The sequence below is a fragment of the Thermobia domestica genome, chromosome 5 (genome assembly GCF_964235325.1).
Source record: "Thermobia domestica chromosome 5, izTheDome1.hap1.1, whole genome shotgun sequence".
Classification (NCBI taxonomy): Eukaryota; Metazoa; Arthropoda; class Insecta; order Zygentoma; family Lepismatidae; genus Thermobia; species Thermobia domestica.
The window spans coordinates 150,053,577-150,197,755 of record NC_137458.1 but is presented as its reverse complement, the minus strand read 5'-3'; the positions used below and the strand labels follow the sequence as shown (position 1 = coordinate 150,197,755).

The 144,179-nt window shown below is 36.7% G+C and overlaps 2 long non-coding RNA genes across 2 annotated transcripts; one reads left to right on the top strand and one right to left on the bottom strand.

The window, feature by feature from the left end:
• Positions 1 to 39,031: 39,031 nt before the first annotated feature.
• LOC145684705 (uncharacterized) lies at positions 39,032 to 105,783 on the bottom strand. Its single transcript, XR_014131371.1, has 3 exons — positions 105,484 to 105,783; positions 46,634 to 46,722; positions 39,032 to 39,365 (listed from the first exon to the last, which is right to left on the bottom strand). It is a non-coding gene; the product is annotated as an uncharacterized LOC145684705 (long non-coding RNA).
• On the top strand, positions 95,376 to 135,455 carry LOC145684704 (uncharacterized). The gene is made up of 2 exons (XR_014131370.1): positions 95,376 to 95,553; positions 135,332 to 135,455. It is a non-coding gene; the product is annotated as an uncharacterized LOC145684704 (long non-coding RNA).
• Positions 135,456 to 144,179: the final 8,724 nt, after the last annotated feature.

Genomic DNA, 144,179 nt, shown 5'->3' with positions numbered 1-144,179 from the left:
ACACGTTCTTTTGGGAAAGTCAAATAAAACCATTTGATTAACATAATTTTTTGATTAACAGGGATGCTAAACTTAAATTCGTTCACCCAACACTAGTAACAAAAATAACAAGTATGAATGAAAATGTAGTTTGATCTTGCCGTACGGGAAAAAAATGATCGTGAAAAAAAGTCCACAAGTGAAATAAGCATAAAGTCGAAATCTAAAAATTCTGGTGCAAAGAGTAGGTGTTCTGATTTCTGTACTACTTATGCAGCACATTGGTACCTACTTGTATAGTGTATGTATTATTTTTTATCTATACAGTGCTAGCGAATAGCGCCCGCCCCTATGCCCTCGGCTCCCTGCTTCTCACTTTATTTTCTACTTTGCTTACTGCGATTTTCGCCAATTTCAATGGATCAGAGAACAAATATCCTCCTAAAAGTGAACAACAAGCATTGAAATAATCGTTTCTGGTTAAGTTATTTTCTTTGCATTTTTGCATACACATTGTATACCTTATGCGTACTTGGTTAAAGCGTTGATTAAAATGTTCTAAGTACATTTGCAGACTAGCAAGAAATCTTAATTTTCAGTCATTTTACCTAGTGGTAAGAAGATTCTTAATCCCCCATCTATTATATAATCTCTTCTTATAATAGTTTATATGACAGTCACTGTTACATTAGAGCCTTATGTTATTTCTACCTCACTACTATCTCTCTGGTTTGAGAAAAGCCTTCGGATCTCATCCTAAACGAAGAGAAAATTCCAACCTACACCTCCTCGCGGGAGAAAGCGGGCAACGTCTTTGGCGGCGGCTAACATAGGTGGGGAAAGACCGACTCCCAGGATAAAGAGTCATCTTCTACCAAGTGCCAACGGCCTTCTCGGAGGGCGGATGAACGGGTGAAGGTCAGGGCACCTTCTTGTCGTTAGGAGGGGAAACTGTCCTAAAAGATGGATGAACCACTAAATGGTCAACGGCATGGAGATGTGGAAAGGAAATGGGAATACTACCACATTATCTTTTTCCCAGAAGGGACGATAAGGAGGAGAATAGATAAATACGATGGTTCTTCCTGAGGTAAAAAATTCCGGAAGTAAAATAGTCCCCCGTTCGGATCTCCGGGTGGGGACCACTCCGGGAAGAATGATCAGAAAAGAAAATAATAACTTTCATTTCAACATGGGAACCTGGAACGTACGAACTCTACGACGTGAGGGAAAACTTGAAAATTTAAAAGTGGAAATGGACAAATGTAAAGTGGACACAGTGGGCTTGAGTGAAGTGAGATGGCCAGGGAAAGATGAGATAGTATTGGGAAATTACAGAATATACTATTCGGGTGGCGATAAGGCCGAGAATGGTGTCGCGATAGCAATAAAGAACGAAGTAGCAAGAAGTGTAACCAAAGTGGAATGCTGCAGTGACCGCTTGGTTTGTAAAACTGCATGCAAAACCAGTGGATATTGTGATAATACAAATGTATATGCCAACAACCGACCATGTTGATAATAAAGTAGAAGTAATGTATGACCCTATTAGTGACATAATGCATCAGGAAGGAAGAGGTAAGGTCAACACCGTAGTAATGGGAGACTTCAACAGCGTAGTAGGAGAAATAACTGAGAATAAGGTAGTGGGACCATTTGGACTGAGTAGAAGAAACGAGCGAGATCAAATGCTTATCGATTTCTGTAGGCAACATGGAACACGTGATTTAAGAAAAGAAACACCAAGCTGTACACGTGGAAAAGTCCAGGAGATAAGAAACGCTACCAAACCGATAACACTCTTGTGAAGCAACGTTTCAGAAATAGCGTATGAGACGTAAAGACACTGCCAGGAGCGGACATTGATTCGGATCACAATCTTCTGGTGGCGGAAGTGCAAACCTGCTTAAAGTCGATCGAGAAAAATGGGAGGAGAAATCGACAATGGAACTTTAAACGACTAAGAAATATAGACGATGATGTGAAAGAAGAGATTGAAGAAAAATTCTGTGCAATGGGCGATATGGTTGGCAATATAGAGAATAGTTGGGGAAAAGTTAAACATTCTACTTGACACACTCCACAATAACATTAGCAGGATGAAAAAAGCACCGAGAAAACCATGAATAAGTGAAGCGATGAACGAACGCAGAAGGGCAAAAAACACGGACATCAATAAATACAGAAGGCTGAATAATGAATTGAGAAGAGAAACGGACAAAACCAAAGAAAAGTACATGGAGCAAATATGTGAAGAAATAATGGAACTTCAACGGCGCGGCAGATATGATCTGATGTACCAGAAAGCACAAGAATTAGGAGGGAAACCTAACAAAAGTATACGAACGTTCGGCATCGAAGATCAACAAGGTAATATAACCACTGATCATCAAAGAATACTTAGAATTTGGGAGGAATACAGAAAAGATCTGTATGACCAGAAGAACCGCCCCAAAGATATTGCGATCGAAGCAAAGGAAGAGGTGCATGATGGTGAAAAAGGACCCAATATATTGAAAAGTGAAGTAGTACAAGCAATCAAAGGATTTTCTTGATGTTACAATGATTACATTGCCGAAGAAAAAGCAAGCAAAGAAGTGCAGCGATCACAGAACCATTAGCCTGATTTCCCATATTTGATCATTGCAAGGGTACTGAACAGGCGGATGGAAAGTAAGATAGATGATAGATTAGAAGAAGATCAATTGGATTCCGGAAAGAGAAAGGCACCAGAGTTGCTATTGGATTGATGAGAATTATATCAGAAAGAATTATTGATGTAAAGGAAGATTTATGTTTGTGCTCCATCGACTGACGAAAAGCTTTCGACCGAGGCAATTGAAGAAATTCTGAAAATACTTACAGAAATCGGAGTCAGCTGGAGAGATGGACGACTCATTCAAAACCTGTACATAGGACAACGAGTAAATTTGCGCTTGCATGAAGGAAAAACCAATAGTGTGGAGATTGGAAGAGGAGGATGTAGTATGTAGCCCTAATTATTCAACATTAACAGTGAATGTTTAATGAATGAAGCATTAATGGGAATTGGAGATTTCAAGATTGGAGGGCAGATCACTAACAAGATCAGGTATGTAGATGATACGGTTATTATACTGGTAGCTAGAACCGAAGGAGGACTACAGAAGATGATCGACAAAATAGTTGACACTGGGAAACTATATGAAATGGAAATCAACATCGAAAAGTCGAAAGTCATGCGAATATCCGTAGAAACGCGCCCTTACAGGTTAGAATAGAACAAAGAGAACTTGAAGATGTCGATAATTTCAAGTATCTGGGAGTATTTTGACGAGAAACGCTTACTGCACCAAAGCGATCAATTCAAGAATTGCCTAGCTAAAGCGGCATTCAACAAGAAAAGATCACTCTTAACTAGCAGGCTCAATATTGGACTTAAAAAGAAATTGGTCAAGTGCTACATATGGAGCATTGGACTGTATGGATCAGAGACTTGGACATCACGGAAGTTAGAGAAGAAAAAATATTTAGAGAGCTTTGAAATGTGGTGATGGAGGAAGATGGAGAAGGTAAAATGGACAGAGAGAGCAACAAACGAAGATATTTTAAAAGGGATAGGAAAGAATAGGACACTTTTAGCCACCATCCTTTGTAGGAAGGCTAATTGGATAGGACACATCTTGCAAAGAAATTGTCTTGTTCACACCGCCATAGAAGGAAAGATGGAAGGAAGCGAGGAATAGAAAGAAGAACACAGCTGATCGATGATTTGAAAAATAGGAGAAAATATTGGGAGATAAAAGAGAAAGTTGAAGATCGAGAAAAGTGGAAGGAACATTTCCAGGCCCAAATCTAAATTTTTTTTAAAAAAAGTCATTAGTCTCAGGATCTGCCGAAAGGCAGAATACTTAATAATAATAATAATAATAATAATAATAATAATAATAATAATAATAATAATAATAATAATAATAATAAGTGTGTGTGTGTGTGTGTGTGTGTAACGCATGCATAACTTATATTACTTTATTTTAAGTTTGGCTATCCTAGCTTTTAATATTCTTTGAAAAACACCACCATTTTTAGTGATTTCTTTAGCATGCTTAAGATTAATTTGCATTTAAACTAAGGAGTTTTACTCATATTCGCTAATACCAATGACGGAAACGAAAGATGTTGTAACGTCACTATTAAATCGTCCAATAGAGAACTATCTTGGGTTTAGCGAAAATACAAGCCATTATAAGTATTCGAAGGTTACAATTGTATTTTAGTACAGTGGTATTGTTTGGAGAAACACTCGTCCATTAACATTTATAAAAAAAATAGTCTCTTTTTTGTTATTTTCATTAGACAATGTAATCTTAATAAAGATGAGAGTTGTGGTGAAATTTAGATTTCACAAGGAAACCTCTTACGCCAATGAGGTATCTCTCTCCAGCGATAGTGACAACTGGGAGCAAGTGAATATTGTCAAGAGAAGGGAGCCATCAAAACAGGGCAAGTGTTGCAAATATACGGCACATAGACCCATTAGGCCTCTTTTATGCACGCGATTGTATAAGGAAGGTGAAGGTCCTTTCTTCAGAGACGTAAACTATAGCGCAGTTTTGCGAAAAACCTTCGTTTATCTTCACAGCGCAATACCTTATTTCTGATTACAAGAATTCCAACACTTTCAGCTTCAACTGTTCGCTGTCAAATGATGTTAAACCTGATTTGCTGTAATTCGTATACCCTGAGATTTGGGACGCTAATGCTAACTCGAGAGCAAAAGGATAATTGTTTTATAGACTGAATGATCCACAGAACAAAATACATGGTCAACGTCAGTGAAGCTAAAAATCATTTTAGTTGTATCTTGTAATATTAAAGACATGATAAAGTATTTGAGGTTCAAAATATTATATAACTAACTAACTAACTCTATGGCCTATGGAACCCGGAGGTTCAATGCCGCGTTCACAAAATCTCTCCACTGACTTCTATCCTTAGCTAACTGCATCCAGTTTCTACTTTGTATTCCAATCTCTGCGATATTTATCTTAATATTGTCCTCCCATCTGCGCCTAGGTCTTCCTAATGGTCGTTTTCCGATTGGTCTTCCAGTCAAGACTTTGAAAGCGTTTCTACTTTCTTCCATTCTAGCTACATGGCCCGCCCACCTAAGCCTCCTAGACTTGACGACCTTAACAATGTTGGGTAAACCATATAAATTATGTAGTTCCTCGTTATGAAGTTTCCGCCATTCCCCATTCCCGTTCCTCTTAGGTCCGAATATTCGTCTCACGATCTTGTTCTCAAATATTTTCAGTCTATGTTCTTCCCTCAGAGTAAGTGACCATGTTTCACAACCATACAGAACAACAGGCATGATTATCGTTTTGTATATTTTAAGCTTCAAATTCTTCGACAGAATTCGCGACGATAAGAGATTTTCAACCAAATAGTAACACGAATTACTTGCTTTTAGTCGACATTTAATTCATCCGTGAATATGATTTTACTCTGTTAATATTGACCCTAGATATTTGAAACTATCCACTTTATCAAAAGTATTATTTAATGTTTTAACGCATCCATAATTTGCTGTATTACGGTCCCGACGCACTTCCATGTATTTAGTTTTCTCTGCATTTACTTCTAAACCCATGTCTCTGCAAGCGTTTAATAAGATCTCTGCATTTCTTTCTATTGTTCCACTATCATCCCCTATTAAATTTACATCATCAGCATATGTCATAACCTGGTGAATACCGTTCAACTCTAGACCCTGGTTGCTATCTTTGATTTTCCTTAGAGCGTATTCCAGAATGAAGTTAAATAATAATGGCGACAACGCATCTCCTTGTTTCAGGCCATTTTCGACGTGAAACCTCGTGGACAAAAATTTTCCTACCCGGACTTTACTTTGGGATTCATTTAAACATATCTTAATTAATCTAATTAGCTTTCTCGGTATTACAAATTCTGTAAGAACGTTGTATAATATTTCTCTACTAACCGAGTCGTACGCCTTCCTAAAATCAATAAATAGCTGATGTACCGGGGTATTGTATTCCCACTTTTTTTCGACTATTTGGCGACTGGTAAATATTTGGTCGATAGTTGATCGATTTCGTCTAAATCCGCACTGATAATATCCAATAATTTCATCTGCGTATGTAGTCAGTCTTGCTAATAGGATATTTGAAATGATTTTATAGGATGTTGACAGAAGAGAAATGCCTCGATAATTATTACAGTCAGTTTTGTCGCCTTTCTTGTGAATTGCAACAATGATTAATTCTCTCCACTCTTGTGGCAATTCTTCCTTGTTGCAGATAAAGAGAATGAGTTTGTGTATCTTGTTCCACAATTTTTCGCCTCCAGCTAAAATTAACTCAGTCGGAATTTCATCTACACCCGGAGATTTGTGTTTCTTTAATTTCTTTATAGCGGTTTCTACTTCTATTTGGTTGGGTTCTGGAATATACGGTTCTGCGGTGTGTATCTCCTTTTCTCCACGCACACTAGTTTTTGGTTGCGTGTTAAGCAAATTGTCAAAGAAATCTTTCCATCTATTTAAGATGCTATCCGTGCCAGTGAGAACTGTACCGTCAGATTTCTCTAATATATAAGCACGAGGTTGATAGCCTTTCTTACATTCGTTGATTACCTTATACATGTCCCGTATGTTTTTATTTTTACTATTTATATTATCTTCAAGTTCCTTAATTTTAGCTTTCAAAAAATCGCGTTTCTTTGTTCTAAAAGTTTTGGAAGTTTCCCGCTTGATATCTGCGAAATTTTGTGTAGTCATTTCATTCGGATTTTGTAGCCAGCGTAATTTTGCCTGTTTTCTCTTCTCTGCTAGTTTTATGCATTCCTGGTCGAACTATGGTATGTTCCTACGTATTTACGCGTGTCCTAATTTTTGTTTTGCTGAAATTTTAATGCAATCTCTAATTTCAATCCAGATATCCTCAACACTAGTGCACTCCGAATCTTCTAAAGCCGAGAATCTATTCGAAACTTCAATCTGGTATTTCTCTCTTACCTGGCTCTCTTCTAATTTCTTTAAATTGAATCCAAGTGTATTTATGAACGTCGCGATGTGGGAATTTTGTACTCTTCACGATTAGGTTTTTGGACGTTGCAAAGTTCACGAGTCTAACACCGTTGTCATTACTTTCCTTATGCAGACTTTCGTTCCCTATAATCGGTTTGAAAATATCCTCTCGTCCTACCTTCGCATTGAAATCCCCTAAAAGAATTTTCATATGGTATCGCGGAAATTGGTCAAATATCCGTTCCACTTCTTCGTAAAAACTGTCTTTTATATCGTCATCCTTATCTTCAGTTGGGGCATTTACATTTAAGACAATAATATATCACCACCGTCCCTTAAGAGTAATAAAAGAAAGTCTGTCAGTAAGAAATTCAACCCGTTTAATTGCTGGTAATATACGTTTATGAACGAAAAACCCTGTTCCTAACTGGTGATTTTTATTTCTTTCCCCGTAAAAGATCGTAAAATTTCCGGAATTCACACATCCATTTCCTTCCCATCTAACTTTCTGAACTCCTACTACGTCCATCCTGTATTTCTCTAACTCTCTCGTTACGGATTTTAACGCGCCTGCCCTATAAACACTCCTAATATTCCAGGTTCCAAATCTCATGTCCATTTTCTTTTGCTGAGGTCGTGCCAAGTTATCAGTCCTTGTCCGAGGCTTTTGTGAATATTTCTGAACAAGTTTTTTTTATTTATTTATTTTTTTTTTATTTTACAGGATGAGGTTGTTAGCCCTACCCAAACCCCCAAGCTGGAGGACCACTCCTAGTCGGCTGTCCGCGACTGCTTATTCAGTATATTCGCAGCTAACCTCTATAGGCCTTCTCCTCGATCAGCAACCTGAGGACGCGCCATGCCGTGGTGACAGGAACCCACGTTAAAATATTATATAAAAAGTTATAATAAATGTTTAGAGTGATTATAAGGAAAATTTTCACGTAATTGGCAAATTTCAATTTTATTTTTAGATTCATCTGATAATGTTCAATTAACATATGAATAAACTTCTAATTTTAAGTATACATCAAACATCATTGTAAATAAACGTTTAATTGATTTAAGGCAGGGGTAAAAGTGAAGGGGAATTCCCCCACCTTCAAAAGATATGTATGGCGTTCCCCAGTTCCTAAAAAAATACAATGCGCAAAGATAGGCAGGGAGACGGCGTGACGTCATACCGCTACCTACCGTCCCCCTACCTTTTCTGATCTACTTTTAGGCATGGTTTAAAGCACTAATAAATGGTTGACTTAAGATTATTTGGTCATTGTGATTTTGAAAGAAATTATTGTAAAACCTTAACTCTCCCCACACATTCATTTTCGATGAACATCAAAATGATAAATATCTTATCACTATGTAATTGGATGAAGCTGTCAAATATACTTGCAAAGTTAAGAAATGCCGTATGCTTTGTTCAAGCTAATAAAGTTCAAAGTTCCCGATTATACCACGAGTTGCTATATATATATATAAAGGTAACCAAGAAAATTCGGTCGCTTTTTCACCCATCACCATCACATTCAAACCTTGATATGTCACCTAAGACGTAACTGGAAGATAAAAAATAGTCCCTGTCTGCATCGACGACCTTTTGCCAACGTTCTGGAAGGCCACGGATTTCATCTTGCTAGAACATGATGGGCTGTGAAGCAAAGAAGGTATCAAATGCATTTTGCACCTTTACCAGGGATTTGAACTGACGTCCTCTAAGGCGATTGTCAAGGAATGGAACAGGTGATAATCAAACGGTGCAATGTCCGGAGAGTATGGCGGATGCAGTAGTGTTTCCCATCCAAGGCGTAGAATATTGTCCCGGATCATCCTACCACGTGGGGTTTAGCGTTGTCCTGTAACAGGAAGACCCCTTTGCGATTTAGAAGTGCTGGCTTCAGAGAGTTTTTCTTGAACACGGCTCACCTGCTGACAGCACACAGTTACATTGATGCTCTGACCAGCTGGTAGCAGTTCCTGATACACGAAGCCTCGAGCAATCCACCAAACACAAAGGAGGAAATTTTTCAGGTACAGTGCCGGTTTCGGCTGTTTTGGAACTGTTCTTGACATGCTAACCAATGATGACGGCGCCGTGGAGCTTCGTACAGGACTCACTTCTTATCACATGTAACACTTTGTCCAGAAATGCAGTCTTGTCTGAGGCTACTTCCTCAGACAAGACTGCAAAGATATATAGATGTCTGCTCGCATTGCCTTCTGGCCCGGAGTCAAATCATGTGAGACCCATCGACGAAACATGTAGTGCTTCCCAAGTTGATGGAGTTGCTGCCGAATATTTTCTCTACTCACACTGAATTGTAGTCGCAGATTCTCAAATATCTAGCCACTGTTTCTTCAATTGCTGCCTGAAGATCTTCATTTTGTACATGTGTTGGTCTTCCGTGGTACATGGTGCATCTTCGAGTGTTTCGTCACCGTCCTTAAACTTGTTAAACCGCCACTGCACTGTCTGCGTAGTCACGACTCCCTCACCAAAGGCATGACATGTCTTCTTTCCCGCTGCAGCGGCGTTTGATCCCAGTTTGAACTCGTGCAGCATGCACGGCCTTATGGCACTCTGTGGAAGTCCCATGTTCATTCTGTCCTTACGCATGTTAACGGTGTAACTGAACTGCCACAACCAGGTAGTATGTTGGATATACTCAACTGCCCTTTGCCTTATCTCCATTCGCATTTAACTCACGGTGTAAGGGCCAATGGAACATAGACCTACACACACACACTAAAAAAAAAACAGAAATTTCTTGGTTACTTTTCCAAAGGTCAACACAATAGATCCTGATTAATATCTAGTTAATCACAACAGTTGATGTCCGTAACTAGAAGCTTTTACCATCACTGCCAATAATTGGGTTCCGTGACAAAATGTGGCTGGAGTCTGCGATGCGAAGTCCTCAGTCATGCCTTGCAGCGCCCAATTATCAGGGAAGATATTCTATCTCAAGAAGCGATCCAGATGCCCTGAGAAACAATAATCGGAGGAAGACATGTCAACAGAATCCCAAAGAGCACAGATAGTTGGTCCAGTGCTGGGGAATGATAAATTCGTTCTAAAATTGTTGGACCAACTTCTGTGCTACTTAGGATACGGTGAGTGAGAAAAGCCTTCATGCTGTATCTCATGGAGTCTCTTCTCTCTTTTATGTAGACATGAATTATGCTTTATGAGGACATCATGTCTGTTGGACACTGTTGGATACTTGAGGACAAGTTTGGGCTATATTTATGCAATTCAGGATCACACGATCCACAATAATGGTTTTGGCTCAACTGAGAAAGATATGATCAACGCCACCATAACAACAGCAACAACACCTTCTACGTAGACGAGTGGTTTAGGACACTATTGTGGACGTTCATCACGATTCAACTACTGTCAGGATCATTGATATTTGTCAAAGCAATTCCATTTCTCGTCAGAATAAGGCAATCTTCGAAGTTATTCCATACACTCGGAGAATTGCACATATCCAGATGGCGAGTCTCGATGTGGTGTCCACTAATGTTACATCTATCATTCCAACTTTTTAAAGTTACTTATTCAAAGAAATCGCTGAATGACAATGGTACGGCTATGTCTGCTTATGACATAAACACTTTTCAAGTGTCTGCTTCAACAATGTTCCTGAGGAACACATTCAAACATAATGTTGGTCGATGCTCACGGGCCTCACTTGGCAATGTTGTGGCCCTGGAACGAAATTCAACAAACAAGTGGGAAATGATAGAGGAAAAGGTGCAAATATGGGCTACCACTTTTTGATTGCAAATAATTCGTAGATACATGGAAGTCGAGCAAATTTAATTACTGCAATAAAGACTATGTGACATTTCCTACACATGATATAAAGAAAATTGAAAATAACAAATCACTAGTATTGTACATTTATATTTTTCTGACACACTACGAAATCACGTTTCAAGAAATGGAGGTGCAAATATGGGCTACCAGTACAAAAACATACTAATATGAAAAAAAAATGTGGTACAGAATATGACAATACTACCAAATATAAGTCTATGCACTTAGTGACAATAGTCACACACATACTTGTCGTATTCAGCACCTGCGCATTCATTATGTGCCCACATGTGACACTTTATGCACTGAACCCAGAGTTCCCGGTGTGTATCCGCTGAAAAGTTGCTGCGACAGAAAATGCATGGCACATCTTCATCTGTAGGTTTCTGCACGCCAACAGGTAGATCTAACTCCATGTTACTATCCCTGTCGTCGAAGAAAATTGCTTCAGACTTTGTGGATGATTCCCCATAGTCCAGTCTTCTAGCAGGAGTTGATTGCTTTGTTGCAGAGCCTATCATTTCTGTTTCCTTGCTTTTCTTTGCGTGTTTTGCAGTTGATGTCGTGGATTCATACCGGGACTGCCTATAGGGGAATCCAGTTATGAGTGAGGCAGTGCTACTCTTGCGACCTCTTTGGCTTGTCTTCTTCTTGATGGTGAGAGGAGGTGCAATATGAAATGGACTGACGAGCTGTGATGGACCTGCTTGAGACTGTAAATCTGAAGTACTGCTTGGTGAAGAGGACTGATTTTATGTTGATGACACGATGCTTGTTGTTCCTGCATCAGTTTCAACAACAACAAAATCGTCGTCGGTGAAGATGCTCCTGTCAAAGACATGATTCCTGTAACACGAAAACCATTTACTGCTATGTCTGCTCTCTGCACTTTCAAGTAGGCTCTTCCGAAAGGCTCCATGATGTCATAAGGACTAAGAGGACCATTGGAATGAAGAAGGGCAGATTTGATCTCATTACTCTAATGATGCTTGAGAGGACCCATGAAAGTTTTGTCTAACGGTTATAACTTGTGAGTACAATGGGGCGGCAATGATATGATTTGGATGTTGTTTTCCCGCGCTAGGTCAAATAACGGCCAGACTTCTAACATGAGTGTAATGGCCATCCAGTATCAGCAACACTGGTGATTCTTTTGTCGGATGAGTCTTCTCAATGAAGTGCTGTAGCCATTTTACAAAGAGGTGTGATTGAATCCACCCTGACGGATGAGCTCTACCAATAGAACCGATTGGTTTACCTTTCATAAGTTGGTCCGTCATGTTTTTCCTGGAAAATATGAACATAGGTGGGATAAACTCTCCTTGAGCGTGCATACAAACTACCACCGTCATAGTTGCTCCTCTTTCGGCTGATGTTAGCGTTCCTATCTGTTTTTTTTTCCTTTCCTAGCAATGACATTTGGTATCTTGCTCTGCACGAAGTAAGGCCTGTCTCGTCTACGTTGAAGACACGGTCAGGCGCGTAGGGATGTTCCGCATATGCTGCTTCCAAAATATCAAAGAATTTTTCTACGTTGTCTTTAGTAAATCCCACAGCCCTCGCGTAAGAGGTCCCGGTGGGTTTGCGAACAGACAGAACTTCTTTATGTCGATTTAGAAATAAATCTGCCCATGCTGTACCGGCTTCTTCTGATGTGAAAGGATGAGGCAAACCATTTACTACTGCTAATGATACGCAAAACGTCTCAAATCTGTCACCGTGAAACCAAAGAAATGTGACTCCATAAACAGTAAATATTCCACCAACATCTTCTCAAGCTGCGCCCCTAAGACAGTCCGTCTTCCGAGTGGTTTCGACGCTGCTACTTCAGGAGAGAGAGATGTGTCCTTGCTAAGAGATTGTAAAGTTGTTCGAGGAACGTTAAACACTTGTGAAGCTTTTAGTGTCCCCATTTTCTTTTCTCTGACAGCAGCAATTGCTTTCGCCATGTCTTCTTTATTCCATTGTTTCCGTTTATTCTGTGGCACATATCGCTGCTTGCTCCTTGGCATGCTGTAAAATAAATCGTAAAGACTAATTAGAAGCTTGGATCAACATGGTGCAAATATGGGCTGGTAGCCAATATTTGCACCAGGCAAGGTAGCTCATATTTACACCACCACGCCACATCTCAATTTTATACTCCATATACCATTGTTGGTGTTATCTGCACCTAACATACACAATACCAACAATTCTAATATTAGAACTCAACAGACACACTGCGAAAAGGACGCCCCATACACTCATTTCCAAGTAAAAATATGAAACAAACATACCTGCTAAAGTTTTCGTCCCCTCAAGAAATAACAAAGACACACTATCTATTCTACACGAGGCTGTTTCACTCACAACTGCATCCTCTACCTGAGTAGCCTTGTACCAATAACTTGTCGCATTCTCACAAGAGTGCAGCACTTAACAGAGCTTTAATTTGGATTGACAGTATTTACACCATAGCCGATATTTGCACCTCCTCCTCTACATTCATTTGCTGTTTCTGGCCCAAAAACTCTGTTAATTTTTTTCAACTTGCTCTGCAGAATGTTCCATTCTGAATTCTTTAAAAAATCACTTTCATTTGTGTGCTTTTCATGGTACATTTTTCATACATCCCTGTTGAATAACGCACTGCCTCCTGAATGTGTGGGTATCCAGCTTATTCTCCGGACAAGTACAGAGTTTGTGACGTTGGAAGCATAACCTTGGTCCATCCCTGTACTCTGCTGCTGAAGTGAGTTCCCTACTAGACATTCAACTCGCACCAACCTATCTTCTTTCAAATAAAACGTTTAGAAGATAATTTGGTATCTATCACCCACTAGAGAGATTTAATTTACTACCATTCAAAAGAATTAATTATTATTATTGCTGTATCTCGGTTTAAACTGGTTTCAGTTTAATAACCTTTTTTTTGGCAGCCATCTCTAGCAATATTTGAAGAGAACTTCTTTAAAGAACTTTCCGATCATATGATACGTGGCTAGTATTACTGATTTTTGTAGGTTTGTTATTAGATGTTTTACGTTTATCTGTTTCAGTTCCGTCATTACTTTTAGGGACAATTGCTATAGCTAAGATAATGATTTGTCTTGCTGTAACTTTCTCACACTGCCATTTTGTCTGCCAGGTCTTTATATGTGCTTATTTTCGTACTGATGTTGAACTATGTTATGAGTTCATAGTACTGCTACATCTATGAAAGTTACTTCTTGGTCCATTTTATTGATAATACTGATTGTTGGATCTGTTTATAGGTACCTTTACATCCGTTTTATTTTTCGATCCCAATAGCTCGTATTTATCGTTTTCAAGTAGTGACTTGTAGAGTATTTGTAGTAGGGCTTCGTATTCAATGTTTTATACCAAATGCTGAATAATAATAATAATAATAATAATAATAATAATAATAATAATAATAATAATAATAATAATAATAATAATAATAATAATAAATTGTATTCTGAGCATTTTGGAGATGAATGTTGCATTTCCCTACTTAATTTGGTGTTTGAAAATAGGAACTCTTTCTAATCTCTGACATTTTAGATTTCAATGTATCATTCGACGTTTGAAGTTAACATGGATAGCAACTTCTTGTTCACGTTAGTTTAAATATTATGAGCAAGTGATAATAATTAAAACCAAAGCATTAAATTTCTGTTCTGAAAGACAAACATTATTGCATTAACAATAAAATCAGGATTGTTAAATCCATTTTATGGTAACAATTAGAATAGTTGCTAAGAAAGTGAATTTCTGTGTTTAATCATTTATCAATTACTCGCGGAGTGTGATTCGTCTATCCCCAATTTTTTTCTAGTGACGTTGAGGCTAAAAACGTCACTAGCAATGAGAGTTGGATGTATATTGGAACTAGCACTCAATTATAGATATAAATGTGCTAGCTTAGAACTTGGCTGTTAAGATTACTTAGGGGCAACAGAGGGAAGGGGAACAGCGCCCTGGAAGAAAACCCTCTATGAAAAGGAAGCTTCGATGGTTGTTTACCTTAATGGTATCTTCCTCAGCTTCCTTTCCCCTTTGTAATTTGCAGGCCATGGGCGCTGAGAGCCTATAGATAATTAATTAGCATCTTCTCAGGCTCGGCAAATTCCCGAAAGATGCCCTATTTTATGGAATATGCTATAAGATACTAGCAGCGTTCACCCCGCTTCGCTGCGGTCACCCCGGAACGCAATAAACTTTGTTACTTAGATAATTTTTACTTTTTCGCTTTCAAGTGATATGATAAAAACCATAGAAGATTGCACTAATGTTAACATTATATCGCCTGTCATTTATGTTAACCCGCCCCGCTTCGCTGCGGTCACCCCAACCCGCCCCGCTTCGCTGCGGTCATCCCGGAACGCAATAAACTTTGTTACTTAGATAATTTTTACTTTTTCGCTTTCAAGTGATTTATAGCGCCTGTCAGTTATGTTAACCCGCCGAGTCACAGGGTCATGCGGGTTGCATATAAATACGTTTATTTTTATACCTATGATGAACTAATAACAAAGGATTTGTACGTATGGACACCTGAATGGTCAATTATCTCAAGACACTGGTAATTGAAAATTAAAGTGATATGATAAAAACCATCTAGGGTCCACATCCTAACAACCCCCCAAAAATGAAAGAAATCGGTTCAGCCGTATTAGCGTGATGAGCGCACAAAGGATTTTTTGTACGTATTGACACCTGATTGGTCAATTATCTCAAGACACTGGTAATTGAAAATTAAAGTGATATGATAAAAACCATCTAGGGTCCAAATCCTAACAACCCCCCAAAAATGAAAGAAATCGGTTCAGCCGTATTAGCGTGATGAGCGGACAAAGGATTTTGTGCGTTCTCTTTTATATATATAGAAGATAGATCTAATTGAAAGTTTTATTTAAGTTCTTATTTTCCTTCTAAAGTTTCTCTTATTTATAATAGTATTCAAGAAAGACATTGTGTACTTTACCTCATACTTAGAATTATTATTATTATTATTATTATTATTATTATTATTATTATTATTATTATTATTATTATTATTATTAAATATTCTGCCAGATCCTGGAACTAATGACTTTTTTTTTTTTTTCAATTTTAGGTTTGGGCCTGGAAATGTTTCTCACACGTTTCTCGATCTTCAGCTTCCTCGTTTGACTCCCAATATTTTCTTCTATTTTTCAAATCATCGATCACTTGTATTCTTGTTCTTCCTACTCCTTACTCTCCTTCCATTTTTCCTTCTATTTTAATATGAAGAAGACAATTTCTTCGCAAGATGTGTCCAATCCAACTGGCCTTCCTACGAAGAATGCTGGCTAGAAGTGTCCTCCTCCTTGCTATCCGTTTAAAAACATCTTCGTTTGTTGCTCTCTCTGTCCACTTTATCTTCTCTATTTTATTCCGGGACCGCGGTGGCTCAGTGATAGAGCGATCACCTCTAGTGAAAAGGATCCTTGGTTCGATCCCAGCTCACACCAGGTGAGCTTTGTGGTGGACAAACACTGTGTGCGTGGGTTTTCTCGCGGTTCTCCCGTTTCCTCAAACTTTCTTCATTCCACCATTATCGCTCATTTCTTACCGTCATTATCTTCTTTAGCCTAGCCAGCATAACCATGGAACATAAAACTTAAAGATATCATTTTTTATTTCATTTTTCTCCAACATCACATTTCACATCTTGCATAACTTCGGTAATGTCCAAGTCTCTAAACCGTATAGTCCAATGCTCCATATATAACACTTGACCAACTTCTTCCTAAGGCCAATATTGAGCCTGTTAGTCAAGAGTTATCTTTTCTTGTTGAATGTTTCTTTAGCTATGGTAATTCATTATTTGATATCTTTGGTGCAGTAAACTTTTCTCATCAAAATACTTCCCAGATACTTGAAATTATCGCCTTCTTCACGTTCTTTGTTCTATTATGACCTGTAAGGGTGTGTTTCTACAGGATATTCTCATGACTTTCGAATCTTTGATGTTGATTTCCATTCCATATAGTTTCCCAGTGTCAACTATTTCGTCAATGATTTCCTGTAGTCCTCCTTCGGTTCTAGCTATAATAACTGTATCGTCTCCATACCTGATCTTGTTAGTGATCTTCTCTCCAATCTTAAAATCTCCAATTCACATTAATTCTTCTTTCATTAAACATTTACTGTAAATGTTGAATAATTGGAGCCACATACTACATCCTTGTCTCACTCTTCTTCCAATCTCTACACTATTTGTTTCTTCTTCATTCAAGCACAACTTCACTCGTTGTTCTATATACAGGTTTCGAACGAATCGTCAGTCTCTCCAGTTGACTCCGATTTCTTTAAGTATTTTCAGAAGTTTCGTCCAATTGACTCGATCGAATTTCCTCGATTTTCCGTCAGTCGATGAAACACAAGCGCAACCTTTCATTTACATCAAAAACTCTTTCTGATATAATTCTCATTAACCCAGTAGCATCTCTGCTGCCTTTTTCTTTCCGGTATCCTAATTGATCTTCTTCTAATCTCTCTTCTATCTTACTTTCCAGCCGCCTGTTCAGTATGAATGCAATAATTTTTCCAGTGGGGGAATAGTTTAGATACATACATAGGCTAGAATAAGAAGAAGATATATAAAAAAATCTATTGATGATGGCAACACTGCTAAAAGTCCACGTTTTGATATACCTACTGCGTGTATAATAAAGCACTCACCGGTTTTGAAAGGGTATAACTTGAACAATGGAAAGACTATCTTGATCAATCATTTGTCATAGTTGTATAAACTCGTAAAATTCTTGGTGGTTTTGGTTTGAGCCATAAGTGCACGCCATCTCTTACGCAGGATCTGAAAAGGTAGGAGGTAGCGGCAGGCCCGTATTTAGGCAAGTGCTATTCTGTGCTTGAGCACAGGGCAGCAGAGTTTAGGGGCCGGCTAAATTTTGGAATTTTTAAAAAATAAAATGAAATGAGAACTTTAAGTTTTACATCCGACAGTTATGCCGGTGAGGCTAAAGGAGATGGTGATGGCGAGGATGAATCAAATGGTGGAATGAAGAAAGTGAGAGGAAACGGGAGAACCCCGAGAAAACCCACGTACACGTTCTTTGTCCACCACAAAGCTCACGTGGCGCGAGCTGGGATCGAACTGAGGACCCGATGCGCCAGAAGTGAACGCTCTACCATGGCCCTCAGGACTATTTTTCAAAGATTCACAATAAAGTAATATTTAAAACTAGCAACTCGCAGAATCCCGCGCAAGCCAGACAAATATATTCATCTGTTTAATTCGCTCTAATTACAGTAGTTACTAATTAGTTAGCTTATCTGTTTTTGTTTTAAATCATCCTCTTCCACTCCCACCCAAAGGGCTGATGATAAAGTTGAACATCATGAAAGCTGATACCGTTAAACTCAGCAACCTTGGAAACTATGAATTCAACACTAATATCTGTCGTTTTCGATTATTTTTAAAATTTCACCCCCCTCCCCGAGGAGTGGAGTATGACCTTGAAGTTGAACTGGGATTAAAATTGTCACTATTCATTTCAGCGACCCCAAAAACTATGAATTCAACTCCAATATTGGTCGTTTTCGGCGGGAGGCGGCGAATTATTTAGAGCACAGGGGCACACAATATATAAATACGGCCTGGGTAGCAACTGGGCGGACGCCGTACATATTTTTTGGAGATGGGAGTACGGCGTGCCTCCGCGTTCCTCCCCACTTTTATTTCCCGCTCTTACGTGGAAGACACTGATGTAGTAATCCAGTTCCAACCAGACGTTGTGAAATGTATTCGGTATGATAGAGTTGACAAGAAATTATGCGTTCTTGAAGATCATGCAGGGTTGCCGATGTGTAGGTTACATACACTTTGTCCTTAACAAACTCGCAAAGAAGAAAGATCATAAATAATCAAATTCGATAAACGTGAATACTTCTTGCAAACAATTGTATCATGGAGACCAGCATGACCAGTTTATTGATTTGGCAAATTATAGTACCAGAAACATGCGTACAGAATGATGTCCGTGTGGCGGGGATTCATTTTGTTGTAGAATGTATATCACCTCTCTTTTCAGTTTGTTACGAAATTAACCAGTCGCGCTGCAATGTTAATTTACCTTCTGTTGTAATTGTTTCTTCCTCAAAGGAGACTCGATTGTGCACTTGAGTAAAAAACACATTAATTTTGCAAGAGTCATGTTACACGTCCAGGGAAACATATGGATTCTCGTTTCCCTAGTACTGCACTGTACATGCTCATATTTTCACATAAGAGATCTCTTAATCACTGAAAATTACTTTCGTCTTGAGTATGCTGCACCCTCATATATAAAATTATGAACTGCATCAGATTCGCAATGAACGACTTGCTTTTAACGTCATAAACATTACTTTCCCTAGATTATACCAAAAACAAATTAGGATGAGTATTTAATCTCATGCATATCATTTTGTTCTATCAATTATCGATTGCATAATATATCGATTAATATAATGTCTTATCTTTCAACAATATTACTGTTAAGCAAATATTAAAGTTCTACAGTTAATGATAATTTTGGACTTTATGCTACTGTATAATGTAATCTTGGTAGCATCATAATGAAAAACTTGATTAGCGTACTTCAGAATCAATTTCATGTTAAAGAGTTGCGTAATTATCGTACAACATCAATTTTGAGACTTACAAAAAACGTTTTTCAAGATTTTCTCGAAAATTACACATCAGGATTATCGTTTTGTTTATCTTAATGAGATGTACCAATTGATCTTATCGGTTTATCTCTAGACATTTTCCTCGTTAAATGCTAATAATATTATAGAACCATAATTATTAATAATGATTATTAAAAATGAATTATATCATTAATATAGGATAGGGCAAAAAAGATAATCGAAACTCAGTACTTTTACTTTGTTTATACTTATCGCACAATGACATGCTTTACATGCAGTGTGACCACCCAGCGAAAATATTTCGTGCTAACCGATGCAGAAGAAAAGTACTAGATCTGGGGGAAAAGTACTAACATTTTATCTGCTCCCGTTTCACCCTATTTATGACATTTTACGATATTAGTATCTTATTACAAGGTTTCGGTAGCTACCCTTCCCCAATGAGTGGGGGAGTGACCCCCACATTCTTGAAAGAGCCCGAAACTTCTTTATTGTGCCCAGAATAATTCGTCTGTTCTCTTCAGCACTTAATTAGTCCGTATTCAGCTAATCTTTTCCATTTGTCTCGAAATCCATATTTTAAAGTCTAAATTTTCTTTCGACTCTTTCGTAGGTTTGCTGCGATTCATAAAAACGGATTAGGTCTATCATTGCATTTCCCGAGCCCTGTAAATTATCAAGCAAGGAACAACTAACCACTACCAGAATTCCTTCTCGTTGGAGAAGAAGACCGGATGGCATTTACGTCCCACTTCCGCTCTTGTAAATATCTCTGTTGAAAAAAAAAAAAAAACAGGCAAAAAAAAATTAATAGGAACAGTGAAATTTTCGTATATTGAAAAATTTCACGAGATTCCTTTTACTCTCCCAAATGTATGTATGAGAAAAGGAGGAGAAAAGTACTAGATTTGTTGGTGAACGTATTAGAACACTAAAATATTATGAAAGGTACTAGATGTAGTACGAAAGTAGTAGCAGTGGTCACCCTGTTTACGTGCCGTCCCGGTCTGTTACGGACAATTACAAATTCGATACGTTCTACAAGAATATTGTTCATCAATTATATTTCCAATTATCAATAGAATGTTCTCAGAAGGATCTTTTAAATATTCCCAACAGGAAAACATGACATATTGTTAGGGCTGGACCTCTGGCAACAAGTCGTTCTGGAAAGACTTCCTGTAACAATGCTTTATTCTCCTTTTTCTTGTTGAAAAAACTTGCTGATTGAAATCAAGGTCTTGTAGATCGCAAAATGTCTGCAATTTTTTAATGAAATCGAATTATGATCTGCTCTTTCATATGTAAAAAATACTTTATGTTGGTTTATAATACTTAATATGATAATCTAGTGTGAGTCAAACAATATCTACTATTGATATTTGCATGGTACAATATTTCATGCTTTTTCTGTTAGTTTAAAAATTACAAGGTCATTTTAAGGAAAATGGTCCACACTGTATATTATGGATAATCTTTACACCCCCTCAAAAAAAAAAAAAAAAAAAAAAAAAACTACAGTGAAACATCTAGTAATTACGTACTATAGATTTTGCACTGAAAAATTTCAGGGTTTTTGCTGAAAAAATACTGTAAATGAAAGTGATTTTATATATCTTTGATAATATCATTGGGTAAAATTCTTATGTTTTAAGTATTTAGTTAACCATTTTTCACAACAACTTCAAACAAATATTAGTCATAAATGGATAGTCTTGATTGATTTCCATAAAAATTCCAGTGGTATCTACGTATTATGGCATTTTCGGACATAATGAAGAAATAATTTTCCCTGAAATGTTCAGTGTAACACAGGCAGTGATGGGGTTCAAAGAATTTTTTCTAAAATTCTCACAGAATTTATTGGTATTTAAAATTCTTGTTCCTTTATGCAAATGACACCTTCCTCAAACTATTTTTAAGGTGGGTTTATTTCGTAATATTATTAGACCTACGGCTAGGTGGGATCTAGGTTGCATTTCTTTGTCAATTCGGTTTTGTGACTGATTTTTATAGAGAAAAATACGGTAAATTGAATTAGCATGTTACCATTCTGTAAAAATGTCCGTTCACCCTTAAAAGGACGTCACAAATATGGCGGTCGCGCGAACACACCAATTTATGCTTAACTGGTTATATCTAAATACAGAATGAAGATATAAACTTCATTCTGATGTCAAATTAAAGGCAATTAATGCCAAAAGCAATTTAAGTTAGTATAACTCTTATATGGTGCTGCCATCTTTAAATATGATGACTTTTATCTACAAAATTTGTGTTTCTTCGTTTCTTTAAACTTGTTTCATGGCGGATAACTTTGAAACTACTAGAGATATGAAAAATCGCCTCCAAGTAAACGTTATAGAGTGGAATCTCGCCTTTCTAACGATAATAATAATAATAATACAGTAGAGCGTCGATTATCCGAACGTCGGTCAACCGAACGACCGCTTAACCGAACTGTGTACTCGCTCGCACCTGTTACTCTCCCACCCTACCGTCCATCATCCCCCTCACTCCCAAACCAAGTTTCCCACAGTAGTCGCCGCACTGAGCCACCGCTGGCGGAACATTGCTTCTAATGGGGCCTTCATAAGGCGCTCCGCTGCTGACCGGCCAAGTCGCCAGTCGCTGTGTTTCAACAATCAGCACACTTCTGTCGGTTTAACACTGGCTGTAGAAGTAGCGGCAGTATCAAAGCTGTTCACAGCAACAGCTGCGCCAGCTTAGAGTTGAGGCGTGCCGCTCCGCGCATTGCAAATAAACATGTACAGTTCGATTATCCGAACAAACCAGTTTTCCGAAAACCCATGCCCCCCAATTACTTCGGATAATCGACGCTCTACTATACTTCCCTATCTTTGAAACAAAGGGAAGTGTCTCATTTTAAGTAGAACAAAGTGTTGAATTTCTTGACCATTGATTATGATGAAATCTACTTCGCATTTTTTTAAAAGCACGTTTTTATTACTGATTATATGATAACAGTTCCGAAGCCATAGAATGTATGTTATCGTGTTACGAAAATGTCCGTTTGAGAGCAATCTTAAAAAACAAGATGGCTGCCGACACATTATGAGTAGCTATTACACTATATCGAATATAATTTCCTATCTGCATAAGCTATTTAGAAATTTGTAGTACAAACGGGTCACTCATCAGATGAATCAGTGCCACAATCTGGTTCTGGAGACGGGGAATGTTCATGGTTTTCACATGACACGAAAATACATGCATCAGCACATTGAAGTCCTTGTATGGCACATACACATTGACATTTCTCTCTTCTACAGGTTTTTTTGTCTTTGTGCAAGAGCAGCTAAGTATTTCCAGTATTTCTTCTGGAGGAATGTCTTCAGTTGTCCACTTTATGATAAGATCGTCGCAGCTTCTTTCCCAGCCATGTCCCACTGGACCCGCAAATTTTCCTGTATTTCGAGATATATGCATAGTTGATCATTAGTTGGTGGAAGCAAATGTGGCACAGGTTGACTCATGCAAATGAGACTGTACCTTGTTTTACGCATGTTATCACTATTAGTTATGCCATTCATTGCACTGGTATACTTCATGAAACAAAGTTTCTGTAGTACATTCAACTTCAGAGTATTTCCAAGGCCTTGAAAAAGTTCGAGATATTGTTCGTGTTTGTGCATTAAAAGGAATAGTTTTTTTTCTTTCTTTTTCCGACAAATGCTCCTACTGAATCTCAATCCGTAAAAGCGTGAATCCTAGAAGAGCATCAAGTATGTTTGAATTCATGGTTTCATCAAGATGATGGATATCAATAAGTCGTGGTTTGTTCTTAATTCTTGTTTTAAAATATATTTTTCCATCAAATGCTTGGGAAAATACAAGCAATAGTAGTTCAACATCAGTGTCTGGAGACTACAACACTTTTACATCCATTACATAGGGCATGACTTGCATAAAAAATTAGTCGAATGCCAGCTTCCTCTTGATAGACTGGAGACTGGGAACTAGGTCAACAGACATGTCACTAGTAATCAGTATGCATTTTTCACCATTTGTAACAATTAGTTGCTTTCCAGGTATTTGTGACTGATATTTCGTTGTTTTTCACTCTTGAGAAAGGAAGTGAATAAGTTCCATTTTATTATGTCCATTGCCTAAAAAGCGCATCCGATTTGATTGAGTTGGTGTTTTCTGATCACCACCTGCAATTCTCATACGTAGTGTTTCATGCACTTTAGTGATGATTAGTGAACTTCGAAGGTGCTCCCAGTTCTTTCTTGATGTTTCTTTGTAAACATCGGCTACAAAGTCCACTCGTTTTACACCTTTCTGGAAGTAAGGTAAGATAGCTGTTTCAAATACTAATTGTGCTCAAGGCTCCATGATTTTGGGATGGAACGTAGAATGTGAAGTACTGACATTCCATCAATTATTACGCAGTAAGTCGTGCCAAGACTTTCACAATTAAATATTGAACATTTCCGTTCAATATGAGTGGCCAGAGCAGATTTCTTACACCTGAACATTTCACTGTCACTTGTGGTGAAATATGGAGGAACAGAACTTAGTGGAAATTTCATCACATATTTCATGTCAAGTTCCGGTTTTTTACTAATAAGAATCGCTAATCGAGGAAATAAGTAGCTAATCGAGGAAATAATTCACGGTCGCTCTTCACTTGCACAGATCTTTCTTTCAGTTTTACACTCTCGCTTGCTGGCATACTAGCTGATGGTATTGTCTACTTTATCGGAGCATAGAAGTTGATTTCATTTTGTTGTAATCGCTTCTTAATAAATTCATGAGCCATTTTCTCTCCTACCCTCTCGGCTTCATGAATCAGATTTGAAGCAGTGCTATTAAGTTCTCTTACGGAACTGAGGACAGTAACACATGATGAAGGTGTAAATAGGTTTACACCAAACTCATAACATGTTTGAACTAATTGATGCAGATCAGTTTGGTCCCGCTTCATCCGACTGTGACTGACATCAGCGTGTGCCTTCACTTCCATCTACTCAGATTCCTGCGAATTTTTGACAACGATGGGCTACTCCAATATGCACATGTTGAGAGAGAATCCATCGATCTAGGGCATCTTCATTTTTACTGAATTTTATAATGCATCCTTTGACTTTCATGCTTCTGCTTGCTCTCTCCACGATATAATCAATTGCAACACCACTGAAGGGTAAAGCACTGATGTGGGCAGACAATCCATAGGTTCGAAAGTCGGTATCAGCTTGTAGATGTGCGAGTATGTAGAGACATCATTGTGACCCAGTAATAAGTCAAATGTCTGGGATAGTTATGGTGTTCATACGCAAACATGTAAGGAATTATCCTTCTTATACAAAACAAATAAGGATCCCAGTCAGCCTCTCTGACTGCCCTTATTAAACCAAAAAGCAACTCACACATGTGAAGAAATGATTCCCACAGTTGAAACATTGGTCCATGGGTACAGTTGGAAAATGCTTCACACAGGGTTTTCAGATTTATAAAAGGTTCATATGATAAAAATTCTTGCAGGGATGTTGACGAAGGATACCGACGAATTGTCTGAATTTGCTTCTCTATGCCTGTTAAGACATCGTGTGACATAGAGTTCTGTACAGTTTCTGTGAGGCAATTGAGAAATACTTGTAGTTTCAGGACCATCATATTTTCGTAGGTGAGTTTCAAGGATTTCATGCATCAATTATAATGAATACATCCAAGGATACCTTCAACAGAACCCGCACCTATCACTCCTGACTCAATTAGTAAATTGTAAGTTAATACCTATTATTGCTACAAAATTCATAACAATGTAAAAATCTCCCATTCGTGAAATTATGTTAGAGAATAAGCCTGCTGTTTGCTCATAACTTCCACCATCTTGCAATATATTGCATAGCCACCAAATACACATACAAATAGTAAGTCTAGAGCCTTCCTACGTTCTCACTTTGATTTAAAATAGAGAAAATCAATAGTATGGTTGAAACCAGTCCAAGATGGCAAAACAACTTAGAATAATGCGCCATGCCTACCGAAAGTTTCAGTGCTTCATTATTTTGAATGACTTTGTCTTCTAACATGCTAACAAAAGCTTTGGAAGCACGCACTGGACATGATAATATATATTCTATATCTGGAATTGTTTTCACCGCAATCAGTAACAAAATCCTGTTTTGTTTTTAAAAACATGCAAAGTGGATCTCATCATAATCAAACGTCACAAAATTCAACACTTTGATCTGCTTAAAATGAAGTATTTCCCTTAGTTTCAAAAATAGGGAAATACTATTGTTATCGTTAGAAAGGCGAGATTTCATTCTATAACATTTACTTCGAGGTCGAGGCGATTTGCCATATCTCTGGTAGTTCACAAGTTATCCTCCATGAAACAAGCATAAAGAAACGAATAAACCGAAATTTTGTAGATAAAAGTCACCATATTTAAATATGACAGCTATATATAAGAGTTGTACTAACTCAAATAAATTTTGATATTCATTACCTTTAATTTGATACCAGAATGAAGTTTTTATATTCATTCTGTGATTAGATATAACCAGTAAGCATAAATGAGTGTGTTCGCGCGACAGCCATATTTGTGACGTCATTTTAAGGGTGAACGGACACTTTTACAGGATGGTAACATGCTAATTCTATTTCACCGTATTTTTCTTAATAAGAATCAGTCATAAAACCCAATTGACAAAGAAATGCAACCTAGACTCCACCTATTCGTCTGTCTATATCAATACACAAACAGCTAGATATATAAGAGCAATCACACTGAAGTAATAACTTATAATCTCAGTAGAGATATCCGTACTTCAAGTAATGTCATCTTAGAATATTTTTTAAAAAACACTAATCTAATTTTCCATCACGACTGAATACTAATTTGAAATGTCTTCCATTTTTCTGGTGATAGTTAAGTCTTAAAATAGTTAATACGTGCATATGTAAATTAGTAGTGCACTATTATTCAGTAAAATAATGATTTGTGTTGTTGATAAGCCCTTTGAAGTTAACGCTATCTGTCAATTTATTATGCAACTTTGTAATAAACGTGCAAGAAGAAAGTTTCAAAATAACATCTCTAATGAAATTTTATTGATAATAACTTAAGGATATATCACCTCGTAATCGTGAAGAGAAGAAACAAATCTAGTTTTCTTACATATCGTTCAAATTAGAATTTATGACTTTTTTTCAAAGAACAGCGAGAGCACGAGCTGCAATGTACAGTATATAAAAGTTTTACATATTGATTGAAAAGAAGTTAGAGATTGATTCATAATGAAGTTTACAAAAACAGTGTTCTTTATTATTTCACTTACAGTTATAGTGGTTCATGGAAATCATCAGGTTGAATGTTAGTAAGACTAATCTCGAGATTTAATGTATAATTGTATAGTTTATACTTCCATTGTTGTACAGTACGAATGATAAAAGAAGTGTATTTGTTTACAACATTAGCCCGTTTTAAGACAAACATTTTCAAATTTCAGAAATTGATATGAATCAAGTTATTTAAGAAATCGGAATGTGCTATAGTTTTAAGTTACCTGTAGTAAACACTAAGCTGTAGTAAATATTTTGTAAGATATCATGAATAGCACTTTGTTGTTGTTGTTGTTTTAAACAGAAACTAACTTCTCCAAAGACTCTTATGTTGGGGTACAAGATTTGATCTTTTTCATTTTAGGCTATATAATCACGTTATGTTGAATATTTTAAAATATGATGGCGTTAAGTATACTTCCCGAAATACTTATTCGTGTCCTTCAGATTTATGTAACATAAGATATGTTAATAGAACATTGTAGTATAACATGTTAATTTACCTGAAGAAACGAATACTATTAATAAACAAAATTGCAAAATATTGCTCAGCTGCATTCCGTTCGAAAACGATTTATTTTAGAATAATAAAATGCTTCTTAATATTTTGTTATGACGTTACACGTGCCAGCATTTCTGCAATAAAGGTCACGTGGCCTACTAGTACGGTCGAGTGGTATAAGACGGTCACAAGACTTGATCATTGGGGTTCGAATCCCTCTAAAGACATTGCATTGTCCTTTCACTATTTATCATTAATATCCATTTCTTATTGTATCTTTTGGTTTGAATAACAAAACTCTGGACAAAAATTGGAAAAGTAAAAGAAAGAAAAAAGCGAATTTTCCGAATACACTTGCAATAAGGATATTATGTATGTCTGCCTCACCTTCATCATTTTCAGCTGTTATCAATCGTTTGTTAGATGCAAGCCTGTTCTATTTTCTTTGCTGATATATATCAGCTGCTTTTCTCATCCATGTTCTTCCTACAAGACACTAATTCCATCTATCCATTTTTCATTTGATCGTTTGAGAGGCGTAATAGCACTTGTTGCGACGACTTGTATTATAATATATCGCTATATGCTGTAGACTATTGCAGCAATCATGTCAAAGATAAGACAAGTACACTGCATTTTCCGAGTGGTTACGGAAAACAAGACTTGGTGAAAGGGTTATTAAACAGTTTTTAAATTAGAAGGAATCAGTTTCAATTGAGACATAATTTATTATAACAAATAATTTAAAGAAAAACATATAAATATAATAACAACTAACAAACCGATTCCTGGGTGAAATTGCCTCGCAATCACGGCTTAATGTCGGAAGGCGAAAATTAGCTATTCTTCCACAACTCATTTAATTTATAATAATTTGATTTAAATTTGAAGTTTTCATTTAGTCTCAAAATCGAAAGTAGAAATCAATTACCGAACCAATATTAATAAGTACATACACAGATGATCTAATAGGAATCGGGGCCATTCCTAAGTGGGTGACCAATACTCACCTGGTGGTTTGATCGAAAATGGAAAATAAAAAAAAGGTGATAAATTTAGAATCGGGGAATATTAACCACACACTCGCAATGCTCCCGTTTCCTTATACAAACCACAATACACTATACACTTTTAACTTCTCATCTTCCCGACACAATTTCGAAACAATTTCACTCTCAAAATTATAACATGTTGACTCTTGTTATTACCTTGCGAAACTACAAGGTTCGATAGGTCAATTTATCAAACGTAAGTTTATAGATGGCAGCACATTAACTATTCATAGCAATGTTCAATGTTTCCAACTCTGATAATCACAATCTCGTTTGACTTTTTTTTTCTTTTTCATTATGCTTCATATGAAGTTCCTCCCCTCTGGGAAGTTTTGCTTCTTTACAATGGTTATCGAAATGAAAAAGAAAAAAATATAATTCACTGTTGAAGTCAAATCACTGCATGCAGAAATAAGGATAGTTCGACTCACCAAGAGTAATCCAACAACTTCCAGATATTACACGGTTACCAATGTCCGGACGTCCTATCTTAAGTCCCAGAAGTAGATGTTCACAACAAAATGAGATCTTCCTCTTTATCTACCACAGATTGACTGGAAGCACCAATGAGATGAAAAGAGTGGGAAACATATCTAGCCTTCGGGTTGACAAAATCGCCTTTCCTCGACCAAGCAGTAGATTCAAGGTAATCAGTTGTCTCAGACGCAAACACAAACATAGTGGATCCACATAATTCTGAACCTGCAGAATTGTAAAAATACACAACAGTACATTTCTTATAGAAACATTACATAAACTACACACATATATATATATATATATATATATATATATATATATAATTTACATTATCTTGGAAATGAACAATTTCTTTTTTTTTCTTTCTTAGTTTAGTCATTATTATTATTAATATGTGCAACACTGTTTACATTTCTTGGTGGCAAGTACTTCTTTATAAATTGAACATGACGTTTTAACTGTACATCAGGATTACTAATTAACTCAACCCACACAGTATTGGGTGTTACATAATTCAAAAGTTTGAATGGACCGGAATATTTAGTATCAAACTTGGCATAATATTTCTTATCCAAGGATGATTTTAACATTTTCTTTACAAGTACTAATTCTCCCACAGGCAAATTACTAGGTACATGTTTTTTATTATAAGCTTGTTGTTCCTTTTCCAAGCTTTCTCGATGTTATCAACTATAATATCATTAATCTCTTCTTTATTTTGTGATTTCTCTATTATACCCAAATCTAAAATCCAGTTAGCATCTAATGGATTGAACATTTTACGCCCAAAATACAACTCACTTGGACTTTTCTGAGTTTCACAATTTTCAGTTATATTCAAAGTATATTGGATTTGATAAAGATAGTTAGCCCATTTGGTATGATTCTTATTAATATAAGATCTGAGTATCCCTTTAATTGTTTTATTCATACGCTCTGTTCTGTTCGAGGACATAGAATAAGGTGAAGAACAGATGTTTTTAATTCCTAGGCTAAACAAATACTGTTTGAAGTACTCACTACTGAGGTATGACGCATTATCATGCAAAATAGAAAATGGATACCCGTAAGTTAGAAAGATCTTAGTTAATTTAGAACAGATTAATTTAGAATTCAGAGATCTTAAAGGTTCTATTATTACAAATCGACTATAACTATCTGTCAAAACCATAATGTATTTGAATCCATTACTAGTTGGCAAAGCTCCCATACAATCTAAGTGTAGGACATTATTTGGGTATCGAGGCTCCTTAGAATAATAAGTACCATACGGTTTCCTATTAAGTTCTTGGCTCTCTTGACAAATTTTACATCGTCTCACGAAATCACTAATTTCAGCATACATTTTATCCCAAGTAAACCTAGATGCAACCTTAGAGATAGTTTTCTGGATCCCACCATGGCATCCCCCCACTAATTCTTCATGCCAATACTTTATAACAGAATAACGCAAAGAATGGGGAATTACTGCACGTAAACCACCATATTTTCTACCATTAGTTCTTTTTAATAGAACACCTTCTTTCAATATGTACGGATCATTATTTTCCTTTCTCTCTAAAGCTAAAATTATCTCTTTCAACTGAGGATCTTCTCTTTGATGTTCAGCCAGTGGTTTATTAAAGATGGAATGACTCCAGAAATTTACAAAAGAAAGATGGACCTTCTGTTCATTAATAGTATTAATCTCTTCTATATCACTGTTGGGTGGAGTAAAGTCTACATAATTATACATACGACTGATGTAATCTGCGAGATGGTTTTTGAAAGAGCGCAGGTGAATTATATCGAAAGAGTACTTACTTATTTTCTCTATTAAAGAACCATACTTCTTTTGCCTTTTATGATTTCTTAATATTCAAGATAAACTAGCATTGTCAGTATAAATAGTAAATTTCTTTTGCAAGTAAATATCGAACTTATCTAAAGCATAGACTAAACTTTTCATTTCAAGATCGAAAATACTTTTAGACCAATCACAGATGGAATCATTTTCGAAAAGAAATATACAGGACGAAGACGTCCTTCATCATCATATTGACTTAAGATCGCGCTATAAGCCCTACTACTACTATCTATGTGGATTACAAAAGGACTAGAGAAGTCCGGGACTTTCAATACAATATGATTTATAATGGCCTCTTTTATTTGATCTAGTATCTCATCTTCTTCTTTTCCCCAACGAAATGGTATTTTATTTGATTTTAAAGCATGTAAAGGACCCATTAGTTCACCATAATCTTTCACAAATTTTAAATAATATGACAAGAAACCAATCATCTTACTCAACGCTCTACGATTCTTAGGACGAGGTAGATTTTTAATTACCTGGACTCGGTCATCATCGATCATCATATATCCACCTGAAAATATATAACCTAAAAATTTTATTTTATTTTTACATAGTTTAGTTTTTCTTTTAGAAATAGTAATACCCCATTTTCGTAATCTCTGTAAAACTAGCTCTAATATTTCTTTATGCTTTTCAATAGTATCAGTATGAATAATAATATCGTCACAAAATATATCTAAATAATCTCCTAAGAGATCCCTAAAGATTTTATTCATGATACTAGAGAGAATAAATGGTGAGTTTATGAAACCCATCGGCATTTTCAAATATCTTAACAACCTAGTTGGAGTAGCAAAAGTAGTATATTGCCTCGAGTTTTCATCTAACAGTAATTGGTGGAAAGCTCCCTTGGCATCGAGAACGCTGTAAATCTTATGTTTACCTATATTAGCAATAGTAGCTTCAGCATTAGGAGCTGGAAATCCAGTTACAAGCACTTTTGAATTAATATTAAAATAATTTACCACTAGCCGCTTGGTTCCATCGCGATTATTAACTAGGAAGCACGGAGAAATGTAGGCAGAACTGGAAACTTCTTCAATGACCTTTTTCTTAATTAATTCATCCAAGTATTCATCTAATTCACGCAACTTATGACGTGGCATAGGATATGGTTGAGCTATACTCGGACTTAAATCATTCATTTTAATTTCATAAACAAAATCTTTAACTGTTCCTAATTCTTCATTTATAACGTCCTTATATTTGTCTAAAACGTTCTCAACATATGGTATTAAATCGTCAGAAAAAATATTTTCATGAAGGTTTACTGTACCTGTATTTTCTTCCTCCGGATAAATATCATGGATGGTAGGATTGGAAATTGGTACTCCAGCTGGAATGTCTTGATATTGTTCACCTCCCCTAACATCATGATCCTGAAGTACTGTGGAAGATCGCTGGCTGGTCCCTGGTTTCGGTTGCCGAACTCTGGACTCCTCCCTACAAAAATTCCGCTTGGCTCTTTTGCGTTGCATATGGAAACACTGCTGGGCTGTCTGGCCGCTGTTCCTGGAATCAGCTGATCGAGGTTGACAAGTGGTTGACGGCTGTATCGTTCGCTGACTAGGTCTGGGTTTCCCCGCTCCCCCTGCGTCAAGGTCGTGCGGCGACACAGAGTTCTCAGGACCAGACCTAAAACGAGAAATTTGTGGGCACAGATCACTGGATTCACAACGAGTTTGATTCCATTCAGTTAATTTTACGGTTAAATTTAGTTCCGTAAAGTTCAACTCACGATTTCGAATGTTTATATTAACGTTATATTTTTGTAGGAAATCAAGTCCCACTAGCAGTTTTAAAGATGAATGTTGAACCACCGAAAACCAGTTTACAAACTTAACACCATTTATAAAGTATATTAGTTCCACTTGTTTAGAGATTTTAATAGGTTCAGAATTCATGACTGAGAGGGTAAAGTTCACTACTCTAGTTTTTGGACGGCACCTACGTTCAATCCTGGCCAACACTCGTTCTTCAATTAAGAACAGGCTACTTCCAGAGTCAATGATACAGGGATACAGATCTCGACAAATCGAAACAGGCATTTGTAATAAGGAGGGAGGTTGTTCCTCACTAACATAGTATGTTTTTTCTCCACGAATGTTTCTTTTATTATAAGGACACATTTTCCAAAAATGATTATTAAGACCACATAAATTACATTTACTAAAATTATTCCTCTGCCTATTTTTCTCGTTAACATAACCAAGGGGTTTTACATTCTGATTTTGTTTTTGTGTAATAAATTTATAATCCAACCGGTAACGCCGATTCATTTCGTAACTTTCTGCAAATGCAACTAATTCCTTCTCAGTATGGGGAACTTGAGTAATTATCATTAAATCCCTTATTTCAGGTGGTACAAGGTTAGCAATAGTTTTAGTTAATTCATCCTCCGACATTTTCATATCAAAAATGAATAATACACTTAATTTTTCCTTAATAAAATCTACCAGAGATTCCTCTACTTGCATTATTCTATACAACGTTATTTTCAAGAATTCCATTTTTACTAGCGGAGTAACAAATCTTACTAAAAATGCTGTTATAATTCTTTCCCAGTCAGTGGTGATATTCAATAACCTTTGCATTTCCTCGAATGCTGGGCCTCTACATTTACTCAGAGAAGCCACTAACAAAGCTTCTACACAATTTTCAAGTTGGGCTTGTAACAAGTCAAATTTTAATAAAAATTTACATACTTCAAAGCCATTACTTCCATCTATTTCAGGTAACTGACTAACCTGCTTTTCTATAGCTTTATACATGTTATCACCCAAAAGCTTATTAAAATTACATCTTATAGCTGGTCTAACAGCTGGCTTTAACACGCGATGTGGAGGAAGAACCACACCTGCGAAATCAAGCGAGGAATCGTCATCGTTTACTCGCCCGTGTCCGCAAGCATTCGCTCTTTCCCCTTCGCCAAGGTCAACTAGGAGAGAATTCCCCTGGCCATTCTCACCCGTTGAAAAACACTCAAGAAGGTTCTGTGACATTTTTTCCCCCAGGTTTAAATCCTAAAACTATAATTTCTAATATTACGCCTAAATTCCTTCTCGCTATTTTCACTTATTATTACACTTTCAATTAATGTCTGGTCTTTCATTCGTAATTTTCGTACTCAGGTTCAATTCCAAACTAATATAAATCCCTTTCTTTCTAACCAAAGTCTTAATATTTCAGGTAGTTTCGCAAGGTAACTAAATTACTATGCAGCAATCATGTCAAAGATAAGACAAGTACACTGCATTTTCCGAGTGGTTACGGAAAACAAGACTTGGTGAAAGGGTTATTAAACAGTTTTTAAATTAGAAGGAATCAGTTTCAATTGAGACATAATTTATTATAACAAATAATTTAAAGAAAAACATATAAATATAATAACAACTAACAAACCGATTCCTGGGTGAAATTGCCTCGCAATCACGGCTTAATGTCGGAAGGCGAAAATTAGCTATTCTTCCACAACTCATTTAATTTATAATAATTTGATTTAAATTTGAAGTTTTCATTTAGTCTCAAAATCGAAAGTAGAAATTAATTACCAAACCAATATTAATAAGTACATACACAGATGATCTAATAGGAATCGGGGCCATTCCTAAGTGGGTGACCAATACTCACCTGGTGGTTTGATCGAAAATGGAAAATAAAAAAAAGGTGATAAATTTAGAATCGGGGAATATTAACCACACACTCGCAATGCTCCCGTTTCCTTATACAAACCACAATACACTAAACACTTTTAACTTCTCATCTTCCCGACACAATTTCGAAACAATTTCACTCTCAAAATTATAACATGTTGACTCTTGTTATTACCTTGCGAAACTACAAGGTTCGATAGGTCAATTTATCAAACGTAAGTTTATAGATGGCAGCACATTAACTATTCATAGCAATGTTCAATGTTTCCAACTCTGATAATCACAATCTCGTTTGACTTTTTTTTCATTATGCTTCACTATGTAAACAAGTATCGATATAGATAGACCAAATAAGATGAAAATAGTTCGTTAGTGTAGATATAGATTAAAGATTTTAGTTCCTATAATTATGTGTAAAACGAAATGTTGAAGATTAATTAAGACAATCTAAACTTATAGAAAATTTCGTTAATTGTGTGTTGTATTCCAGATAGATTAATTAAGTAGAATAAAATATATATCCTCATAAAGAGATGTCTTTCTGTCGATATAGTAAAGTGATCTAGCTTTAATACGTATGCTCTTGCCAAATATAGTTACTGCACTCTAGATTTACTTTGCAAATTAGGCACGATAGCTATCGATCAAAGATAAAACCTTCTATTAAGACTTCTTACCTCTAATAACTCAATACAGAATTTTTGTGATTCATCTTTCATCTCTTGAAGCTATGCGACTGCTTCTGCTTCTTCGGAGATCTAAACCTTTTAGAATTTCCACTTTTTGAAGTAAATTTTAAACTTTCACTCAAACAGCTACTGCTTGGTTATTATTTACCGTAGTATCATGGTTCGTACCTCATTCTTTCATGATAGAGCATACTTTCCAACGGTACCACTTGCTTGTCAGTATTAGACACCAGAAACGGGAAAAAATCGGCAGATTTTTTGAAAAGAAAATTCGGAATATTAGCGCACCTCTCGCTCGGCTCCGGGTTCACGTAGGGATCTGATTTTTTTAAAAACGTTGAAATGTTTATAATACGTGCACAAAATTTCAACATTGTATCTTGGAAACCAAGGTCGGGAGAAATTTTTGAAAGTCTGAAGGTGACCCATTTTTTCATATATATATATATATATATATATATATATATATATATATATATATATATATATATATATATATATATATATAATATAATACTTCAAAAATGTACTGCGTCATTACTATTTGACCTAGAGTCATGGTTCATTTTCTTCAGTATAACGATACTGTTCCAACGGTACCACTCATATGTTCGTGTCGTACACCAGAACCGGAAAATTTTGGAAAACACAAGATTTTCTTTTGAAAATACCGCCAAAACATTTTGCCCTCTGGCCCGGGCCTGCGTTCACGTAGCGATTTGATTTTTTTTTTAAATAATATGTTATGTACAGTGGGCCACATAAATTCTTGAGGTATAAAATCCATGAGATAGGCAACCCAATTAACGCCTGCTCCAAGATTAATTACGCCTGGTAGTAGCTAGCACAGCAGCGTAAAGTTGCTCCAACTGTTAAAAGCACAAATCGTAAAGAGTGTTTTTGAGCAGCAGTGGAACGAAACGCTGGCTGACGAAATGACAAAAGGGAGTCTTTGGATACTTGTACTCACAGTAAACAGCACAATACCAGAAAGAAATATACAGACACCAGAGACGCCGATGAGAAGATAAGAGTCAGGAGACTTAAATAAACTTATTATTAACTCAAATGAGGGACTATAAACAAATTATCTGACTTCAAATGACTATACACATATGCGTATCAAATAATATACGGATAGATTAAGCCGAATATGTAATAGGTTATTTTTTTAAGTAAAGACAAAGTCTTGCGCTGAGTTTTGAAACTATTAACAGTAGTCCTACCTGCAAATCATTTAAAGTATGTATCGATCATTCTGGGGGACAGCCCAGCCTCCAATGAAAATTTTGGGGGTCTAACAGGACCTGTGCTCCTTGGTTCCGGCGCCAATGATTGATACGTAATACTACACGTGTACTTCGAAAGAAGAACTTGTATGATTTCATTATTCGTTAAATGACTTTTCAAAATGCCAAATATTGGTACGCTGTAATTTATTTGTAAATATTAAAAATTCAAAATTCGATAACACTCAAACGAGTTGAACTTATCCGTACTAAGCGTATTTCCGCTTAGGTTGCAAATATAACTGATGGTTCCTGATTTGTATAATATTTGTGAATTTTTATACATTGAGACACAAGGAGAAAAGGGGAGAGTTAGTGTGAATTAACAATTTAAAATTACACGAAATTAACGGATAATATCAAATATAGAACCATTAAATGAATTAACTCTGTAACTCGTTTATTCCATTCATTTTTCTTCCTTTATTTTCAGGATTACATCATCACTGATTTTCTCCACTGGAGATTATCTTCGTTTAGCAGCATCCAACTGGAGCTCAGCGTTGTAAATGAAACATTTTAAAAAGTGTAAAGGCAGAGGGCGAGAATCAAACCCGGGGTGGGAAATTGGCAAACGACAACGCTAACCATTCACTTAAAGCGTTACTTGCTCCGACTCGCCTAAACAAACAGCCTTTTCTGTTCGCTCGAAGCAGTATCTTGTTTATAGCCAAACTGATTGGCAAAACACAGGAATATGTAATTGAGGACTCGGAGGGCATTATATCATAGTATTCACTAAATTATTTACGTTACAGATTTTTAACAACAAAATACAAAATTTCTTTATTTTGAATCAAATATTATCCCTTTAATTGGCAAAACGTGAACGAGTTAAAAATATCAAATTTGTATGATTTGCCCATTTTAGGTACTAAATCCAAAATTTAGGGTGAAAATGAATTTATTGTTTACAATAAATGAAATATGATACGTTGCCCACAAGCAACCATGCAAATTTGAGATATATTTTTTCGTGTTACATGTCTCACACTTTGTGTATATTTTTTGCTGGCTATGATCTTATAAAATATAAAGCAATTACATTCTGATTACGTGCTTCTACAAAGATATATTTGGAACATACAAATTATGTATATTGTGGAAACAGGGTGTAACATAAATGCATGACAAAAAGTGACAAGGTGATTGAGGACATCCAAATAAGTAAAAATGTTCCTATAAACATGGGTCAGATGCCGCTTCGTTTCCGAAATACATTGTGTTCACATGTCGAGTCCCTAAAATGGCTTACTATGGGAAAGTAAATAGAAATGTTCAATATTACAGGAATAATATAATCAAGCGGAATTATGCCTCTGCAAATACATTTACACTAACATAGAAAATGAAACGTTTGAGATTATTTGGTTGACAATGTTGTCAACCTGGTACAAAGTGTTATGTTTTCAAATAGCAGTAGACGTCCACACTTTAGCATATGATTGCTGACATAAAAACGTTCCTAAATATGGAGCACTGTCTTCCGAAGTTTATGTGACATAAATTAACGCTCCGTTATCCATCGAATACCTTCCTCAATTACTTATCTTTGGAAACATGCAGTAGTTGTGATCTATGAACAGTTGTGAGCCGTTAATTGACTTCACACATGGATGCCTTGTTTTCGAAAATGAAGCGGAATCTGCCCCATGTTTAGGAACGTTTTTATGTCAGCACTCATATGCTAACGTGTGGGCGTCTAATGCTATCTGAAAACATAACACTTTGTGCCAGGTTGACACAACTGACAACCCAATGACCGCAAATGCTGATTAGTTTCATTTTCTATGTTAGTGTAAAGTAAAAAAACAAAGAAAGTAAGTGTCAGAAAGGACAAGTTATATCAAACGGTCTGTAGAATGTTTCTTTTTACGGGAAACCAACTTACGTCCATCTGTTTCGTTTCCATTAACAACCTTACTTTATACAGGGTGGCCCAAAAGTAGGTATACAGTCCCGTACCGATTGAATTATGGCATTTTATATCATTTACATATTTTACCCATACAGGTTAATTTAGTTTCTTCATTATTTGTTCTTAATTTATTTTCACTTATACCTTAAGCTCAGAAAAAAATCATATCAAATAAATTCATTAACTTAATCAATTAAAACGTCATGCTTGGTCGATTCAGATCTGTATACCTAATTCTGCGCCACTCTGTAGATTGGAGTTTACTGATCTTTATTCAAGTAGTTTCTATTGGTTTGTGATGTTGAAAAACGCCAGAAACTGCATTGCTCTACAGGGAATTAAGCCAGAGCCACGCGTACCCAATGCACAAAAACTTATCTTTTAGCCGCAACTAATTTATGACCATTATGACAATAATTCAGACTGACAGATTTTTATGTTTTAGATTTCAACTCGATGAAGAAACAAACCTCTAAACCTTTCAAAACTGATTTTCTTCCAATCTTAAAAAATGTTTCGACTTGTATAGTTTAGGGAGTTAGAAGGGTTGTAACAAAAAAATATATATTGAAAAGGTTTTATATTCGCATTTTACACCATGTTCATTTCAATGGATATACAGACTGAAGTGATTCGACATTCTTATTCATGAAAGTGTTTGAAGCATACTTTTCTTAGGCAAAAACATATGTGTACTTCTCGCATTAAAGGTGAATCTTGTTGTGAATTTGGAAACTTTAGACAATACATCATGAATTGAAACACTATGGAAAATACAATTTCTATTTTATTTGTATATTTATGTAATTTGCCTGAATGTAGGAAGTATAGGTTTGTAATTTCAACAATAAAATCCATACAAAAATTATATTCCTATATGCGTTGTGAAAAATTATCAATTGGATCATTCTTGCTGATAATTGAAGTCTGTTGGAATATTCAAATCTAGATGAACAAATATTTCTTTCTCTACAGAAAATCCTGTTAGTTTTTCAACTCAATTGATTCGTTACTTGACATTTCGGACGTATAACCTGCTTCTTCTTCTTCACTAGTAATGTCCTCCTCATGACGTCTATATCGTGGCCATTTGTGGCTGCATCAGCACCTGAAACATAATTTATGTTGATAGAGTTGGTATATTATCAACATTTACCACAAAATGAGAAACGATTATTATGTGTAAATAGCTATACTTCCATTTCAATTATAGAAAAGCCTTACACTTAGAGTAGAACAGAAGTTATATTGCGGTTGCTTACGAAGAAACTCAATTTTTTTTCAATCTTTGAAAATTTCTGGCGCTATTCATGTGACGTTAATAAATGTATAGCTAAAGATATGGCTGCAATGAAATTGCGCATACTTTTCCGGTTTCATCAGTTTTATCTGATAAGGCATAAAAACTCACACCAGTTCGTCCGAGAAATATTACAGACTCTATTAATCAAATTATTGAAGAGAAGACATGATAGAGAAAAGTTCCTATTTATAAATGAAGAAGCTAAGATTATCGTCTTAACATGTGCGAGTAACATTAGGTACGAACAATGATAACATTTACTTTATATAGTCGTAGTGTATGTAAAAAATACATAATACTGTTTCTAACTAATTATAGTATATTCTAACTAGATTTAGGAAGGTGATTTAACATATATTGACAGATTCTATATTATTAATAAGTAAATAGTGTAATTTTGCAAGGATTATAAAAATGAAATGAAATCTTTAAGTTTTACGTCCCATTGGAGTGCAGTGTAATTTATATGAGGAAGTAGTATACTCACATCGTTGTATTATATTAATGGTATTGTAATTTAACTTTATTGTATCGCACATATTGTAACAAGTATCCTATTATATGACCGGGGAAAAACAAACGTTAACTACAGACCTTAATAAATTTACCAAAGCAAAGCTTTACGACAATGGAGAAAATTATTCACTTTCATATTCAATTGTCAATTTTTCCATAAAATTTGGCTAGTGGTGGGAAGTATGTTACTATATTGCTATTATTATTTTTAACATTGAGAATGTCATCATAATGGTTTGCTTCGTTTTATTTAGGTTTCCACTCAGAATATGGGCTAAAGAACCCTCAGTTGCTCCTCGAATGACAAATAGGGCGGAAGCATTTCATAAACATTACAATTAATAATTCTATTCACTGGGTCCAGACATTTATCAGGTGATCTCATCTTTTTTGAAGATACAATCAGAAACAAAATTGAAATTAAGATCAATTGCGAAAGGAGATACCAGTATACAAAGAAATGAAAATTTAAAGAAACATAACTTTATATTGAAGCAGTATGAAATGCTTAAAGGTGATACATGTTCAGATTAAGGTATCATGACTTATTGTATCTACTGATCAAATTACATTTAGTTAATCCTCAATATAATCTTCTCTTTCTGCGAAGGCGTGTTGGTTCCGATATGTCTGGATTTATTCTGTCCTAAAGTTAGCTACTTCTCAGACTCGCGATGCGGCTCGTAATACTTGAGCTATGCAGACATATCGTATGCAAGATCGGAGGTCTGTCGTACTGATTACGAACGAAGTCTTTCTCTCTAGTCACTGAGCTACTATCTGCCGTAAACTACAAGAGCAGGCCGTTAAACTATCGGAGGATTAACTGTCCACGACTAATCTCCTCTACCAATTCACTCTGTTTCGTTGTTGACCTGGTATTTAAAGATCCAATTTTCCTGGTGATGTTGCGTACTCGAGCTACGTGCTGACATACACTTGAGGTTAGAGATGGTTGGATAATCGGGAAAGGAACTCTCTCAGCTTGTACACAATGGCATACTTCATTACATAAGCGTAAACAAACACTTATTCAATTCACCAAGGAAATCACAAAAATACAAAAGAAAACATAGCCTGAATTCTCAGGCAGAAATGAATTCATTTGTAAGGACTGTCCTTCCGTGTGTTTGTTATTCTTAGTGCAACCAAAACAGTTTTATGTAATTTAAAAAAAAACAGTATCACAACATTAATGACAGTTCCTCATGGAACATAACGTTTTTCAGTTTTCAGTCAATCAGTAGATCGATGGGTGAGAAATCCATACCAACCAATAATCAATAAACACTGATCTCTTTACAGTAGTATGTATTGTATTACATTTTTTCTTGAAGGAATTTACCCAAATAAATAAAAACTTTAAATTAATTCTCGCTTTGAAATTAATTCAAATCAATAACATTTCCTGACAGCAATAAATCTAAATAAAATGTTATCTGTATGCTTCTCAGGATCCAAATTTCCTACAAAAGGAAGACAATTACCGAAACTACATAAACCAATACAAATATAAGTTATATACTGGTTATTAGCTAGTAGATGATTAAGAATACTTGCTATCTATGGGATTTTACAGCAAACATATCAGGCAAATGTAAACACTATAAACAAAAAATCAGCAGACTTTAGTAGCTGAGAAAAAGTTACCATTGGTTTTGTATGTCTATGATAGTGAACCAGTTACGTGTGGTGCTGTTTTAGTTTGAGTAGCAGGTCACGATTGGCAAAAGATTCTTCGGCATTGACAAATACTAAAGTAATATTAGCACGCGATAGTAATATGTACATCATCATACTCATGGCATAGGTTTTCCCGGGTTCTCCTGTTTCCTTTCACATTATCATTCCACGTATTATTTCATAATCATCAGTCTTCTTTAACCTAATGATATAATCATAGGACGTATCACTTTTACATATACTCGGCCAATATCGGCAGTTGATCGTTTTCTAGTAATGTCTGTTAATCATGGGAATGATTTTTCCATTTTCCCTTCATAGAATAGACCTTAGTATCTGAGTATATTTGTTTGGATTTTTCCTTAGGTACATGACAAGGAAACACATAAAAATATTTTAACTGGTCGAAAGACATACAGAAATCGACGCCCTTGCTGTAACAGTATTCAAAGTTGCTACGCTTGTTATTTCCTTAAGTATAAAAGAGCAGAATTGAAAATTTTTTGCCATTTCATTATATATTTCCTCGGATACAGAGCTTATTAGGTCCTGAATTCTATTGGAAGTTCTAGAAATGTAGCTGCGTGCATTAAAGGGTTTATAAGTTTCATATATTTTGCAAATTCAACAGTTCAATGTAGTTGCTTTTCATTGACTCGCTATTATCTTCATGTCTTCGAAGTTCCAATTTCTGCTTTGCTAAAGAAAACCTCTGTCACTAATTATTCTCTTTTTACCTTTGTTTTTACATTTTAATAATGTTTAACTAGGACATATTGATGTTGCTAATTCACTTAAGTGACAATCGTTGTGCAATCGAATGTCTATAACACAATATTTGGATGGAAATAATTTTGGGGTTATTCATGATACCCACTATTTATATCACTGAATTCTGAGACGTTGCAAACTCTTTCCTAGTAACAAAATAAACATAACTAAATGGCAATTTATTACTTAACGAATACTCAATTAACCGATTCGTAGAATGATGATGACTACTTTGCGAGTGCCTACTGTAAAATCTTGTTTTCGTTTCAAGTTCTGTAAGGAGAGAGGTAGGTCTGGCTTTTATAATAACCTTACATTATTATAAAATTCAATGTACCGACAGGTCCCAATTTCCTTGGTGAATCATACACTGGCTGGTTCATTTCTAAGCAAGAGAGTTTCCGAATTCGTGAACCTGGAACAGTTTATACTCACCTGTTCCTTTTTCATATTTTTTTCACAGATTTAACTAGGTATATGAAACGTAAATCTTCACGATGTTTTTAAATGATAAAATATCACATACAATGTTATAGCGAAAGAATAAAGAAATATCTTTATTCTTTAACAAATTAAAATTATATAAACAAACTGAACTGTATGAAGCACTAAATTGTACTCTGCCCAATACAGTAGATGGAAGAGGTCAAACGCACAGTTTCCTTCGTTCCTCGTTATATTCGTATCTGCTCGGATTTATTCGGAAGAAAATATTCCTCGCACCACCAACAACAACTGAATGTTGAACGTCGTCGCACCCTTGTAGAACAGACGATGTGGTGCTTGTATGTAGTAAGGCAGCGAAAGGGCCTTTCCTTAGAAAATACAGGGTTTAGAATAATGTAAATCTTACTTAGAGGCCCCAAAACGGAGGGAAGAGAGTGTTCTGTCTGTCATAAAGAAAAATCGCTACTGCAGTGAACGAAGTTTTCAATAGATAAATATGGCATATATGTATATATATAATGTTAGTTGAAGCAAAGTTTCACAGGAAGCTGATGTTTGATTACTTAATATTAATCAAGAAGATTTAATATTGTCACTTTTCCATGTGTTTTTTCCATGGTAGCCATTCTGCTACATATCAGGACTCAAATAGTTTATTTTGTGTCTTCAGATGGAAAGTTACCCTATTAACAGTGGCATCTGGTGTCCATCTAAGGTACCAGATGTCCTCAACTAAAACATTTCCCTATTAGCAAAAGAAATAATATGATAAATTACATGAGCATTGAAATGGACACTATTTCTAAAGATTTCATGACCTACATCTTTGATTCCAAACAAAGATTATAAAGTCACACTGATACTTTAGAAATAGTAAAGGTTGGTAAAATGTTCACCCCAGTATGATTCATGGTTGTAGGCTCTTACGAAGTTCTTTCTTTATTAGCAGACGTATAGTGTTGTTTAAAGGTAATACAAAGACAAAAAGATCCAGTACCACTTACGTAGGGTTGCCATAGTTTTTCATCCAAAATTCGGACAAGTCTTAAAATGACGACCCATCAAAGAAACAGAATATTTTGAAATTTCTTAATTAAAATTCACCTTTTTAGGTTATCACACAATTGTTTACTGTAATACTTAAAACACCATTGGAAACTAACATGTTTTATATTTTTTCATTAACACAATGTAATAAATCATGCCATTAAATTACGTATATTATATCTAACCAAAAGAACTCTGGAATGGAAAAATTATACTTTGTTAAAAGCACAACCTACTTTATTAATAGCAACTAAAATATAAGTTATATGATGAAAAAACAATTCTTTTCGCCCGAAATTTTAGCGATTCCTGACTCGGAAATTTTTGGGCAGCTCCGAAAGCTGTAAAATAAAGACTTTTCCTGTTTCATGCTTTGTACGATACGGACAAGGACACGAACCCAAAAATACAAACAATCCGTCCAAAATACGGACATTGGCAACCCTACACTTACGTATAAATCTATATATATAAAAGAGAACGTACAAAATCCTTTGTCCGCTCATCACGCTAATACGGCTGAACCAATTTCTTTCATTTTTGGGGGGTTATTAGGATTTGGACCCTAGATGGTTTTTATCATATCACTTTAATTTTTAATTACCAGTGTCTTGAGATAATTGACCATTCAAGTGTCCATAACGTACAAATACTTTGTTATTAGTTCATCATAGGTAAAAATAAACGTATTTATATGCAACCCGCATGACCGTGTCACTCGGCGGGTTAACATAAATGACAGGCGATATACAGCGGAAAATAGCTTGAATCTTCTGTTTAAAATTTTTTAATTGATTTGCTTATTTTTACAGACACTTTTACAATATGCCAGCACCGGGATGACCGCAGCGAAGCGGGGCGGGTTAACATAAATGACAGGCGATATAATGTTAAGATTTACTGCAATCTTCTATGGTTTTTATCATATCACTTGAAAGCGAAAAAGTAAAAATTATCTAAGTAACAAAGTTTATTGCGTTCCGGGGTGACCGCAGCGAAGCGGGGTGAACGCTGCTAGTTCTAATATATAAAAATAATGTAGTATATTAAATTATTCAACGTAATGTTTATTACCTCTCTTTTATTTTCTTTATTCGTAATTTATATAGCAGTTGGCGCTAACAACAAACCTAGAATAGGTATTTGCAGAAATTCCACTGACATTCTTAATGATATCATCCGATTTGCGATGGACCCCAAGACCTGCATAGCTGGCAAGGATAACAATCTGTGCCCGGATCCAAAAATAAAGATTTATTTCCACCGGTAAGTTTTAAAGTTATGGCAGTTCTTTTAAAGTTAAAGGCAAATTATTATAGTTTATATATGCAGTCGAAGCTGGTTCAAAATCCTTCCAAGCTCGTAATATATTCCTGCGTATTCACTTTTGGACTAACGCTGACCAACAAAAACTCTGGAGTCAATCCATTCTAAGTGATCAAGCATGTGCCGCTCGACCATCTCCAAAAAATCTAATTTTTCATGATGTTTATCCTATATCAGGGTACTTCAAAACCACAATTAATTATTTTTTACAACATCCCATAGCGACACAGGGGCTGGCGCAATTTTGCGTGTTTTCGATTTTAGGCGTTTACTTTGTTTTGAATATTTCAGCATACATTTGTCCTAACCCCAAATTGAAAATTGCTGGACGTCTCCAACTCGTGCAGAGCTAAAACTTGGATCTCTTAACATTTTTGTCTAAAACCACTTGAAGGGGGTAAAATTATTGTCTGAATTAGCAACATATTTGGACAATGAAAACATGTTTGGCAAGAGAAAACAACTGACGTAGAGGTCTGAATTTGTGTGTGCATGTAGTTCGGGAACATAAGTTAATACACAAAAATTTACAGACCTGTAGCTGCTCCCAAAGGCCTGAAAAAATCGTAAAGTTGGGGAATTATGTCAATTTAGCATATTTCACTGTCCAATATCTCCAATGGGCCTAGAAAAAAACTGAAATTTTGGGAATAGTTAGTCCTCTAGTATACCATAACAGACAACAAAGCGCGTTTTGTGTTTTTGAACAGAAGGGAGTCAAAGCATTAAGTAATGACGTCATACTCTAGGAGGTCTTTTGTTCATAAAATCTTTTTTGGACATTGAAAACATGTTTGGGAAGAGGAAACAACTTACGTAGAGGCTTGAGTTTGTGAGTGCATGTAGTCCGGGGTCATAAGTTAATACACAAAAATGTACAGACCTGTAGCTGCTCCCAAAGGCCTGAAAAAAGTCGTAAAGTTGGGGAATTGCCAATTTAGCATATTTCACTGTCCAATATCTCCAGTGGGTCTGGATTTTAAAAATCTGAAATTTTGGGAATAGTTAGTCCTTTAGTATACCATAACACACAACAAAGCGCGTTTTGTGTCTTTGAGCAGAAGGGGGTCAAAGTACTAACTAATGTCATACTCTAGGAGGTGTTTTGTTCATAAAATCTACTGGAAATTTGTTAGTGTTTACAGCGAGTAAGTGTTCACTGACTTGAGAATGTAGATCAAAAGAAAGGACAACAGTCTCCTGCATGAGTTGACAGGTAAAACAAGAATAAACATGATTGAGTATCATTGATATAACAAGCAGCAAGAACAAGGAATACTTACGGTCAAGGGCATTTTGACTTTCCTCGCCTTCTGCTCAAAGCGGCATTCTTCACCAGTACTGCTGTGGGTCTGATAAGACAGTGTTACAACTAGAAGAAAGAAACGAGCTTGAGAGCCTTGACTGGACTAACCATTCATCCTACTTTATTTTACTTCACAAAAACAAATTTTCAGTAGATTTTATGGAAAAAAACACCTCATACAATATGACGTCATTACTTAATGCTCTGACCCGCTTCTGCTCAAAAACACAAAACGCGCTTTGTTGTGTGTTATGGTATACTAAGGGATTAATTATTCGCAAAATATCAGATTTTTTATCCAGACCCATTGGAGATATTGAACAGTGAAATATGCTAAATTGGCATAATTCCCGAACTTTACAATTTTTAGGCCTTTGGGAGCAGCTACAAGTCTGTAAATTTTTGTGTATTAACTTATGATCCCGGACTATAGGCACACGCAAATTCAGACCTCTACGTAAGTTGTTTCCTTTTCCCAAACATGTTTTCAACGTCCAAAAATGTTTCTACTGTAGGCCATGATTTCACCCACTTCAATTGGTTTTAGGCAAAAATGTTGAGATCAAAGTTTTAGCTCTGCCACAACTTGGAGACGTCCAGCAATTTTCAGTTTGTTAGGGTAAATAAATGCTGAAATATTCAACACAACGTAAACGCCAAAATCGAAAACACGCAAAATGGCGGCAGCCGTTGCGTCGCCATGGGATATTGTAAAAAATAATCAATCGTGGTTTTCAAGTACCCTGATATAGGGTAAACATTCATGAAAAAATTGGATTTTTCTGAAAAGACGAGCGGCAATTTTTCTTTCTTCTCGATCACTTTGCATGGATTGGCCCTCTGGCGTATAAATGTCATGTATTTTGTTGAAATTGGAATCGGAAACAAAGTTATAAGATTATATTTCTAGTAGTAGCCTAATAAATTGCATTTGCTTATCAAGTTCTCTATTCCAGTACAGCTAACGTCACTTTAGTACAAAATTAATTATATTTATGAAACAAGCAGATGATATCAATATTTCAAATATTATCTACAATAAGAAATAAATTGAGACACAATCATCCACTCAGAAACTAGAACTAAAAATAAATAATTTTAACCCAAATTTTCCTTTTCTAAAAGAAATGGCCTTGATTCTCGTTGTTCTGGCGCTGGCTCCCACACGGGAGGGTCCCACAAGTTGTCTCTAAAATCTGATTGTCATATACCACGCCTGATAGAGCATCATGAGAAATGAAAATGAGTAAACTTTAAGGTGCTATGGACCAGAAGGATAGGAGCTACACGGCTTCAAAATTTGAATATCCAAAACAATATATCATGGAATTAGGGTGAATTCGCCAATAGTCGACCGCTGAAAGAAATCTTACTTCTAAACATTTATGAAACTTGATGATTTCATAATATTTGACAAAATTGAATTGTTTGTTTTCTTTGGGTTCTTTTGTACCATAAATTGGGTTAACTGCTCACTTTTAAAATTTTGCAGTGATATAAAATTACGATTTACGAAAACTCATCAAAATTCCCACTTGTCGACCATCGTCGCTCAGTAGTAGACCGACTTCATGTTATTAGTCGACCTCGCGCAATTTCTATCGTTTCTATTGGGTAGAAGTAATTGATTGCCTTACATGATGTTTGGAAATTGTAATTTTCGTGAGATTTGAACTTGACAAAACGATGATACAGATTCTATTTAATTTTCTTTAAGGTTTTCTGCTTAGTGATTATAAATGAAAGAATCAGGCTATTAGGGTTTGATACAGAGCTACTTTATTTGGAATAATGGATTTGAATGTTAAATGTTTTCTCCACGTGAAACAAGATTTCTCTCCTGCTTATATGCACACGTTATCTTGTCACTTATATTATGGCTTTACAAATTCTAAAGAAAATACGAGTCACTAATATTTTAGAAAATCCTAAGTGTTCACGTTTCCCCCGTGTGAAATAATTTTTCTCCTGTGTTACTTGAGAACTTCGAGTTATCTTCTCATATATGATAAGGTTTGTCTCCCGAGTTAGCGTTCTCTTCTGAGTTACTTGAGCACATTGAATTATCTTGTCATGTAATAACAGTTAAGTTCCTGATTATTTGTTCAAATAATTTATATGGTACAATCAGGGCACAGGAACAGCTTATCTGCATGAACTTCTCATGCATAGCCAGATAAATCGGTACATCGTCGATGGAACCATTTATCACACAGATCAAAACCCACTGGTTTATTCCCACTTTCCAAAGCAAAATCGTTAATTATCACTCCACATCCTGCGCATACGACTCCGTCGCCGTAGTCAATTACATCTTCTTCATTGTGATGTTCTTCAACAACAGCAGTGGTAGTCTTCTTCGATCTTCGGATTTTCCAGCTTGTTGCTCTTTTTTGCTGTTCTTTCATCTCTTTTGCGTTTCTTTTCCTCCTCTAGTTTCTTCTGTTCTTGTTTAGCAGTCGGTACTCGGCGATATTCTTCTGAGCTAATTGCAAACGGTATCTTCTCTACTTTCCTCTTAGGCTTTTTGACTGGACTTTTCCGCAAGAACATATGCTTTTTAAAAAGTTGTCGTTATATATATATATATATATATATATATATATATATATATATATATATATATATATATATATATATATTGGTCTGATAGTTTTAGGTGTTGTTGCGATATTCTTCTGACTTGATTCACCTGGTCCAGCACCAGCATCGCTTTCAACGTCCTTTGTTTCTTGCTGTGCTTCTGGTATAGAAATCAAAGCTTCAGTAGGAGGTTCTTTGGGATAATGAGTATCCTTCATAGGTTCAACGTCATCCAGTGGAGTTGATGTGTTACATTTCTTCTCATTTTATGGTACAAATTCTGGAATAGAAGCTTCCTTTCTCAGAATAATTAGAGGACTATCTGATTCTGTTGTTGGAGCAGATATAACTAATTATTGGTTTCGCACAATATTGGTTTCCTCTTTCTCCTGTGCTACAATGACCTAGGATTCTTCAGGTTCGTTGGTAGAATAGATGCAATATTCACTCTGGTTTCATTTGTTAGACTTGGAGTGATTTCAGCAGCCAACGACTGGAGAAGATCATTTACTAAATCCTGACTAACTGTTAGAGTAGCTTGAGACAAGTATTCATTGTTATCGTCAACAACAGGGATTTCACCAACTACAACTTGTCACCTACTGGTAAGCTGGCACTTTTATAATCAGTTTTTAGTGCTTCGTCCATCGGCTCTTCCGCTGGAAGTTTCAAAACTTCAAGGAGAGTGTTAAAGTCAACCGCAGCCTTTTGAAGTTCATCCTTGTACACAGTAATAAATTTTCTTGCAGTAAGATCTTCTTTACTAACGTTTAGCTGACTGGAAGTACTCCCTGTTTTTGTATACACTCTTGACGGATTTTGTGTAGTCAACGGATTCTGGATTGAAAGGATACAGTCCACAATTGCGAAATCCATTGTTTATTATGGACGGTGTAGTTTCTGTTTCTAGGACCTTTGCAATAAGTGGTGCAAACTGAACTGTTGTAATGGAAGATAAATTATGTTCCGTTAGATAGCTGCGGACAACGATTTTCCAATTTGTTTTTAACGCCCTAAAGACGGATACATTGTATGGTTGCAAAATATACGTTGCACGAGGTTACAGGACATGCAATATGATCTCGTAGTTGTCAAAAACTTTGCTTACTTCATAAGTTAGGTGAGTTTTGTGACCATCGATGAAAAGCACTAAATGTTCCTAGAAAGGTAAAGGTCTCTCTTCCCTTATCTTAAACCTCATAAATATTCCTCCAGAATTTGGCCCACAAATTTTCCCAAATGATGGGCATAATTGAAAAGAATATTCGTCCGCGTTAAAAATTCTACGTGGATTTTCTAGAATGAAAAGATTGTTCGTACTGGTCTTAAGATCATGGTACGCGTGCTAGCCATTAGACCAGCGAGGAGGGCTTTTTGTTCTTGTGTGCAAAGCTTGGTTTACATTGAAAGAGAAAATTGTCAGAAAAAGAAAGTTGCAACTACTGTTACTGAACAAATTCCAGTCAGCAAAACGTGAATCACAGAATGAAACAGTGTGGTCGACAGATGGCAAAAAATATTCCAATAGTCGACCAACATGAGAAACAGGTGGTCGATTTTTAGAATATGTCACGAAATCGAAAATGTTATGCATGCATGTTGAAAAACAGACATTAATGCCAAATAGGGAATAATTTGAAGCAATTTAACGCATTCTCAAATAATCCAATAATCGACCATCCTTGGTCGGCAATTGGTTTGTATGGGAAAGAAAAATATGCCAAATTCCGACCACATTTTAACGCGTATTTTTTCATTTAATACTTTCCAGTTATTGACAAATTATGCTGATACAGTTTCTAGACGAACTTAGTTATGTAACAAAAACATTTCTTACCTCACGTACTATCTATATCCTAAGAAAAACGAGAAACATCGGGAGCAGAAGATTCTCATTACACGCTGTCGTAAACTGCGCTCTTGAGTCGTAATTCTACAGGTACGTCGAAATTTATCGGTCGAAGACGACCATCTAGACAAGAGAGAGTGTAACAATGAATGCTATTGATTGTATATGATGCAAGCTTTTTCATGAATCACTTTTCGCTCCAAAAGACCGTGTGATATATTTTATATACACAATAATATGCAAAAATGGTCGACTATTGGACGGCGGTCGACTATTGGCGAACTCACCCTATCCAAGTTTAAAGTAAATATCTTGACAACCGTTAAAGCAATCAAAACAAAAGTTACACAATATAATGAGAATAAAATGCCCTATCGAAAACCACAAGCAGTGTTGCCATAGATAAGCAGTGTTGCCAACTCAGCATAAAATTATTTTGTTTCAAATAGCACCATATATAAGTGTGCACATATTTAAAACGTACTATTATCACTAAACATAACAGTGAACTGTAGTGGTGCAGTGCTACACACTGTTGGAGCTACGTGTGCTTAAAATGTACAAAGGAGAAATCTGATATGTGACAACAGACAGTAATAAAGGAATCTGGGTGTCATACTATGAATTTAGTTCAAATGCAAAACACCGATAGTATAATATAGCAAACTGTCAGCAGTGTCACAAAATATTAATGCAGTTGAAAAACGAAATTGAGTGATGCCATTTTAACGTTCTGTGTTACCTCCGAAGCTATATAGGACGGGACCTATAATGTAAAGTAGGATCCGAAGCACTATAACAAAGGAAGATAAAAATGAAATGTAAGGTGAAAAGTACAACAAAAACATGTCCGAGTCGGGATTGGAACCCGCATCCCTAATAGGTCAGTTGTCTAACCTTCTAGACCACACGGCTATCGGGGCCGACTAAAAACGAAATGAGGTAGTAATAAAACAATTATATTTCCAATGTGAATATGTTAATATTACAGTGTACAAACAATCATATGGTATGTAGGAAAGGAAGTAAAGGGATATGTCACTTAACACGAAAGACAAAAACCAAGAAAGTACTCTTCAAATATTGATAAGATATTCTGGAGAACCCGTTTACAGAATTAGAAAACACGTGTTTCTTTCCTCGCTTGTATCATTTTGTTTTCGCGAATTGTCTGCTTATTCACCGAGACTACGGAAGTGTAATGCAGATCCGTCACTCTTTTCTAATGCATTCCTTTATTATCCTCTGTTGCCACATATCAGACTTCCCCATTGTACATTATCAGCATACGTAGCTCCAACAGTGTCCAACACTGTACCACAACACTTCACTGTTATGTTTAGTGATAATAGTGTGTTTTAAATCTGTGCACACTTATATATGGTGCTATTTGAAACAAAATATTTTATGCTGAGTTGGCAACACTGCTTCACCCATAGAAACGCTGTTTGTGGTTTTCGATAGGGCAATTTGTTTTCATTATATTGGGCAACTTTTGTTTTATTACTTTAACGGTTCTCAAGATACGGTATTTACTCTAAATGTACGTAATTCCATAATATAATTTTTAGGATATTCAAATTTTGAAGCCCCGTAGCTCCTATCCTTCTGGTCCATAGCACCTTAAATTTTGCTCATTTTCATTTCTCATGATGCTCTATCAGATGTGCTATATGGCAATCAGATTTTATCGAAAACTTGTGGGACTCTCCCGTGTCAGAAAAGTGGAGACAATGAATTATATTTGTGTGCGCGGAGGATAGGGGGAGAAAATATCACCTCTAATCAGCCGTTCCATCAGAGATGTGTTTCTAAAGCACATCATTTCGCAAACAGAAACTTTTTATTCTATTTCTGGTCATTTTAATGGTTGACAGATACACATATGAAAGAAGATCAGGAATAATCTGAAGAAAAAATTAAATGTTATAACATTTCAATTCAATGAAAAATACGTCACCGTCTGATACTGAATATTAAGAGGTTACTTATGAAAATCTCAGGTTGGAAGTCAAGATCAGGAACTTTTTTTTTAAACTTAATCTTACCCTCTGATGTACTGAGTTCAATTTGGAGCTACAAGATGACAAATCTTAACATGATATTATTTCTTACAAAATATGATTGTTAAACATCTATTTTTAGATTAAAAAAATACAAAGTTAATTAATGTCTAAGAGAAGAAATGGTGAACTTTGTATTCTTTGGTTAAAAACCTTTTTTTTCTGTTATGCGTTATGTAAAATAAATTGTGAATAACTTGAATCAATTGTACTGTCTTGTTCAAAACATTCACCCATCTATTTCTGAAAGGGCGTATCTTTACAAGGTACGTATGACCATTCAGACAGCTGACTTGAAATAGATGTTTACTGCTTAAGATAATTACTATTTGATTGATTTTCTTCCTTCTGTGGGGAGGACTACACGAATTTTTAGAGAGGTATGGATGATCACCAGAATTATGAAGCAAGGTTGTACTCACATGAGTAAGCTCAAATTCAGCAAGAAAACGAATATCAATCCAGTCGCTCGTGTGTATCATTAAAACAAACCTAGTACCATGATACTTGAAACCATGATACCATTAATGAAACCATGATACTTGAAAACCATATCCTCTTTTACGATCTAATGAATAGAGGACTGCGAATTTAAATGTTTGCGACAATCCTATAAATAACTATGATATTTATACATCCGTAATATTCACTACCAAAGGGATGACAACAACGTATGATAATTTTGATAAATCAACGGGCGTGTTACTGTGCACATACTCGTATGTCAATTTTTTTTATACATTTAAAAATGTGAAAACTCGCTGCATGTTGTATCTGTATCCGGGTAGCTGATAAATACACAACATGAAGAAGTGCGTGCATTTTTGGCCAAGGCTGACAAGTAATATAATTTTGCCGTAGATTATAATTATGGGTGTGGGTACATCATTTTGACTCAGACACCAAAGTAAAAACCGTACAGTGAAAACATCCTACACTACCCCACAGAAAGTTCAAGGTCTAATCGTGAAAGGGAAATGTGATGAAATTAGTATTACGATACATATTCATTGATTGTTTACAGATTTTGCCAAATTAATTAGAAAACCGCGTATTGCTACGAAAGAAAAACGACCGAAAATTGTATCAGGTAATGCTTTTCTATCACAATACCTCCTAAATTACGATTTGATATTCGTAAAAATAGATTTTAACTTGTCCCATTTCTACTTAATTGACCAGACATTTCACTCCATGATTACTACTAATGCCAGACTACTACTAAAGCGATTAATTCTTTTGCAGGTTTGATTGGAAACTGATCTAGATTTCTTCTCGACTTCAAGCACTTGAATATTATTTTAAAAATGTATTGATATTGCATAGTGTTACGTCCCAAGGCTAACACTAGTTTGATTTTAATTCGAGGATTTTTTTTAATTTAGAAAGAAAGCGAGTTACTTCCAAGTCGAAAAAACTTTTGTGTCTTTAAGAATTAGTGTGCACATACTGTACTATATGAACATAGAATTACTGATGATGAAATATAGTGTCATTACCTTTTCTAGGAAGTTATCTGAGAATAGTGTTGATGATGAACACCAGCTCGTAGACCAAACAAACCTCGATTCTATTGAGGGATGGGACTGTTCCAAGCCAAGTACTCTTCTAATTCACGGTTTCATTCAAAATGCTTTTAGTAAACCTATAGAATTTCTTAGATCAGGTAAGAATTCAGTCAATATTTGTCTCATATCCTTGAATTTTGAAATTCGAAATATTTCAATAATAATAATAATAACAAATATTAATATTAGTTTCAATTAGAAATAGAAGATTGCTTATATATTGCATTTTTATATATTCTGTCAAATTTGCACATAGATTAACTTCAGAACCATAATGTTTCAATCTTTTAAAAATCTATATAAGAAATTTTCAAATTAGAGTCTTGATGACTGTATGTGTTTGTATTTATTAACAAAAAGCCATTTGTACAATTGAAATAGTGTTTCACACCTGAGTGTGCCGTGTGTAACTTTCAAGAAATATTTAAGATCAATGAGTTTGAAGTGAGTGTCAGTTGGTTCAGTATTCTGTTTGAGTTTTCTTATGGTGATTGAGGAACGTTTGAAGCTTACAGTTGCAAGGAAAAAAGCTTAGAAATGAAATTAGCCTAAGTAGGTTTGTTCGATCTGCATTCCCCTGGAATGCGAACAACGTTCTTCTTTCAAAAACGGACTATTTTATAAAATGTAGCTAAAGAGGAGATATTGATATTTTGAATTTTAATTACTCTACACAGAAATCTCTAAGTACATATTGATTATTTCGGAATAGAATTGATTTGTTTGGTAAGAGTTTTGATAAGAGGTTTGAGTCAAAAGTAACTCCTAATTCTCTTGGGTGTTCACTTCTATGACTGGAAAACAATTTATGCTGTATGAAATGTGAATAGAAATTTTCAAGGATACTATTACGACTCATTTACTTGCCGCAACTGAGAAACGTCCATGCTCCACGGTTTCAGCTCTTCATCTTCATGTAAGTTAATTTTTGTTTTCATACCGCCCTCCTTCGCCCCCTCCCTCTCTATCCTGTCACCATACCCTCTAGCACATCTCCCATGATATAGTCCTTTGTTAGTCCTAACCAGTTGCTCTTCCTCTTTTCAATATCTAAAACTGTTCTTTTCCACCTCAACATTTCTAACATTCTCTTATTCGTTTTGCTTTCATACAACTAATTCTCTCCATCCATTTTCATTCCCACATTTCGAAACCATCCAATCGTTTTTCATCTCTTTTGTCCATGTTTCTCCCTCATATAGTACAATACTGCACACGAAGCATTTTGTGAGTCTTTTTCAGCAACTCCTTATTCAAGGTTCCAGAAATTATGGAATATCCAAATATGATGTAACGTTAATGGGAAGGTGAAAACTAACAATACAAGAATCAAGGTTACAGCCAGATATTCTGCACATGAAGAAAGCAATGAAAACTGAAATCTACTCATTCAATGTGCAATACAGAACAAACTTATAACTAAAAGCAACTGTTTTCTATATAGCATTTTTTTTTCTGGAGGGTGAATTTGGAGGTTTGGAGGTTATCAGGCAGTAACACAGTAAATCAGATAGATCATCTTCTAATTAACTACATACACTCATCTTCTACCGCCGAGCTTAGGAGTTATAGAGCCTAACACTGCAACATAGATCACTGTTTGATTAACATAGAGAGAAAATAAGTGGAAAGTTCAAATATAGTTCAAATATTAATTAAACATAAAACCGAAATGGGATACAAATAACCTGAAAAACAAGAAGTATGACAGGGTAACAAGGAAAAAGTTACAGAATGACAAAATACCTTGAAACTTTGACAATACAAGAGAAATGCTATCATGGAAGCATTATATTGAGCTTGGAAGCATTGGATGGAAGGAGACCAAGCTCAATATAAATAATCATGGAAGCATTGGAAAGATGTATTGAACACAGCAAAAAGACAGAGAAAACAAGGATTTGATGAAGAATATGAAGAGGTAATCACCAAGAAAAATGAAGAAAGGAAAAATGATACAAAGAACAGAGAAGAGTTTGGAAGAACACAATATGAGGAAATAAGCAAATAAAGTATACAGAAAGATGATGCGAGAAATGTTAAAGCAGTGGATGGAAGAAACTAAAGAACTGAGTGGAAACAATGAGTCAAGGAAATTCTAAGCGGCAGTCAAAAGGATGAACATACATATCCAAGCACAACCAACTGGATGCAAAAATGAGAAAGGAGAAATAATATCAAACGAACAAGGGATTTAAGAAAAAGTATTTTAAGGACAAAATATTTTAAAGAACAGTTAAACCAGACAAAAGTATCCAGGAGAAAGAGAAAAAGGAAAAAGTGTAAAAGAACACGAATGAAGAAACCCCGAGGGAGGCAGAGGACAACAAAATACAATTCAAGTGACGAAGAAGTTAAAAATGCTACTAGGAAGCTCAAAAACAACGGAACATCTAGAGAAGGCTAAATAAGAACGGAGTTAATAAAGTGTGCAGATATGAAAATAATTAAATACATATCACTAAGAAGTACTGAGCCTTTGAAGTTTTAAATTGAGATATTCTGATGTGGAAACAATATTATGAAATCATATATGCACCCTTTTGTTCGACGACCTTCTACCATTTTTCTGGCAACACCATTGTCCCGTCGTAAAGAACTTCTGTGGTTTCTTATCTAAACATTGTGACACATGGTTTTCAAAGGTTTGTTTTAAAATTAACTCAGCACCATTGAAGGATTTCTGCAGATACAGAATCAAATTACAGTCTGATGGTGCCAGACACAGTGGGTGCATTAAAATTCCCCAGGTAACTTCTCTCAATTTCTGACGGGAAGGTAAGAATGTTTGCCATCTGGTGTTGTCAGCATGGTGTACGACACCCTTTCACTTGACCAGTTCTGGCCGTTCCTGAGGTACACTGATGCTAATTCTCGACAGCACAGGTCCGAATCTATGCTTCTGGTCAGAGGCAGCAACTCATGATGCACGATGTCCTGCTATCTGAACAAATGCATAGCATAACCTTCCAGGATTCAAGTATGGGCTTTGCCACAGCCTGTGAAGTTTCTCCTCTCTTCTGACCAATATTTTTTCGCACATTTTTGTCGTATGTTATTCATCTCCTACCATTCGTCATCAACTACTTCAGAAATGGCTCGAATTCGTTACATTTCAGTAGAAAATCGTAGATGTAAATTCGATCAAGATGTTTTAATTAGTTCATATTCACCCAAATATCCAACTTATTTTTGTATCAAGTTGTCTACAAATGGCTTAACGCTGTTTGGTGGTGGATGTTTAGGTCATTAGCAACGTCATTGCTGCTTACATGCCACTCTTGCTCTACTTTTGCCAGAATATTATCCATTTTTTGCTGTGATTAGTTACCCACTGTGAGGAGTATCTTGGGCATTGCAATTTCCACAACGAAAGTGACTTATCATCTGTTCGCTGTTGATTTAGAAAGTATCTTGCCCATAAATAGTATATTTTTTTCACGTGACTGTTCAATATTTACACCATAATCGAAATAAAATTGAAAACAAAATTTTGTGCACTTTTGCGGAAAGTTCAGTCATTTACATGGAGCAATACCTTATGTCTAATTGTAAAAATTACAGTACTTTATGAACATTTGCTATCTCCAACTCTTAGCTGTCAAATGACGTCATGTCTGCTCACTGCGACTTGTATTCTCTGAGAGTTGAGGCACTAACATCATTTTGTGTGCAAAAGACTCAATACGTTTTATACTACGTGATATAAGAAGACATGGAACGAGAAAGTAACAATCCCAGATTCTAATGGAGAGCCCAGACTATATCAAATTCATAAAAGACAAATTGTTCAAATTACAAAGGTATAACATTATTAAACACACACAACATTGAAACTCTTCATAGATATACTTAACAACACAATAATAGAATATGCAGAGGAGATAAGCTGTTTGTGCTGAAATGAATCATACAGAAATACGAACGTGGAATAGGCCTACATCGGCACATTCTGTTTATCAACTACAAGCAAGTGTTTAACAATATAAGCATAAGCAAATTACTACAGCCATTGGTATGTGTCAAAATTCAAAAAAAAAAAAAAACTAGTAACTTAGTCAAAATAAACCTAGATTATACCACAGTAAAAGTGAAAATAGATCGTATAAGAGAAGGGTTCTGGCATAACAAGAAGTAAAACACACTACGGATTATATATAATCAAATTCATATTAATGTGAATATGTGATGATGATTGATGTAGTTATGAGAAATAATAATAATAATAATAAGTTTTTGATATGTGATATATTGGATTGAAATTATGTGAAAACGAAGAATATTATTTATTTGATATTATATACACTGAATTATCTTTATCAGATCAATGTTAAAAGTATATTCTAAATTTTCATTTCTTTCAGTACAACTTACAATTCATTTACACTTTTAAATATAAAATTATTTCTATATTGTGTTGACTCTTTCCTTTGATGTATTTGTTAATGAATAAACATACAAATTATTCATTTACCCGAATATCTAAAGATTGCCTCAAGGGACGTCAATTTATGCGCACTGCCTTTCATCACCTTTGCCTTCGACTCATTGAATCAGGAATTCAATGACTGATGTCTTTGAACAATACCACAGGACTCGTCACCTAGAGGGGAGAGTTCGATTGCGATAACGATGTAGAAAGGTACACTACGCGGTACACGATTTTCGGCGCAAAAACTTTGTTGAAAAGCTTAAAGCATTTTAACTTACGAATTCTTTTATAGACAACAACAATGATTTTGTGATATGGAACCGTTCATGTTTCAATTTATTTCACATCGAAGTTCATCTGGATTCTGGATTCTGTTGCTTTTGCGCCGAGTTTTTCCAAAGCTATTTGACCGTTCATAATCCAGACTCATATTAAAGAGGATGGATGTCATACACAGTGAAGACCATCAATGAAGTATCGCCAAATGTTCCATGCAAGTGCTATAAGACTTTTCCCACCTAAGTTCATCCTTTCTCTTTCACCCTCTAACAATTTGTTTCTATTTGAAAAGTGTTAAATTTAATTTTATTAAGCAACCCAAGTCACAATTCCATCACCTCTTGCTCTTAAGATTTTAGTTTACAAAATCCTGAGATAGGCTTGTCAGTTCTAATTCCCCAAGCTCTTAATTTCTTTAGTTATGCCGAGCTACAAAAGACGAGGAGACCATACTGCACACTAGGAAAGCATACGGTAATTTCAAACATTGATAAACGAAATACAATAATTTACAGCCTAAATCAGATATGTCCCTATACAGATGATATTGGTATCCTAACAAGAACTGAATATGAAATAAGGAAGCTCTATATTGAACTAGAAAGAGTAATCAGACCATCAAAGCTATAAGCAAATTTTGTGACAGCAGATTACACAATTTATTGCGACTTATATGTGACAGTTTGAAGACAAACGTTTTAGCAAGGTACTACAAATTCAGCCATAAAACAAAGGTACTAAACTGATTTGTAAGTACAGTATATTTTATATGCTTTAACAAGTGTTTTAAAAGACATAGAGGATGGAAAATTTGGTGAGAAACAATGTTTTTATTCAATTTGGATTTCATTCGCTCTCACTTTTATTTATACTCAGTGTAATAAAATAATTGATTTTTTTTTAGTCACGAATAATAAATAAATATTTTTGTCAGGAAACCGTAAAGAAATTAAGTGAAATTTTGAAAGAAAATCAATGTTGTGTAGATAGGTTTTGTATACAAGGTCTTAAATTTAAATATAAAGGTAACCAAGAAAAGTTTTGTTGCTTTTTCACCCACCACCTTCGAACATCGATATGTCATCTAACCTGGTAGATCAAAAATAGTCCCCATCAGCATTGACTACCTTCTGAAAACGATCTGGAAGGCCATGGAATCCATCGCGGTAGAACTTGTTGGGCCGTGAAACGAAGAAGGTATCAGGTGCATTTTGGACTTTTACTAGGAATTAGAACTGGCGTCCTCTAAGGTGATTGTGCAAAGAATGGAACAGGTGATAATCGGACGGTGCAACACCCGGCGAATATAGTGGTTGCAATATTGTTTTCCATCCAAGGCGGAGAATGGTGTCCTGAGTCATCCTAGCCATGTGGGACTTAGCGTTGTCTCGTAAACGAGGACCCATTTGCAATTCAAAAGTGATGGCTCCAGAATTTTGAGTTTTTTCTTGAGCACAGCTCAACTGCTGACACTGCACAGTTGCATTGATACTCTGACCAGCCGGTAGCAGTTCCCGATGTACGATGCACCAAACACACAGAAGGACCTTCTGGAACAGTGCTGGTTTCGGCTGTTTTGAAATCGGTTCATGGGATGCTAACCAATGATGACGGCGCCGTGGAGCTTCGTATATTACCCACTTTTTATCACATGTCAACGCCCTGTCCAGAAATGACTCCGAAACAGTAAATAAACACAGGCGACTGCCGCGTTGCCTTCTGGCCCGGAGTCAAAACTCGACCCATTGACCCAACTTGTAGTGCTTCCCAAGTTGATGGATGTGCTGACGAATGGTTCCTCCACACACTGAATTGTAGTCCGAGTTCCTCTTTGTACATGTGTTGGTCTTCTGGCACGTGGTGTTTTTGGGTGTTTCGTCATCGACTTTAAACTTGTTAAACCATAGCTGCACTGTCCGCGTCGTCACGACCCCCTCACCAAAGGCCTGGCATATCTTCTGTCCCGCTACAGCGGCGTTTGACCTCCATTTGAACTCGTTCAGCATACATGCTCTTATGACGCTCTGTGGATGTCCCATATTCCCTCTGTCTTTACGCAAGTTCACGGTGTATCTGAATTGCCACAACCAGGTAATATGTTGGATATACCCACACCAACAACTGACGTTCGCCTCATCTCCACTCGCATTCAACTCACGGTGTGAGGTCCAATTGAACACAGACGTTCACGAAAAGGGACAGAACTTTCTTGGTTAATTTTATAGTTATGCACAAAAGTATAGCGTTTGGTCCCGGGCAGTAGTTCTTGATTAAGCATAATAAAAACTATCTTGAATACAATTTATGGATAATAATAATAATAATAATAATAATAATAATAATAATAATAATAATAATAATAATAATAATAGTAATAATAATAATAATAATAATAATAATAATAATAATAATAATAATAATAATAATAATAAGAAGAAGAAGAAGAAGAAGAAGAAGAAGAAGCTAAAATAGTGCTTTTAGTTTTCCAGAAGGAAACCAAAATTTTCCTTTCATTCAGGCCACAAAAACACTAGCAGCAATACATTTTTTGGCTTTGTACATTGTAGTTGGCCCCCCCTCAAAAACGACGGGCCCCTCCTACACAAACCTACTGGCTACACCCCCTGATAAACACCTAAATATACTAATAGTTAATATTAATAGTATGGCAAGAATAATTAAAGAATTCAAGCAAGAAATAAGTTTAGTTTGCAAACTCATGGATACTAAAAAATAAAACCATAAGTAGACAATTAAAACTGAAGAGATATCATATAAAACGATAGTCAGAGTAACAGTGCCAATACATTGCAGAAATATGGACTCTTTTAAACAAAAATGAAGTAAAGCCACGCATATTTGAATGGAAAGTAATAAGAAGTTTTTTCGGCCACTAAGAGAAAATAACTAATAGAAAATAAGAACAAATAAAGAAACAGAAAGTATTTTAGAAGGGGAAGATATTGTAAGATACAATATGAGAAGGCACAATGGTTGTGACAATTTTGACACATAGAAAAGATGGAAGGAGGAATGGATCTCAAAGATATTACAAGAAGATACTCACTAGTGGAAGAAGAAAGACCTAAGCAAGGATGGTTAACAGGTGTAATGGAATCTCCTTGAGAATAACGAAGGTGATGAATTTGAAAGAAGAAACAAAGAACATGGAAGAATGGAGACTCCTGGTGAATGAAAGCAAAGCCCAAAACGGGCTTAGAGTGTGGTAATGTAAGCTTAGTAAGGTATGCTCTCTAATCTCAATAACCAAAACGTATTCGGATACCAGATCGAAAATTATACTGTAGATAGCCTTTGCATCATGGGAGACTTGTAAAATTAATTTTGCTTAAACTCGTATTTCAGCTCATCTTGACAATGGGACCTTTCACGTATTTTCCGTCGACTGGAATGAATATTCACGAATGCCCTGCTACTTAGGAGCAGTACAAAGCATATATCCTGTTGGTCAATGTGTCGCACAGTTTGTGGATAAAATTCTAGATAAATGTCCTGAATCAACAGTTCGTCTCCTTGGATTTAGTTTAGGAGCCCACGTAGCTGGAGCCTCAACCATCAGCGTCAGGAAAGAACATTGGAAACGTACCTGGATTGTTGGTTAGTAATCTTAATTTCTTAACTGTTTTTTTCTTATAGGTATGAGTTTTCATTCCTATGAGTGCACACTGGAAGATTTGATCAAATCTGTAAATATCTCTCTCGCATTGTAGAAATCTCTACTGCGCATGTGGATGAAAATTCACACAAATCATGTATTCAGAGAAAACTGTTAAATGATAATCTAATTACCATTATCTTGAAACTAAGCTCTGTTCGGCTTTTAATTTTAAATACCACCTCAAATATGGGGTGATGAAAGCAACATTTAACCAATCCAACTAGTAAGGGAAAATGTATGGAAAAAGTAAGGGAAAGTGTATACTTCTTATTTCTCTCGCTCAGCTCTTTATTGAGAAAATAAAGAAGTGTTTTTCTTATTATTATTAGCCTCTAATTAATTATTTTTAAAATTTCAATTAGGTTTATTCTATTCTGCCTCTTGACAAATATTCGTTTTTTATAACGTAGCTTGTCAGCAAGTTATAATAGAAATTCAAAGTTTAGGAAATTATCAGTTGAAGAAAACAGAATGCTGGTTGATCATTTATACAAATCATACATTAAGAAACAAACTGTTACATGAATATCTACAACCATTGTCTTGAAAGTCAGATAAGTTTGTCTCTTAATAGTGATTTGACATAAAATTTGAGTCATTTTACATTCTTAAAAAATATGTGTAAGGCGAGGACAATATTAAAATTTGGAAAACAAAGGTTCCTTACAATAAAGCGAGAACGCAGGCTGATAAAAGTTGCGGATATCTTCAGTTGAGAAATGTGACACGTTGACTTTATTATCACCTAATATAATCATGACATTTCTAATCAGAAAAATTATAGTTTAGAACTTTTACAACTTCATTTTATGGCGCAGAGTTATTCATAATTCGTTACGGGATTTAACATCTTAATAAACATAATAGCAAAAAAACGGTCAGCAGAAACGAAACTATGAATAAGCAAAAAATCTATCCAAATTTTAACGTGTAGTAGGCACTAAAGAGCATGGGCAAATTTTACTGCCAAAGAGTATTCGTGATGAAACATGGCATCCATTGGTGACAAACGAGCTTCTTGCATCTTGGGATATACTCACATTTAGTCTCCTGTAAAAATTTAGTGCAAGTTTCGTAACAAACTTCAAACAGAAATACCTATAGAAAAAACTATTCTTGTATAGTACACTAGATTTAAGGAGATTGTATACGAAAAAACAAACAGGCCGCCCGAAACCGTTGGCTGAGACGTTCAAGTGTGTATGATGAACATTTATGACAGCTCTCTGGCGGTAAAATCTGGGTTCGGACCTTTCGGTGACCTCAGCTTTGCCACCAGTTTTCGTCTACACGCATGCTAAAACATTCCATATAGACAAGTTGTCCAGTTCGGTATGATACATCAACGTTATTTACTGTGTCCATGAACAGCCCCAAATACAAAGTACAATGCACCCTTTTTACCATTTTATCATTTATTTGCTTAGGCCCATTTTGATGAGCTGTTTCAACACAACCAATTGACATACTCACTCCAGTTGGCATTTACGCCGATCCCAAGAGCTTCAGTATTCGCGTGCTATTCTATATTATTTTTCGCGCGCTACCCTAGCCAGCTGTTTGAAGTTGGTCATGTAAAATGTACAGAAAAAATTGGAGAAGACAACATAACCTAAGTAACCCCTGCGTTGCTTCTTACTTGTTCCTACTACTACTACTACCTTTACTACGTATCCGTTTAGTAAAACTGCAAGTTTATTTTAATGAAATAAGTGTTATGAAAATTTTTAAAAAATCGAAAAAGAAACATTCCTTGGGCAGGGTTTGAACCCACGCCAAAAACGATTTTCATTACTAAGAATGTTGCGCTAGCACGCTCGGCTACGTTCTTTTAATATTCTTTATTGAGAAGCAACAAACAAAATACTGAAGATATTGAGAATTAAAAAAGTGAATCAAAACATTTAAAAATGTTAAAAGAAAATAAAACAAAAAAAACTTGACGTAATGATGGTCTATGGTGGGATAATCCATCATCTCTTTCCCCGTCGAGGTAAAACCATCACTTAGATTTGTTACAGTGTTGAACTTCATTAAACTCATAGGAAACTTGATCGAAAGCTTCCATCAATGGTCAACCGACGAGTCTTTATGTAGCACAACAACTCACGAACACATCTCACTCAGAGGATGCTGCAGCTTCTTTATGAGTTACTGTATAAAACCCTTCCTTTTCCAGTGTATCATTCTGACTTTCCTCCAGCTACTATCTCTTCCGGCATCTCATCTCTTCTTCGCAAGGAAGATCTTCCCTGATGACCAGCCAGTGCAACGTGCTCTTGAGAGCTTCCTTGCATCACGAACAGCAGGCTCTTTTCGTCATGAAATATAATTGTCGGCTGAGCGGTAACTGCATCCAGAGAGTGCTTTTTACAACTAACCGTGTGCTGCAGCTTTACTTTTATTTACCTTATTTTAGCTTTGTAAATGATACATTTAATCGGATATTTCTATCCCAACTCAATACTTATGATAATAAGATCAGTAGTCAGAACACTATTTATACAAGGATTGCCAAATGTAAAACTAAAAATGAAAATTAAAGATCTTTTAAATTATATTTTTAAGATGTTCTTCCCGAAGAGAATTCTAACCCACCCACCTAACATACCTAGTAAGGCTTCAAAGCAAAAAAGAAAAGATAGTATTCTTTTTCCCTGTGGTTATGAAAAACTTGAAATTAAAGTTAAGTACAGCAATAGATTAAGAAATATGCCTATAAAATTAGGGATATCACATAGAAGGTAGCAGCTGAAATATTGAAATGGCATTTAAGAAAAGAATCTGTAAATGTTTTACAGACTAAACATGAAATAGTTTGAATGATCTGATGATGAATGGTTTAATGATCTGAATACCAACTATTTGAATGTTTGCTAGTATTTTCAAAAGATTTAAAAGTTCTGTATTCAATACTTGAATTTTCAAAAATTAAGTTTTAACCTTTCAAGTCAATCTGATAATAAGTTCATTAGTTATTAACAATGAATCATAAGCGAGTTGTCATTCTTACAAGTAAACCTTACGTTTTGGTGAATCGAGTTGCTGACTGAGACACATATGAGAAAGTAGTACTAAATGTGGTCAGTATTTCAGTGAAGTTTTAGGTGCGAAGCTCCAGGGGTTTAGGAGATACAGCTACCAGAACATCACATGGAAGTACAGAATAGTCTTCATACAGTTGGAGGTAAAAGCTCTGTAAGACCTCTTGTAACGACCAAAGGTGAATAACATATATATGGGTATATATTAGGACTAGAGGGAAGTCATTTAGTAAGGGTATACCTGACGGCGGCCATCTTGAAATTCGCCATTTTGAATTAAGGTTAAGTTTTTAAAATACGAATAGGGTCATGTGATACATGATTTAAGGCGCAAATTTAATCAGAAGAACAATGGTGACGTTAATTTTGATTTACGCGCAATTGGTAAAAAGTTACAGGGAAATTAAATATTGTTGCAGCATATGTATTAGTCCTTTACCTCACCTTGTAAATTTTGTGTTAATGATAATAATTAAATAAAAAGCAGGTGGATAAATATTAGGTCTATGGTAAGAGTTGCCTTGATGGCGGCCATGTTCAAATCCGCCATTTTGAATCAGACAAAAGTTTTAAACAAAACGCATAACATTGACACCTTATTAATAGCAAATTTTACCATAATTCCAACGGTATAACCAAATTTGCTTTATCATCAACCAGCACAAAATTAAATGGATCGCTCCTTACGACTACTGCTTTGATGGAATTGTTAACGACAAATGTGTGAAGTGTAACTCGATTGCCTTTGCCAGGTGTGCTCACTGTGAGCAGAGCATTTGTGCAAGTCATGGGCTCTTTTCTGAACTACATATTGATTGTACTAATTGAGGACTTTTCTGGAAGAAAGATCCAAGTTCAATTATGACTAAATTCCACTTTGGTCATTTTTCCTTAAATTAGCAACTTGTTTACGCGATAGCAAATGCTGGTTAATGATAAAGCAAAAATGGTTATACCGTTGGAATTATGGTAAAATTTGCTATTAATAAGGTGTCAATGTTATGCGTTTTGTTTAAAACTTTTGTCTGATTCAAAATGGCGGATTTGAACATGGCCGCCATCAAGGCAACTCTTACCATAGACCTAATATTTATCCACCTGCTTTTTATTTAATTATTATCATTAACACAAAATTTACAAGGTGAGGTAAAGGACTAATACATATGCTGCAACAATATTTAATTTCCCTGTAACTTTTTACCAATTGCGCGTAAATCAAAATTAACGTCACCATTGTTCTTCTGATTAAATTTGCGCCTTAAATCATGTATCACATGACCCTATTCGTATTTTAAAAACTTAACCTTAATTCAAAATGGCGAATTTCAAGATGGCCGCCGTCAGGTATACCCTTACTAAATGACTTCCCTCTAGTCCTAATATATACCCATATATATGTTATTCACCTTTGGTCGTTACAAGAGGTCTTACAGAGCTTTTACCTCCAACTGTATGAAGACTATTCTGTACTTCCATGTGATGTTCTGGTAGCTGTATCTCCTAAACCCCTGGAGCTTCGCACCTAAAACTTCACTGAAATACTGACCACATTTAGTACTAGTTTCTCATATGTGTCTCAGTCAGCAACTCAATTCACCCAAACGTAAGGTTTACTTGTTAGATCCACAAAAACTATCCAACGTAGTATAAAAGGACAACTTACGAAGTATATATATGTATACGTGATCAAAAGTATCCGGACATCTGGTTGAAAATGAATGACAAGTTCGTGGCGTCCTCCATCGGTACTGCTGGAATTCAATATGGTGTTGGCCCACCCTTAGCCTTGATGACCGCTTCCACTCTCGCAGGAATACTTTCAATCAGGTACTGGAAGGTTTCTTGGGGAATAGTAGTCCATTTATCACACAGAGTGCTGAACAGAGGAGAGGTATCAATGTAGGTCGGTGAGGCGTGGCACGAAGTCGGCGTTCCGAAACATCCTAAAGGTGAATAGAATATACGATTCAAGTCAGAACTCTGTGCAGGTCAGTCCATTACAGGAATGTTATAGTCGTGTAACCACTCCGCCACAGACTGTGCAGTATGAACAGGTGCTCGACTGTGTTGAAAGACACAATCGCCATCCCCGAATTGCTCTTCAACAGTGGAAAGCAAGAATGTGCTTAAAACATCAATGTAGGTTGCGCTGTGAGAATGCCACGCAAAACAACAAGGGGTGCAAGCCCCCTCCAAGTAAAACACGACCACATCATAACACCATCACCTCCGAATTTTACTGTTGGCACTACACACGCTGACAGATGACGTTCACCGGACATTTGCCATACCCACACCCTGCCATCGGATCGCCACATTGTGTACCGTGATTCGTCATTCCACACAACGTTTTTCTACTGTTCAATCGTCCAATGTTTACGCTCCGTACACAAAGCGAGGCGTCGTTTGGCATTTACCTGCGTGATGTGTGGCTTATGAGCATACGCTCGACCATAAAATCCAAGTTTTCTCATCTCACGCCTAACTGTCATTGTATTTGGAGTGGATCTTGATGCAGTTTGGAATTCCTGTGTGATAGTCTGGATAGATGTATGCCTATTACACTTTCCGACCCTCTTCAACTGTCAGCGGTCTCTGTCAGTCAACAGACGAGGTCGGCCTGTACGCTTTTGTGCTGTACGTGTCCCTTCACGTTTCCACTTCACTATCACATCAGGCATAGAGGACCTAGGGATGTTTATGAGTGTGGAAATCTCACGTACAGACTTCTGACACAAGTGACACCCAATCACTTGACCACGTTCGACGTCCGTGAGTTCCGTGGAGCGCCTCATTCTCCTTTCTCACGATGTCTAATGACTACTGAGGTCACTGATAATGAGTACCTAGAAGTATGTGGCAGCAGAATGCACTTAATATGAAAAACGTATGTTTTGGGGAGTGTCCGGATACTTTTGATCACACATTATATATATAATCAAGAAAGTACTCTTGCTTTTTGTGGAGGTCTTTTGAGATATGCAGCGTGTTCTCCAAAACACTTTATCTTTATAAGGTTTGGATCCAGGTAGAATCATGCTAGCCGGTTTGGCTTCGGAAGATACTCTCTATGAAGAATTGGATAGCTATTTTAACGACCCTCGTTATGTGTTGGATAAGAGTGATGCTCCATTAATTGAAACAATCGTCACCAACTGTGATGGATTTTTTGGACGACCCTGTGACTCAGTAAGTGGTCACCTCCAATTCTGCGTTAATGGTGGACGAGAACAATGTGGCTGCATACGTAAGTATTCATACAAAATTATTTTAAATTAGCATTGCAAACTTATCTAACACCGTTCTGTCCCATATCTTATGTCTGAGAAGACAATAGTGCTTAAAAGAATATTAGAGATATTTGGATTAATTTCTATGTTTGTCTTAGTTACCATAGTAACTATATGAATGCTCAAAAGAAACTCATAAAGTAGTCATTCCTATCAAACTTCATAGAGAAAATATTTAATTATACACCTATTAAAATTGATGGTTGCTAACACAATGCGTAGGCATTGGGGCTTGTGATAAATCAGAAGACAAAATAAGTATTTTATTTTACTTCAAACTGTCACTTAGTACTTCCTTCCTCTCGTCAGTGTTTATATAGTAATTAAAACATCTGTTTGATCTGACCTCTCAAAGTTCAGTTTTAGAATAAAGTTGTAGAAATATTGTAGACTTAAACTTCTTTTACTCATACCTAGCGACCTGAAATTTCCTTGAGAGCAGCCCTCAGGCAAGGGCGCCGATTTTTCTGTAACATTGGGGGAACCTTTCAGATGCAGAATTCATATATGAGGATTTTCAAACAAATTGAATTCAAATCATGCCTAATATTACATATTCATAAATACGATGCGGGAGCCCACTTCAGCTCTAGGGGGCCCGGCCCCCAGGATAGGCGCTTACGCCCTCAGACGTTTCTTAAGCGACGCATAAATGTCTTTTTTTACTTATAACTGTAGCAGTGTTATCTAGTCGAACTTAAGTGGAATCATATAAACACTTTATATGTTCATATGTGATTTTTGCTATACTTTTGTTTACTTTATAACTAAGGCATACCAATTATCTTTCAAAATGCATGCAAATATGTATAGTGACTCAATGATTCACAGATGTCTACCAAGTTCTAGAAAGATAAAAGAATAGTGGTTGTTCTTGATTCATACGACGTACTTTCAAGCAAGAATTAGGAAATGGCTCAAATAACTATCGTATCTATACTGACAAAACTACTATTTGCTTCTTCTTCAAAATGTAATTGTGTGCTTGAATTTTTTTCTGTCCCTTAAAATTATCAGTTTGGCTACAACGCTCTCGAAGTAATAGTAGAGGAAGTAACAGGGGAAAAAATATCGAGATTTCCAGAACACAGCTCACAGTTTGCTGCTTGGAAAACTCAGTTCCTCTTTTGTTATTTAATGTAATGATACTTTTAGAACAAAATAGTACCTTGGCTAATGCAGAAAACTGCGTTATACTTAAAGAAACCACACACACTTTTTTTTGTCTCAAAACGCTGAAGGTTGTTAAGGAATTTGTTATCCATCAATACACCTGGAGTAGAGAGTTCTTTTTTTCACAGTTGTTTCGATAGCCATGCGTATTAAGCTCTTCTTTTCTGTGCAGGATTCAATACTTTTGAACCTAATTAGAGTCCCGTTTAGTAATTTCATTATTTTCTAACTTTTCTGCTACTCTTGCCATACAGTTTTTTATTATATACAGGGCAAGTCAAACTTTTCTGACTGAGTTCAGAAATTTATTCTCTAAAATCTAATAATATATGTTATTCTGAGACATAAACTAAGAAAAGTAAAGGTATTATCATCAAATGTAATAGAATGGAACACCGTGCACAATAAAAGAGCAAGAAATGATATGAAAGAGATGACTGAAAACTAAGAAATCGAAAATATAGTATAGAGAGATTGAAAACCGGAAAGCACAAGAAAAAAATTGAATCAAACCTGAATGTTTATAAATCAAATAGATAAATGGGCACTTTACCTTATCTCAATTTATTTAAATATAATGAATGGTTTCTTCAACAAAGAATTTCCATGTCCTGCAAAACTTCCAACTTTGTGATAATAAAAAAGGGAAGGGATAAAGATAAAGAGGGTACAAAATCATACCGGCCCATCTGCTTGCTGAACATAATAGCAAAAATATTCGAACGAGTATTGGTAACTGGATTAAACAAATACAAAAACAATAATCAATTTGTAGATCAATAATGTGGGACATGGTAATCCTGCCCTCCCTTGAAATATTAGACACACTTCAAGAAACAAAGTAGTAATAGGCTATACAGAAGACATAGCAATAGTTACAGCTGCGAATTCAAAAAGAGATTTGGAAGAGAAAAGGGCCCAAATACTAGACGTAGTAAACGAGTGATACAAAAACAATAAACTAAAACTGTCCTGAAATAGAACAAAATTTGTGATAATGAGGTAAACACTACAAAGAAATACAATCCTGATAATAAATAACACAGGAATAGAAAGAACAAAAGAATTTAAATATTTGAATAAACATGGTTAGACGAAAAGGTAAACTTCAAAAACACGTAGATGAGATTTCAAACAGGAAAAAATAGCATAAAAACTTTTTACATTAGCAAAATGAGACTTTGAAATAGCCGGCCAATACACTGAAATTGTAGAACAAAACAATAATAATGTCAACAATAACATATGAAGCAGAAAAATGATCCCATCTTGTCTTTGCTAACGTTGAAATGAAACAGAATTACAAGTGCAAAGAAGCGTACTAAATCGACCTTGTAGAATTATCTTTACATTAGTGATAGAATTCCTTCAAATATTAACAATGGAAGAGCCAATCGAATACGAGATCTTAAGGCATACAATAAAATACTGGTTAAAAAGAAACGAGTATACTAAAATTATTAAAATAATGGGAAAAATACCCAAAACAAAGGAAGAACTCGATATACATGTAATAAATGTAATAAATGTAATGTAATAAATGTAATAAATGTAAAATGGCAACAAGGTTGGGAAAGCACACACAAATAAGAAAAGTGCGAATTTTTCCATGACAAATAATAAATGAAACAGGAGAATTAACAGAAGAGACTAGAGTACCTCTTGGAAGAGATTGGAGCCCTTGTGGAAGTCATCTGAAAAGATTAAACAACATTGTGAATGATTATGTGATTATCGACAACAATAAACACCGGAACATGTATTACGGAACTGTGAGGAACTAGGTAAAAAGGAATAAATTATTACGTTGAGAAACCTTAATGTGATAGAAATTCTAACAAATGAAGGAATCTAAAATTATTTACGAATTATTACTAAACACGTGATCGAGGAACTCTGGAAGACTAGAAAATATATTATGAAAAGAAAATGACCAAAAGTAAGAAGAAACAAAACTACCGCTTAGGTACGAGGAAGCTCCGTAAAATACACGGACGAAATATGTTACTTGACTTCACAATAGGATCGTACAAGTAAATAAAATATATCGAGATTTTTCCTCTTATATGTACAAAGTAGAAATACGAAATGGAAAGTGTGATCTTTATCACGTAATACTGCATAAGAAAGACATATTGAATTGAAGTGCTATGTGAAGCCAGTGTACAAAGTGATCATAGAAGTATCGCAAGGCTGTGCTACACGTAAGGTGTTTGTTTTTAAACCATATATAAGATGTATTTCCGCTATTCTGTCTTGAGTCGATTATATATTATTCACACTTTTTAGTGGTCATCTAGCAAAAGTTGGTTTGTATTTTTAGGTGATAGCGTTTATTCCACTGCAGTTTTTATGCCATATGTGCTCACGCTGTATTTATACTCAGCGCTCCTAAAGTCAATTTGCACTCATTAACGCAACTTCTTCTTTAAGAAATACTTTCTAAGGTACTAAGAGTGCATTTCGTACCAAGAGAAGCTCATGCTTCATGAATATAAGTATTCCCTTGTGTGGCAACGTAATACAGGAAAGAAGTATTTTCGTAAGCGTTTTGTACGATTTCGAATTCCCTCTGAAAGTTTACGTGCATCTATTTACATAATACTGTAGTAGAGTGTTGTATCTCATAGTGCTAGTTTCAAACATAAGCAGGGAAGGATTTATGGTTTTTATTATTTCTGAATAGTGCGTAATTTCTAATACTTACACTGAGAAAAAAAATGTAGGTGGCATACTTAAAAACGTAGGTTACATTCGTAATTCCTGTAGTTTCTGGACTTAACGTACAACCGTATATAACATCCTGCTGCAAACGTATAGCTGAAAAAGTATGTATTATACGTACTGTCTGCATAAGTGCAATGACGTCATTCGTGTGACGTCATCTGCAGTAACAAGTATATACAGAGGTGATATCTAGCTTTGTGACGTCAGGATCGTATATAGCATGTGGGTTAATAATGACGACACACACTGACTATCAGGACGGAGCATAATTTCAAGAAGTATGCAATATACGTTCTGTACGTATGTTTCTTGCGTTCAACCCTGAGACAGCATCTATATTGTACTTATGCCCCGTACGCATGACGATATAGTATACGTATTGTACGTATGTATTATACAGATTTTCCTTATGTCGCACACAGCTTGTCCAGATACAACATACAGAATATCCGTATGCACCATACAGAGTGCACATACGTAGCTTACAGACTGTCTGCATGCAGCATATAGATTATACTTATGTCGCGTACAGGTTGGCCATATGTAATGTATCGATTGGATGTATGTAGCTAATTGGTTCTCTATATGAAATATACGGATTTTACCTGTATCGCATACGTATTGCCTTCTTGTAATATATGGATTGGACATATGCAGGATCTAGATTGTACGTATAGTGCACCATTATTAAAGTGCTGCAACATACTGCAAAATGCATGATACATTCTTACTGTAATGTTGTCAAATATTGTTTTACTCTGTAAGAAAACAAAAATAGCTTAAAATATGGCTGATCTCCTTAGTGTCAATAATAATAAAATTTACAATACTACACTTTTCAAATCTTAGTTTGGAGCAGTGAAACTGTCCAAAGGAATGTATTTAAGTGCAGGGTGTCCTATAAGTTTGGGCTTCCTGCTAATTCGTTGGAAAGCTACTGCAAAGCCAAGCGTTGAAAAGTGACACAAGCGTTAATTTTAAAATTATGGGCACAAAGGAGGTTAACCATATGTTAAAATATTTTCGTTTTCATACAGAGTAAATCAATATGTGATATATTACTGTAAGAATTTATCATATGGTTTGCAATTAGTTAGTTGCAGTACTTCAATAATAATGCAAAATGCACAGCCATATACAATCCTATATTCAAACTCAAACAAACAAAATTTACGTACAATCATTTATTAAGCTGTTATCATCCATTGCTTGTACGATATAAAGATTATTTTACCTCATTCTTTTCCTTAATAGTATCTTCTTCTAAAGTGCAGTTGTTACCACAAGAGGCCTGAATAGAATTTTCCAGAAATAACTTCTCTCTACATTTTAATTAACAGGTATGTTTTTTTATGTCGCAATAATTAAAAGTATGGTGTCAGCCGAAAACGTGTTCGCTCAAAAGATGATTCCTACTCAGTACTCGCCATTAAAAATGCAACACCAAGAAGGAGACAAGATAGCTGCGCCAAAGTTCCCAGGCCGATATCTAATAGTAAGTGCAGAATACTCTTAACATCCGCTGTATTTGCTGTGTGACAACGTGGTGACAGCGGAGGTGTGTGCAGCCATCGACTAAACATATTTATCCTTCCCTGCTGTAGACATTCTACAAATTTGGACTTTCCTGGCTGCATCCTTCTTAGTGCAACATTTTAAGCAACGAGCAGTTTAACAGTCTCATACATTGCTTAAAGAAAGAGCAATGATTCTCAAAATTACTCGGAAGATATATATATATATATATATATATATATATATATATATATATATATATATATATATATATATATATATATATATATATATATATATATATAATTTAAAACGGTTATTTCAAACTTTGCAATTCAGAGCACGAAAAGAAGTATAGCTAAAGGAACACTGATTTTAGCCAGATAGTAACTAGTAAACTCAATCACACTCAGTACCATTAGTAGCTTGGTGTTATCCGTAAGTCAGAGATCATGGTATCTCATTTCGTGTAGATTTTTGCATTTGTTTACTGCTAAAAATGTATTTTATTGCTAATTGAACCCAGTACCATATATATACCGACAGGACGTACCTTAGTCACAAGGTGACATGAGTGAAACACTAAACTATTCGATTGACACCTGCGGCCTTGTCAACACTAGAGAAAGTTACAAAGTGATTAAGTAAATACGGAACATAGTTCATACAAAGTATAGCGATGTATGAAGTCTCCGTTTCATACGACTTGGACAAAATATACATCTGAAAATAGCAACAAAGAAATATATAATGATTTCTCTGGATAATTTGGATTAGTCCAGAATTCGAACACATATACGTTGGTAAGTCCAACTTTTTTTTTTATTTTTTACTTCTTTCTTCGGATTCCCAATAAAGTTGACTACTGAAAAGCTAAGTTATAGATTCTGTATTAAAACAACACTTTCGCTAGACATGTTCAGTATACACATTGTCTTACATACAGAACAATACATTAGTTATTAATGCATGTCTGAAATAATAGTGCTTCGTATAGAATTTTACTTCGTCCAATCGTAATAGCACAAAGATAAAAATATTGAGAGGGATAATGTTCTTATTACAGAGAAAAAGAGTTGAAATGACTTAACACTAACAAACATTTACTTTAAACAGAGATAATATTTTATTTTAATTTATGGAAGAAAGAAATAATTTGTAGTACAGTATCTTTATTAGGGTTATATATTCGTACAAAAGAATGTAAGTACAATTGGATCTGTCTTCAGAAAGGACATACTTTTAGCCACAACCTACACTGCTTCTTTTGACTGTCTTTCAGGCAGAATCCTGGTTTGATGCACGAAATACCTGAAACAAAAATCAGAAAATCTTTAAAATGTTACATTCAGTGTGCTTAATTTGGTTGTACTTAACAATACAAAGTATCTTAACATTTTTGAGATTAAATGGACAAAATCTGTTCGGTCAGGTATGGACTTTTGGGTTGCACGTAGAAAAACTATGAAGTGTTTATTGATGCTGAACAACAACTCAAAATGTATTACTATTCAAAAGTAAGTGGGTACCTCAATGGTGTTCGGGGTACCATGGGGTACCTAATGTCTGTATTTTTTAGATATATGTCTCTAAAATGTAAGGAACTGACATCTGTTTACCGAAAACCTCAACTCGGTAAGCCTTATGGATATCGAGATATGGGAAAATAAAGAGCGACACTACAGAAGTGTGGAGTTTGCGTACTAGATGGTGCAGTTTCGGAAACGTAATTACGAGGGCTTACAACAACCTCAAAAGTACTTTCAATTAAATACACTACACACACGCCCTGATGGGGGTTTTCGGGTACCATGACATTCGCAGAGCTCTCATTTCTAAACATTCTAAAATATGTGTTAATAACATTTTAAAGAACGTTAGAGATGTGTGTTTACCGAAACCGCAAGTCGGTACGCCTAACAGTCACCGAAATATGGTGAAATAAAAGGCGACATCATAGGTACGTGGTGCTTGCATATTAGACAGTACAATTTAGAAAATTAATTAAAATATGACTATCAAGATTTTGTCAAATAAAGGGAGGATCCATACAGTTATGGGGTTTTCGTGTTAGGTGGTCAAATTTCCAAAACCGGTCATGGAAAGTTAATAAGCATCAGTAGCAATTTCATCTTAATGTAATTAGGTATTTCCATAGAGTTTAAGAACATCATGGAGTCTACCAAGATTAAATTTTAAAAGCTTTGGAAAATATATTTTGACTTTTCTAAAGAGTATTAGAAACAGTGGCGTATTTAGGGGGGTGGCTTTCGGGCTTAAGCCCCCCTCCCCGAAATCTTACTTAGTATAGTAAAGTAAATGAAATATTTTGCAGAATTTTCACATTTCCAGGCAAAGCCCCTCCTTCCAAAAGTTAGCAAAGCCCCTCCCGAAACAAAATCGTAAATACGCCACTGATTAGAAATATGCATTTACCTAAAACTTCCAGCTAGTACATCTAGCAGCTAGAGAGACACCATACAATAAAAGCGTAGATCTTTATCTTAGCTTAGATCTTGAAATTTCAGAAAACTATTACTGATCATAACAAAAGCTAAATAAGATGGTACTTCTATGGGTTAAGTGAATACCTCAGACAGAGTCAATTTTTTTGTCAATTTCTAATATAGCAAGCGAGATATAAGGAATTGTGTATTTTATGACGTCGTAAAAATAGAGGCCCACATAGATTTGTACATTTTGAGTCTTTGCTGTAAGAAGAAAAAAATTCAGAAAACAACCGTATATACCTTAATAGACAAATAAATGGGCGGGGGGCACGGTGGCTTAGTGGTAGAGTGCTTACCACAGGTGTATTGGGTTCTTGGTTCGATCCGCGGCCGTCAGTTTGTAGTGGACATCGTATTCGTGGGTTTTTTCGGGGTACTCTCTTTCCTCCCACCTTTGCATTCCATCAATTCTGTCAACAACATTCACTTGCTTTAATCATAATCTCCCTGAGACTGAAATGCATAATCGTGGGTCGCTACTCTGAAATATTTCCTTTTATTTAATTTTAAAATTAAATAGGGAGTTAAGTATGATCTATCTCTATGGGTTAAGTGAATACTCCAATAGTTTCTGCAAAAAAGATTAGTTAAACACCCTACCACTAAGCTACTGTGTCCCCGCCCATTGAATTGTCTATTAAGGTATATACAGTAGTTTTCTGAATTTTTTTTCTTATAGGAAAGACCCAAAAGTACAAATCCATAAAGATCTCTATTTTTACGTCATAAAATATATAATTCCTTATATCTTGGTTACTATCTTAGATATTGACAGCGAATTTTCATTCTTTTGCACAGCTCGATGAACCCTTGGAATTCCCTGAAGAAAACCCAGGACTGAACTAATCTTTCGATCGAAATTGTACTGAGGTACTCATTTAACCCATAGAAGTACTATCTTATTTAATTTTGTTGCGACCAATAATTGTTTCCGAAATTTCAAGATCTCATACGCTTTTATTTCACAGTGTTTCTCCAGATGTTAGATGTACTAGCTGGAAGTTTTGAGTAAACACATATTTCAAATACTGTTTACAAATATCAGATTATATTTTCAAAAGCTTTTAAAATTTAATTTTGGTAGACTCCATGATGTTCTAACACCCCATGAAGATATCTAATTACTTTAAGGTGAAATTGCTACTTGTGTTTATTAACTTTCCATGACTGGTTTCGGAAATTTTATCATCTAACACGAAACCCTCGTAACTGTGTTGGTCCTCCCTTTATTTGACATCTTGATAGCCGTTAGTCATATTTTAATCCATTTTCCGAATTGTAGCGTCAAGTATGCAAGCCCCACATACCTATGGTATCGCTCTTTATTTTCCCATATATTGATATCCATAAGGCTTACCGAGTTGCAATTTTCAGTTAAAAAAATAATCAGTTCTTTACATTTTATAGACATGTATTTCCATATATTTAAAATGCAGAAATTAGGTACCGCATTGGAACCCCATTGGAGTACCCACTTACTTTTGCATAGCAGGGTAAAAACGCCAGTGGTTGTCACTTTAATTTTGAAAACATACTATTTTGTCTCTTCTCTGAGCATCGTGCATCTGTCGGAGATGTACCATAGTTGGAAAGACTCACTGATCCTTCCTATAATGACCATGTAGTCAGAATTAAAAAAGAAGTAGCCATTGAAGGAAAAACAATATTTTAAAATCCTTGCACCAGTAGTCGTCACCTTAAAATCAAAATGTTCCAGTAGTTGTCAGGATTTTCTACCAGTGTTCGTCACTCAAATAACTTGACATAGTTTATTCAAAAACGCACTGTGTATCAGTTTAGGGTTAAGGATACAATATAAAGTAGTAAGCTTAATAACTTTGCATCACTTTTAGCACTCAAGAAATAAAATAAAAACGTTTTTACATACTTTTTAAAGCAATTTTAAAAAGAAAAATGTTAACTGAATTCAAAAGTTAACAGTATATCACTTTCACGTTAAGAGTACAATATTAAATACTATGTTTAATAACTATACGTCACTTTAAACACTCAAGAATGAAAAACGTTTCTACACACATTTTAAAAACAATATGAGAAACAAAATAAGTTAACTGAATTCAAAATTTAATTATACATCACCTTAAGCTTAAGAATACACTATAAAATACTGAGATTAATAACAATGCATTACTGAAGAATAAAAACAAAAATGTTTTAGCTACCTATATTGTATTTACATGTTATTTCTCATTAACATTTTTTTTGATAACTCATGATCAAATCTAGGGATGCGCAAGAGAAAAGATTTGAGATTGTCTCCTCTCGAAAAGGTGCCGCGAAAGTTATGTATCGTCTCGGAAACTGGATGCGTTTCTATTGGAAGAGCTCTATCTCGTCTCGAATTTCGTAACAAAAATTCTGTCTCGTTTTGTCTCGTGCGCATCCCTAATCAAGTCCATAGCCAAAAACTTCATTTCCGAAGGGTTCGATAGGGCTTTGCGATATCCGAATTTAGATATAGATAATCGATATCGACAAACTATCGAAACTTGTTCGAAATATCGAAAAATACAGCAATATCGAAATATAAACAATATCAAAAATCGAAAATATAGAAATACGAAAGAGAGAAAAAAATATGGATATATCGATCAAAAATTTCGATATCGATGTTTTGATATTTGAAAATATCAACCGTTCGATCTAAATATCACACAGCCCTAGGCTCCAACTGTTGTCACCTTTAAAATTAATGTGAAAATTGCTGACTAATCTTCTCTAAGTACCGTAAGACGGGATTATTTTGCACTTCAGGATTAACTTTGCACAAAATACGGCAAAAGTTTCACAGTCCTCTGTCGGTAAAATGATGGACTGTAAAGAGAAAGTTTCAACTGTCACCGTAAGATAGAACATCTAACTGGATTTTGACTATTTGGTTGGCGGTTAACATCAGTTCTAATTACCTGAAGGGTTTGTTGTAGAGGTATGGAAAGCAGTCACTGTAAAGGCCGACAAAATTTGAAAGATATCACCTACAAGAATTTTCGTCAAAGTCAAGTCAGTTTCGTAGAATACTCTGTGTATAATGGAACTTTGAGAGAATAGTTGAAATTGAAGTGTAAAACGTTTTAAAGTCATAGAAAAATAAAACTGGGAGAAGGTTGTTTCAGCCTGTAATCGGGGCTACTTTGCACCGATCAAACGTAACCCCTCAGATAGGAAATTATTACTACGGGTACCTCCTGCCATCTAACTTTAGGAAAATTTCCTATTCAGGTAAATGTCGGGATGGATTTCTTGTTGGAAAATAAATTACGAACAGCGGCGGATTCAGAAAAATAGTTTGAGAGGGACTTCACACAGAAATACTTCCTTTATTTAGAAACGACTAGACTTTTTGAAGGGCTTGAAGCGTAGACGCATAGAAATGACTAACATCAGATTTTTTAAAAAAAGAAATCCTGTAATTTGGGTGAGCTTCAGCCTGAAAGCCTCAAATCCCGTAAATCTTCCACTGATTACGGTTGGGATTATATTCTTGGATATAAAGAGAAACCAAGGCAAATCAGATCTCGAAGATTTTTGCTGTTCTTGAGTTGCCATTTTTGTGGGACATACTAAACTATCAGAATGTGGTTCCTATGTCGGTACCAGAAAATACATAATTTTCTTTACAAATATCAATAATTCGTACTAAGTACTGACACCGGTACCGTAAGTCCAACCTCAATATTTGTAGACTGCATACAGTTTTGTGTAGGAAGTGAAATGTATCAATAGAGGAGAGAAAACACTGCACAGAAACATTATGTTCGTATGCTGAAAATACTTTTTTGTATGTGTTGCAAAGTATCTTCTGCTATCAGGTTACTTTGCAACAAAGTTTATATGAAATTAAATGAAATGAAATTTTTGAGTTTTACGTTCCACGATTATGCCGGGTATGCTCAAGGAAACGATGATGATGAGAATGAATGGAATAGTAGAATGAAAAATGTGTGAGAAAACGGGAATACCCCGAGAAAAATCACACACAGTGTTTCTCCAACACAAAGCCCATTTAGCACGTGCTGGGATCGATCCAGGAACTTCACGCAGGAGAGGTGAACGCTCCACAACTGAGCTACCACGTCCCCCAAAACACAACCTCAGAACATATTTCATATAGAGTAGAAATAACAATATGTTGTAAAAAAAAAATGGCCGGTCTGAAAGGCATGTAAGTTAAAAAATTACAATTGCTACTCGATTTGTTTACTAGCATTGTTTAATTATCTACGGTACTGAACATCGCAACACCAACATTATTATGTTATGTCACATCCTTTCAAAACTATGCCAACTGCAAAGTACCTGCTTTGCTTCGTGATGTCCGAAGAGTAAGACGACTGAAGGCGAAAGCAGGCAAGTGGCATACAAATTTATGATGTTGAAGGCATTATTTTTCACAGCTATGGAGAAAAGAGATAGAAACAAAAAATAACGAAATCTTTGTTTTACGTCCTACGAATATGTTATGTAGGCTGACGGTCACAAATGAGTAATGAAAATTTATGATCTTGGAATACGATTTGGTGGAATAATGAGGGAGAAAAATAATCATTGATTAAATATTAAATTGAAAAGAAATAAGAGCCTGACGCTCAAATACTTATCTATCCGGCACCCATCTTGATCCCCCTAAAATATCATGAAGTGCTTGATTGATTCTAAACCCAATAATAGTAATAGTAAACACAGAATATATAATTTACGCACCTTGAAATGTAGAAATTAACGGTTGTAATTCCCAGCTTTCCAATAGACCTTTGATTTCTCCAAATGAAGATTCGGATATCTTGTTTCTTCTCAAGCAATAATGGGTTACAATAATCAGTTGCAGTCCAAAGCCAAGTCACTAAGTTAAGTATGAATATAAAAGAATTCATTAGTTAGATGCATATAAAATCCTACGCATGTAAATCCGAATCTACTTGTATTAAATTGTAAATTTAAACAAACTAAATTATACTACAGTTATAGTGACATCAAACATATATTAAATAAGATATACAGGGTGTCTCAAAAGTCCCCTGACATAGGGTAACTCTGTTATTATCCGAGTTACAACAAAATGTCGGAGGGGAAAGCATCTCCAAATATGATCCGCCTTATGCAGAGTCGTTTTGACGTATGATTAGTGTCATACTAAAGGCCTGATTACTGCAGGAAACATATGTTAGTCGAGCTCTTTGGTAGGGCACTAATCATGCGTCAAAACGACTCTGCATAAGGCTCGATGTGTCCAATGTAAAGTGAAGGAATTTTTAAAATCGGATGGCCCGTTTGCGCTGTACACTGTTTATGCGCCCAATGTGAAATGAAAATGGAATGTTGCCATTTACCTGGACTCACAACATAAGTGAGTGAAGTTACTGTCTTTTACGGTAACATGTTGATGGTCAGCCTCCGTTTCAAACAGTAACTTCATTCACTTATGTGTGGGTTCAGGTAAATGGCAACGTTGCATTTTCATTTAAAATTGGGTGCATAAAGAGTATACAGCACAAACATCTCGTCCGATTTTTTTTAAAGTGTTCACTTTAGATTGAAAACGTCATATTTCGAGATTTTTTTCCTCTTACATTTTGTTGTAACTCTGATAACAGAGTTACCCTATGTTAGGGAACTTTTGAGACATCCTGTATACATCATAAGAAGTTCCTTTCTAAATTCTACACGGATGTGGTTACATTGAATGTGAGGTGAGTGATACACATTAGGCCTTTTGGGAGTACGTCACACGGACGACCGTAATTTTGTGTTCAAAATTTTTATTATGAACTGGTGGGATATATGATACATATGGTCACGGGTTAGAATTTTCTCAGTATGTCAAATATGCAATCCGATTTCATGCAGCTTAATTTGGTGAAAAGCTATTGCCAATTGAACGTTACACTTACATCTTTCTTGCAGATGCCATTAGCACATGAGTAATGGATCGAAATAATCAAACTGTAGGGCGGGAGGAGCATGTGTCCAGTGGTTGCCGATTGCAGAGTCATCCACAATGTGACTCTGTGTTACATGTTTCAGTGTCACAGTAATTAACTAAATTTGAGAAGACGGGCACATTCGTGGACATACGTCGTAGCGGTTCAAACTCGCGGGCCCTTTTTTCCTTCCCCATTTTGAACCGGTACTTGAAAATGCTATTTTATGCATGTTTGCCTGCGCCGATTTTGAAAATTCCTTTACTAATCGATTTATCTCGTCGAGTACTACAAGAATCAGTTAAAATCTTGTGCGCCCTTTTTTCTTCCCCATTTTGAACCGGTACATGAAAATGCTATTTTCTGCATGTTTGCCTGGGCCGATTTTGAAAATTCCTTCACTAATCGATTTCTCTCGTCGAGTACTACAAGAATCAGTTAAAATCTCGCGGTCTTTTTTCTCCCCCATTTTGAACCGGTACATGAAAATACGATTTTCTCCATGTTTGCCTGTGCCGATTTTGAAAATTCTTTCAGCAATCGATTTCTGTCGTCGAATACTACCAGAATCAGTTAAAATATCGCGGTCCTTTTTCTTCCCCATTTTGAACCGGTACATGAGAATACGATTTTCTCCATGTTTGCCTGCGCCGATTTTGAAAATTCTTTCACTAATCGATTTCTGTCGTCGAATACTACCAGAATCAGTTAAAATATCGCAGTCCTTTTTTCTTCCCCATTTTGAACCGGTACATGAGAATACGATTTTCTCCATGTTTGCCTGCGCCGATTTTGAAAATTCTTTCAGTAATCGATTTCTGTCGTCGAATGCTACAAGAATCAGTTAAAATCTCGTGGTCCTTTTTTCTTCCCCATTTTGAACCGGTACATGAAAATACGATTTTCTCCATGTTTGCCTGCGCCGATTTTGAAAAGTCTTTCAATAATCGATTTCTGTCGTCGAGTACTACAAGAATCAGTTAAAATCTCGCGGGCCCTTTTTTCTTTCTCAATATTTTTGTATTTTTTGAATGTATTCAAATACGGAACAAAAGTATTTAATTAATTCCCTTAGTAGGCTTCGCAACTTAATATTTTTCAACTTAAATTTTATTTATTTTAATTATTTAGTTTATTGTGACTCAATATTTAATTGCAATCGTTCATTGGGGAGAAGGGTGGCCATTCTCAAATATATAAATATATTATTCTTAAAATTTATGTGTTCTCGTATTGTTAGTTTCTTCCACTATACCTGGAAATTGAGAAATTAATACCTGGAAAACCTGGAAAATTCAGGGAAATTGAGTTCCATATTTATGTATGAACTATTTACAGGTTTTTCGAATAGGGAGAACTGTACAAAAGGGTGTTTTGGGAATGGTATAACAGTAGGTTTCTGGGGGTATTGTTCGAAATGAAATGAAACCTTTAAGTTTTACGTCCCACTATTATGCTGGCTAGGCTAAAGATGTCGGGGGTGTTGTTCGGTGGGGGTCAATGTTGCCAATTTTGGGAAAAGTCGCTAAATCAGAGGAATTCGACCTCCACGATAGCGTAGGGTGACCATAAAATTTTCAGTTAAAAATGGGACAGGTTCTGGCAACCGTAGACTTTTAGGTCTACCTTTGTTCTTATCAGTGCCTTGATATCAGTTTCCCCCAGTTGTTACAGAGCGGGCACTTATGAAAAAGGAAAGACACGTTGAAGCTTGTTCAACACACAAACTGCTAAAGCCTGTGCTGCCTTTCGAGCAGTACTGCGAACTATAGAGTATGTTTAATATAGGGAATTTCAGTTCAATTTTTGCTTCTTTGTTGTTATTAATTATAATTACTTTTAAAAGGAGTAAAGGTACTGGGTTTGTTATTTACTTCTTTCATTTGCATAAAACGGGACGAATACTGCTTTTTTCCATCTACTGACGGGACGGCCGGGACACGCCCCTAAAATGGGACTGTCCCGGTCAAAACGGGACGTATGGTCGCCCTACGATAGCGACAAAAAAAATTCCGATTGGAGACTTTTTTCGGTGATTTTTAAATGACGATTTAGTTACTTGCACATTTAGCGACCTTTTGCTGCAAACAATATGTTCATCTGTAGAGAAGCATTATTAGTTCAAAACAGTTTTTACGTTCTTTTTTTCTGTTTGTTTTAATCAGCGCAAGTGATGAGTTTGGAAATACAGCGTACTCACTGCCCCACAATCCTGCATTGTTATGTTACCCTTGCCCTCTAACGAAGAACAATTACAAACTTGATGTCCTTTAGTTCGCAGTTTCCGTTGAGAGACACACGTAATACATCATTACCGATAGCAACAAGATTAGCTATAGATGCGTGAATAAAGGCGAAGTGGGTGTTTGTTATATTTGTCCTTTAAGGTCTTTTAATTATTCTGCATTTTTTTTACAAAAAAAATGCTTAACGTAAGTACTGTAGTGTTAATTATTTCGGAACTATTTTGACTCCACAATATGAACAAAAGTACCCGAAACAATCTGAAATGATCCCTGAATTCAAGGATTGGTTGCACTCTGTTTACAAAGATGTGAGTAGAACCAGTAGCGCAAATCTATCTTCAACATTGGGGGGGGAAGGGTAAGACCGTTACCATACTTTTTTTTTTTGCGATGTCCAAAATACTTATGAAGTTGAAAAACAATGTTGTGGAGGATCAGAGTTGTCTTCAGCGTTGGGAGGCTGCAGATTTGAGTCTTATTCTGGGAGACGTCTATTTTATCTCACGTTCCTTTGTAGCAATCGGACAAAAATCATTAAATTTCTCCCAAAAAACACATTTCAAATCGGATTATTGGGGAGAAGTCCCCCTTACATCCAAGATTGGAGGGGGCATGTATCCGTCATCCCCCCCAGGGATTTGCGCCAGTGAGTAGAACATATTGTTTAGTTTACATCTACAACTTTAAAACAATGCTTATAGACAATGAATTTCTCGATTATTTTTTATAGCGACTTTTCACCCAAAATGGGAGTCGTCACCTCTCGTTTCGCAAACTTATTGTCAACATTTTGGCAACACTGGTTGCGGGGAGAGCTGAAATAAAATGAAATCTTTGAGTTTTACGTCTCACGGTTATACCGGTTAGGCTAAAGGAGACGGTGATGATGAGTAATGAATGAAATGGTGGAATGAAGAAAGTGGAAGGAAACGGGAGAACCCCGGGAAAACCCATGCAAACGGTTTGTCCACCACAAAGTTCACTTGGCGGGGGCTGGGATCGAATCCGGGACCCCAAGCACCAGAGGTGAACGCTCTACCACCGAGCCACCGCGGCCCCGAGAGCTACGATGGATGAGTCAAGTTATTTTGTCGCTTCCGCTGTGAACCTAAGTACAAGATTCCAAAAGTCACATTTTTTTTTTGGTTCCAAACAATATGTCTGCTGGGTGAAAGCATAGACTGGAATGTGTTTCCTTCATTTTTATACAAATGTGTTGCCTATCCTACCTTATCTTTAATCCCATAGTAGCTTCTTTCCGAAAGTTAAAAAAATGCAATTCTTCCTTTCTTAATAGTATTTATAACTCAAAGTATTACGTAAGCATTGTATGTTACTTATGTAGCTCACAGAGCCGCAGCTATGGGCGAGCAAGCAAAGCACGTGCCCCGGGCGCGTGGTTGGAGGGGCGCCTAAAAGAGAGGTTATATATTAGTACTTTCCTGGCGGTATTTAATACTTTTCATCAGAGTGTGAAATCATGAAATCAAAGTGAGAGGAGACTGGAGGAGTGGAGAAAGAGAGAAGAAAACGCTCGCACTTTTACACTTCAAAGTAAATTAAGTCTTATTTATTTTTTCTGTCACCCTCCTCCCCCTCCCCTAAGTTCTACTGTCAAAGTATATAGCTAAAAACACTCCCAGGCCAGTACCATATCTACCTTGGAAATTTGATCGAGATCGGTAGGGCGGTTTAAGAGATTAAGAAAAAATGAAATGAAACCTTTGAGTTTTACGTCCCACGGTTATGCCACTTAGGCTAAAGGAGACGGTGATGATGAGCAATGAATGAAATGGTGGAATGAAGAAAGTGGGAGGAAACGGGAGAACCCCGAGGAAACCCACGCACACGGTGTTTTTCCACCACAAAGTTCATTTGGCGGGGGCTGGGATCAAACCCGGGGCCCTAAGCACCAGAGGTGAACGCTCTACCACTGAGCCACCGCGGCCCTAAGAGATTATGAATCACAAACATAGTCACTTTCAATTTTGTAATATATATATATATATATATGTATAGCATCACTGACTGATAACTAAAATGCTCGGATTGTATATATAAAAGTCGCCCCCTGCCCGGACTCGGAATCGAACAATTGCATCTGTAAAGCAGTGCGGAATTGATTTTAACGTTCTTTTCAGCAGCAAGGCTGTATGAGACTCGGATCTACAGATTAACGTGGAATCCGAACCACATAAGCTCCGGCTGGGAATAGAACCCGGGTGTCCCACGCCAAAGGCGTGTACACTAATCACTTAGCCACGAGGGAACTCATCTGTAAGGCAGTGTAAGCAACAACAACAACAACAAAAAACACTGGTTGTTTGCGCAACTGAGGATCAAAACATTTTCAATGGAGTATGAGAAATAGTAAACGTCAATCAAAGTGTACTTTTGCTTATTCATTACTTCGTTAATACTTAATTCCTTCTAGAAATAGTGAAACAATACTATGAAGAAACACTAATTAAACTTATAACTATTAACGTTGTATTTCTTACCACACCACGAAAGTAATATACCGTTTTTACCAGCCATAGAATTTGAACCTAGTACTATACTGCATTAGTCACGCCGTAACGAAAGGTGAAATTCAAACCTCTGGCACTCGTAGCTGTTGAAGCCGTTGTAGCTACAGTGACTCAAAAAAGTATTCATACACCCAAAAATTTCGTCGTGGGTGAGTTATATGAGAGAGCAGAAAATTGAAAGTTATATTCAAACAAAGAGACGGAAGAACACTAACAGTTGCATGAGTTGAAAATCTGCCAAGACTATAAGGAGAGGAACACAATGTGAACCACTTAATTATGATACTCAAAAAAGTATTCATAGAGAGGGACTGTTATCCTGTTCTGTGCCTTGAACACTTGTACTGTTCAACTCGAGCAATTGTACTGTACCTGCATTGTTCGTTACCTGCAGCTCATTGCATGGCTGTTAGTCTGCTCTTGTTGTGAGTGCTAGTAGTCAAAATGGGGAGCAAGAAAAGTGAACTTTCCTTGACGCAACGTGATGGGGTTGTTTGTCTTTATAAAGAAGGTAGGAGTTATCGTGAAATTGCAAAAACTCTCTCAGTTAGTTTTGGTACTGTAGTTCCATTATAAAGAAGTATAAAGAAATTGGAACAACAGAAAATTGACGAAGATCAGTACGCCCAAAAGTGCTTAAACGCCGCGACCAACGGAAAGTAGTCAATTTAATACGAAAATCACCCTTCCGAAGTGCTGTGTCTTTGGTTGAAGAAATCACGTCAACATCTACTTGCACTGTGAATCCTCAAACTATACGAAGTGTACTATATAGTGCCAATTTACATGCTAGGACGACCAAGTAAAAAATATACATCTCAGAAGTAAACCGACAAAAGCGCCTAAAATATGCCAACGAATACCATACTAAACCTAACGAATTTTGGGATACTGCTGTGTTTTCCGACGAATCGAAGTTTAATATATTCGGATCAGATGACAAAAGATGGGTATGACGAAAGCCAAACAGTGAATTGCAATCGCAACATATTATCCCTACAGTAAAACTTGGAGGAGGAAGTGTGATGGTTTGGGGATGCATGGCGTCTTCTGGAGTGGAAAACTTAGTTTTTATTGAAGGGATCATGGATGCTAATAAGTATATTAGTATGTTGCGCCTTAACTTATCAAACAGTGTGCAGAAGTTGGGTCTTGACAGAGTCTTTGTTTTCCAACAGGACAATGACCCTAAGCACACCGCTTTGAAAATTAGGGAATTGTTACTGTACGCTCCACAACGGCTTCTGACTCCTTCACAAAGCCCAGATGTCAATTCTATCGAACACTTGTGGGATTATCTCGACACACCACCCGTACAGTACAGAAATGCCGTCCATCGAGCAAAGAAGAACTACAAAAGATATTTTTGGACGAGTGGTCTAAGATTTCCCCAGAAATGGCCAAGACGCTTGTTCGGTCCATGCCAAGACGTCTCGAGGCAATGAATTGTTTTAAAGATATGCATACAGAGTATTAAAAACTTGATTTTCTAGTACAGATTGTTAGAACTCGTCGAGATTTGTAGTTTGTGTTGCTGTATGAATACTTTTTTTGAGTTGAGAAAGGACATTTATTTATTTTTGTCATCTAAATATTTCTTCTTTTGATATTTTTTGTACAAACAAACATAATAAATTATGTACATTTTCAGATGATTGTAATATTGTTTTTATTTAACCTTTATATATAATCCTACGTCAAAAACTTTGTGTGTATGAATACTTTTTTGAGTCACTGTATATCACGCGGCCTGCGTTGGTACTCCTCAATATAAATACGTCACAGCCCGAAGCCAGGAAACATCACAGACAGAAGACAGGGGCACAAGCAGTGCCTGACACTTCACGAACTCAAACCTGCCAAGATTCAACTCAACATAACCTTCAATTACGTTCTAGAAACCAAACCAACGCTAAGGCACCAACTCACCAACTTCCTATATGAAAACACAAGAAAAAAAATTAACTTTTTGGTTCCAAAGTGATGAAATAACAATAATACTAAAAAAAGGTTTTAATTCTCAGTAACCTAAACATTGATTAACTAGGGGACATAACAAGCAAAAATAAATAAATAAAAATAAAATCAAATTAAATTAAAAAATAAAAACCTGACAAGTAAGCTCTCCCTGACTACTTTATTTTTTTAAAATTCCGTGAGGCTGTAAAATATGTCAGTATCTTCGTAAAATATATATATTTCAATGTAAACAAGTTCTTTAAACAAAAGAAAGCTCTGTAGTAGAGCGCTTACCTCTGACCCGTTAGGTCCCTGGTTCGATTCCTGCTCCCGACAAATAGGCTTTTGGTGAACACTGTAGGTATGGTTATTCTTAACACTTTCCAGTTTCCTTACATTTTCTTGATTCCACCATTATCATGTATCTCATCGTCACCTTCTCACTTACATTCATGTACAATCATGGGGCGTTAAACTAAAAGCAAAAAAAAAAAAAAATCTTGCAAATATCCTAGTAAAAATGAGTTTTCTAGACTACACAAGTAGCCCCGCGTAGCGTAGTCGCTAACGCTCTCGCCTTCGGTGCGAACGGTCCCGGGTTCCATCCCGGTGGGGGAACTCGGTCGAAAAAGTATCAAAAGATTTTAAGTCCAGCCATCCTGAATGAGGTTTCCTTCGGTATTCCTCATTCACAGCAGGCAAATGCTGGAGTGGTACCTAACATATAGGTCCCAGGCCGTTTTCTTCCTTCCCCAATCCTTTCTTCCTTTCCTTTCCCCGGATAGTGTGCTCACCGAGGGAAGTCGTCCCTCATGTGTGACGGGCTAACAAGGCCATTGATGCCGAAAGCCCAGAAATCTAAATCCTACATCTTCACTACAGAAGGAAACGGTTTCTTAGCAATTATGATAAGCAGTCCTGTAGTAACTCTGCACCAAGTACTAAATCGTCACATATAAAACGGAATGAATAAACTCATAACATTCATTTTCATACCTTGAAACGTAAAATATTTCAAAACATTAATATTCAAAGATTTTTCAAAATTCAGATTCACTCATTCCATTCTCCTCAATCATTAACGAGTTACAATAGTAAGAATTGTAGTCATAAACTATATTACTTACTTAGTACTATATTAAAGCAAGTTACACTAAAAGAATATATAATTAATGGAATATTTAACTAAAGTAATAGTTAACTATTGTACTTACCCAGGCTTTTGTTTCCTTCCTCTCTTCTTTTCCGTTTGTAAAAACCTCGTTTCGCAAGCAAAAGACGGTAGTTCAATGACGTCAACCATTTCGAAAGAAATAGTGTCTATAGGCGGTCTGGATCTCACACACAGATGGACGTATATAACATACAGCTGAAGTATTTAACATACGTATACGTATGTAATATAGGGAAGATTGTTAGATGTCAGACATCCTGCAGCGACATGATATAACATCTAAGCGAGTAAAAGGCAGTACCTCTGTAGTATATGGATAAAGTACGCTCCGTACAGATTTCCTTAGTAAACATAACGAATCCTTGTATTTGTACAATATACCGCTGTCCGGATAATAGATTTTTCTCAGTGTAACACTTGGAACCAGGGGAGTAATTTAGGGGGGCAGGGAGGGGCAATTGCCCCCCCTGAGTTTGAGATTTATATAAATTTTATCAATAAAATAGTTGTAATTGAATGAAAAACACGAAATTTTACTCATATGAAGGGGTTTTGTCCCCCCAAACAAAATCTGAAATGACGCTCCTGCTTGGAAAATAATAATTTCGCGCAGTAGCACAATAAAGATGAATACGTATCTAGTGAAGAGTAAAAGGAAATCATAAAAATAACGAATATTTGTGTTGATAATTAAAACAAACGGCAGAAATAGAAGAGGAATAATTATAGGTAATATACATTAAAACAGATTCATGTGGGTCTAATTCGGGGCCGCCAACTGCGGAAAAGTAGTCATTTTTTGAATTTGCCAAGTTACTGTTTTGTCCTGAAAGTAACATTGCATTAAGTAATAAAATAGGAACTTAATATTTCAGACTAGAGTTGTTACTGGTAACGGAACTGAAAATATTTTGGTACCAGAAACAGAACTAAATAAAAGGTTTAATTCGGTTCCGCTCTGAGAACAGATCCGAAATGCACTTTACATAGTGGTTCTGTTCACAAACTGGAAACCAGTCACATTGAGTTACGTTTTGAAACAGTTTAATTCAAATAGATTCCCTAGTAATTCTGTTTGAAATTGTTTATGGTAATCCCAGGTAGTGCAGTGATATTCCTCGAATGTTCGTTGAATATTAAAATCAAATGTTCGGAATGTATTCGCAGTTGGTTAATTTGCAATAATCAGGTAATATTACAAGATATTCAACAAATGTGGAAAAGTAATATCCATGAAGTATTGAGGGAATGTTCTTCATCCGTAGACGATCATATGTTAAGGCAGCTGTAAGAAGCGTGTCACCGCACAGGTGTCACATGTTTAGGGCCTGGAATTTTTATATCCTTGTCGGTTTCTAGTTATTAGAAGTCAAAGTGGTATATCATATTATAAATTGATCTAGTAGCATGCTATCATGATTCCATGTCAGAAGGATCCGAACGAAAGGACGAAAACAGAAGAGCACGAGTCACAAGGGCCCTTGACCAAAACGGTTATTGACAAACTGGCATTTTTAAGGGACGTAGAAATAAAATATAAAATATAAGTAATTCGTGCAAATATATTTTGGAGAAATGTACTAAGGTTTGTTTCAAACCCCATAAAAACGTAGCAGCTGACAATAAGAGAAATTACGTATTCCACAACCACCAAGTCAGCATCTACAAGATCAACGTTTAGCTTTAAAATTAGACTTTCTGCTCGAGATTTACACAACGAACGTGATTTATTTGAAAGAAACAAGACTTTGCCCATAGATGTAATGGACCAATCTGTCGCAGTCGCATTTGTCATTATTATACTGTATTGTAGTTAGAATAAAACCGTTCATTGCTGTGTAATATGACAGCTCTTTAAGTAGCAACATATTTCATATGCAATTTTCCTTTCTTACGTTCATTTACTCATGTCAAGGAGGATAAGAGATGACGCTGAAAACACTAAGTATTGGGGACCTTTGCTTTCAATTTTTATTCAATATTTATTATTTATAATTCATTACTTTTGACAATTTCACTATTTGTGACAATCTTATTACACTGTTTTTCAATTATAATATATTCATACGCCGCTTATCTTCCCTTATTACATTAACAGTGTGATAAACAATTATATTTCAAACATGCAAATTCGGACATTTTGGCACATGCCATTTTAGTACATATGCTTACTTCAAACAAATTTGATTTAAAACAAATTTAGTGAAATAGTCCACAAGGTTCGACGGCTGGGACTTCCTTTATAAATCTTCCGAAAGCGAGATAACTGATACTGAACTGAACGCATGTCAAGATGGAAGACTCACACATTTCAAAAATTTAACATATTTTACGAGTTTCTGTTTTTAAAATTACACTGATAATTTTGATAATTTTAAGACAAAGGAAATCAAATTATGTTTCTATGTTATATTAAGAACTTTTAAGCATTTTATTCAATCGAATATTAAATATAATTTTGATTACGAAAAAATTGATTGAAAGAAATTACTGTGATTGGATACAGTACATTCCATTGTATTATGTTTGAATAAAGTCAATCTTTTGAATATTTAATAAGTTAAAAAAAACAGTAGGTTCATTTCCTGTATTGATTATAGCGTGTAGGTAAAGTATAGATACACCAGTCAAAATAATTGTTGAAAAATTATATTTCTTTCACTAGTTTCTTTTTTTTATTGTACTCGAAAAATTTCGTGCTCGGCGACATGATAATATCCCAACTTGCATAGATGAAGTTTAAAGGACCACTAGAAGTAAATGTTGAGAAGTTACAATTACTTCACTATTTGTGCATAAATACAGCGTTCGAACATATGCCATAAAAACTAGAGCTCAAAAACACAAACCAACCTGTGCCACAAAAAACACGAATACTATCAGACCGAGTTAGTGAGGTGGGTCCGCGCGGTAGTGTAGGGTGCATTATTAGGCAGCAAGCGCAAAAATGGATGTGGGTATGCTTGTAAACAAATTAGAGAAAATGCATGTTTTTCGCAATAATACCTGCTCTGATAGCACTTGGAATGGTTTCACACTAGTAGACCCCTAACACTAAACTTATAAACAAAATAGAGTTCTTGTACACCATACAGAAATATTCCGCCAGTGAAAAATACCATCTAATACAATCATTTTTCATATGCACTTACGTATTTTAAATAACCTAAAGCACTTGTAATGATTTTAGAATAGTAAGCCTACACTTGTAAACTCAAAATACAGCTGTATTAATTTCTTTTTAATTCTCCCGCCTACACAAATTTGTTCCTTATGAACTTGTCTTTCCATATAGAGTATTGAATTTTACTTGCAAATTTTGCAAAATGTGGTGTGTCTAAACTTGACCAGTACGGATTTTATTTTGTTCCAGGTAACATTCGATAATCAAACTAACTTTCAATTATAAAGTTTTTGACTATGGGAAGAAATATGTGTACCATTCTCAGATAATTGAGGAGTTGTATGGCAAGGTGGAGTAAGTCACTTTTGAGTCATTTTGAGATACTGAGATCTACGCTACTTTGTCGAGAAGGGCCATCATGAATTCGAGTTTACGACGTTCTTTATGTTTCCATCAATTGGCCTGTTTTTAACTCTGAGACGCAACTTTGCCATCCAACAGGTTATGGTTTCAAATTCACGGAAATGGTTTAATCTAATTTATTTTTTAAAAATGAGTTACGCCACTTTGCTATCCAATTCCTCAATTGATTTAAGTTCCCCGAATAATTTTCGGATCTGACCATTAATATTCATTAAACATTTTAAAGTTATTGGAAACGATATCATTTTCTCCTGACAACACCTTTATAATTTAACAAGTTCCGTTGCTCTTCAACTTTACCTCTTCTTGATAAGAAGGTAGAAATGAACTTGGGAGCAAATAGTATCTGTTGGAAGATCAGCTCGATGCCCATGGTTTAAACTATATATTACAAGAAGTTAGGAACCTATCCCTGTTTTGGAACATAATAAAGAATTCTTTCAATTATAAATTATAAATTCAATTATACATTTAGTTTCCAAAACTATATTTCTTTACTTAATAAAAAACTGACGATATTGCACCAAATCAGAGTAATTATAAATATTGTATCACACATGTATTTTAGTGGCAATATATCATATAATTTTAATCCTTGTTTGCAGTTCATGGATGCCGCCATCAGATGGCATTAAAGTATTATTATTACATTCTTCATAATTCAATTGAAGCACCTTTCATTGGATACAAAGTTTCAGGAGACAGTTGTTCATCGATAGATGCAAATGAATCCTGTCCAGTGGAGGAAGATGTTGAGACAGCAGTTATGGGTCAATTGTTTCCTGACAGGTAATATGAAAAATATATCTTCAGAGTTCGTAAAATTTCATAGACGGGACTATACATGTGGATAAAGGTGGAGATAAAGAGACATGAATGAATAGCAGTATTGTTATCTGATTGCAATTGAGATATGGCATTCGCGAAAGATGATGATTAAGTACAAGTTTTTTTTTTCTGAATAGGGAGATGGACATAAGAAATAAGTTGGTGGGCGAGGATATACCTAGAAAAACAATAAGCCCTAGTGCAGTTGCAAAATAGTCAAACAAATCAGTGTTATCAGCTCTTGATATTGTTTATGGCCATCTTAGGTGGCCTTGATTTTGAAAATTGTCCTTCCTACCTGGTTTCTATAGATTCCCAGATCATGGGTTTGACTGTGCCGTGCCGTGAGATTCGGTACCTTGCGATGACTGGACGCCTGCTGGTATTGCAAGAAGATATACGCTTGCCTTAAAACTCCGGCACCAACGCTGTAGATGACGGAAAATTCCCACGCACTAGGCAGTTCCCTTCACCTGTAGTTGTAACTTAGAGTGAACCTTGGTCCATCACGTTAACGGACGTATTCCAGTACAGTACTGTACAGTACTGGAAATTAGGACGAAGCAGTTATCTTTCAGTAGTATATCATCAGGTTGTTTAACAGTATAACGCACCGGCCAGTGGCGCCTGCCCAGCCCACTACAGGAAAAGATGTCCATCAATTTCATCTCTTTAATTATTTTACCGATAGTAATATTCTTAGAAAGTCTGCATTAGAAGCCATTTGCAGACTTACAAGTTCCTGGAGAAAACGTGTTTTTGTTGTCTACTCTGTTTCGTGTTGCTCAAAACATTGCAATAATCATATGTGATTGTATAAGGCAAATTAAGTAAACATTTTGCTTTTTTTACTGAAGATTTTAAAATTATTAACAGCAGCAGGTGGCACTATTTCTTACTTCATAAACATTCAGATGATATTGAAATTGTCCAACTGAAATAACATTTTTAATAACTATTTAAAAGTGTAGTTTTCTTATTTTCAGCCTGAATCCATGTTTAAGTATTTTAGAAATTTTAACTTCCTTGTATGTAACAAATAAAAAGTAACTGTTTTGTCTTTGTAAATTGAGTATTATCATCGTCAACACATCACTTATCGAGAACTGATATTACCTGCTGATTTCCCTTTCATGAACTATACTAAACTGATTAAGTAAATGATGAACTGGTGTCACTTTTAAATAACACTACTACTATATCACATCAACCATAGGTTGATGGGCAACATGAAAATGTTAAAACTTTTCTCTTCCCTGGGAGATCTGTTTTATTCTTTGATACGGTATTTTCTTTCCTTCGTAACTGTATCCAGATATTCTATCCTTGGTCTTCCTCTTCCCGGTTTTCCTTCTGCCTTTCCCTCTGTGAGCACGATGATCCAATTAGAGTGCCGAATAAGATGGCTAACCATGCTGTTTCTTCTTTTTCCTATTATCTTCATGATCCGTCGTCCTTCATTAGCTCCCTTTAGTACATTTTCATTCCTTGTTTCCTTTCGGTCCATGATATGCGCAGCATTTTTGCCAACACCACGTTTCAAATGCTTCCAGCTTGGATATTTCAGCTTCTCTCAATGTCCACGTCTCTGATCCGTAAAGCGACACGCTCCGCACCAGAGTCTTAATAAATCGTTTTCGAACGTCCAATGAAACATTTCTTGATGTTAGCAGTTCTCTTTTCCTATTGAATGCTTGTTTAGATTGCGCTATTCTGGAACTTACGTCTTTTTGACTTTTTCGTCCGAGGATATTAGACTTTCTAAATAGCGGAACATCTTAACGTCTTCGATTTTTTCTCCCTCTAGCCATACGTTTGTCCCTTCCTGTCTTGCTCTTGTGCACGTTATAACTTGGTTTTCTTCTTATTTTCTTCATTTTGCATGTTTTCTTCCAGTTGAATGTAATACAATTTGTATTATATAGTAGCTTAGTTAAACTCAGTTTGCTGGGATCGATAAAGGAAATAAAATTCCAACTGAAAAAATACAGGGTGTTAATAAACTCCGTGTCACAAATTCAGTCTTTCTTTATATCAGATCTTTCTATGAAATGAAAGAAATAAGTTCTAGTAAATATGGATAGGATAACTTTTCTTTCCAAAGTTACAAACTGCGGAAAATGTAAAGCCTCACTTTCTATTCTAAAACGCTATGAACTACTGAGATTTATCATAACTGATTCAAATAGTTATGCAAGAACTAGTATGCGCTCTATCTACGTAAATATTCATATTTCAGAATTTTCTGGTACCCACGCAACGAAAATACTCAATTTCAAGTAGTACTTAAAAATGTATAGCCGTATCCCAATGTCCTTTATACAGTTCGATACGTCGTCCGTTTTTCAACCTTTTATTTCCCACAAGAAACAACTTCTTAAATTTGACATTGAATTCATTAGTACCCTGTTTCACATTTTGCTTGCTACCAATCGACATGAGCATTACCGACTTACTACTGATTCTTAAGTAGTAACAAGTGACCAAAACGACTCGTGAAGCCTGGGCTCTACACCATTCACAGCAATATTTTGAGTCTCGTGACACATCGGAAGATTTCAGGGCAATTCTTGGAGGTGCCTTTCCAACGCACACTTGAGAAAACATCAAACATAAGAAGTGTGCCAAGAATTTTGTCGAAGTTTAAAGACATAGTGAACAAACGCCAAAAAAGCAGATAAATACCGTATAACACGAACTGTAACAATTATTCTAATAAAACTATAATAATAATAATAATAATAGTGAAAATAGAAAATAACAATAATAAAAGATAAACAAAACGAAACTTAGCTGCAGTCCGAGAACACTGTATCTTAAAGAGATATTCTCCGTACAGCACGAGAGAGGACTAGTGCTCTCAACGGGTCGGGTCGGGTCGGGTTGAAGACCGACACGACCCGACCCGATGACCCGACCCGACCCGACTGACCCAAACCGTGATCCGATCTGATTGACCTGACCCGATAACCCGACCCGACAACCCGACCCGAATAACCCGACCCGACAACCCGACCCGAGTTGACCCGATTGACCCGACCCGAATAACCCGACCCGAGCTGACCCGACCCGAACTGATCCGACCCGACAACCCGACCCGAGTTGACCCGACCCGTTTGAGAGCACTATGGTCACGACACTGGGTGAACGCAAAAATGCACTCACATTGGGAAACTAGTTTTAAAAGCATAATTTTAGAAAATAAAGCATAAAGCTTAATTCAAAATATATATAGCACAATTCTTGGAAAATTCTCTTTAACTGAAAGTTTAACATACTGTGTTAATATTTTTTAAAGCCAATATTTACAATGCAAAATCATTGAGAACATAACAATGCAACAATGAAAAGCTTATTTTCATTTCTGTAAACTTTTCGGTGAAATCCTTTGATGTGGAGAAAAGAAAAAAGTAAAAGAAGACATTTTTCCGCCAACAATGAATAATATGCAAGAACTCCATACTATATTGTTACAGTGACAACGCCAGCTTTAAGTTCTTAGGGGGGCAAAGGAGGGGCAGATACATTTTCGGGGGGCGGCTATTTGCCATACCAAAAATGACATATTTATTACGTTTGACTTATTTTACATTACATTGTGTATTTCGTTGCTGTTTTTATGTTAGATCTGTATGATTATAAATTAAACTTATTTCAAATAAAATTTGTAACTAACAAATAAGTAACGTCTGCACATGAAATATTTTTCAATGAAACTTTTGAAGCCTAAAACAAAAATTGAATTACTTTCGCGTATGCTACAAGTAACATATTCGTCTATATGCTACGTATCTCTCTCTCTCTCTCTCTCTCTCTCTCTATATATATATATATATATATATATATATATATATATATATATATATATATAGATAGATAGATAGATAGATAGATAGATAGATAGATAGATAGATAGATATAGCCAGAGAGAGAATTTACGAGGAGCTGCTGAAAATGTCATAGTCCAATCCAGAAGGAGTGTAGGTACTAGGTAGAAAAATGAAACCGTAGTTTAGAAAAACATATCTCTGTATGTACAAATATAAATTTTCATATTAATGAAATTCTTATTGTTTCTCAGGCCTCTGAAGTGATTATATGTGCCCAAACAGATAATTTCACGAACATCCAGATCCTTACTGTTATAACATTTTTGTTCCACCAAGGAAAGTCACCGAAGTAAAGTAATTAGGAAATCAGTGAAACACCACGGGACTCTCCTCCGTTATATATGGTGGTGAAGAAGTAAGTGGCTTAGTATAAACGTAGCAATTTCTCAACAAATTATGCTTTACATCCAGGATGATTAAAAGCAATGACTCTTCCTGGAATCATGGATGCAATTTGTGACATTATTCTTGAAAATTGCAGTATTTCAGCCAGTGGTGGATATAGCCCGGGGCCGGAGGGCCTAGGCCACCCCAGTTTTTGTGTGACAAAAATAATTTAAGCTATTATTTATATAGTTTTTAAAGTGTATAGTAAACTCACGATATATTTATTATAGTCTGAGGTCTGCACCCCGCTTTCTGTTTTTACCTTCTCAGCGAAACTTGTGTCAGAGATTCTGGGCATTTCTTTGGAACTCGTCGTTAGCATAATTCAGAATGGCTTGGGTATGCGCAAGTTCTCGGCATAATGGGTTCCCAAAATATATGTCAGGAGAATAAAAGGGTAACGGCATTAAGAGAAGTCTTCTTCCAATTTGACCGTAATGCTGATCAATTTCGCTGACGAATAGTAACCATAGATGAAATATGGTTGTACCACTATGATCCTGAATCGGAACAACAGTCAATGGAGTAGTAGCACTCATTTCTCCATCGCCCCAAGAAGTTCAAGACACAGAAGTAGGTTGAGAAACTGTTCGGAACATTCTTCTGGTATAAGTATGGAGTGGTAGACTACCTCCTCAATGGTCAGATATTTAATCCAGAATCTCTACATTACTTACAAAACTGAAAGAAAAATTCAAAGTTCAACGCTGCGGAAAATGAAAAGAAAGGAATTCTGTTCCTTCAGGAGAATACATCTGTCCATCAAGCCCCTGCGAACATAACTGACATTGCATAATCTAGGATTTCAATGTGTAGATCATCATTCTTATTCCGCAAATTTAGCTCCGTCTAACTATTTCGTGTACTTATTTCCCAAACTTAAATAACACTTGAAAGACGCCATTTTAGATCTGATAGGGGTAGTGCTACGAACAGTGGTGCGAGGAAATCTAGATTTTTTTTTAACTTTTCTGCAAAAGCTGGAGCACTGTACAAGGTAGTATATTGACTCTCGGGGGAAGAGAAGAAGAAGTAAAACTTCACCAATCCACGTGCACTCCTTCTGGGTTGGGCTACGAATTTTTCAGCAATTCCTAGTCAATATGGTAGACGTCACGTCAGTACTTTGAAACAAAATAAGTAAAGGAGCACTAGTATAAACCAATTACTAACTAAAGATCAGCACTCTGGCAATACATTTTATTGGGAATCAATTTCATTCCATAATTTTATTATTATCATTTGCAGTAAGGGAAAATACAACTCTTTTTATCTCCTTCGAAAAATTAAGCTCTGGTAGTTGCAAACTAAGCTGTTATAAGCACATCCTCTGAATATTGGAAGCCGAGAATAATGTTTCAGAAAAAAGAAGTTTTAAATAAAACAAAATATGAAACTGAAAACTTCAAACCTGGATAAATACAAACAAGTTACGTAACTGGTTTTACCTTTCTTTTGTTTCCAATCGAAGTTGATCCAATGAGAAGAAAACAAGTCGACCAAATCTACTATTGTTCGCTAGGCACAATTATTAAAAATCATAAGAAAGAAGTATAGCTAAAATTTACCTCAAAAGGGGCTAAATTAGAAAACAGAAATATGCGTGCATACCCAGACGCTCAAAGAAGAAAGCTTGAGGATTAATCTGCCACATAGTAAATTCATGGAAAGTAGACTACAATTTGTCAATGAGATTGGTTATGATACTGATATAAAATACTACATGAAGAATGTTTAAAGATTGTACGAGTCTGGGGGGCAGTCTAGGTGGCAGTCAGGGGGGCAGAAGTAGTTACTAAGGGGGCGCTCGCCCCCCTTGCCCCCCTCTGGCGTCGTCACTGTATTGTTATGTTTACTTTTTGAACTTAAGCACTTTCTGTAGTTTTTGGTGGCATCTTTTACTTTCCCTTTCTGTATATATGTACCTGTAAGGCGCACACAAATGATAGAAAAAATTTATTCGAGCAAAGCACATCTCTTTACAATGAATTAAGTAGAAAGTTCATTAAATATGAGAGAAACTAGTTGCAAAAAATATCAATAAATAGATCAAGATATTTAGAACATTTAATGTATAATAAATATACATTATACACGATTAATGTAAAATAATCATTGAAATTAACAATAAAGCATAATTTTAAAAAAGCATAATTAAACAAGAAATAAAGCATAATGTGGGTTGCTCTAACAATTAAGTTGTATGAAGACGAGAAGAAAACGAAAGCTGATTCGTTAACGAATTTCGTTGATCATCTTTGTGTCTACAAAAACGCATTCCTAGAAACCTACAAGCTAGGTATCATCTCTGTGATTATATCAGTTTCTAGTGTTACATGTGAAAGGTCATTCTCTTCTTTGAAAAGATTAAAGACTTGTATACGCAATTCAATGACTCATGATAGGTTGAAAAACTTAGTGTTACTTTATTTTGAGAAGGAAATTGCTAAATCGTTAGATCTTTAACAAGTTGTGGATATGTTTGCTGCTGCCCACGCGAATATACATGCTGCTGCCCACATGAACCTATAAGCTATTTTCTTTACCTGTAAAAGTGTATTTGCTTCCACTTAAGTCAACCAGCTACACATATTTTAAACGCCATGATTAAATAACTATTTACTTATATTAGAAATCAATTGCATTAATGAATCCTAGTTGTTTGAGGTACTAAATTCTTATATTTTCACTGTTTTCCAAAGAGTAAAATCATGAACAATAAAGATGGAAACATTCACCTTGAATACACACACACACACACACATATATATATATATATATATATATATTGAAGATGTCCCCCTCAAAATCCTCTTGGGCCCTTCATTGGCCCCCCTGAAAAAAATTCTAGCTACGCTACTGGACACCATGCACCAGAGATGAATTCTCTACCACTGAGCCACCGCGGCCCTGCTTGGGCTTGGTCGTCCATATCCAATATCTCTTTTGGCGTTGCTTAAACAACTTCTAGTTTTGTTCTAAATCCAGACTCCATATTGGCGCAGATATTAATATTACAGTCGATTGGTAAAATCAATCTTCCACATTTAAAAATTAAAGTACACACAAGTAGAAAAATAAGCATTTATCATAAAAACACTAGCTGCAAGTGTTCAAAATAGATTTATGGTTTCTATAAAATCAATTGAAAATTGCTGTTTTTAATTAGGCAGCTAGTGAAAAACAGCAGCTTTCGACTCCAGCCGAGTTTAAACTCAACCTAAACTCAGTTGACCAAAGTGAACTGACCCAACAACCCGACCCGAGCTGACCCGACTGACCCGACCCGACATGACCCGACCCGACAACCCGAACCGAATAACTCGACCCGATTGACCCGACCCGAATAACCCGACCCGACTGACCCGACCGAGTAGCCTGACCCGACAACCCGATCCGAGCTACCCGACCCGAGTTGACATGACCCGACCCGTAACCCGACCCGTTTGAGAGCACTAGAGACGACACTGGTAAACTTCTGTGGGTTCAAGAACACACCCTCGCAGTCTGTATGGTGGTGAAATTGATAGATGAAAGTCAAGCTTCACGACTTCCTGTGATCACTATAGTACTATATATATATATATATATATATATATATATATATATATACCTCGTAGTAGATGGCAAGTATTTAATATGTCCTAACACTTTTGGCGCCGGCTCAATAATGAGAAATTGGGTCCATTGCAATGCAAGTGAAAACATTGGTGATCAAATTATGACAACTTAAAAGATAGTATTGCTTACGAGGCGAGAGTTGAAATGAGAAATGCATTTTTAAATTGGAGCCGAACATAATTCTCGTGTCGTTTCCGAGACAATTTTCGAGACGAGACGAAAAATTTCACGAGTCTTGTGAACAACACTAGTTCATCGAAGTCTTTGTTCTCGAATATTGTTTTAGTAATTGTTTTACATAATGTATAGTATAAAATTATAAATTAATAAAATGATCTCACGAACATACAGAAGAGCGCTTACTGACGTTTAAATATACGCAAATCATTACACAATATACTCCAATAATAACTATGATTTAAACTTTGTTAAACAGGGTAACCAAATAAAACCTCCCACTTTATAAAAGCAAATAATACGAAAAGTATTACCAGGTAGAAACCTATTTACTCAAACATATAAAAATAGTATTGAAAACAATTTGTAACTATTTTGTTGTGATTTGAATTACTCTTTTCTGGTGTGTGTTGAAATGACACATTAATTGATAATACAATTATTACCAATAATACCCAGTAAAACATCCAATTTTTTGATCAGCTGTAGAGCTGTCAGTGGAAGGGCGAGATGAGTGGGAGGTCATCACTTCCCTCACTACTATCCTGCAGTTTTTAGTCGTAATTATGGTTTGGTCAGGAGCTCATCCCGCGGTGCAATAAGTTAATTGCGATTACAGTCAGAGTAAGCTTATAGTTTATTATTCCACGTAATGAAAATGTTCTTTAGTAGAGAACGATCTTGAAGTGGATCGTGAATTTTTGAACAACGGGTTCAGCGTTTCTGGGCAGGGCCGGCCTTAGGTGATGCGGGGCCCGATTGGAAATATTTTGCGGGGCCCCAGGTTTACAAGTAACTTGGACCAAGGTCTGTACAACCAATATATATATTGTTACGGTAAGTGGCGTGCTCAGTGGTAGACCTCACCGTTCGTACCCGGCAGAACTCCGCCAACCGTTACGGTATATGGGGGTGTAGTGGTTGAACTCACCGTTTATGTCCGGCGAAACCCTACCAACTGTTACGAGTAGTCGTGATTAGTGGTTAGCGCGGGCCGCCGATTGGGAATCGGTGGCCAAATACTAACACCTCGGGGGCTCCACCATAACTAAGACGTGTGATAGAAACCACACAGTGTGTGTTCGTGACGAGCGTGAGCACACACTATTCCACTTAAGACAAGAATCATCAGGAACCCTGCCTTATACGGAGTTAAGAATCGCTTCTCTCTCTCTCTCTTCGCCCAGCCAGACGGGGCTGTGAATAAGTAACATCCCGTATTTAATCTCAGATAATCCTATCCTCATAGATTCGCTGGTATGAAGTAAGGCTGAAAGAGAAAACACATCGAAGTCGTAGCACCGTTAATTCGTTGTCGGTACCTGAATCTACCCAGGTTCTATTCTACTCTAGAAGAAGTTCAATGAAGAGAGAAATTTTAGAATAGTAGAGTTTATTACAATGATAGGATAGTATACAGAACGAGCACAAGTGAGAAGACCGAATGAAATAAATATTAAGTTCTCAATTCATACTGAATTCTCAATAAATACTAAGATCACTATCACTTAGTTGAACCGTATGCAAGTCTAATATTGTCTCTTGGCTATCCCAAACGACTAAGTTCTGATGTACGTCTATGGTTCCATTATTCTCTTAACTTCTGTTTAAAGTCGCGAAATAGAATAAAAATCATAAAAGGAGAAGAAAACGGAGAAACGAGTAAAGTCACGCTAAAGTGAATTAAGTTATTCCGAAGGGACATAGAAGTCTGCTAGATCCAGGCTATGTGCAGGGCGAGGCCGGTCGCCAAATTCTAAGTCCGAAAACTACATCTTACAGAAAAACTCAGCCCAGCGGCTAAGTCCACACATACCTGATTGGTATCGGAGACTACCAGAGCACGTCTGATCGTCTTGGAAGTTGAAGAAGAAGTGAAGACCGGAACTGATCAAGGCCGTTTTCGCCTCCTTATATAATACCTGCCCAAGGTCGACTTTGGACAGAAAACAGTGGGAGGAGGTGGAGTGGGAAACTACAAAAGAGAGTGGAAGGAGGGAGGTGGGGGTATGATTCGAGAGAGCTACACTAGCGCCATGCTTCAACCTGGTGGATAAACGGCTAATTTGCTACAGAAATGCTTCGCTAAGAATATTTTTGATGATACGCATTTTTTTAATTTCTTATTTATTTTTTCATTTTCTTTCTTTTTACTTCCTTGTTTGTAACCATTGGGTTACACAAGGTACAGTACGATTTATATTAATTATTTATGCATAATTTCCTCAGCCCTGAAGCCCCTTCTGTCGGCTTCAGCCGGCTAGAGGCCTATGCAACCAGGTTAACAGAAGTAAATAACGCGTTACAGCCATCCCGAACCTCCTCCGTCCTATCAATGCCTCCACATTCCCCACAAGGAGCGCGGAGTTCACAATCCAGGAATCGAAAACCGGCCATCAGGCTTACGCGCCTTATGTAACAAATTTGCCTCGACTCATTTAAAGAAAAAATAAAACAAGAAAAGAAAAAAATCAAAAGTTATCTCTCGATACAAAAGAGGCGACATACTTATGCATAAACCTTGCACGCAAATAGGCATAGCCTAGCAGACTCGTAAAGAAAACACTGAATCCAGGAAGAGAAATGCATTCAGTTTCGAAACGGTCTTTCCTTCAAGGTCAAGTTCACTTAGTGCTTCCCGTAGATGCTCGGAGAGGAAAGCAAAGGGGAACAAAGAACGGAAATGAATCGCTGGCTATGTTATTTTCTAAGATGTGTAAAAAGAGGATCGGTCGTGAAGATCGACAGAGTTAAAAAAATAGGTCAATCCTGGAGGGATTGACGTGGTCGTTTGGAATAGTCTCTTGGATGAAAGGTCGTGCAACCATTTGGTCCTTCTTACTTGTGTTCACGCATGTACTGTAGTCATGAGATAATTAAACAAGTTGATCATTAACAACAACATTCAACCTGATCATTAAGAAGGTTAAAACATATAGGAAGCTTACGTTCCCTTATTAATGCATGCTATTGCAACCATTCAGCAGGACCCATAGGAGTGCATTACAGAAGTTCTACTGAGGAACGAATTAACATAAAGTGGTCGAAACTACACATCTCTAACGAAATTCAACAATAAAAAAAGAAATATCCAAGTAGAACATAATAGTTAGTAATAAACATTATTATCATAAGGCGACCTTTCATCACAATATCTTTCATTACAACAACAGTTAGGGACAAGGTAATCTAACAGCAAACTCTAAAACAGTGACATATATAATTTGAGTATAGGATGTCCCTGTATTCCAGTCAACCTTTCTGGTAATGACGGGAATATGCCTTCTTACAATACAGTGACTATTTTATAACAAGATATTATTACCCATTTTGAGTTTTAAAGACATTACTAACATTATTGTAAATAATGATAATATTGCAAAAATATCTACTCAATGAGAGACAAGGTTGACTAGTATGCAATACTTCTTATGCAATACTAAGATAATAGCAATGGGTTTCCTATTTACAGCAAAGTACTTATTTGGTAATGATATCAGGAATTAGTATCAAATTGGTAACTGGTTACAAACGCTTAAGCAAATTGTATAGGTTTGACAAGTAGTTAACTTTACAAAGTGGTAGAGCAACCTAAAGGATCCTTACTATAGGATGTTACAATTAAAGGGAGAAGTCATTTCTTATAACAACATACATTAGCGCTCCTCTACTGAGCTCAGATTAATTTTATAGTTAATATGTTTCCTAGGTTATACCTTCATTTTTAACCCTAGGTTATACCAAGAGGCAAGTAAGACCAGAGAAAATAATTTAACAATACTGGCATACTAGCAAGTGGACAATACTTAGAAAATACAATGTCCTAGGCCCTAGGATTCGAGCTCTCTACAATACCCAAGGGAGGATGTTATTGGTTCACAACCCGAACGTACAAACAGGAAGTAAAGTCAAGACGTGGTTTCTATGTGGCTCGGGTTCAAACCTTTCTAGGCCCTCCATGTTCATAGGGTATTCTAGCTAGTTGAACCTTATTATGGAATTGTGAGTGAAAATATGAGTGAATATATCTACTGCTTCCACTGCTATTCTGAGATACATTTCGTTCTGAAGTTATGCTGATTAACAGTAGTTGATCACATTTACCATTATCTGTTAATACCGTTTTAATAGCACGTTATGGACCAGTTCACAATCAAATGTCAATTTGTCTCTGATAACCAACTAATACAAAAGTAACACCCTTTACATATTCCATTGTTGAACATAACAATCAATAAAGAAAACATTAGTTGAATGCAATATAGGAATTTCAAGATAAACAATTCGACGCTGAAGGCATTGAATTGAAATTACAATCAAAAGAAATTAATGCTGAAGGCATTGGGTTGAAATTACAATAAAAAGAAATTAATGCCGAAGGCATTGGATTTAAATAGGGCACTTGGGAGAATATATTAATTGACAAGACAGAAGTGCATAAAAATTTGAACAATTGTAAGGGAATGCGTCAAACCCATACGCGCATTTTCGCGTGACGAGTTTGTTTTTATATTTTTTTTGTTAACAATGGATATTCAATTAATGCCATTAACGAGAAATGTAAACAAGGGGCACACGCACCCGTGTCCCCTCAAGTGGATCGCCGTATAGACTTGGTTGCATTCCTTTACTAGGATTTGGATGAGGAAAGAGAAAAGAGACAGAACCAGAGGTGACACCACAAAAGTGGTATGTGATCCATCAAGACGTTAATGAATTTCTCGTTCCTCATTTTTGTTCTTAAACTGCGTTATAATTTTTATTTCCCAAAGAGTTTGTTGCCTGTATATAGAGTTTATTATAAGCTACATATATTGTATAAGGAAACACAAGCAACTGTCAAGGTTAACGGAAGTATTTGTATAAATTTAAGAAACCTTAATGAAGCAATGATAAGAATTTACCGTAAATGATCCAATTAAAGTTAATATTCTACACACATTAATTTTGAATCAAGAAATTACAAACAACCTTAGACTTTATTGTTCAATCATCTGTTCAGCAACAAGGCTAAGCACAAGAAAACCTTATAATACGACGTAATATTCGGTGACTTCCAGTGTCCTTTAATCATTGTTATTTTAATTTCACACATAGTAGTTAATTAAATTACAATTTTGTTGCTAGTAATCATTTTTACAGTTCACATCTTGCTCAGCACCGTAACTAAATGCGGCACAAACTAGAATGTAATACAAAGTAAGTTGTCAGTTCATTTACTCGAATCCAGTATTCTTGACTGTAAGGTTTCTCTCCTGGAGCGGTCTTTCGAGTTGATGGCGGTTCTGCATTATTCCTGAGGAAAGTCTCTGGGTTGAAGACACAATGGGAAAGTTCCTTTAATAAACTGGTGTGCAAAGAAACAGGAAACGTTCGTCGAATCAAACCTTAGGATTGGTAGGTTCAAACTGGGCTGGGATCACATTAGTTCACTTGCGGGGCTATATGCACTGCAGGATAACATACATATTCTGATGATGGGTATTATGACAGAGTTCGAGGTAGAGAGTTCTGACAGGAAGATATGATTAGCCCATGGTGTTGGATAATGCTGGACAGGGTGAGCCGTGGCACTGCTTCTTAAGATAGGTTTGAAGCTCTTTCGGTTTTGAGTTGCTGTTCATTAGATGGCTTCTCCCATCAGGGTTAAGGCTTGAACTTTTTCAAATGTGGGCGGATTTTATGTCTCTGGAGCATGAGAGTTTTTAGAAGTGGGCTAAAATGCTTAGGATCACTAAGACGTGGTTGAAGAATTGATAATGTTGTTCTTTCCAAGATGTTTGATTATGATACAATGTTCATCGCCACAGATGCATACTGCATTTCGGGATTGATGGAGTATGTTGACTATGTATGACTGGATGGGAAAGAGTCCTGGTGACTGGATACTAGGTATGGCAGCAACACGTTTCTTGTCACTGTCAGAGTTCTTAGCCTTTTCCCTCCGGTACATGAACTGGATTGCCACTGTACATGGAACAACAGGAACGGTGTACAGTAGGTGATATAATGCAAAGATATGCAGGCAAGACTGGTTAGAGCTGGTGAACGTCTTAAAGCTTCAGTCAGCAACCGGTAGGTAGACATGGCTGACGGCCCTAGCTAAGTAGAGGTCGGGACCCTGGGAGGGACCAGTTTGGATTGGCATCAGACATCGGAAATGGCACAGTCATCAAGTGGACCTGGAAAGAATAAGCTATAGTCTAGGGCTACATATACATCATATATATGAACAGGAAATAGTGCAAACCCTGGGGGAATCCTTAGCTATGCGGAGCCATTATTCTTATACAGCATTTTCACGAGTAATTGGTTCGCAAAATAATTTGTTTATACCAATTGGAAGTCGGTTTCATACTGGGATGGTCCAAAGTATTGTTATTATTATTATTATTATTATTATTATTTATTGTTCTGACTATTATTAATATTATTATAGTATGATAGTAGTATAGGTCATAATACTATTATTATGACATATTCGTCTGAGATGATACAGAGTCCTGTCCAGAGAAAGATATATGCAGTTATAAACCACCTGGAGATATAACTGAGAGATGCTCGTTGTTACCACTAGGCTCCTTTAATCTTATTATATATTTTACACAGTTCAGTTGACCTAAGTCGTTTTAATGTACCTGTTCGAAATTTACTCAGTGTTATATAACTACCAATTTTGTAACACTATAGTTGGCCAAATATGAGAGCAATTAGGTATTTTTGGTTTACGGGGGACGTCTAGTGTGGCTGATCACACACTCTCGTCTGTACTGTATTTAACCCTTTGGTAATAAGAAGCATAAGAATCTTAACGTTTAGTACATATTCTGGCTGTTTTCCACTGTGTTTGTTATACTAAAGGGATGTTCGCCGACGGTGTTGACGGTGCGCTGACCACACATCAAGAAGATCACGTCCATGTTTTGTTTCGGTTCTGGCTCAACTGAACAACGCTAGGAGGCAAAAAAGAAGGCGTGCTAGTCCGTACGGAAATATAAGTACAAACTGAAGAGATTTTGAACCGATATGGGTTTTAGTGGAATGTTCACATAGGAGGAGAGTATTTGCTTTAGCTCTGGAATCGTAAGAGAATTTTCAATTGGTGATGTAAAACGACTCGGCACTTGGTTACTTCCGCGTTCTTTTAACTTACTGGAGGGACAAAGGGGCAGTGGAGCTTTTATTGAATCAAGGGGGATTTTCTAATCCATAAAACAGGCAAGTATTGAAGTAAAAAGTATGGTAGGTAAGGGGTTGGTGATAGACCAGCTCCTTATTGAAGGGTCTGGCTATAGGGGTCACGGGCTTCCTCTTGAGAAACAGTCCGACTAGTGATTTATAGTTGCCGGGAGGATTTCAACCGAGATACATAACTGCAATCCTTTGTGAGGAGGTAGGAGCGCGACACAACACTTCCGGTAAGAAGCGATAACTGCTTCAATTTAGCATTTGTCACTACGCGAGTATGCTTTCCTCTTCATTACGGAATTGGGAGGCGTTGAATTCTTCTCATTACAGCTTATGCTTTTCTTTTCACTGTGGCTTCGTGAGCGACCCTCCGCGGGGAGCGGGGGAGATCCGTCAGCCGTTAGATAAGCATTATCTTTTGGCTCATATAAGTTGCTATTATTCTGGGTTTTAAATCTCTTCGTTATTCTTATGGGGTTAATTTAGTCATTCTTAATAGGGAAAAAAGAGAACACAATAATAAACTATTCTGTCCTCTTCCTTCTTTTTACGATCGATGTTGCCAATGAAGACATTGTTTGTTTTGTTTATTCGAGTAATTTGCATCTCAAATTGCCAACTTAGGAAAACATATGCTAACATCTACCAGGATTTTCCATAGTAGTTTATTTTATAATACCAAGTCAAAATAATCTTATTATCAGTTTCCAATTACTCTGAAATTTACTTGAAAAACGCTCTTTAATCAAGATCAAACATAAAGAGAGGGTGTTGATCAACTATCCAAATGTAATCTTGCCAATACACTTTCTTCTTGCAATCGAAGGATTCTGCTATTTTTACTCTATATAAAGTATGTTAAAGAACTTTTTACTATTTACTTTAACCAAAAAGAACAAATAAAGACAAGGAAATGATACATTATACTTAAGCGTGCTTTCCTGGATTCTTTCGCTTTACTTCACGGCGTCGGCTTCTCAGCGGAGATCGCTCTTCCTCTTAAGCTGCGGGTGGCTTTTCTCTGCAGCCATGAGCTATTTCCCTATAAAGACACTTATCAGCTAGAAGGTTTCTTATTCTATACCGAATATTAATAGAATTCCTGAATCTTAGGGTATGTTTTAACATTTTTGGTTGGATATGTGCCGACTGGAGAGTATGATGGTGAGTGAGTTGCCCTACTTTGAAATTATTCTATAAGTAGTTTAAAAGAACACGTCAGAGTCATTAGCTTTCCCTATGAGACTATATCATTCGTTCATTGTATTTTCCATCATAATGGTCCGTTGTCTCTTACTAGTGCACAGGAAGTATATCTCGTATTACAACTAATTATCAGCTAGGTGGTTACATAGCAGTGGCTATATTATATTAATATTTTATAAATATATACAGTTATATATATACAGTGCTCATGGGCTAGAAATATGTACAATAGAGATTGAGTGGTACACACATGAAACAATATATATATATATATATATATATATATATATATATATATATATATATATATATATATATATATATATATATATATATAATGACGATTATAAAGATAGCAAATAAGCAATCGTATCAGTAGGCAGTATTAGCGACTGGAGAGAGAAAACGCAGGAAGTGACTGGAAAGAAAACAGGGGGTCTAAAACTTTACCAAAGAATTATTTAGACGCTTCTTTAATTTGTTCAGTGTTCAGCACATGTTGTACCTCTTGTTTTAGAGAAAGGCTCAAATCCATAAGGATTATTGCATGGTATATTTTATTTATTAGTCTAATGTATTTGCGTATTATTTTCTTAATTCAAGTAATCGTGTATGATCACTTATGATCTATCTTTGCATCTAGTAATATGAGAATCGCCAATATTACGTCACCCACTCATCCCCTCTAAGTTAATTTATTTCTTCCGAAGGCAATTATACAACACATATCATTCCTAATATCACAATATTCCGCCAGAAGTTCACAAAAAAAACAAATTCGAACGCCATCTATATTGGACGAGACAGGAGAAGCGGACTAGTAAGGATTGAGCTCTTGAGCGCTCAGTACTTTCCCACTACTAGTAATCTTCTAAAAAACAAATAAAGTAATACCATGACTGCCAAGAAAACTTGGTCTCATAATAAGATGCATAATATGTCAGCAAATAAAGAACTAATGTCCACATGTATTTCCTGCTTGCAGCTTCAGAATAGAAGTTGCGGCAAAACGGTCGGGAAAACGAAAGTCCTCTTAAAGAAACAGGACATGGGGGGAGAAGTGTATCACATATCCGGTTAGATAACAAGTAACATTACTTATGCTGGTAACCAGTTATATTTTAGTTAGCACAGTATGTCCGTGATTCAAGCCCTCCAAACAACAATCAAATTTGTTTGCCTATTGCTGGCGGCGCTTGCGGGTGTGGGTTGCGCGGTAGCGCCACGGATTGTGTCGGGTGACGCCCGACACATACGAGCGATTCCGGCGCATTTGCTGCGCCACTTTTAGTATAAACGACGGGTTCCTCGCCGTCCGGCGACAGATAAATGTATGGTTGAGGGACTTCCAGGAGTGGTTCCGAGCAACGCGACCGCTCCTAGACAGACGGAGGGTCTGTGTCCAGCTGGAGGAGGGAGACCCATCTCTACAGTGTCGCCTGGAGTAAGGTATGTGATACTTCTATATTTAGTGGCTTTTCTTCGTTTGCTGTTTGATTCGATTTCACTGCTGGTGAAACTGACGGCGCTGGACAGCGTCGTTTTTAAAGAGGGATATGGGACCACGAAGGATGTGCGGCCGGAAACCTAAGTCTCCGTCGTGTTAGGTAAATACGTTGAATGCATTAACTAGCCGTCATCCGCCCTGAAAGACGAATGAAATGAATTGTTAGGACGAAGAGACCTCACGAGCTTAGTACCGCTCTATTGTCTACCATACAAGAACGACATGTGGTTCCTTGTAGTGTAAGAAAGGATAGTATGAGATGAAATCACATTCATGGCCAGACACATTCACTCAATAGAGAATTTGAACACTACAAGGAAAGCATGTCTGAGCCTATTTCCAAGCTCGACTTATCGGGCGCTGGTGAGGCTAGCCTCAGTAGGTTGCGCAGCCCACCGGGGTCAGTCCTACACACACATAAAAAAATAAACCGTCCCTATACTCATTCTATTGAATCAGTGGTCCAACGTCCGCAGGTGGTTGCTATATGTTTTCTTTTTCTTCTTTCAGCCACTAGTGACAATAACACATTATTTTCCTCAGCCATATTTGTTAAAACTTCAACCTATTCACTAGCTATTTTGACAGACAGAAGTGTGTATATACGAAAACAGCATCTGTCAAACAGTGTATGGAGCATTGCGTTTTACACATATTATACAATAAAAAGTCCTTACCACACCCGGTAATGATTGACGACCATTATTTCCGTCTCTTAAAAAAAGAATTAAAACGAAAATAAAATGACATAATAATAAGAACTTAACATGCAACTAACGGAATTGAGTCTATGTACTGAAACATTTTATTCCCTGTCACGGTTTACTATCCACCCCGGCTTACAGGGCGGCTGAGCGCTTTTCTGAATGGCTTCAACGAGTGTAGGATGTAATTGTTTTCCTGCCTGCTGCTGTTCGTCCCTCATCTCTGGAAAGTGTTGAGCTAATAATAAATCAAAGTATTTGTCAAATAATTTGTTAGATGATAACTGGGCCATCGGCGCAGTTTCTGCAGGTCGTACGTTTACACAACCCGCAAATTCTTGCTTTACATCTGAATCAGCTATCGGACAATCTATTTCAGATTCAGAGTATTCTGATAGGGTATCCCATTCATCAGATGTATCCCATTCATCAGAACTATTTAAAAATTCCGAAAAAGAAGGAAAAGTAACGGAGCTCGGTATATCAACCGAGTCGAATGGTTCTGGTTCAATTGATGGGTCTTTTATTACTGTATTATTTACCTCTGGCAATAGTAAGTTAGGGCGTTTCTTCCCTCTTTGATTCGGGTATCTACGAACGGAGTCTGACATTGAGGATCCCGAGGGAATGGAAATGTCATGCTTGTCCCTATAATCATCCGTAGCGGGGTCCTCTCCAGGGGACGGAATCAGTCGGCCAACCACTAGGCCTGATGGTAAAAATTGACCGGTATCTTTTGAACCTATGCTTACTAGCGGTATGCTAATTTGGCTGGTAGGATTTGTAACTGTTAATTTCGGGAATGCACAATGGTACCACGTTTGTATGCCACTTGAAGGTTGAAAGTAACAGTAATACATATCCTGCCGAGTGATGTCAATTTTCATTATACATTCGGCATTATAAACTAGTTGAACACTAGACGGTAATGCAATATCGTAGATCGGCAAACCGTCTACCGCCTGATTGGCTACCACGGTCAGATGTTTCTCTTTGAGATCGTCCAATGCAGAACATGCAGATTCTTAGTTATTTGCTGTTGCCTTAAAGAGTTAGTTACCTTAACCGAATCAGTTTGTTCTTTAGTTCGCGCTGTGTAAAGAGTATTATTAATTTCCTTGGAGGAGGATGGTCGTGAAGATCCTTCCTTTGTAGGCAAATTTTGAGTAGTAGCTAGTGTCACTCCCGGGTGTGTTATTCTTACGAGTCACAGTAATGGTCCCTTGACTATTCTACTCATGTGCGTTGGTTTTACCAAGTGGTAAAGTAAAACAAGGGCGATTAGGTGCGTGAAGTTCAAATTGGTGGGGGTAAGTATTGTTTTAGCGTCCTCTGCAGGACTCACAGTGACCTCTGCTGGGATGGTCCCAGTAGAACTCACACTCTCAACCTGCTCCTTACCGTCGGTGGTGTCCTGCCTTTTTAGTGGCACCGACAGTTCACCAGGAGCTGGCTGCAAAGTGGAGGAAGTCACGGGGGAGGAGAATTTCGGGACGTTGTCCTTCCAAATTCTGGGGTTTGTCCATATTGCTGTATCCTTCTCAGGAGATGCCGTGATCTTATTTACAGTCGGTTCAAAGGGTTGAGCCTGATTTTCCGTAAGGGTGGTTGTATCATTCCTTGCGCATCCCCTTGTTGAGATGAGCAAAAAGAGTGATTACTGTCATCATTCGGTACGAGGGAAGAAGAAGATTGCTTCTTCCTTCTTCTGTGTCGCTTACGCCGTCGAGACCGCCGCGGCGGTGACGAAACTCGCGTCGCATCGCTAGTTGCATTTGAATTAGCCAAACTAGTGGTATCACTAACTTGAGCATTTATATTCTGTTGCGTCCACTCAGAGCGTGAAGAGTGAGCATCATACTGTTTATGAGAGTGTTTACGGTTTCTTGGCGTAGTGCGAGTGGCTGTGTTCGGTACCGGTTCTGCATGCACGTCGGAATATTCGTTCCACAGCTGGCGCGGATATAACTTGTTCGACTTCTTTTTGTGTAAATGGTCATTTCGTTTCCGATTATGCGGGACCTGTTTAAAGTTAGTGTAATTAACATTCTGTTTTCATCTTCTCCTGGACTTCTGTTCCGTGGGTAGCTCAAAGTAAAGATCTTAAGCAGCATTTCCAAATGCGTTGGCAATGACTAGATGGTCCCGCAGAATAACTAAAACATGTCTGTGTAGGAAGTCCGCCCCAAGTATTACTCAATATGAGCAATTATGAGTGGAATTATTGCGAAATCCAGATATCGTCGCATAGTGTTGTTGAAATGATTCGTGAAATAGCACGGAACACGTATTACTCTTAGTAACTCGCTAGTCTTAGCGCCGACCCCTTTTATCCGGGTATAGCCTCTTGTAAACTGGTGGGTTAAATACTGCTTGGGTACAAAATCAGCCTTCGCCAGTGAGATAGCGGCTCCGCTGTCTATTAGCGCAGAGCCCCAATTGGGCCCCTATCCTGACCGACACGGTACACAAACTTCCGCCACTCCGTCCCATCCCATAGCTGTTAGAAATCCAATTCCTATAGGGTAGGAGAGAGGGTTTGCCGGTTTGGCACCGACGTAATCTGACGGACAATGGGACACAGGACTGTAGTAGGGTTCATTGGCGCGCTTCAGTGCTGGCCAATCTATTCTTTCGTTGCACCACAGTATTTCTGGGTGATTTTTCGTATCTGTCATGCGGTTTGCAGTTTCCAGTTTCCTAAGATAATTCATACATTCATCAAAATCGTTCATGTCGCCAACACCAAGTATTAGTTTCTCTAAAAGCTCGGGCCGCAAACCTGCTCTGATCTTATGCATTATTCAGTCTTATCTAACTATCCACGAAGAAATTTGAGATCTTTCATTAGTCTAAAAATGAAGGCCAAACTATACTCGCCTGCGTTCTGTTTTCTATTTTCTAAATCATATTCAAGATTAACACGATAATGGATAAATGGGAAAGCCGAGACTATTTCACTTTTTAATTCTGAATAGGTAAGCGTAGGCTGGGTTGCTATTTGTACAGAATACCACGCAATGGCTGAGCCTGTTAACGCAAGAGGAAAGAAATCTGCCATCTCCTGTAATGTCCAATCATATATGCGTGCCGTGAGTTCGCAGGATGATAGAAAATTTTCTACAGCCTCATATCTACCTGCTGAAAACAACGGGATTTTCACATCTGGGTAAATATGATATGTTTGAGATCGAGTATCCGCCTTAGCAGTATGTGGACCGCCTTCAGGTGGTGGAGTTTGCTTATTTTCCTTTAAGTATAAATCTGAGATTTAGGCTTTTCTATACTTGGCTGCGACGAAGGTTCTGAAACCGGACTTGTTTTAAATTATTTTTCAGATTTTATATCAATGTTATTTTTGTGTTCTGAACTGGTATCTTGAGTTAAACCTGAACTTTGACTGCTAAATGCTTTGAATCACTCTCATACGGGGAGAATTTAGTTGCTCTATCCTCTGATTTGTTTGTGGGGAATTTGGTTTCTACCGAGAGCGTCGCGGAATCTAACCTACTTTCAACCCTATTTGGTGATGGTGATTTTGAACTTTGTTCTGGCCTAACCCCTGTATTTTTAAACTTGTTGGTACCACCATCTGTGGGCGAGCCTGCACTACTAGGTGGAGAGACAAACGCTATTTTCAGGGTGTCATACTGCCCGGTTTCCTCATACTTCCTCATTTCCTTAGTAGCTGGTGAATCGCTAATACTATGTTCCGAACTGATATAAGGTGCACAGAATAAACTACTACTGGGTCTGACACTATTTTTGGACTGATATGTACTTTGCGAGGAAGAAGGGGGTGAAGAAGATTTCGGTTTTTCAATTTCATTTAAACATACGATTGATGGCGCGTATTTGGTGTACTCAAATATTTTTCCAACGTTCTCTAAGACTCTTGATTCCAACCATGATTCGTTATCGTTTGAATCCTGTTCTTCCTCTTCCTGCTTGGGTGACTGAGCGGTGGAAAGGTTCTCATTTTCCTTCTCTTCGGCGACTGAAGATTTTGTTTTACTGTCAAGGGTGTTGTCATCTTCTTCTTCACTATTCTTAGTGAGCATTAGATCCCAGGCCGTTCTCTGGGGCGTTGATGCTATCAGGGGGTCCCAATTAGAATATGAGAGGTCGTCTCCTGGGCTCCACGGAGGTAGGAAGGTGCCTTTATTACTCATCGAGCTAGGAGTTAACTCTAGGCTTCTTCTGTGGGAACGCTCTTTTTCTTCCTCGGAGAGGGATTCTTCCTCAGCTCGAAGCCTATTCAATTCGTATTCCAACCAAGATTCCCGTAGGATATCGTCGTCTCCGGATTCGAAAGTACTAACGTTTCCATCCGACCATCGAACCTGTTTAACTACATCGAACAGATTGTTTATACTATCTAGGTGCGACAGTTTTTCTTCCAAAGTCATAATTCGCTCAAACATGACAGGGTTGGTTTGTGTAGCAATGCTACATAACACTTTGAGATCAGGATTCGTCTCAATTCGGATCATATTTTTGGAAACCTAAAGTCCGTTTGAACACTAGCGTCTGTTCTTCGCACGGGAGAGTCAGTTTGAATCTCAATATGAAACTTCCCTATTATATGATCTGTGGGTAATTAATCCTCGTTGGGAATAATCGGGTCTGTCTGAAAAAGCAATCCAATCCTCTCTACACCCGAGTCCGAGCAACAAACCACGGTGGTCTGTACCTTTTTATATTTCTTTCCTTTAATCAGGGGCTGTATTAAGGCTCCTACCGCTGGCGACAGGTCAGTTTGTAATGAGGTTCTGAGTTGTTCTATCATTTCATCATCTTGACTTTTATTCGAACAGTACAAATGATTTTCTTCGAGTTCTTTGTGTACTTCCTGATCAGAGGCTCTGGGTTCGGTACCTGTTTCAGCCAAGAGAGACTGAAGAGTTACACCCGAGTCTTTAACTACATCAGTAATAACAGTTTCAGGAGGCTCCAAGTCAAACTGTTCTGACACAGGTTGAGATGGAATCTTAGATGGCTCATACTTCACTGGAAAATAAATCGCTTCCGGACTAATAGGTGTACGCGAAGAGAGTAAGTTGTCGTTCTTACTACCATCTTCGATTTTATGAGATTCAGTTTCAGTTTCTTTAAGATTTACTAGGTTCGAGTCTATATTTGAGGTAACGCCTGGCGTAAATTTTAACTCAACAGTGGCCCTAGGGTCAACTTGACCAGCTACAATTAGGTCTGCTATTTCTAATTCCTCTTGTAAATTTCTTTCATTTCTTAAATCCCTAGCATTCATTACCGGCGGTGTTTCGTCTATTTCGGAGTCAAGCATTAAGGTTGTAGGCAAGGGAACAGGTTTTTCGGTTGTTTGAGTAGGATTAAGCACAGGTCCTGCAGGGCTAGAAGCCGCTAACGGGGTTGTTTCACAACCAGTTGCAGGCAGTTCCGAAGTCGGAGTGGGAGGATCTAAGTACAGAGTTCGATCCCACGTAGCATAATATTTCGGACCATAAGTAGGCAACCAACAGCCGAATTCGGGAGTAGCGTACCCTGTTGCTTTAACTTTGTTACAAAATAAGGTATACACATTGTCATATTTATCCCACATATAGTGATGTTTCCCATTCCCACAGGGGGAACAGGGACAATGCGATTTCCCTAGATCTCGCCAGCGTTGCTTTAATTTCTCAGCAAAACTCATGGCTATTTCGTTTTAAGATCGTCTTTGCTATCTGTAAAATGTTCTCAATATAACAGCACTATGATGTAACCTACTTCCTGCAATAAGTGCATACTGACAGCTACCAGAATTTACTTCACGAAGAGTCGCTTCCGCGGGAACTGACGTACAATCAGATTAAATAAGCATATATGAAATTCTTGACCTAGTTTTAGTAAATAGTTATATTTCCTTCTTCCTGTCTCTCTGTGAATTATGCGTTTGTAAAACTAGTGTGAAGTTTATTGCCGTAAGATAGGAAAAATAAAAGTGACACGTTTTGTAATCAGTTTGCTTCCTTGAATAGGATTTCCGCACTGAACGAAGAGCGGGTCCCCTTTATCGCTGTTACACGACTGAGTTAGATCGCCGCTTGAGGAAAGGTAAAGTTTAAGGAATAAAGAACATACAGGAAGATAGAACACGAAAAACTGATTACTACTGACAATTACTTTGCTCTAGCAGTTCGCTTCTTTGGATAGGTATAAACACGAAACGAAGGAAAGTATCTTTTCTGTGTTCGTACTCAGCTCTATGATCTTTAGGTTGGTAGGAATGTAGGTATGTATTGGTAAGATTACCATGAACCAGAGCGGGTCCCCTTTATCGCTGTTACACGACTGGGTTAGGTCGCCGCTCGAGGAAAGGTAAAGGTTAGGGAATAAAGAACATACAGGAAGATAGAACACAAAAAACTGATTACTATTGTTAGTACTTGGGGTCTTCCGCTACAGAGACAGGATATCGTATTTCGACGCAACACAAGAGTAACAGAGGTTCCGATCGAGTTCCGATTTCCGAAAACTGCTTACAGATTATACTCCTAATCTCATAGATGTTTGTATACGGTGAGCACTATTTCTTATTATACGCCACTGTTACTAGCTACATACTACATAGCAAGCATGCTTCGGTACTAAGAGAAACTACTAGCTTTCATAATTAACTTGGTGTGGAAATACAAACACAAAAAGGAGGAACCAAATGTTACACTTAAACACAAAAACAGAGGGGAAGACTTAATAAAAATGAAACAGTAGTTCCGAGTGATAATGGCAGAGGGCCACACCGATGCACAAGCCTGGGTAAGCGACAGAAGGAGCGTAAGAGTAGAACAATGATACCCGACGGCGCCTACCACCAACTGTTACGGTAAGTGGGGTGCTCAGTGGTAGAACTCACCGTTCGTACCCGGCGCCTCCACCAACTGTTACGATTCTTGGAAGGTTAGCTGTAGAGCTCCAACGTTCATACCCGGCGAGACTCCCTCAACTACTCGTAACAGTTGGTGGAGTCTCGCCGGGTATGAACGGTGGAGCTCTACAGCTAACCCCCAAGAATCGTAACAATATATATAGTGGGGTGAGTGACTGAACGGCGAGCGACTCTGAACATATTAACGTTTGTCATTTGTGTTCGAAAACCGCCACCTGATGTTTGGTAGAAAGTGGTGGAAGTGGAGGACGTTTGTGTGGTGAGCTAAATATTCGTGTGACGTGAGAAACTCACGTTTGGCTTGGAGAGGAATGCAAACGAGACAAACATAAACGTAAATACCAAGTAATAAAATAGCCATATTAGAGTTGAGACCTTGTGTATATAGTATGTAATTTCTACCAGATACAGCACAGAATCACGTTGGTTGATGCATGGAAGTTTGGCGGGGATTTAGTCATTCCTGACTACTGCATGCTGACTGGTGGTGTCATCTGTGAAAAATTACGAACACTTAACCGACAACCTGCGTTGTGGGGCTACACTGAACAGATTTAATGGGGTGACACTGAACACAACTTTGTATTGCTGTTATGTTGTTTTTACTACATAATTTATATACAGTGCCTTATCAGGGTTTCATGTTTCATTACAACTGCCCAGAGACTACAAGAGAGTAAAGAATGGCACAAAATACGAACGATGGAATGATCAAACAATGGCGTAAGCTTAGAGGAAATTTATATAAGAAAAACTGTCCCTCTGTCAGGCTGCCGAAAAATACGGGATACCCAAGGGCACATTACACTTGTGATTGAAATCTGCCAGAAGGAAGTCAGATGGAGGTCAGCCTGTGTTTGGGAAAGAAGAGGAAGACGAAATGGCAAACTTGTTGCTCAAGGTGGCACGGAAAGTTTTTCCTATAACACCGCAAAATGTAAGGAAAGCCGCATTTGACTACACTGAAAACACTGAAAGATCCTTTCAACAGGGAGACGCGATCGGCCGGAAAAGATTGGCTTCGATTGTTTCTCAAACGACACCCTGATTTATCGTTACGAAACCCCGAACAGCTATCTCTTACAAGTGTAAAAGGTTTCAACAAGGAAGCTGTCACTAGTGTTGCCACGAGACGAGACTTCAGGCTGTCTCGTCTCGTCTCGTGCAAGCATGTCTCGTCTCGTGTCTCGTCTTGAAAAGATGTACTCGTCCCATCTCGTGTCTCGTCTCGAAAGGTTCTGTCCCGTCTCGTCCCGACAGGTTCTGTCCCGTCTCGTCCCGTCTCGTCTCGTTTGTCTCGTTTTGTCTCGTCTTGTCTCGTAAAAATATAGCAGCATACCATGGGAGCGAAAGTAAAATGTAGCAGGCTGCACCATGCTAATCAAGATACAACTAACAAGGGAAGAGAGGGAGATTATATATCGAAGTGGAAGATGGTTTTTATACCAATCGAAAGCACTAATGACGCCTATTACAAAACTGTAATAAAAAATTTCCGAATGCATATACTATGCAAGTTATATGAATACACAGGGTGTCCAGAAAATCCATTTCCACCCCTTGAAATCGCAAACGATGAGACAGATGCCAAAACTGGAAAACACGTTTTTGATAATTATAAAAGTACAATGTATCAAAGCAAACATTGTTGTCCCAGGGCCACCCGTAGAGTCCCAGGCGGGATCCAACTCAAAAATTACAAAAGGTAAGGGGGTCAAGTAGTATATCGTTCGAAACTTCTTGGGAAATGAAAGAAGACGAACAAGTCCCAACTCTCTAAAATTACCCTGTGCAAAATGGTGGCCGGTCAAACTGTCAGCAAAAACGTCATTGTAGAGTCTATGGCCACCCTCCAAAGAAAGAAAAAAAACTGAAACGGTAAGACAGATGTCAAAAAACAAAAAGATATGTGTCATCTTTTCAAAAGTACAATGATTGAAAGTAAAAATGTGTGTCCCAGGGTCCTCCACAAGGTTCCAGACGGGGTCCTACTGAAAATTTTCAAATGGCAAATATGGTCAAATAAAGCTGTTGAGAAATAAAAGAACACGGAACAAGTCTCGATCCTCTAAAATTACCCTGTGTAAAATGGCGGCCGGTCAAAATGTACATCTTCATTTCGATTTTCTGAGCACGTTCACTTTCCATTTTGCAATCGGCACTTGTTTTCATTCTGAGATATTTGTACGTATTTACTCTTTCTGGTGCAAGGAATTTATTTCGTTTGAATCATTTTATAATTGATAAACCAGATAACGAGCATAAGTAGCACTGTTGTGCAGTCATAAACGTAAATAAGTAGAGGTAAGAGTCTTTACTTCTGATGGCTCCAACCTCTACTTATTTATGTTCGTGGAAGTACATTATATGTTAACTAGTCAGTTCTATACTCAAAGATGTCAAATGTTGTTATTTCTTTTCTTTATGTCTTAATTTGCTTTTATTATTTTTTTCTTTATTTAGATATTATTGGGCTCAAAGAGCAGAATCTCACAGTAGGGGCATTTCCTTTCTTTCCGTTGAGTACAAGAATTAAAGTGAAAATAAACTAAAACCCGGTTACAGAAGCAACAACTAAAATGCAAGATGTTTGCACAGTATTATCGTAGAGCGTCCATACTTGTTCTATTTGCTTTCATTTAATAACAGCTTTAAACGATGTGCTACTTGACCTCCCTTGCCATTTCAACAATTTGAACATGACCCCGCCTGGGACATTGTGGAGGACCCTGAGACAAATATTTTTACTTCCAATCATTGTACTTTTGAAATGATGACACATATGTTTTCCTGTTTTGACAACTGCCTCACCGTTTCAGGATTTTTTTGGGGGTGGCCATCGACTTTACAATGATGTTTTTGCTAACAGTTTGACCGGCCGCCATTTTGCACAAGGTAATTTTAGAGTATTGAGACTTGTTCCGTCTTCTTTCATTTCCCAAGAAGTTTCGAACGATATGCTACTTGACCCCCTTACCTTTTGTAATTTTTGAGTTGGACCCCGCCCAGTACACTGCGGGTGGCCTTGTGACAAGAATTTTTGCTTTGATACGTTGTACTTTAAAAATGATCAAACACATGTTTTCCAGTTTTGGCATCTGTCTTATCGTTTGCGATTTCAAGGGGTGGTAACGGATTATCTGGACACTCTATATATCCATATAACTCGCATAGTATGCGCATTCGGAAAATTTTTATTACAGTTTTGTAATAGGCGTCATTAGTGCTTCCCATTGGTATATAAACCATCATCCACTTCGATATATAATCTCCCTCTCTTCCCTTGTAAGTTACAAGTATTACCCAGAACACACAAGACAAGAAATGTCACGGTAGCTACACCGTGAAGCCTTCACCTCTGGTGTATGTGGTAGTCGGTTCGATCTCGGTTAGTGCCATGTGAGCTTTGTGGTGGACAAACATTGAATGTGTGTGGGAACCGCGGTGGCTCAGTGGTAGAGCGTTCACCTCTGGTGCTTGGGGTCCCGGGTTCGATCCCAGCCCCCGCCAAGTGAACTTTGTGGTGGACAAACACCGTGTGCGTGGGTTTTCTCGGGGTTTTCCCGTTTCCTCCCACTTTCTTCATTCCACCATTTCATTCATTACTCATCATCACTATCTCCTTTAGCCTAACCGGCATAACCGTGGGACGTAAAACTCAAAGATTTCATTTCATTTCATTTCTCGAATGTGTGTGTTTTCTCGAAGTTATCTAGTATCCTACTACTTTCTTCATTCCACTAATTTCCCCATCATCATCCATTCGGCCAAAGTTGCCTAAAGGTCTTAAAAATAAATTCAAATAAGCTCACAAGGCAAGGACAAATATTTTACAAGATAATATATCTCTGCTGTTAGTTGTCTGAGGCTTCTCGACCCTGGCTTCTTCTTCTTCTTCTTTTTTTTACATTCTGAAACATTGAAATTTGTTTCACCAGTTTCAATATACGAATATACAGCAAACTGCTCATAGGTACGTCGAAGATGAAGACACTAATTTCAAATAATGTTTACACGACAAGCAAAGTTCGATGTAAAGGTGTCACCATCCCCGACACTATCGTATACTATCAACCCACTTGCTTTATAGTGTCTGTATATATATATATATATATATATATATATATATATATATATATATACAGAGAGAGATGGAAAGATATATAGATAAATAGAGAGATAGATATGTGTGTACACTTTGATTTCATATATTCCAGCCTTTAGGTTTCACAGTGTTAACCCATAACAATCCAAAAACTACTTTCCATTTTAGCATATTTAGATTTGTTGCAATTATTTTTTTTTTAAAAAAAGCTCGGAACCAAATAATTTTATTGAGTAATGGAAAGTATTTGATTGAAATTTTATATGTTACTGCACACTAAGCTCTACTTAAAGTGCCATAGTAATGGGAACTGAACGACACATCGGACGAAAGAATGCTTGGGGCCAGTCTTCACCTCCATGGTTCAAATCTGTTCCCATAACCGCGGTGCTTGCCCCGTTTGTGTAACAAACTCATGACAGTACACCCAGATTAGCTAATGGCCAAAAAAAAGTTGCTTTTTGGGTGGCCATTTTGGATTAAAGTTCCTTATATTGTCGGGATCTATTCACAATCATACAACGTTCATCTTCATACCAAGCCGAGCGGTCTGCGGCGATAGACCAAAGGCTTGAAGGCCCCGGGTTGAGTCCCGGAAGGGTCATGTGTATGGATTTTAACAACATTTGTTTTTTCGTACTGTGTCAGGGGGGGAAATCGAACGGGATAAAAGGATTTTAGTCTGAAAAAATAGAGAGAATATCCTCCCCAGGATAGTTTCATGGGAGTAAGGAATTAGTAAAAATATAGGATATACATTTTATAGCAGGTTTAAAAATATGGTTTGGGTATCCTATTTCTTTTCTGTTAATTATGTTCTTCAATGTTCGAATTTTGATCATTCTCATGATATTTACTGCTTTCAACGTAGTTCCATGAATATTATACCAAATTATTGTTCTTTACACTTATCAAGTTCGAGAGGTTTTATGCGCCTGTAAGAAACAATTTCTGAAGATAATTCAGGTCCTAATGAATATTATTCACTAGGAAAGGGAAGTATTCCTCTCCTCTCAACATGGAAACAGAGAGCAATTTCGCACTCTCGTCAGATCAAACATTTCCGCGTAACAAAACGAAGGTCCCCCTGTAAAACTTCTTTACCTAAAGTGTTATTATTAGTATCATAAATTTGCTGAAAGCAAACAATTTGAAGGGTTCGTCGATAATATCTTTGCTTCCTTTGTCGTCCGCCCGCCTTCCAAACGAAGAGGTGAATTTTACAACATGACTGCTGTATAATAAGCGAGCGATTGGTAAAATGGTAAAAGTGTGTTTTTATGTGTGTGTGCGTATGTGTGTGTGAGAGAGAGAGAGAGAGAGAGAGAAGACAAAATTTTAGTTGCAAGATGACATACTTCAATTGCCGTTTTCGGTTCATATAGAAAAAAGAATACCGCCACCAGAGAATAAAGACAAGTGTAGACCTTACCCAGTTTTCAAATTGAATAGATGGTGGTGGTAGTTCGGTTTCTGGACCTTGTAAAAATCTTCCCTGTCTTTGATTTTGTTTGTCATCATTCCAGCCAGAAATAAAAAAAATGAGAATTCCTCAGTTTACAGCAAGGGGAATTGGGGACAAGACATTAAGGATGATATTCCTGGAAGCTCATGTATCACAATTGTTTCATTCAATAGACAGAGGACATTTTTCTATGAAGGCTTTTCAACATGTTCTATGAAGGCTTTCACGAGACGTCCCGTCTCGTCTTGTGTCTCGTCTCGTTTTCGAGACTGGACAAGTAGTCTGTCTCGTCTCGTGTCTCGTCTAAGAGGGTTCTGTCCCATCTCGTGTCTCGTCTCGTTTACGAGACGAGACGAGACGAGACACGAGAAATGTCTCGTCTCGTGGCAACACTAGCTGTTACAGAATATTTTGATCCCCTGCGTCAAACCGTAGAAGGCACTGGCTTCGCCAACTCTTCGGAATACATCTACAACTTGGAAGAGACTGACCTTTCTTTCAACAATGAACCAAAGCGTGTAGTGGCAAAGGTTGTTCAAATGCAGTGATCGTGACATCCGTTGAGAAAGGAGAAAATGTTTTGTTAATTATGTGATGTAATGCTGCAAATGCTTTCATTTCTCCGTCCTGGGACATCCGCAATGGGCGACTGGATCCAATGTTCAAGGTGCAGGCGTTGTGGGCATTGGTGACAATATACTTTTCATCTGTAGACGATGCAGAACCAGTGCGTGAGCACAAGCATGCCAGCATTGCTTAGCTCTACGGAGTCTAAGGAGATTTTAGTACATAGTAGATATATTACTGATTTTGTTTTGACTTTAGTAAATCTCCTTTGTTCATATTGGACAGATCATACATGCAGATTATTATTTTCTAAAATATATACGTTTGGTATTTCTGCATATTTTTTGTGTCTTTTTTAAATGTTCAGTGTCACCCCTCCGTTGTTCAGTTTCACCTCTCGGTCGTGGGTGACTCTGAACACACGTGTTTATTTCCACGTACGTAGCATCTATTCTGTACCCGATATTGGGCAGTACTTGCAGCGAGAGTTAAACCACATATTGGGCTTTCGATTGCATGTAAAGTTTCTTCTATTCGTTGCGAACCGTTTGCTTACAATTTCAATTACCATGAAATTGCTCAGTGTCCTCTCTCTCTACATACATATATATATATATATATATATATATATATATATATATATATATATATATATATATATATATATATATATATATATATATATATATATATATATATATATATATATATATATATATATATTGCGCTCTTCCTGCCGGTCTAGTGGTTATACCCATTTCCCTCTACAACGTTTTCCTATCTGCAAACTATTCTGGTGAAAACACTCGCCCTGTTCATTGCTTATAGCAGCTAATTTTAAAATACGTATTTCAGACCCTTGTGCCTCGCAATTTTTCAAGAAGGTTCTGTACCAGTATTTTATAGTTTTCTTCTCTTACAAGTAAACCTATCCATGTCGAAATCTAGTTTCTTCACAAAACTTGGCAGAGAAGTGTGGAATATCAAGAAACGAGTGTAAGCAAAATTTAATGTGTTTCCGTCTACAAAGACGACCGCAGTGGCCAAAATCCTGATTGATCAGAATAAGCCGCAGATCCTGAACAATGCGTTTCAAGTTTGAAAATTTCATTTTATTTGTTAAACGGGCAAAGAGATTAAAAACAAAAGCACATTAACCGACAACGGGAGGAAGTATACACCTATTTGAGGGTATGCTTATCATGGCCGCCATCTCGAAGTCGGCCACCTTGTATCTAGCTCGACTTTCTTAAATAGGAAGGGGGTCATATAAAATATCAAATTGGGTTAAAGTTTTACAAGAAATACAATGATGAACTCTAAGTTTACATTTGTAAAACATAATGAAATGTGTAGTGATACAAATTCGTTGGTTCAAAGATTTCTTAACAGGTGTGTCTTCTGGAAAAGAATTCCAATCAGGAAAACCTAATGTACACAAGTAAGAACACCGTAGGTAGCTACTTATGAAAGGTATAATCAGCTTGAAATCGTTATCGACTACAGACAAAATGAAATGGTGATGAGACGATCACTAAACTTAACTGATGGAAGATGGATGACATATTTTCCAATAGATTATTCGAGTTAGAAGAGAAACCATTTAAAGATGCCACCTATTCAGGACGTATTAGTATATATTTCGTTTTCCTGACTTGATTTTTTTCAAATATATACGAGTATATATATATATATATATATATATATATATATATATATATATATATATATATATATATATATATATATATATATATATATATATATATATATATATATATATCACATGACATAATCAGTAAGAACCAAGAACTTTTACTTAGTGGGTTGTTCAAAATAAAAGAGGTTGTGCACCTAGAATAATGATATACATCGTTACACAAACTCAAAGAAAACAATATTTTTATGCCCAGGCGTGTGTGTAAGGAAGTTTGTAGGAGTATTATGGGTGTTGGGGGCGTGCAGAATACTTCCTGGACATAATATCTATTTTTACAACTTAAGTTGTAAACGTATAAAAATTAACTAGTGCAGCATTAAATTCAATATATATATATATATATATATATATATATATATATATATTTACTTATGCCCGGGAACTTAATACAAACTATTCATTTATTGTTAGGAAGAGGCCATACCCTTCCTTGTGGACTCCATGGATGTATCTGTATTGCAATATAATTTGTGTGTATTTGACAACCGAGAGTAGCAGAGCCATCTTAATGTTACCACAGCCACTTGGTCGGGGGTCCCGCAAGCATTGGGGGCCCCGTGAACAGAATAGCATGTATTAATTACCCACATGTATTAGGAGCAAAATTTAGTCATAGGGACCACAACATACTTGTTTGCTCTGGGGCGAGGCCTAATTCGCTGTTAAAACTTCACTGGAGATTAGATTAGTCTGGGCAGCAGTGTTGCCACACTTGGTACAATTGTACCAGATTCAGCCCTTTTTGTTGGTACCACGCTGGCATTTTCAGCCCCATTTGTGAAAAAGTTGGTACAATTCTATCCAATTCAGCACCATTTAACAAATATTGTCACATTTTCAAAAGTTCACGTTACTCATACTGTGTTGGACTCTTAAGAAATGCTGGTGAATATTCATTCTGTGACATTGCACCGCATAACGGTACAAACTTCGTGTGGAAAATTCGTAAATGGAACTATACCGGGAAACAAATGACGCTAGATGGGTGCATCCGCGCCGCGCAGGAAGGAGACGAGAAAGAAGCAGTGTGGTGGAAATTTTAAGTTGATTTTTTTTTTTTTTTTTTTTTTTTTAGTACACACACGTTGAATTAACTGTTGCATGTTCTGAAGAAGACCAGTGAGTGCTGAAGTAAATCTATAATTTATGTGTCATTGAAAAGATTCTACATCAAAACAATAATAGCACCATGGCCGTACCGTGGAAAATCAGCCCTGGGTGAGAATATACGACGGCGCTCGCGTACATATAACTGAGGTCCATAGACTATGGTTTGCGCGAAGCGTAATAACATTTTTAAAAATAAACCCTGGTTTTCCTGGATTTTCAGCACTTTTTCTTACTTTTTCCTTCAATTATATAGATAGATAGATAGATATAGATATTCATTTTATTTCTTCCGAATTTTGCGTCCCGTTACCTCGGCGCCTGGGACCGTCCCCCCCAACGGCATGGTATAGCACGAAAAAATACATTGACGTAGTTCCCGGCTTGCCGGGCTAAATTGTTTACTAGTGACGCCATATTGACGAATATAAAAATACCCGAACATTTCTGCGTTTTAGAGATCTATATCTACACGTTATAACAAACTTTATGTATAGACCTAAAGTTAGATCAGGGATGATCATACGTGGGCAAAAATATTTTACTTTTTGACAAAAATGAATTCAGCCCTTTTTGTTTCAATTTGGTACTATTTTTCAGCCCACTCCAGAGCTAGGACTGTGGCAACACTGCTGGGCAGTAGAGTAAACGGCAGTGTTTCTTCCAGACTTGTTTTTTTTTGGGGGGGACACTGCCCTCCCAGAGGAGACCAAAATAATACGTCTATAATATAATAATAAATAGAATAGTATCAGTAGTGTCCTCCCGAAAAACTAAGTGTGCCCCCCGAAACATTGTTTCTGAAAGAAACACTGGTAGACGGCAGTAGCGCGGGGCCCCCTTAGGCGCGGGGCCGATTGGGAGCAATCGGTCCAATCGGTTTAAAAACGGCCCTGTTTGTGGGCAACCTAAAAGTGCTCGTACGCCTGAGAATATTAAGGCTGTGAGACACTCTGTTTTCCAGTCCCCAAAACGTTGTGTAAAAAAAAAAAAAAAAAAAAAAGGCATGCTTCAGCTATTGGGCTTCCTAGGAAGAATGTAAAAAGAATTCTACGTAATTACTCACTGTTTTCAATAGCTTTTTATGTTGTTGTTTTTTTAATAAATAACTTTGTATATGCATTTTTATTGTTTTATTATCTTTCAAATGTGGAAAATTTTATTGGATGATCCTGTATCACATCCTTCGTGGACATATCATAATATGGAAGGATTCTGATGACTCATAGATGAGATTAAGAAAAAAAAACATCAGAGCATAAATTTTGAACATTAAGTTTACTAAACAAAGAAAAACTTTTTTCCGAATATAGACCAGACGAGACTTTTATATTATTTGCAAGATGAGGCGAGACGAGAAAACCTTATTTCTTGTATCGTATTGTCTCGTGGGAAGCGCTACTTGTAGATACCTGACTTAACAAAGGGCCTCGGTGGCTCTGTGGTAGAGCGTTCACCTCTGGTGCTTGGAGTCCCGGGTTCGATCCCAGCCACTGCCAAGTGAACTTTGTGATGGACAAATACCGTGTGCGTGGGTTTTCTCGGGGTTCTCCCGTTTCCTCCCACTTTCTTCATTCCACCATTTCATTCATTACTCATCATCACTGTCTCCTTTAGTCTAACCGGCAGGCCCGTATCTAGGGGGGTCAAGTGGGACCGGGCTCCCCCCTAAATTTTTGCGGGCCCCCCTAAAATTTTCACGGTAGGCTTGCAAATGAACTATAATATGATGAACTATAATATTTTTGGATCGGGCCCCCCTAACATCAGCCGGGCCATTCCCTAAATTTTTGGGCTGGCTACCGGCCTGCTAACCGGCATAACCCTGGGACGTAAAACTCAAAGATTTCATTTCATTTCTGACTTAACAAAATGGAATAATAAAAAAACACATCTCGACTCAATTGCTAACTACGCTCTAAAAACTAATTTCAAAAAGTTCAGCTATTTTCTCGCGAAAATACTAAAGCCTACAAAACGTCACTGATGATTTCAGAATTGTTAAGTTTGTCAACATGAGCTATGTACTAGAGTTTCATCTCAAGTCACTGTTGGGATTAGGTGCGTCGCTGTTAGGAATGTCTGTGTCATTACTAAGAGGAATCAAGTAACACTCTGCTACTTATTGTGTATGTTTTTTCATACAGTATATAAATAATAAATAATATAGTCCAGCAGAACAAAGAAGGATCAACTCCATCAGATTGGCAGTGAACAACTTTCTGACGTCATAAAAAATCTTTTCTCGGTTTTCTCGAAAACTGAGCATGTGAAATTGCTGTTAAGCATGTAATTTTGTTCCGCTTGATGTGATTTATCGATTGGTATGTTTTACTTGTAGAAAATATTATAGTTAAACGAAAATTAAAGTTCAAGATTCCAAGTTGATTTCCTTAATATTCTCATTACTGTGAAGGTTATAGTGAAAAAGTTTCAGAATCAGCTTTATCTTTACATGTTGCGTGGTTGTCGTACAGCATAAATTTTTAGGTTTACAAAAAAAAAAAAAAAAAAAAAAAAAAAAATGAAGATTTACACTTACCATATCATTTTATTCAGTTCAACGAGATCTGTCGAGTGTTATACATCTCACCTTTGAATATTTTTTTTTTTGTTTCGCTAAATGCTAATAAATGGGATAGAATTAGCATATGATGCCTAAACAAAAAGTACATCTAACTACAACTCTTTTACGTATCTTTTGATGGTGAAATGATAAGACACGCTTGCTTTGAACGCTTTGAACGCACACTTCTTTCTTGCAAATCTTTATTTTTTAACTTATGATTTTTATTTTTTATTAATATCTTTACTTGTTTTCAAAACTCGGGTAGAAGGGGGTCTCCATTGCTGATGCAGTCATAGTTTTTTAAAGTTCGAGTAGATAAAGAGAAATTGGGGTAGTAAGTTGGGATTCTAATTCGATATACCTAACAATAGTGGACGAAATTTGAAGGTGACCCATTTGCGAATATTGTGGGGATTGGAGGCACGCAATCTTAGTTACACTACTAATAGTAACATTAAAAGTAATAAAATTTGAATTGTATTTATGCGTGTTTTTTGTGGAATAATTCATCCTAAGGAAATGTATGGAATGTACAGGTCAAATTGGTCTTTAATACGAAGGGGCCCCCGAAGAAAACAGGTCACGGAAAGATATTACAATTAATTATTATTGTAACTTGAAACCCGGTTAACGATAAGCTCTCTGGTATTTTCTTAACACTATTTCACAGCGATTAGCAATAAAGGTCTCGCCCTTTCAAATCCCTAGAAAATAAATTTTGCAATCATAAAATTACACTTTTTTTTATTTAGTTGCAACACCCATTGTTTTAATACCATCTAAAACCTCGAGAAGATGAAAACAACTACGCTCATTCTTTTAACCTGAACTTTTTTAAAGATAGAATTAAAAAGCGTTAAAAAAATTAACTCCATTATAGCTAAGTAAACACTATTCAGTGTATTCTAGTTCAGTTTCAGTACAATTCCGCTATATTTGCGAATCATTACTAATGGTTAGAACGTTCAGTACGCAAATAGCTGCGTATTCCTGACGCCAAAACTGTAGTGAGGATTATGTTCTATATGCGATACTCTAAGCTAGAACTGTTTCATTTGGCGAATTTGGTTTTCTTTAAAATCTGAAAATGATGGAATCGAGAAAAGGTACAAAATTAACACAAAATCGAAAGAAAAAACACCCGGGTATTAGAAATGTAAAGAAGCATAGAATAATGCACTTGTCGCAGCTGGAAGTGATCCAAAGCAGCGAAAACTGCTTTCTCTACCAACTTACTACCCAGGTAAGCCAAGTGGTAAAGGTAAGCTTTATACTTTTAATATCTTCCATTCATTTATTTGAAATTATGAAATGTCAGCAACAAAGAAATTTGCCTCAATAGAAATAACAAGAGAAAGATGTTACCAACGGCCAAACCGGATTAATCCGCGTGGAGGCCTCTAAGCTACTCGAAAAATCGTCCCACTCCCGCGATTTTAATAAAAGCGAAACAATACGAGTACTTGGCTATAGATACGCATAACAACTTTACATTTCGTGGGGGCGGGGATTTAGCCATCCAAGTCTCCAGCTAAGGGTTCATTCCTAAAAAAGTAGTCCAGACTCTAGACCAACTCGATATTTCATTAAGGCTCATAAACATCATTCTCCGGGTGAGCCCTTGTACTCCCAGTCCGCCTCTGCTGTATGCAAGTCCAAGAGAAAATAGGGAAAGCTTATATTTCTTCTAAGTTAGGATCCAAATAAGGACAGCAGAAAATTTCAACCTGGAATAAGGACAAATTACTTCTGACATGATCATTAAGTAAGGTCGTGAGTTAAGCATCGTGAATCACATCCTTACTTCATGCCCGTCTGAGACAAGCTGTATGGCGCTTCCACTTTGCACCTCTACGTCGTGGCAGGCCCGTATCCACGGGGGAACTAGGGTGGGCCGTCCACACCTAAACTTTTACTGCTCCCCCTTAAATGTTCACGGTAGGCTTGCAATTGAACTATAATATGCTTGGGTCGAGCCCTCCCTAACTTGTACCGCCCCCCTATATTTTTGGGCTGGCTACCGGCCTGCGTCGTGGTACTGATGTTTTTGACTGAATAAGACACAGACGCAAGGGCGCCCATCAGGGGGGGGGGCAAGGTGGAGCGCTCGCCTCCCTTTAGAGGAAATTGTGCTTCGGAAAATCGAAAACCCAATAGATATTTTAGAATAGTTACCGCATTATTTGAGACTACATTTGAAATGTCGCTTATACTTGCCCCCCTTGGAAACCACAACATGAGCGCCCTTGCACAGACGTTATGTTACCGCTCGTCACATCTCATCGTTTCATATTCCCTTCCATGCACGGAACTCTTCTAGTGTTACGATACATCCCTCTGACGTGAGAACGGTGTTACATAGTTTATCCAACATATGTGTTAGCTCATGTAATATTATTTAGCAGATACAATCTGTCCCACTTTCTAAATTGTTGATTTCCTTCATTGGCTTTCTTATTCACCAAAAAAAAAAAAAATAGTAGAGTGGGTTTAGCGAAGAATATTAACAATTTTTTTTTCTCCTATCAAACGATCCATTTATTAGAATAATAATAGCATCATTTTGTAAAAATTGTGTAAAGAATAAAATGCTTTTTTTTTTTTTTGTTTTCTTTCTAGGGAGAAATCTGGCGTATATTGTGTTCATGTTCCTGAAGATCATAAAGCTTGCAAATTACAACCCTGTTCATCTTGAGTTCAGCTTCAAGGGGCTGAAGAATGAACAATATAACAAGTTCGGGAAATTACCTTTTATTAAATCAATTTTAATGTCACTTTTATATATAGACTATGCTTTGTAAACTAAGAGTACAGTAAATAAATCAATTAAAAAGTTATATTTCATTATCCAAACTAACCTAACTCAATGAGATTTTTAGAAAAAGCATGCTTTATCACCAGAGAAATGAAATCCAAACAATGAACCCTGTCATTTTTCATTGCAAGTCAATTTGAATTATTGCGCACCTCACACTATTCAGTTACAATTAAAGTCATGGCCAACCTAAGCTTGCAGTTTCGTAAGCACTGACCCACTCACAATCAGAAGGAAAGTATTGTATTCATGCGCGCGTTTAGGAGAGTTTTCTACAACTGACAGCCAGTGTGTGAAGCGATGTGTAGGAATTGAGACAGAGTTTCCGATTGACGATCACTTAGCAGTCAGTCATATTCGAGGATCAGTACACAAACAGTACAAAGGAGACATCCGAAATTTCTTTATCCGTGGGATCCTTGTTCCTACCATTGCACCAAAATTTATACACTTTCTGACCCCAATCAGTAATAAGCGCTTTACCACTGAGCCACCGTGCCCCCATATAGAATGAAAGAGAATGAAAGTGCTTACAAAACTCAGATCTTTTTTTAAAAAAATCTTCGTATCTTCCTTGTCTCCTTGGGCCTTATTCAGTAGAGTTTTCGTCAACGCAACGCAACAATTACATCTTAATTTGCGATAATAAGCACAGCTCTCATAATTGCTCATTGCTTTTTACGTTGCGATTCAAACAGCAAATTGTATGATGAAAGCCTCTGTCTTTTATATATTAAGGGAAAACCTCGTGGTAAATAGGGAAATTTTAATTATGCAAATTATAATAGAAAATTGGATCTCAAAAAAGTACATTGTGCTATTTCTTGTGCTGCTGCTATGTGTTTATTTAAAAAGCGTTGTTGTGTGGTAGGATCTAAGTCCCTTTCAATAATTAGGGTAAATGAGTGGACCTGCAGCTTAACAAGTTCCCAGAGGGAATCGAAGCTGGGTCTCCCGCACCGAAAGCGCGTATGCTAACCATATAAGCAAGGAAGATCAGGAGCTTGCGTAGGTTTTATATTATTTCTGTCGTTCACATTGAAGTTTGTAGAAAGAGGCAATACAAATTGCATTTTAAAGTTTGAAAACTTTTTTTTTTTTTTTTTTTTTTTTTTTGTAAATCAGAAAAGACGCATATTGGTTAACAATTTTGGAACACATATGCTCGGTTGCACCAACCGTGGATTAATCTGGGGATAGGGATAAAACCAAAGTTAATCATCGAAATGAGGATTAAGTGTTGCACCAACACTTATCTGAAGATTATATCGACAAATCGTCGGATTAAGATTAACCTTCGAAAACGGGAGTTTAATCTCTTATTAACGTTGTGATCAGCTGCGAGTAGAGTAGGTGAATATGCTTGCTGAAGATTATTTGGATGTTTTAGATGATTTTGAAATGCTGGAAGACATAGAATATGCCATCCGACCGAGAAGAGTAATTAGAGACAGACAAAATCCTTTCGAATACTTCAACGATGAAGAATTTTGTATTCGTTTTCGCTTGTCGAAGTATTCGGTATTGGATATGTTACAGCATTTTGAACACAGATTAGTATATAATTCTTTACGCAATACACCGATCCCACCACTTCATCAACTATTAGTTACATTACGATTCTTCGCTACAGGTAAGTTGTACTTTCATTTTCAATAATTAACAATAAATAGATTATGTTTTAGGATTGGTGATGGTGAAGCATAAACTAATAATAGCTAGTAACGAAGATCGAAACTTTTATGTAAAAAGATTGCATTAAAAACGTTGGATCAATTTTAGTTTAAGGTGGACCAGTTTCTCTTTCGATTAACTGTTTTTGTTTCGAATTTTGTCTTTTTTCTGTATTGCTATTGCCTTTAAGTACAAGGCATATTCTAGTATAAAAAGCAAATTTAATATCGTTTGAACCTAAAAGGAAATGTTAAATAAACGAACGGGGCCGTGTCTACCTTTAAAAAAATTGCAGCCAAAACAATTATTATGTTTCGAACAAATAGTTCTATTCTATGCGAATGCCATGTACTAATTTTTTTTTAAAAAAAATCATTTTGGATTCAAATAATTCCTATTCAAGTTCCCTTATATGTTCCTTTTATGCGTGCATGTCAGGTTTTGGAACACCACTCAAAATAATGGTTTGAAATTGATTTTCTTCTTATTGCTGTCCAAAAGATTTGCGCCGGGCGTCATGACACTGCCTCATTTAACATAGATAAAATTCAAGCTGGGCACCAGAAATAATTGTTAAAAAATGGCAATTCTTTAAAGATTTTCTTATAAATACCCGCGTCCGGATACATGGCATAACTATATTGCAAAAAAGCTCAAATCAGTCTGTACTGGGTGGCCACTAGAAGGCACTAACGATATCTTACCGAGTCAGAGCACGGCGAAGCTGGTGGCATCGCGCGGGAGTGCGTCCGAAGGCAGCAGGCGCTTTAGCGACGGTGAGTATACGTCTAAGCACGATACTCTTCAAGTGCTCATTCCAAAGAATAAAATGTATATAACAAAATGAAATATACCGTTTCTTTTTTATTATTTTATGTCGCATTCAAATATGACTTAAGTTTTCGTTTATCCTCGAGACCTCGGGATGCTTTTCTAATTTGAATTTCCTTTCTTTCGTAGATTGGGATGCTTTTCTAACGTGAATCCCCCCTCTGCCTCTCACACATTGGGATACTTGGACGGAAAATAGTCTCCTGAATGTTACGTGTACTTCAGCCATGCATGTTTTCTTATGTAATGCACTTTGACTGGAAATCAGAGTAGTTGAAATTTTCCCCACTGGATTTTCGGGTAAAATCCAAGAAACTCACCTCCAAAAATATACTTCAAAACTTGGATTGAAACAAGAACTTTCATGAGATTATAATTACTTTCTTCGATCAAACTTCTTAGTATATGCCTAGTTTCAGAAGTGGCTTAAAATGTGTTTTTATTACAAGAACAGAATACCAATGAAAAAAAAAAAAAAGTTGGAATCTTGTCTAACGAATTTTGTTTGCTCTCGGTAACTGTGTTCAATTGTAATCTACTATATACAAATAAATAGTATCTTGTTTGTGTTTGCATCACGGGGAAAGTTATAGAGACCGAATTATGAGCGAATATCAGTGGTCCAGAGTGTATCCAACGAAACGAGGATGAGGCTTTACGGATTCCTTGTGCGGATTTTTTCTTTCTTTTTTGTTACTTTTAAGTTTAATTCAATGTCTCATGATTATGCGCCGAGGCTAAGAGAGACTGTGATGATGAGATGGAGGATAATGGTGCCATGAACAAAGCGGGAAGAAACGGTAGAACTTCAAGAAAACCAATGCACACTGTGTTTGTTCACCACAAAGCGCAGTTGGCGGAGCTGGAATTGAACCAGGAAATTGCGCTAAAAGTGAATCATCCCGGCCCCAGAAAGGAATTCCGTAGTCTCACGTGTATAATACAACATCAATGCTTATATAGTATTTTAAGTAGGTATGTGGCTTTAAATATATGTACAAAATTTAATAAAACCCAATGAAACCCAAAAAACCTGGGTTTTTCACAATCCTTCTGGAAATAATCATTTTCAACCCTTGGATTTCGGGAACTGTGCTTGTGCTAATTTTTAAAATTTTACTACGATTAATATTTCATCTAATACTATTATTTGCCATTTAAAAAATTAAATTCGCACTCCATAAAAATAGGCTAACTTTACCAGCACTTTTTATTATAAAACTTGAAAACTTAAGTCTCGTTAAAATGAAACTATGGTAAATGACAATGAATAGTGAAATAGAAGAATGAGTGATGTACTCAAGCTTGTGACTCTTCACGGATCATGGGCCCGCGGCGGCTCAATGGTAGAGCGTTCATCTCTGGTGCATGGGGTCCTTGGTTCGATCCCAGCTCGGCCAAGTGAGCTTTATAGTGGACTAACACCGTGTGCGTGGGTTTTGTCGTTGTTCTCCCGTTTCCTCCCACTTTCTTCATTCCACCATTTTCATTCATTACTCATCATCACCGTCTCCTTTAGCCTAGCCGGCATAACCGCGGGACGTAAAACTTAAAGATTTCATTCATTTCATTTTTTACTTTCTTCACGTATCACAACGCCTCCATACTTAATCTTGATTTGTAACCTTCTGGAAGTTAGATGTGCAATTGCGTGTTTTAAATATCGAAATTCGAATGTTGAATATTTTTCTTGAGTGTAGAATGTCTGCCCACAAAATGCAGTGTTTCATTGTAAGATATGTCTACTGATATTACCTATACATGGCTATACATCGCACTTCGATATATATATATATATATATTTCTGTAATCACTTTGTTATATATAGTGCTGTGGTATACAAACCTGTTATAGTGAGGACACGAAATTGTGTGCTTCAAGATCACGTTAAACTAATACAGTTAAACCATGACCGCCAAAAATACTGTTTCTATGGAGTACATGAGTAAGGTTGAAGCGCTGGTGATCATATGTGATCTCAATATCATTGCCCCAAACATAAAGGATAAACGAAGTTGTGTGAATTTTCCACGTTATTTTGAAGCACCCAATTTCTAATTCCTGTCTTTAGAAATAAATGTGTAATTCACGTAGTATCATACAAGAGTTATAGTTTTTTTTTTTTTTTTTTTTTTTTCGTTGTATGAACAGTACACCAATAACATATAAGTAGAAGGCATAGCACCAGTCATTGTCTGCAGATGGCTTCGTGTCAATGAAAGCACTCTTCTTATTTGCGGCGCAATACTTTCACAGGTTAGCGCAAGTAAACAAGAGGGTAGGGTCATCTCTGCTCATACAACGTCGGAACTATAACTCATGCGTTGTTAGTTTTGAGGCGTATTATAATTCAATGTGCTTTAGAAGTTGTATTTGTTCTTTATATATTAATTTTCTGTTGTTTTCTGTAGGTACTTTCCAAGCAGTTTTGGGCGACATCCAAGGACTCCACAAATCGACAGTCAGTAGAATAGTCAAGAGGGTGGCTCCTATTATTGCAGAAATGCGTCCTATTCACGTGCAGTTTCCTAGCACTCGGGAAGAACGTACTCAAGTGATGGCATCTTTTTTTCAAATCGCAGGTTTCCCTGGAGTAGTGGGAACGGTGGATTGCACACAAATTCCGATCCAGTCCCCAGGAGGGAACAACGCTGAACTATATAGAAATAGAAAGGGCTACTTTTCAATCAATGTTCAAGTCGTTGCTGATTCCAAGGGAAAAATCAGAGACATTGTTGCAAGTTGGCCAGGGTCAACTCACGATGCAACCATTTTCGACAATTCTCGTATGTGTGCCTTAATGGAACAAGATGAAACAGGAGACTTGCTATTGGGGGACAATGGATATCCCTGTCGCCGGTATCTCTTGACCCCTTTCCTTCGCCCTCAGACTGCGGCTCAAGAAAGATACAACGCTGCACATATTAGAACGAGAAACACCGTGGAGCGTTTGTTTGGTACATGGAAGCGACGATTTCCGTCTGCAAGCCAAATTGCGTTTAAAGTTGGAAACAACTTTAGCCGTGATTGTTGCTTCTTCTGTATTGCACAACATAGCAGTAACTACTAGACTTGCTAACATCTATGAACAGGACTATTTTAATGATGATTCAGATGTTTTACCTCCAAACCTGCCATTACGAGCTGTATTGGAGGGTAATGCAGTACGAAATACTATTGTAAATTCTCACTTTGTGTAATAACCTCTCTTACGTGTGTAAGTCATAAATTTTAAGACAGGTGGTGTGAGATGAAACGAAATGTATATGAGGTAAAATAATGTTTTTTATATATAATTAAATGGTGTCTAACATTAGTAAACATCGTCAGTTTTATTGATTTAAAAAGATATTAAATAGCCTAGCGTAAGTATGGCGACAGTAAGCAAAAATATCTATGTTTATTCCTCTCCGTAGAGAATCAAACCCAGTGCTCCTTGCACGAAAGGCACGCACTTTACCCATTGCGTAATTATGAAAGACTACATTATATATATATATATCACAAAATAAAACTGAAATTATGTCCTAGTTTTTGGGACAAATTGTTTTCGAGTAATCAAATTGAAAAAAAATCTTAAAATTTAACGAAGGTGGTTATAGCTCTGTTCAATTGAAGATTTGGTGTTCCTAACGAAAACGCTCTAAAACACCGCTAAACTAATAGTTTGATAGTTGATCTATGGGTAAATACCTTTCTTCAAACTTTTGCTGCATTTCTAGATTTTAATTGTACGAGTTATGCAATCGCACATAATAAAAAAAAGTTCGCTGAAATTTGGTGCTAGTGATGTAATGCATTTTTAATCAACAACAGATACTAAAAAGAACGATATTTTAATAGAACGTAACGAATTAATGTCATTGATAGCTAGCTAATTAGTACTTCAAAGTATCTGTACCCGACTCATAATTTAAAATATGATACACAAGTACCATAGAGTTCTGAAGCATGGGTATTTAGATATATCCTCTGTAATTTCTTGACTTGATTTTCAGTTTAGCGTCCCTTTCAGCAGCAAGGCTATATGAGACTTGGACCTACAGCTTAACATACGATTCGAATCACATCAGCTCCCGCAGGGAATACAACCTGAGTTTCCCATGCAAAAGACGCGTTAGCCGCTTAGCCAGGAATTTACACCCGTAACTCTTTAACCCAGTGGAGATAAGTTTCATAGTTTCCAATGTAGTTTTTTTTTTTTTTTTTCCTTTTGGTATTCGGAAGTCTCTTGGTTGTGAAAATTGTTTTGCGATTTGCGTAGTAGTGTCACCAGGTCTAGCTGGGAAGAACCTTATTACACCCAAGCTACGCAAGGAAAATGCAGTACATACGTGTTAAAGAAAAAATGCATTACCGTATTTCTTCGAATATAAGGCGCCATCGAATCTAAGGTGCACCTAAAATTTCACCTCATTTAAAGTCATTTTTAAAAATTTTCGAATTTAAGGCGCAGAAACAGGGTTTGAAAAAAACTGTTTTTTTTTCTTTTTTTTTGAAAAAGCACAACCCACCTGGGCCTATATGGTTTTTTCGGGTTTAATTGGGCTTTTTCGAAATATTTCAATGTATTTGGGGTAAATGTGTTAAAATGTGATTTATAATTTAAGATTATCATTGTCACAACTTGCAACAATTTTCTATTCACTGCTGTTTTGAAAACATGGCCGCCATTTTGAATTTTTTCATTGGATCGCCGAGAAAATCTATATAGAAATTTAGAATGCCTCATGCTTTTACTCTCAAACTTTCAACTTAAAAGTCCGAAAATTGCACCCTGCAGCGTGGATACCCTCCATTTTGAAATTTTATATTGCATCGCCGCCAAAATATATACAGGTAATTTAGTATCTCGTGCTTCTACTCTGAAAATTTCAACTTGAAAGACCGAAAATAGCGGTTTGTAGCAAGGATAACAGCTATTTTGAAAAATAAAATGGCCTCCATCTTGAAATTTTACGTTGGTATGCCGCCAAAATCTATGCAGGAAATTTAGTGTCTCGCGCTTGTACCCTAAAAATTTAAACTTAAAAGACCGAAAGTGGTACCCTGTAGTATGTTTGGTACACCAGGGGCGGATACAGAACAGAGTCCTGGAGTAGGCGAATAGACTCAAAGGGGGAAGGGGCGGTCAGAGCTGATCGAGGTGAAATATTCGTCTAATGATTTAAAGGACGAATAAACAAATGTTATTTCCAGGTTGTGAGACGTCTTTTACATACTCTTGTCAACTCAGTTTACGTCATAAAATGTCCGGGAATCCCTAAAGTGCCTTGGGGTATCCCTTGCGCCACCACTGCACAAAACTCAGTAGTTTGTGCAATATTTAACTCTAAAGTTTGTTTGGGGTCCCGGGTTCGATCCCAGCCCCCGCCAAGGGGACTTTGTGGTGGACAAACACCGTGTGCGTGGGTTTTCTCGGAGCTCTCCCGTTTCCTCCCACTTTCTTCATTCCACCATTTCATTCATCACTCATCATCACCGTCTCCTTTAGCCTAACCGGCATAACCGTGGGACGTAAAACTCAAAGATTTCATTTAATTTTTCATTTCTAAAGTTTGTTTTCCCACACTTTCGGCAGCTTATAAAACGTAAACGACGCGATTTTTGCCCTATGTTTATTAGAACTTTTTTGTTTGTTTTACTCTCAGGAATCACCCCTCTGCTTTTGTACAACGAATTTAAGCGCCATTCTGTATATATATAATAATAGTAACACAGACACAAAATTAACATATTGATGTGATATGATAGTTTATCTTACAGATGACTGTTCTGAGTCTACATGTGAACACAACTCAATGTTTAGGCTGCTGGAGCTGCCCCAACAGACCAGCAAAAAATGAAATGAAATCTTTGAGTTTTACGTCCCATATGCCGGCTAGGCTAAAGGAGACAGTGATGATGTGAAATGAAGGAAATGGTGGAATGAAGAAGCTGAGAGGAAACGGGAGAACGCACGCACACGGTGTGTTCACCACGAAGTTCAGATGGCGTGAGCTGGGATCGAACCAAGGACATGTACCAGAGGTGAACGCTTTACCGCTGAACCATCGCTACCCAGGTTACCTTTCAAGTGTGAACGATAATTTATTTTAAAACACAGATGTGTTTTATTTGAATTTTGTATACTGTACGGGGACACAA